Source organism: Cricetulus griseus, chromosome 2 (genome assembly GCF_003668045.3).
Source record: "Cricetulus griseus strain 17A/GY chromosome 2, alternate assembly CriGri-PICRH-1.0, whole genome shotgun sequence".
Lineage (NCBI taxonomy): Eukaryota > Metazoa > Chordata > Mammalia > Rodentia > Cricetidae > Cricetulus > Cricetulus griseus.
This window is the reverse complement of record NC_048595.1, coordinates 6804347-6944864: the sequence shown is the minus strand read 5'-3', so window position 1 is coordinate 6944864 and position 140518 is coordinate 6804347. Positions and strand designations below refer to the sequence as shown.

General features: G+C 48.3%; 5 protein-coding genes, 1 long non-coding RNA gene and 2 other non-coding genes across 11 annotated transcripts; 2 read left to right on the top strand and 6 right to left on the bottom strand.

Moving 5' to 3' along the window:
- Positions 1-4124: 4124 nt before the first annotated feature.
- On the bottom strand, positions 4125-9966 carry Rbp7 (retinol binding protein 7). The gene is made up of 4 exons (XM_027398138.2): positions 9894-9966; positions 8148-8326; positions 7087-7188; positions 4125-4431 (listed from the first exon to the last, which is right to left on the bottom strand). Exons 1-4 carry the CDS (start codon positions 9964-9966, stop codon positions 4381-4383), a joined length of 405 nt encoding a protein of 134 aa, XP_027253939.1. The 3' UTR covers positions 4125-4380.
- Positions 9967-26467: 16501 nt separating this feature from the next.
- Nmnat1 (nicotinamide nucleotide adenylyltransferase 1) lies at positions 26468-52138 on the bottom strand. Of its 3 annotated transcripts, XM_035439409.1 has the most exons (6): positions 39487-40205; positions 38398-38463; positions 34434-34601; positions 32857-33040; positions 28616-28758; positions 26468-28118 (listed from the first exon to the last, which is right to left on the bottom strand). In XM_035439409.1, the coding sequence occupies exons 1-6, from the start codon at positions 39509-39511 to the stop codon at positions 27703-27705; spliced, it is 1002 nt and encodes a 333-aa protein (XP_035295300.1). In that variant the 5' UTR covers positions 39512-40205; the 3' UTR covers positions 26468-27702. The 3 variants fall into 3 exon arrangements, with proteins under 3 accessions (XP_035295300.1, XP_035295301.1, XP_027254066.1); XM_035439410.1 differs by lacking the exon at positions 38398-38463; XM_027398265.2 differs by lacking the exons at positions 38398-38463; positions 39487-40205 and adding an exon at positions 51999-52138 and having other exon boundaries at positions 26472-28118.
- Positions 40276-40418, bottom strand: LOC113830871. Its single transcript, XR_003481859.1, has one exon. It is a non-coding gene; the product is annotated as a small nucleolar RNA SNORA79 (small nucleolar RNA).
- LOC118237759 lies at positions 51731-52876 on the bottom strand. The gene is made up of 3 exons (XM_035440944.1): positions 52844-52876; positions 51999-52526; positions 51731-51922 (listed from the first exon to the last, which is right to left on the bottom strand). Exons 1-3 carry the CDS (start codon positions 52874-52876, stop codon positions 51731-51733), a joined length of 753 nt encoding a protein of 250 aa, XP_035296835.1.
- Lzic (leucine zipper and CTNNBIP1 domain containing) lies at positions 52292-63677 on the top strand. Of its 2 annotated transcripts, none has more exons than XM_027398266.2 (7): positions 52292-52425; positions 53577-53685; positions 54908-55043; positions 55420-55518; positions 58607-58702; positions 59047-59128; positions 61629-63677. In XM_027398266.2, exons 2-7 carry the CDS (start codon positions 53585-53587, stop codon positions 61685-61687), a joined length of 573 nt encoding a protein of 190 aa, XP_027254067.1. In that variant the 5' UTR covers positions 52292-52425; positions 53577-53584; the 3' UTR covers positions 61688-63677. The 2 variants fall into 2 exon arrangements, with proteins under 2 accessions (XP_027254067.1, XP_027254068.1); XM_027398267.2 differs by lacking the exon at positions 52292-52425 and adding an exon at positions 52479-52825.
- Positions 58416-60221, bottom strand: LOC118237760. Its single transcript, XR_004768115.1, has 2 exons — positions 59945-60221; positions 58416-58776 (listed from the first exon to the last, which is right to left on the bottom strand). It is a non-coding gene; the product is annotated as an uncharacterized LOC118237760 (long non-coding RNA).
- Positions 63678-82530: 18853 nt separating the features above from the next.
- Positions 82531-82634, bottom strand: LOC113831673. The gene has a single exon (XR_003481862.1). It is a non-coding gene; the product is annotated as a U6 spliceosomal RNA (small nuclear RNA).
- Positions 82635-84054: 1420 nt separating this feature from the next.
- On the top strand, positions 84055-132240 carry Ctnnbip1 (catenin beta interacting protein 1). Its single transcript, XM_027398268.2, has 4 exons — positions 84055-84176; positions 111035-111155; positions 111782-111872; positions 131621-132240. The coding sequence occupies exons 2-4, from the start codon at positions 111060-111062 to the stop codon at positions 131677-131679; spliced, it is 246 nt and encodes an 81-aa protein (XP_027254069.1). The 5' UTR covers positions 84055-84176; positions 111035-111059; the 3' UTR covers positions 131680-132240.
- Positions 132241-140518: the final 8278 nt, after the last annotated feature.

Below are 140518 nucleotides of genomic sequence, written 5' to 3'. Positions count from 1 at the left end.
GGCTGTAATAAATAAATAAATAAAATTTAACAAAAACCAAGGACCAAGCGCCCCCTCTGCTTCGGGTGTCCATGTGGAAAACTGCGGGTCAGCTCCCTAAACCACAGACTTCCCATTGTTCTCCAGTCCCTTTGGAGTCCAGGCTGCTGCTACCCAGGAAAGCTGGGTGGGTTCAGATGCCTTGCAGAAACCGCGTGGCGAGAAGCCTCCTCTTTTATTCCACAAAAGCTGCGGCTTCTCCGTGTCGCTGCAGCTTTGCACACGGCCGACAGACAGCTCAGCCCTCGCTTTGGGGAATGACGGAGTCCCTGCGGCGGGCGGGCGGGCGAGCGAGCGCCCGCGGCTCCGGCAGTCCGCACTGGACACGTGGCAGCCCTTCTCAGCCCTGCACACCCAAGTCCCCCTGGTGGACACTTCGGCTTGGAACTCGCAGAGGCCACTCTTGATCCGAGCCCCGTGGGCCCTGACAGCTGGCGCCAGCCTGCAGGAAAGGAAGCAAACCTCGGGCGGGAAGTTGCATCCACCGCCCGGTGCGGCCTTCACACCATCGCCTCCACGGAAGTCCTTCCTTTGTTTCCTAGAAGTATTCGGATATTTCCAGGCATAGACTGTGGGGCTGAGGCCTCAACGCTGTTTCCCTAAATCTTCACTGAGTCCCACTGAGGCAGGATAGAAAGAGAGGAAAATCACCCTGTTGTGGGACATAAAAAGCCCCCCTCCCCCGAAGCCTCAGTTTCTAGACTTTCAGCAAAATTAGCATTTTCTGTGAAGGTGACCAACATCGTGTTTCTTTTATATATTTACAAATAAAATGGTAAAATATCGCCGGGCGTTGGTGGCGCACGCCTGTAATCCCAGCGCTTGAGCGGCATAGACAGGCGGATCTCGGTGAGCTCCAGGCCAGCCTGGACCTGGACAGCCAGGAAAGAAAAGGAAAGCTAAAGTGTCAGTGAACTCTGATCCTAAAGCCGAAGAGTATACACTGCGCTTATGTTGGCCACCATGGCGGGAGTGTTAGCTGTGTTGGGTCTCCCGAGGCTGGGACTTCACCAGGCTCTGGAATGGCGTTCCCATCCATCTGGGTGGTCCCCCAGGTTGGCACATCCCCCTGCAGCGCCCCCCACCCCCCATCTACTGGTACCCAGCTGTGTAGCCGCTGCCCCACCCCCACCCCCACCCCAGCGGCAGCCTGGCTTCCATCTCCCACCACATTCCCTTCCGCCCTAGGAGATTCCCTCCCCCTCCTTCAGCTGGCGAGTTCCCAGAGTCCTCACCTCCCAGCATCGCTCTGCAGTTACCTCGGGCTGTGCATTCCACGGCTAAAATGGCTGCTTCCCTCCAGACCAGAGTCCTTGCCTGACAGTGGGGTTTTCTTATCTGCATCTCCAGCGCCTCCCTCACCAACGGCCCTATCTCCTCTCGGATCATGCAGGTCCCCTACCTTTCTATTACTGGACCAAAATACCCTGAGGAGAGCAAGATAAAGAAGGGTTTGTGCTGGCTCACATTTCCGGATTACAGCCCACCAAGACAGGTGTGGTGGTGGTGGTGGTGTGTGTGTGTGTGTGTGTGTGTGTGTGTGTGTGTGTGAGTGTGTGTGTGTGTGTGTAGCAGGAGCTTAAGAACCTTTAGTTCAGTCCAGGTGTGGGGTGGGGTGTGTGTGTGTGTGTGTGTGTGTGTGTGTGTGTGTGTGTTGTAGCAGGAACTTAAGGACCTTTATTTAGTTCAGTCCAGGTGTGGTGTGTGTGTATGTGTGTGTGTGTGTGTAGCAGGAGCTTAAGGACCTTTATTTAGTTCAGTCCAGGTGTGGTGTGTGTGTGTGTGTGTGTGTGTGTGTGTGTGTGCGTACATGCATGCCATGATATACATGTAGAGGTCAGAGAACAACTTGTGAGGGTCAGTTCTCTCCTTCCACCATGTGGGGATTGAATTTATATTGTCAGGCTTGAGAATAAGAGCCTTTGCCCATTGAACAATCTTGCTGACCACAAATATATATATGGGAATTGTGCCTGCATGCATGTCTATGTACCACATGCATGCCTGGTGCCAAAAGAGGCCAGAAAATGGTATAGGATACCCTGGAACTACGTTTACAGACAATTGCTAGCTGCCATGTGGATGCTGGGAATTAAATCTGGGTCTTCTGGAAGAGCACCCACGATCTTAGCCATCTCTCTCCATCCACCCAAAGTCTGACTTTGAAAGTTTGCCATTCGAGGTCTCTCCTTGTTGACCTTCCTTGTCATTCCAGTTCCTTCTCACCCTACCCACACATACCCTGTTGTACCCTGTTGCTGGGTTAACTTCGAAGTCCTTCAAGCGTCCTTCCTGGCTGCACGTGGAGGTGCTTGGCAGATGTGTAGTGTGCCTGGATTCCCAGAACTCAGGAGGCTGAGGCCTAGGGACTTAACAAATTCAAGGCTGCACGAGATACTATGCAAAACAAACAACTCCCTTGAACTCTCCTGTTGTGGGATACCCTATTTTTGTTTGTTTGTTTGGTTGGTTTGGTTTGGTTTTTCAAGACAGGGTTTCTCTGTGTCGCTTTGGAGCCTATCCTGGCACTCGTTCCGTAGACCAGGCTGGCCTCGAACTCACAGAGATCCACCTGCCTCTGCCCTGTGAGTGCTGGGATTAAAGGCGTGTGCCACCAACTCTTTTGGTATGCTGTGAAGATGTGCCTCTCTTTTACCTGGTCTGCATAAGGCAACTTCTGATTAATTAATAAATAATTAATTTAAAAGCTGAATGGGCAATAGTTAGGCCAGGATTCACCAGACAGACTCAGATGAAGTATGACACATTGCCTTTGGAGAAGTAAAGAGCCACGTAGTAGCACCTAGATTAACATCAATGGGTTAATTAAAGTTTGGGGTTTTTTGTTTTGTTTGGAAACAGGGTTTCTCTGTGTAACAGCTCTAGCTGTTCTGGACTCAATCTGTAGACCAGGTTGGCCTCAAATTTACAGATATCTGCCTCCCAAGTGCTGGGATTACAGGCATGGGCCACCATCACCCAGCTTAATTTAAGATCTAGTTGGGAACAGGCCTAAGCTACTTTCACACTTAATAAAAACTCTCCATGTTTCATTATGGAGAAACAATAACCTGTTACACTCCCCCTGGCCTTTCAGCTAAGTGCTTCATGTTTGCACCTGCATAAAGGCCACATCTATTACGTGACTCCTTGCCAGTGCCACCACCTGTCCATCTTAGGAAGCTACTTCATCAACCTTTCTCACTAGCCTTGGGGGCAGGGATTATGTCCTGTTCCCTGGTGTGTAGTTTGTACACGGAGCAGGTTTTCAAACAATCCTTAAAAATGGGTTGTGCTGGCCCTGGCCTGGTGGCATATGTCTTTAATCCCAGCACTCAGGAGGCAGAGGCAGACCAACATGTGAGTTCAAGGCCAACCTGGTCTACATAGTGAGTTCCAGGTCAGCCAGGTCTACACAGTAAGACCCTGTCTCAAATATATATATAGACACTTATATATAATGTATAATATATATATATATATATATTATATATTATATTATATAAAGACCCCCGGAAGCTCAGGCCTCCAGAATCTTTTCCCAGGACTGCAGCCACCCCAACCACCAGGGAGGAGGTTTAAACTTGATGGAAACAGCAAGAGGCTTTAATGAAAGGTAGACGTTTGTACAAACGGGCTCTCTCAGCATTCAGGCTAGAGAGCAGCCCGGTCCCCCAGGCACAGGCGTCTTTAAAGGCAAAACCATAAGCTTAGAGAGGGGCCTTGACTTTCTGTCTGTTGAATATGAGACCAGAGTCATGGGTTCCTAGGAAGCCCTTTGTCTTGAGGGGAGGCCTGGGAATCAGATAGCCTCCTGACACCACCAGTTGTAAAACCTGCAGACCTCAGGATGTGCTAACTAATGGTAGCTATCTCTTTGTTTCACAGGGACCCTTAATTGTTAATGATTGACACATTGGCCAGTGGGGCAATCTGTTTCCTTCATGAGCCCCTGGGGAGGGTGGCTATCTGGGAATTCTTGGTACCCAGTTATCTTATGGCCTTGTAAGGGAGCAATTGCTGGTGGCTGGTAAATTCCAGGCACTAAGTCATAGTAGTAGCCTTGGTCAGTTTCTGGGCTATATTTCTTTGCTAATTTTTAAGTCTTTCAACATATATGAGAGAGAGAGAGAGAGCTCATGTTAAATTTGGAAAGAAAAAAAAAGCATCACTTGGAAAAGTTTATTGAAGCTGAAGTTGTCCTGTAGGCAAATATCTTCTAGTTCAGGCTGGGTGACATCCTTCCAGTGACAATGCCTTTCTTCAAACCAAGACAGATCAACACCTGTTCCTTCTGCAAGGCAATTCAGCACTCAGGTGGGCTCTAAGGCTGGACATGGTTCAGGCTCTCTGGAATGTTTGTTTGCACACCTGGCCTTCACAGAACATTTCCTGTGACAGGAAGGGAAGAAAAAAGAAAGACAAAGAAGCTGGCACACATTTTCAGCATGTCTGATACCAACTGTGTGGGGATTTTGCCTCCTGATACCAATGTAGGGTCTTCGCCCTTATTTCTCCTGCTCTGACATGAGATGGGTATCAACAATTTAATCTAGATGTTCTCTCCTAGAGTTAGTGTAAACCCACACACAAAGGCAGTTTTATACTTTTTTAATATTTTTATTTTTTTGAAACAGGGTCTCTCTACATAGCACTGGTTGTTTTGGAACTCTGAATTGCCTTGCTGCTCTCAAACTCAGAAAAATCTGCTGGCCTCTGCCTCCCAAGCACTGGGATTAAAGGCTTCGGTGCTATGCTTGGCCCCAATTTTATACTTTCTAAAAGCAGAATTTTATACCTTCTAGATTGTGTTTTAGAACTATTGATTGGTTTGTGCTCTAACCTGCAGTCCTGAAGTTCTGGTTGTAAAACAAATCAATGCCTCTTCTGTGAGGAGTAAAGCAGCAAAGCAGCCTGGGGCAGCTGGGGAGCCACACCCCTGACCTCTCCAGGGGACAAGACCCAGGCTCATGGACTGGAGTTTTATCAACAGCAGAGACCACCCTGAAACACTACATTCTCGGGATTTCATCTAGTCCAAGGTCATCTCCAACTTGTTTTGTAGTTGGAGATGACCTTGAACTTCTGATGCTTCTGCTGCCACCTGCAGAATTGCTGAGTTTACAGATGTGGGCTCAGATTCAGGGTTTTGCAAGTGCTGAGCAAGTACTCTACCAACTGAGCTACACCGCCAGCCCCTGAAACAGTATTCTTAGATACTTAAATCAAGGGTGTGTTTTATTAAAATGTTGTTCATCCAGATGGAACATGAAGCATCCGGGTCTTATATATGTTATATATGTATACATATATATGGTGAATTCATCTTAGAGTAGTGCCACACGCCTTTAATCCCAGAACTCAGGAGGCAGAGGCAGACAGACCTCTAAGTTTGAGGCCAGTCTGGTCTACATAATGAATTCCAGGACAGCTAGGGCTATGCAGAGAGACCCTGTCTCAAAGCAAAGCAAAACAAAACAAAAGCAAACAAAAAACCCAAAACCCCAAAGAAATAAAGTAAAAATTATAAATACATGGTGAATTCAACCAAAAAAAAAAGGCTAGAAAGCTATACAATATTCTTTTATGATTTATTTTATTTTAGTGGTGTTTATGTGTGTGTCCATGTACATGAGTGCTGTTACCCTCAGCGGTCAGAAGAGGGTGTTGGATCCCCTTGAGCTGGAGTTAGAACCAGAAGAAGCAGCCATGGACTGTTACCCTGACCTTCTCGGCCATTTTTTTTTTTTTTTTTTTTTTTTTTAGACCTTTGGAAGTTACCTTCATGTTCTGCTTAGGATAATTTGTCTTTTTTTTTTTTTTTTTTTTTGAGACAGGGTTTCTCTGTAGCTTTGAAGGCTGTCCTGGAATTCACTCTGTAAACTAGGCTGGATAATTTGCCTTTTAATTCAATATAAGGACATCTTCTGGAGGATTGTACAGATGGCTTAGTGGTTAAGAGCATTGACTGCTCTTCCAGAGGTCCTGAGTTCAATTCCTGTCATCCACATGGTGGCTCACAGCCATTTATAGTGGGATGTGATGCCCTGTCTGTCATGTGGGCATATATGAAATAGAGCACTCCTATGCATTAATATAAAAAAGAACATTTTTGGCCAGGCATTGGTGGCACACGCCTTTAATCCCAACACTCAGGAGGCAGAGGCAGGTGAGTTCGAGGCCAGCCTGGTCTACAGAGGGAGTTCCAGGACAGCCTCCAGAACAAAGAGAAACCCTGTCTTGAAAAGCAAAAACAAACAAACAAAAAAGAACATTTTCTGGGACTGGAGCCTCTTCCAGAGGACCCCAGTTCAATTTCCAGCAGCCACACAGTGGGTCACAACTGTCTCTAACTCAAGTCCTAGGGGGATCTAATCCCTCCTCTGGCTTCCTTGGTCTCTTCAGGCATGTGTGCATAGACAAAATACCCATGCAGATAAAAATAAAAACCTATGCTGCATGATGGTGTCTTGCACCTTTGATCCCAGCACTCGGGAGGCAGAGGCAGGCGGATCTCTGTGAGTTTGAGGCCAGCCTGGTCCACAGAGCAAGTTCCAGGACAGCCAAGGCTACACAGAGAAACCCTGTCTCAAGAAAAAATAATAAATAGTAAAAAATAAATAAATAAATAAGAACAAGGGGATAGAAAGATGGCTCAGTGTTTGAGAGTACTTGTTCTTGCAAAGGAGGGTGCAGTTCCCGCCACCAACATTGGGCGGCTCACAACCACCTGTAGCTGCAGTTCCAAGGGATCGAGTCCCTACCTTTGGTGTCTGCAGACTCTGCCTGTGTGTGGTGCACATACTATCTGCAGGTACACACACACACACACACACACACACACACACACACACACAGACACACACACATACACACACACACACACACACACACATACACACACACACATGCACACACACACACACACACACAGAGAGACACACACACATACAGAGAGGCACACATACAAATAAAAATGGAGAAATAGAGATTTCAACTTCTCTCCCCCCCAAAAAAATGGCTTTCAAAGAACAAAATGGTAGATACCAGGTGGAGCTGGTCCCCTTCAATCCAGTGGCTCCAGCCTCTGTTCTTCTTCTCCCCTTTCTGTACACAAGTGAGTCTGTCATTCTCCCAGGTAACCAAGCTCTGCGTGAAGAGAGAAAACAATGCTTTGCTCTGGTAAGATCCCTGCATATCACCAGGTAGAATGTATGTTAAGTTAACCTTGTGAAATTAATAGCCTATGTTACATTGAAAAAAATGTTCTTATTTTATGTGTTTGTGTGGCCTACATGTATGCATAAGTACTGTGGACATGTCTGGTGCTCACAGATGTCAGAAGAGGGTGTCCCTGAAATTGGAGTTACAGGTGGTTGTGAACAGCTATTTGGATTCTGGGAAATTGAATCCCAGATTCTCTACAAGAGCTGCAAGTGCTTTTAAGTACTGAGTCATCTCTCTAGCCCCAAGCCTGTAGATAGAGGTTTGGTTTCTCTGTGTAGCTTTGGAGACTGTCCTGGAACTAGCTTTTGCAGACCAGGCTGGTCTCGAACTCACAGAGATCTGCCTGCCTCTGCCTCCTGAGTGCTGGGACTAAAGGCGTGCACCACCACCATCTGATTAACCCATTTCTATTAATCTAAGTATTTCCATGTGGTCTTTGCTTACCAGAGAATTCTTGGCCCTGTTACTCCTTCAGCGGCTCTCTGTGTCCTCTCCCCAGAATTCTCCTCAGATAGCCCTTCTATACTCCCTGCCTGGCTCTGGCCAACCAGTGTTTTATTCATCAACCAGTAAGAGAAACACAGATACAGAAGGACACCCCCATCACAAGCCATGTTCTTTCTTTTCTTTTTCTGAAGCATTAGAAAAATTTTGTTTTTGTTTTTCAAGACAGGGTTTCTCTGTGGCTTTGGAGGCTGTCCTGGAACTAGCTCTTGTAGACCAGGCTGGTCTCGAACTCACAGAGATCCGCCTGCCTCTGCCTCCTGAGTGCTGGGATTAAAGGTGTGCGCCACCAACGCCTGGCTGCATTAGAAATTTTACCTGGTCCTAATGCATGCTAAGTGAGAGCTCCACCACTTAGCCACACCCTAGCCCCTTACCATGCATTTTCTGTTATCCAGGCCTTTGTTATCTTCCTCAAACTCTTCTCCAACCTTGAATATAACAAGATAGTTCCTTAGGCTGCTGTATGTGTGGATGGTAAATGAATCTCCATTTTGTTCAATCACCTTCTGTGGCTTCAGCAACTTGGCAATCTTACGAGTTGCAAAGTCGATACCTGGAAAGTTATTGTCATTCTATTTTTAATTTTATTATTTTATATTTATTGATGAGTGGGTATGTGTGTGTGTAAGTCAGAGGATGACTTGTTTTAAAATAGGATCTTACATTTACAGGCTGTCTTTGAACTTGCTTTGAGTAGAAGGTGGTATTGAGCTGGGTGGTGGTGGTGCATGCCTTTAGTTCCAGCAATTGGGAGGCAGAGACAGGGAGATCTCTGTGAGTTTGAGGCCAGGGTAGTCTACAAAGCTACACAGAAAAACCCTGTCTCAAAAAACAACAATAAGGGGCTGGAGAGATGGCTCAGGGGTTAAGAGCACTGACTGCTCTTCCAGAGGTTCTGAGTTCAATTCCCAGCAACCACATGGTGGCTCACAACCATCTGTAATGTGATCTGGTGCCCTCTTCTGGCAGCACTGTACACATGATAAATAAATAAATCAATCTTAAAACCAACAACAACAGGGGGGGTGGTAGGGGAGGATAGGAGAGAGAAGGGAACTGGGATTGTCATGTAAATAAATCTTGTTTCTAATTCAAATAAAAAAATGATAACAACAAAAACCAAACAAACAAACAAATCACTTTCACTGGGTTGGGGTCCAGGTGTGGGAGTCTGGTCTACTTACTTGAAGGCAAAAGGAAGAGTTTGTCAAGTAGCAAGTGTACCAAGATGTGGTAGTTTAGGCCTGTAATCCCTATACTTGGGAGGCTGAGACTCGAGGACTTCCTGGAGTCAGAGACCAGCCTTGTCTACATAATGAGGTCCAGGCCAGTTTGACCTACAAAGGGACACCTTGTCTCAAAACAGACAAACAAAAAACCCCAAACAAATAAATCCCAGAACAAGCCCTGCCAAGCAGACAAGAGTCAGCAGGTAATAATAGATGCTGAAATCTGCCAAATCTGTGAAATCAGAGCCAGCCCAACAGACTCAGCCTGCCAGGGCAGTAACGTATCCTTTGAGAGTCCTTTGGGAAGCAGGGACAGGAATCAGCCTCCTCTCATGGGCCCATGCACCCCAGGCCAGGGAGTTCAGGGTCCAGGGCTCAGCTCTCCCTACGGCATTCATGGGCAGCCCAGGCTGACTCTGCCCACTCATCTGCAGGAGTCCGCAGTGGTCTCCATTACCAGCTGAGCAGGCCCTGCTCTGGAGCGCGAACTGAATTCCGGAGGAGAAGACTGTAGCTGCTGTCAGCCTGGTTCAGAGGCCCTCCCCGCCTTGCCCAGGAGCCCCAGCCAGATCCCGGCCTACCGTCCCCACTCAGAATTGGATAGACAGGAATACAGGCACACCTGAGACTCGACAGACGCAGAGGGGCGGGCAGGGACGATTGTCCAGCAGAGGAGACAAGGGGAAAGAGTAAAGAAGATAGACAGAGGGGCTGAAGACGGGTGCGGGGACTCAGGGACAAGGGCAGGACCGAGCAGCCAAGAGCATAACCCACGGGAGACAGGAGGACCTGGAACAGACAAGACAGGACAGGCTGCCTTCGCTCAACCCCGAGACCCGAGGCTAGAGCCTTGCTCCCTTCCCTTGTCCCCTTTGCTGCCTCAGGTCCTACCCAGGGCCAGCATGTAGCCCTCGAAGTTGTCGCTGCTGAGAAGGTTCCAGGTGCCGCTGAGATCTGCTGGCATGGTCAGGGGTCGGCAGCCAAAGCCTGAAAGTCACAGACTGTGCTGCCCTATATTGTCAATGAGGCGGGGCCGGGGCCGGGACGGAGGGGACAGCGAAGCTGGGGTGGGGGTGGGGGTGGGGGAGCCCTGGAAGCACCCTGCTGGCTCTCCCTCCTAGCTTCCTTCCCCGCCCACTTCTGGTCCATCCCCGCTCCTGTCACACCCTACCTTGGCAAACCCTATTTCCCTAGGGACTCCCTGCTGAACACATAGTTGTTCCTCTCCCTCGATGTTAATGACTAAAGAAATGTTTCAGACTCATGGCATTAAATACTGTGTTAACTGCAAATAACAGTATATGCATAGGCCCAAGGCAACACACAGGCATCCTAATAAACTTTTACCTTGCTCAGATTTAATTTTTTGAAATTTTTGTTTATGTGCATATGCCTATGTGGGTGTGTGCCAGTGTCAGAAGAGGGTAGGTCTCCAAGACATGGAGTTACAGGCAGTCTGCAGCCTCACTCACCACCCCGACCCCACCCCATGGATGCTGGGTACCAAATTCAGGTCCTCTGAAAGACAGCTAGTACTTTTTTTGGGGGGGGGTGTTTCAAGACAGGGTTTCTCTGTGTAAACCTGACTGTCCTGGAACTCACTCTGGAGACCAGGCGGGCCTGGAACTCACAGAGATCCACCTGCCTCTGCCTCCCAAGTGCTGGAATTAAAGGCGTGTAAATTAAAGGGTAAACAACCGCCCAGTGGGTTTGTTTCAATAATCACCCATATTAAAGCAAGGAAGTACATCTGCTGTCTATCACCTGCCTGGTTTTTGAGACAGGGATTCATGTAGCTCAGGCAGGCTGCTAACTCACCATGTAGGCCAAAGATGGCCTAGTGAGTTTATGATTCTGCTGTCTCTGCTGGGATTACACCTGTGCACCACACCTGGTTTACGTGGTATACGTGGTACTTGGGCTTTAATGCAGAACTTCATGGGTAAAAGCCAACTAAACCACATCCCAGCTTCTTACCCAGCATTTCTGTGATCACTAGACACCTACATGACACAGAACGTGTGTCTCTGTGATCCTGGTGACCTTTTGCCTCTGGTTTTGACTTCACTGTCATGACTTGGCGTTCAGATATCAGCCAGGTGGAAAAGAGTAGGAAATAGCACACACCATTTTCCCCTCAGCAGAAACCTCTTTAGCACAGTTACTTCTCACCTACCCAACATGGTAATTACCACAGCTAACTGCAAGGCGGCCTGGGAGGTATAGTCTCCAGGATTTAGCCTCTACAGCAGAGAAAGGCAAAAGGGGAGAGGAGAAGAGTGGACTAACCTACAGCACCAGCCACAGACAGCATCCTTATACACTGCCTCCAAGGCCTACAACCATGTTCCTTCTTCTAATCCCAGAACTTTGGACATAGGGCAGGAGAAACATGAGTCTAAGGCTATCCTCAGCTACATTAGAGATCTCCTGCCTCTACCTCCCCAGTGCTGGGATTAAAGGTGTGTGCCACCATTGCCTGACAAGAACCTTTCTTACAAGATGAAAAATAGAAGGTGTTGGGGGGGTGGAGGAGAGATGGCTCAGCAGTTAAGAGCACTTACAGATTTTTAGAGGACCTGAGTCCAGACCCCAGCACCCAGGTGGACACTCACAACCATCTGCAGCTCCAAACCATCCGTAACCAGTTCCAGGGGATCAGATGCTGGGCCGTCTAGACTCTGGGGGTGCCACCCAATGTGGTTCACATACATACAAGCAAGCAAAAGCACTCATACATATAAAATAAACCTTTAAAACAAACAAACAAAAAGAAGTGGATTCAGGACCCGGGAAGCAGCTCCATAGGTTTATGAGCAGTAGCCTGTTCTGTGAGGTGAGGTTCCAGGCAAATGATAGATTGTCTCAAACAAAAGTTGGAAAGTGCCTGAGTACTGACATTCAAGATTGTTTTCTGACCTCCACAGCATGCTGTACTCACACACACACACACCTGTAACACTTGTCTTAGTTAGGGCTTCTATTGCTTCAATGAAACACCATGACCAAAAAGCAAGTTGGGGAGGAAAGGGTTTATTTGGCTTACACTTCAAGATCATAGTCCATCATTGGAGCAAGTCAGAACAGGAACTCAAACAGGGCTGAAACCTGGATGCAGGAGCTGATGCAGAAGCCATGGAGAGGTGCTGCTTACTGGCTTGCTCAGCCCACATTTTATAGAAGAACCCAGGACCAGCAGCTCAGCAATGGCTCCACCCACCATAGGCTGGGCCCTCCCCTATTGATCACTAACTGAGAAAATGCCCACAGCTGGATCTCATGCAGGTATTTATTTCTTCAATGAGGGCTACTTCCTCTGATGACTCCAGCTTGTGTGAAGCTGACACACAAACCAGCCAGTACAACACTCACACCCCAAACCCTGAGACTCACATCTTTTCTGTTTATGATCCCCAATGTTGTCATCTTCTTCCTTCATTGCATGTTTCTTCTTCCTTAGTTCTTGCTTTGTGTGTGTGTGTGTGTGTGTGTGTGTGTGTGTGTGTGTGTGTGTGTTGCGCACACCAGTGGAGGCGGCAGTGGCGGGGGGTGGGGGGGCATTGCTGGAGATGAACCCAGGCTTGTCAAAGCTAAGCATGAACTCTACCAGTAAGACTCCCTCACCCCCAGGCTCTCACCCGGTGCTTCTTGACCTGGCTTCTTGATACTTCCCTGGCAGAATTACATTCTGCCTCTTCCAGGTTATGAATCCCAACCACCCCCCCTTTTTTATTTTAAGATTTAATTATTTTAGTTTATGAGCATGAGTGTTTTGCCTGGATGGCAAAACTCACTGTGTGTGTGCAGTGCCCATGGAGGCCAGAAGGGGGCATCAGAATCCCTGAATGGAGTTAGGAGTGGTTGGTTGTCAGTCAGCATCTGGACAGTGGGTACAGAACCCAGCAGGAAGTGCTCTTCACCACGGAGCCATCTCTCTTGCCCCACAATCTCGTTTTTTGTGTTAGTTTTGGTAGAGATCTTGCTCTCTCCTTCAGATCTTTGCACGGGGTCACCCCTCTTTCTGAGGCAGTGTACCCTGCTCTTTGCCTGGTTAGTGCCTTTGCCTTCCAGTTCTAAGGAGGAGCTGTTTCTTCCAATACTGCTCTCCACAGAGAGGAATTACCGAGTAGACACACCTGGCATCCCTCCACATCCTAGTTCTTCCCCACGAAGCTGAGGTGAGTATCCCACGACTAATGAAGGGCCCAAGACATAGGGTTTGACTCTGAAACTGCAATCTGGAACTTGTCCTTGAGGCCAGTGAACCAAATTCATCAACTAGATAGAATTAACTTGAAACTAACTTAGAATAGAAAGACTTCTAGGCCTGGGGTTCTAACTCAGTTGGTAGAGCGTTTGCCTTGCTCGCACAGACCCTGGGCTCATTCCCTAGCATTGTATAAATAAGGCATGAGGATACATGCCTACAGTTTCAAAGGTCACCCTTAGCTATTAGCAAGTTTGAGGCCAGCCTGGGCTACATGAGGCGCTGTCTAAAACACTAAGCAAAACCAAAACCAAACCAAAAGCAAACAAATAAATTAAAAAACAAAACATTCCCCCTCCCCCCGAACTTTGAAAGCATCTCTCTGTCCAATTCACAGCGTTCCATCATACAGGCTGCTCCAAAGTGGATCAACAGAATTAGTGTCTAATCTCCTCCTCCAACAACAGCAACAAACCAGCATAGTTCAGGAAATAAAGTTGGCTTGGGGTTAAGTTTAGGACACATAAGGCTCTAGGTTCAATATCCAATGCAGAGAGAGAGAAGACAAGAGAAATTGAAATCGCTTCTCACAGGCATCTGGCCACAGAAATAACTAGTACTCGCCTGTTTCCCTTGTTAGTTGACTGCCTTTTCCCTTGCAAGGCAGAGACTGTTCATTCACGGCTCATGTCCCCAGGCCTTGCGCTATGCCTGGAAAGTGCTCAATACATGCTTAACTGACTGAATGAATGAATGTGACCTTTTCTAAGGGAAAAAGGCCGCTTTAGTGAGAAGCCAGGGTGGGAGCAACGTGCCAGAAAGGGCAGTGGATGATCCCACATCAATCAGCTGGCTTAGGCACATCTTGAAAAGTGAGGGATACACAACCATGAACTCTGCCCAGACTTCTGGAGTATGGAACAGGACATGAACAGAACAGTACCTACTTCCTAGACTTGACTATCTTATTGTTCCAAAGCCTGACCTAAAGATGTAACTAATAATACTCTTAGCCTTTGTGCCAGTTGCTATGGCTTTGGGCCAGCTTGAGGAAAGGCCACCTATTATGGACGGGATTGAACTGCTGATGAAGGGGACAGAGATTTAACTGTTTCATAGGCTCCAGCATCACTTTTCTCTTGTTCAGTTCTGAGAGTTTCACACTTGGAAGGACCAGAAATTATCACTGAAAAGGGGAGAAAATCAAAGAAGGAAGTTATTTGCCTACATACCCTGTGCTAATGCTAGTGACTACCATAAATGTATAGACAAGAAGAGGTTCTTGACCTGCGCGCAGAACTCCTCCTCAATAGGAACTGGATGGGAACTGATGAGGACACTTGGAGTGGGAACTCTCTGTCCCTTGCTGGAATGTGATGCTGATCTAAGAAAACCCATGGGCATGGTGATGACCCTCCTACCATGAGAACCTCTCTTCCCTACTGCCAGGAAACAATATTATCAAGGGAGTGTCTTCGATTCCAGGGATAGACCCAAGTTAGTTTAAGGCTAACCCATTCACTGTAGGTTCATCTCCTTTGCCAAGGATTGGTTTTAAGGATATGAAGCTTTCAACCAACTTGTACCAAGCGGGGAATTACGATGGGCTGCTGAGAGATGTCTGATTTGAACAAAGCAGTTGGGGACTCAGCCTTTCTCCACAACCCAACCTAAGCAGGCAGGTGGCTTGTATTCTGTGGCAGGAGCCCTGGTGGCTACCTTGCAGCTCAAGGGAAACAGAACTAGGGCATTGTGACTGGCAGGAATCTTGATAACTCTGGTGATTCATTCGCACAAGCCCTGAATTCTGCCCTACATCTGTGCTTCTGAATACAAAGGTCTTTATTGTTTAGGTCACTTGGGTTCGAGCTTCCTAAGGCAGAGCTATCTGACACAGAAAGAACATAAATTGAGGCTTTTTCTCCTTCAGCAACTGTCTTGCCTTGGGTCACCTACTTGAGGGTGACATTCTGACTCAACTCTGACTTAACTTGTGTATCCACAGCGACAGGTATTTGAATTGAACAAAATGCTACTTTGTAAATACTATTTGAAAGGTTCAGGCTTTGATGCTGATTGGCTCTACCTCTTTAAGAGATGGACCCTGCCCCCTGACAACAGTCAGGGCACGCACAGGAAAACGTGCTACGTCATCACCACGTCACCCACCACGCATTACGGCCTGCGTAAGGACTCTGGGCATGTGTGGAACCTCAGTGTGCATGCACAGTCTTCCCTTTAAAAGCTACAACTTCCCTGCTGCTCTCTCTCTACTCTCTGTTTCTTCTTTGCTCTCTCTCACCTACGCGCTTTCTCTGCCTCTCTATGGCGGCTGTCCATGGTGGTCAGCCATTACCCCTGTTCTTCTTCTCTCTTAGTCTCCCTACTCTGCCGGGCTTATAATAAACTGCTTAATATGTCTCATCTGCCTCTTTTCCTCTTTTTCTTTATTTCTAATTTAAACAAAAACATAACACTGTTCTCTCCACAATACTGTGGCACAAAACACGTGAATTCTGTTCTGGGGACTCTGCCACCCCTGTAAAGCTTGTTGCTTGTGGTGAAGTTTGGACCCTAAATAACCTACATGGACAGTTGGGGACCAACACAAAGAGCCTTTAGCCCCTTGGTCTTGCTCGGCCACACTACTTAGGAAAGATATCAGGTGGCCCATTTTGTTGGGGCCCATAAAAATGGCTCTGCTTCATCTTGACTTAAGGTCAGAGAGTTCAAACCCACTATTGCTCTTTCAAGGTTAAACAACAGAATGTTTGGCCTGAGGTGTGGCTAAACTAATGGATGTCTTATCTCCATTACAGGATATTTGGTTCAGGGTGTGGTTACTTGATGCTTTGGGTACTGAGAAGGTAATTGTGCTTGCTTGGTCTTTGTATCTTGGTAAGGAAGTCTTTTGCTTCCCCCTCTTTTGATTGGGATATAAAAGAGCTTTGAATAATACACTTGGTAATTCCTGGTATCCACCAGTTGCCCTCACGACTATCTCTTGTCTCTTGTCTATTCCTTTCCTCAGTCCACATTCCCCTCATGTACGCACCTTACAAGTCAGCTGGACACAAGAGAAGCCCCTGAATGTGGGCTACAAAACCATTTCTACCAGGGGAACCTGCTGTGTTCCCATGCAGCTGGCTCCTCCTCACAGGGAACTTGGCCTGAAAGAGACAAATGGTTTCTTTTGTGCACTTTCTATTTCACACTATCTTATAGTGGCAAGAACAAATTGAAAGAAATCTATCCTCTAGTGAATTATTTTGAGACAAGGTGTCAAACAGCCAGGCTGGCCTTGAACAACAATTTCCTCGTCGTCAGTCGTCATCCTCCTCCTTCTCTTCTTTTTTTTTTTTTTTTTTTTTTTGGTTTTCTGAACCATCTCTCCCCAGCCCTTGTTTTGTTTTCAAGACAGGGTTTCTCTGTGGCTTTGGAGGCTCTCCTGGAACTAGCTCTTGTAGACCAGGCTGGCCTTGAACTCACAGAGATCCGCCTGCCTCTGCCTCCTGAGTGCTGGGACTAAAGGCGTGCGCCACCAACGCCTGCCTGCCTCCCTCTAGTAAATTTTAAGTGCTCAATATATTAGTGCTGACTATACATATAATATTGTATGGGGTCTCTCTAGATTTTTTTTTAAATTACACATATAAAATGTCAGAAGGTTATGAACACATGTAAGCACATGTGAGCATCTGTGAGCACATGTACTCCCACGAGTCCAGAAGACTTTGTCAGATCCCCTGGAACTGCAGTCACTAGCACCGTGAGCCACCATGTGGTTGCTGGGAATTGAACTCAGGACCTCTGCAAGAGCAGTCAGTGCTCTTAACCTCTGAGCCATCTCTCCAGCCCCTCTCATAAGATTCCTATAAAACATCTTTTTTCTGCTTCTCACATCCTCCGACTGGTCTTTGGTATAACTGTTTCAATGTGCATTCACCAGCATTCCTCACTCAGAGGTGTGGATAGGTGAAATTCTACATATGAGTTTGTATTCAGAGGACACCAATAGATGCCTTCGGATGTAGCTCAGTTGGTAGGGGCATGTTTAGCATATGTGAAATCCTTAGCACTGGCTGAACCAGACATGGTTGTAGCTCAGGCCTGCAGTCCCAGCACTCAGGAGGTGGAAACAGGAGAATCAGAAGTTCAAAGTCATCCTCATCTACACAGGGAGTTTAAGCCCAGCTTGGGCTAGAGGACCTGTCTCGAGGCAAAACAGATTGAAGAGAATGCCAAGTACAGTCTGAGAGCACGTCTGTAACCTCAGCACTCCAGAGACTAGGGCAGGAGGATCTTGAGTTGGAGGCTAGCCTGGGCTATACAAGATCTTGTCTTACACTTCTACCAAAATAGCCAGTAGAAAGAAACCACGAGGATAGGGGCACAGGTAAGCACGTTTGTCAGAATGTCCACGGAAGCTGAGTGACAGTCCATTAAACTCTTACTAGCTTTGTGTGAGTTTGGAAGTATCCATTTTACAGCATGACTGTTATGTTTACTGTTTGTTTTGAAAACTCCCTGGGCAGTTCCCCTTGCTTTGGGAAACACAGTGCACCATAAGACACACTTAGGCTTAGTGAGGCCCACAGGCAGAAATGGTAGAGAAACAGAAGGGGTGACTGGAGACAAGTGTACAAAAGGGTACGCTAGGAGGGATTGTTTTCCCCGAGTTGTCCAAACAGAATCAAGACACTCCCCCCAGCACATGCCAGGCACCAGTGCAACAGGCCAGAAGGTCCTGACTGATGCCCCAAATCTAAGAACTTTCTCCTCACACCACTGTTTGAAACTTGGTGGCAGAGGGCAGGTCTGGCACTTCTGTGGCTCCCTGCATACCAACAGCGGTCAGCATGAAGGCAATACTAGGTGTCAGCAAGGGACTCTGAAGGGGACCTGCTGACCGACATACTTGGATGCCTCGCCCTAGAAATCCACCTTCAAGGCAGACACTTTCCATTGTCTCACAATCTCCCAGGCATGTGTTGAAGGGGCAACTGGGCCGGTATACCCTTCTCTCCCTCTGTCTCTCCCCCCACTTTGTCCCTCCCCCATCTCCCTCCTCTCCCCTCCTCTCTCTCCTGCATTATAGAGACATACCTGGGGTGCAGGCCTATACCTGCGATCTCAGCTTCTCTGGAGTCTGAAATGGAGGACTGACTGTTAAAGGTCTGACTGTCTAGATTACAGAATGAGTTCAAAGCCAGCCTCAATAACTTAGCCCTGTCTCTAAACACACAAATGTCTAAGGATATAGCTCAGGGGTAGAGTGCTTGTCTGGCAGGCATAAAGTCCAGAATCTTATTTTAAAAAATAACAGGTGTGGAGAATCGGGAGTTCAAGGCCAGCTTGGGCTGCATACAACTAAAAGAAAGTGTGTACCAGGGCTGAGTGGAAATGTGAAAAGATGTGACATGGTGTGGTGGAGCTTGTGTCCAACATGCATAAAGCCTGTGTTTGAGTCACAGTACACACTCGAACACTCGTGAGCACACACACTCGAACACACTCGTGAACATGCACACACACTGCGGCTCAATTGTCTCTCTCTATTTAGAAATGCACGGTCCTGGTACCACCAAGGAGTTGCTAAAGCCGGACAGGTTTGACTTAGTCCTGTCTCACATCAGAACCTCATGATATTCAAATTTTTATTTGAACTTTAGGAGGGACTTCTGGACAGAGAGAGCTCTCGGAAGAAGAAACCAGCCAGATGCTGAGGGAGCAGGATGGACATTACAGAGTAAATGTAACCGAGCCACATAAAAGAATATAGATCTAAACACATATGGGCTGATTTAAGTTATAAGAGCAAGTGGGACAAGCCTAAGCTAAGGCCAAGTTTTCACAATTAATACGACTCTGTGTTACTTCTTTGTGAGCTGGCAGCCCTAAGAAAAATCCTATAAACCAAACGTTGGTGGAGCACGCCTTTAATCCCAGCAATTGGGAAGCAGAGGCAGGCGGATCTTTGTGAGTTTGAGACCAGCCTGGTCTACAAAAGCAAGTTCCAAGACAGCCTCCAAAGCCACATAGAAACACTGTCTCGAAAAACAACCACCACTACAACAAAAACCCCAAAAGACAAACAAAAAAGAAAAAAAGAAAGAAACAAACAAACAAAGAAAAAAAAGAAAAACCCTTCTATGAGGACTCAAATATCCAAACAGGGACCTAAGAGAGCTAAGAAAATTTCTGAACAAGGAACCAAATGTAGCTTCCTAGCCCTGAAGTCTGGTGGTGCTCTGCAGCATATGGAGCTGCTGCCTGGAGGCTGGAGCCAGCCACCAGTGACACCAGCCACCAGTGACACCAGCCACCAGTGACACCAGCCACCAGTGACATAAGCCAAGCTGAGCCATGCAGTGTGGCTGACATGGAGGTTTAAGATTGGTCTTGGGGCTGGAGAGATGGTTAAGAGCATTGGCTGTTGTTCTCCCAGAGGTCCTGAGTTCAATTCCCAGCAACCACATGGTGACTTGCAGTCATCTCTAGTAGAATTGTATGCCCTCTTCTGGCATAAAGTCATACATGCAGACAAAGCGTTCATATACATAAAATAAACAAATAAATCTTTTGAAAAAGGCTGGGTACTTGTTCAAGGTTAAAGAGGATTAGGTTTGATTTTAGGAGACCCCCTTGAAAATCCTGACCACAGACATAAAGAAATAAACCTAGGAAAACTACAAGACAGTTGATTTTACCTGCTCAAACATAAAACCAAAAAAAAAAAAAAATCATCTCTGGCTGCCTAGAGTATACTTGTGTTAATGCAGATATGTATGTTATCTTTGAAAGTTTGTGTGTTCTCAGAGCTAGAGAAACAGACACCAATTAAAACAGGTGGCATAGGGATCCAGCCTCTCAGAGTGGCTCTGTTGCAGTTTCCTCAGAATTCTGCATACCGAACAGCTTCAAGACTGCTGGCTGAGATGGTCCAGCCTCACAGACTACCCCAGACAGGACTCCAGATAAGTCTTGTGAATCCCCATTGCATAGGGATTGAATAACAAATGTTATAGCTATCTCTCCCAGAACTTGACCATTATCCTAATTTTCTCAGGGTCCCCAAAGATGCCATCGCTCCCAGACAACAGGAAGCAGACTAAAGAACCTAGCACCCACAATCCCAAGAGGTATGGTGAATGGTTTTTGGTCATTGGGTGGGTTATGGATGTTTGTTATTGTTTAGGGGGGTTGGTAACAAGTTTTATTGGTCATGGCAAAAAAAAAAAGCTAAACAAAGGAGATTAGATTCAAGGATCTCTTTCTGAAGGAAAAAAGGGAGAATATGATATAGAAATTATGAGACAAAAGGGTAGATTATTGAATCTACTTCCCAACTAAAACAGCAATTACTAGTCTCAAATATTTCACATTGGTATGGATTATTGTATATGGATAAAAATGTAAAGTTATTTTAGTTATACTGTATTTATGTTCTATGCTTATTTAAGGTATTGTTCATATACAGATCATTTTAAAATGTTGTTTTAATCCTTGAAAGCTATTAAGACTAAAGAAACACAGATTAATAGTGTGATAGTTTGAAAGAAAATATCCCCCAAAGAGAGTGGCACTATTAGGAGGAGCCTTGCGGGGGTGGGGGTTGGTCCTGCCTCAACAGAACGTGCCAGGCTTTGTTCATTCCCCATGGGAGACCTTACCCTTTCTGAGAATGGATGGAGTGAGGGAGGGGGAGTTGAAGGGAAGGAGAGGAGGGAAGGGGAATCGTGGTTGGTGTGTAAAATGAATAAAAAATGAAAAAAGGAGGTGTAGCCTTGCTGGAGTAGGTGTGGTCTTGCTGGCAGAAGTGTGTCACTGTAGGGATGGGCTTTGAGGTCTTTTTCTCAAGCTTCACTCAGTGTGACAGTTAGTCAGCTTCCTGCTGCCTTCTTGTCAAGATGTAGCCAGCACTACATTGGCCTGCACGCCACCAGGCTCCCTGCCAGGATCATAGTGGACTGAACCTCTGAAACTGTAAGCCACCACCTCAGTTGAATGTTTCCTTTTCTCTTTTTTTGGTTTTTTGAGACAGGGTTTCTCTGTGTAGCTTTGGAGCCTGTCCTGGCACTCACTCTGGAGACCAGGCTGGCCTCGAACTCACAGAGATCCACCTGCCTCTGCCTCCTGAGTGCTGGGATTAAAGGCGTGCGCCACCAACGCCTGGCTAAATGTTTTCTTTGTAAGACTTCCTGTGGTCATGGTGTCTCTTCACAGCAATAAAAATCTAAGACAAATAGTCATCTATAACAAACTTATAGTCATGAAAACATAGATATGTTTTCAAGGTCATACAGAGATACATTTAGATAGATAGTTGGCCAGGCATTGGTGGCACATGCCTTTAATCCCAGCACTCGGGACGCAGAGGCAGGCAGATCTCTGTGACTTCGAGGCCAGCCTGGTCTCCAGAGCGAGTGCCAGGATAGGCTCCAAAGCTACACAGAGAAACCCTGTCTCAAAATAAATAAATAAATAAATAAATAAATATAAAATTTGTTAGATAGGTGATCTTCAAATACTTCAAAGACCTACAGAATATGGCACTCAATATGTAATAATAACATAAGTATTTTCATGACTGTGAGAAATATCTGCTCTTAACAGCACCAATTTACTTCAGAGAAGATGATGGGCATCAAAGAACCTCCATATGGAGTTTGCTTTCTTCGTGGCAAAAGCTAGCCATTTGGGCAAGAATCTGCCCTTGCCTCAACTGCTGACAGAATGTTGTCCAAATTGGATAAGCAGGACATAAGACAACTGCCAAACTTTGCCCAGACAAGTTAGGATACTGCTTCAAAATTCCTAATCCACAGAAAAGTCTGTCAGATATTTTAGGCCCATGGGCTGAAGATGGATGCCCCAATGTTGCAGGGGAACCTTGGGGTGACTGTCCAGGCAGCCAGATGTCTCTGTTGTTTCTTAGTTTTGGAAGTTGCTTGCTCTGCACTTCCTGTTTACTTAGGTAATAAATCCTTCTCAGGTCTCTGATGGAAACTGAAGACTAGCTTCCCTTGTTACCAAATTCAGAAAAGAAATTTACCTAAGAGACGCAAAGTTGCTAGGCAGTGGTGGTGCATCCCAGTGGTGGCACATCTCTTTAATCCCAGCCCTCTGTAGGCAGAGGCAGGTGGATCTCTGTGAGTTGGAGGACAGTCTGGTCTACACAGAGAGTTCCAGGACAGCCAGGGCTATGTAGAGAAACCATGTCTTAAAAAAAAAAAAAAAAAAAAAACAAAGGAAATAAAAAATGTAGTATCTCTCGGGCTGGAGAGATGGCTCAGCCGTTAAGGGTTAGGCTCACAACCAAAAGAAAAAATAAGGCAGCATCTCTCACAGGATAGGCTAAAATGGGCTTGAGGATGCACTTTGTAGACTCGGAGTCTGTCCTCTGTCAATTGTACTCAGATTCTTGGATTTTGTTTTTTTTTTTTTTTGTTTTTTTTTTTTTGGTTTTTCAAGACAGGGTTTCTCTGTGTAGCCTTGGAGCCTATCCTGGCACTCGCTCTGTAGACCAGGCTGGCCTCGAAGCCACAGAGATCCGCCTGCTTCTGCCTCCTGAGTGCTGGGATTAAAGGCGTGCCCTGCCACCACCACCACCCGATTTGTACTCAGATTATGATATAAGGACACAGTAGCACATGCCCAGCACACAGTAGGTGCCCAGTGGGTTTGGCACTGTGCAGTTTCTGTTGTACTATCAGTAAAAGGACTGTGGACTCCAGAGATGGACACTACTGAGTGTGTTGGGTGCAGATAGAGGCCTTTGGAAACAATTTGGAGAACTACAGAGAGATAGACACCCCTCCCCACAGCACCCTGAAGAAAAGTTAGAGGAGCCTGTGTCATGACAGAATGACTTCTGGGCTCTCAGAGAAATGAATTGGAGAGGCTGGGGGCAGACAGCAGCTTTCCTGATGCCGCATCTACTGACCAGAGGAAGCCTAGGCACCAAGGAACAACCATATCCCCTGACTCAGATGAACTCAGTCATCTCTTTGGAGCAATCCCTACAATGCATCACCATGGGAACCACACTCTGTACCCAGCAAGTTTACTGTTCACTCAGGTAAATGATAATCTAAAGGCTCTATGTGTTATTAACCTCTTAGCAAAGGAATTTCATTTGCTGTACTCAAGTTATTCAATACGAGGGATAAAGGATTCCAGACATAAAATTCGCCAGCACCAAACAAAAGAAAATGGATGCTCCACACTGTCTAAACTCCAAGTTTACATGACAAAACAAACTATGAAAAGATGTTGTTATAATTTAAGAAAAGCAGCACACGAATGTGAAAGGGTTCAAGCAGAGAGGTTTTTTGTTTTTGTTTGTTTTGTTTTTAATCAGGGGAAGGGATCCTAAAAAGGGGAGCGGGGAGACCAGCCTCTGGAGACAGGAGCAGCAGGAGAGGAAAAATGGCTGAGAGGGGGGGAATGAATAGACAGAGGGAGAGAGAGGAGGATGGGTGGTGGGTGGGGCCCTTTTAAGAGGGAACATGGTGAACAGGCACAGGTGGTGCCCTTAGTGGCTGCAGCTGAGGGCGTATCCTGTTGGAACCCCATGGGCAGGCCAGTACAGGTGTCTGAATACTAACAAATGTGATCAAGACTAACTACTGGCAGATTCTCTTTTCCCGTAAGGGAAGGCACAACGATTGTAATTTCCAGAGCTGGAGAGATGGCTCAGAGCTGAAGAGCACTGGCTGCTCTTCCAGAGGACTCACACAGCAGCTCACAATCATCTGTAACTCTGGTTCTGGGAGATCCATCACCTTCTCTGGCTTCTCAGGCACCACACACACTCGTGGTGCCTAGACATACATACATGCAAAACACCCACAGATAAAAAAAAAGACTGAAAACAACCCTGTAATTTCCATTATCCGGAGAGGAAGTTTTGGCCTTGAGGACATCCTCAACTAATCCAGGATATGTCTGCATTTCGCAGCAACTTTGGAGCTGGGCTCAAAAGACAAGTATCAGGTTCTGTGCCCAAAGTTCAATCACCAACGGTGTGAGCAGCTTCCTGGGAGGGCCCCCCCATGCCTTGCCCAGTGGGTCCTGAGGTGACCATAAAGTAGCAGGGTTCTGGCACCTCCAAAGAGGAGATTCGAAGTTCTAAGGTCAGGTTTCCAGCACTAGAGCCTTACAGTGCATGGCCCACGGGATGACCTGTGTGTGAGCGGTAGGTCCGCTGGCTCAGCTGGCTATCATTTGTTAGTCCTGCCCCAGATCTTCAGCTCCAAAACCTTAACAAGGGGGAAGGGATCCCTTTCTCTGCTGTCTGAGATGTGGCTATCACACACTCAGCCAGTGGGGACTGAGGCTGTGGGTGCCAGGCTTTTCATCTGTCTTTGACAGTTGATGGATGGCTTCAGTAAGATAAGTAAACATTTCTTTTTTCCCAGACTGTCAGAATCAGATCTGACAAGACAGTTGCATAATTACTTCTTTCTTCTGTACAAGTACAAAGTCTTGTACTAGATAGGCAAGTATAAAAAATATGAATTCCAAAGGTGAATTGGGCCACTTGGGAGACAGAGACAGACAGATCTCTGTGAGTTCTAGGCCAGCCTGGTCTGTATCCTGAGATCTGCATCTCAAACATTTAAAAGGTAAATTATCCTGCTTTCATTGGGAATTTAGCTTTTTTGTTGGTGTTGTTGAAACAGAGTCTCGTGTGGCCCAATACCAGGGTTGTGAAGGTGACCTTCTCCAGTCTCCATCACCCGAGTGCTGAGATTATGAGTGTGTGTCACCATGTCCAGTTCAGGAGCTTGACTTTACCCCTGTACTGAGTGCAAGACCATTTTCATAAAACATAAACAGTTGTCTCTGGTCTATATCCCATAAAAGGCTATCCCTGACCTTTTTTTTTTTTTTTTTAACAATGCATGTGACAGCCTCCATGCAGAAACTGGGGAAGGTCCTGCTGGTGGACTCCCTGACCACAGTGACCCAGCACTACCCCCTCCTCTGGTGGCTGCTAGAAACAGGAACATTATATGTGTCCCAGACACCTAGTGAGATTCCCAAAGATGCTGAGTCAGAGATACCCTGGGTGTTGGCTGGTAGGAACCAAGGTGAGCCTTTGTTTTGTTTTGTTTTTCGACACCGGGTTTCTCTGTGGCTTTGGAAGCTGTCCTGGGACTAGCTCTTGTAGACCAGGCTGGTCTCGAACTCACAGAGATCCACCTGCCTCTGCCTCCCGAGTGCTGGGATTAAAGGCGTGCGCCACCAACGCCTGGCTTAAGTTGAGCCTTTTTTACCATGTGGTGTTTGCCACACTAGCTGCTTCTCCATTAAATTCTCACATTGATTTGACTTGGGAAAGACCTCCAGGGATCATTCCAGAACCCCCCTAAAGATGGTGGAAGCCGGGAGGGCAGATTTCTGGGGGGTACCATGCACACTACATTCAGGCTGCTGGTGGGAGCCATTTCTGTCCTGCCAACTGTAGCGCAGGGTATGGAGGGCTGGCCCTGGGGAATGAGGACCCCAGTGGACACTGGCCCACGGTCCTTGGTCCCCATCATCCCCACCCTGCTGTACACACAATTCAGGGATGACCTGACCAGGCACTGACTGTATGTTTTCCAGAAAAAGATCCTAACTGGAAAAAAAAAAAAAAAAAGTGGGTGGCAAATTCTTGTAAAAGTTCAATCAGTAACAAATTGCATAACAACTTTGTGTTTTAACAAAAGGCTATGGTTTCAGTTATTAGGTCAGAGAAACAGAACCAGAAAAAGTGTGAGGCAGCAGACCCTTTCTCTGCATAGGTTCAGGAGATGCAGATTCACATGGCAAAGAGACCACAGGTCTTTAGAAACTTTACCGTTTCAGATGGAGCATGGAGCTTTCTTCCACAAAAGAGCACTGGCTCCAAGGTCACAGCAGGAAGAGCAGCTGGGGCTGACCCAGTCCACCCCTCATGTTCTTGAGTGCTTCGCTCATCCTTCATTATAAAAACATAAATAAGGGTGAAGGGGACGGTGGTGGCGCACGCCTTTAATGCCAGCACTCAGGAGGCAGAGGCAGGTGGATCTCTGTGAGTTCACGGCCTGCCTGGCCTACAAAGTAAGTTCCAGGACAGTCAGGGCTACACAGAGAAACCCTGTCTTGAAAAAAATGAAGTTAAAAAGATGACGATGGGTCAGCAACAAAGCTTTGCTAAGAAAACACAGCAGAGCCTGGCCCCATCCCCTGCCCCCAGACGTGGGTTTCAAGCAGCTACATCTGGACAAAGCTTAGCCAGCTTTTCTTTTTATTTATCTCATGTGGAGGTCAGCTACCTTTTGGGAATGGGTTCTCTCTTGCTACTTTGTGGGTCCCGGGGCTTGAACTCAGGTTGTAAGACTTGGCAGTAGGTCCACTGCACCGTCTCACCATCCCTTTAATGAGCCGTTCTGATGTGGAGAACTGAGGTGCATTCTGACTTCTTGCAGGTGACTCACAGCCTTCATTTTGCAAAGCTGGGGGACCACTGGTCACCAGTGTGTTTTACAGGGCCACTTGTTTGTTTATTTAGAGACAGGGTCTCCAGTATCCCTTGATGGTCTCAAACTTGCTGTTTGTCAGGGATGATGTTGAAATTTTGATCCTTCTGCTTCCATCCTCCAAGTACCTGGACCGCAGGTGGGCACCGCCGTGCCCCGTTATGTGGTCCTGGTAATTTAACGTAGGGCCTCAGGCCTGCTGGACCAGTGCCCCACCAACTGAGCTACATCCCCAGCCAAGGTCATGACTTAAACAATTCCTTCCTCGGTCTATCCTGGATAAAGGTAGCTGGCACCAAGCACAAATGGTGTCATCAGTTCTCTGCATAACTTAAGTTAGGATTTTGTTTTATTTGTTTCTTAGGAAGAGTCTATGGTGTCTAGTGTCATCTCTAACTGGGTTCAAAGTGATTCTGCTACCTCAGCTCCTGGAGCAGCTTGGGTTACAGGCGCACATCACTGATCTGGCTGAAGTGAGACTTTCCTTCCTTCTTTCTGTGTGTGGGTGTTTTCCGGCATGTATGTCTGTGCAGCATGTGTGTGCCTGGAGCCCAGAGGCCAGAGAGTGCATCAAGCACCCTGAAACTGGAGTCACAGACAGTTGAGAGCTGCTATGTGGGTGCTGGGAACTGAACCCGGGTCCCCTGGAAGAGCCGTCTCTCCAGCCCCTAAAGAGAAGCTTTTGGGTGGATTTGCTTTCACACCTCTCTTGTGGGGTAGTCATGGTGTCTGTTCTTGAAAAACTTAGAGTATGCATCACTGAAATTTCATTGTAGTGAATGAGCTGTTATTTTAAAAAGGAATTATTCTGATTTTTTAAAAATGCCTTATTTAAAACATTCATTTAGCAAGTGATCTTAATTTCCTGTTGGTTTTTAATCAAACCTTTAAACTTCAGTTTATGAAACAGGATGACAACTCCTTCCCTGAGTGATTAACACCGGTTGTTTTGAATCTCCATAGAGCATCTGATGCATATGCATCACGCTGTGGGATTGCTGTGCTTGGCCTCAGAGATGTTCCTCTGTAGAGGCGCCAGAATGACTCCAACATTCCTGTCTTCACTCTCGGAGTTGTACAGATCATGCTTTTCAATGTACTCTTGGACAAGGTCGGGGACCAAGTAGCGGATGCTCTGGCCCCTTCTGAGAGCTCTCCGGATCTTGGTGGAGGAGATGTCATTGGTGATCCATTCATCCACCAGGTGGATGTTGCTCTGATGCCTCCATAGCACGTCAGACTCGTAGATAAATTTCTGAGCATCACTGCCAGCTCGAGTGATACATATGAGCCCGTAGTTGGCCACGATTTGGGTGATGTCCTCAGTCTTCCACAGGTTGGGCACATTGAAGGACTCCAGTAAATCTGCTCCACACAGCAATTTCACCCTGGGCACACCTTGAAGGAAGGACCAAACAGAGCTTCAGGGTTTGTTTTCTTTTTTTCAAGACAGGGTTTCTCTGTGTAACATCCCTGGCTGTCCTGGAACTAGCTCTGTAGACCAGGCTGGTCTTGAACTCACAGAGTTCCACCTGCCTCTGCCTCCCGAAAGGCAGTGGTGGCACATGCCTTTAATCCCAGCACTCGGGAGGCAGAGGCAGGAGGATCTCTGTGAGTTCGAGACCAGCCTGGTCTACAAGAACTAGTTCCAGGACAGGCTTCAAAGCTACAGAGAAACCCTGTCTCGAAAAAGGAAAAAAAAAAAAAAAAAGTCACCCATATGAAAGTGACTGTGTGTGCAAGGAAGCAGATCTGCTGTCTTTTACCCCAGAACCATTCCATCCTCCCTTCAGTCATCGGGAACCCAGCAGGTGTGGAAGAAGAAATACAAGTACCAAAGGGGTCTCAAATGTAGAGCCTGAGCAACCTCTGCATCCTGGTTGAACATCACAAACCTGTTGACTTGGGCTCTTGGGGTTTCTTTGGGCTGGAGTCCTGCTTTTGTTCATCCCACTTCCTCTTCCGCCCGGGCCTGTCCATCAAGAGTGAGCGTTGTGGGTGATCACAACTGTCAGTTGCCAGCTTCTCCTGATGGTGTCTACAAAATGACAAAACAAAAGAATGTTCCCTGGGGGCTGGAGAGATGGCCCAGTGGTTAAGAGCACTGGCTGTTCTTCCAGAGGACCCAGGTTCAATTCCCAGCAACCATATAGCAGCTCACAATTGTCCAGTTCCAAGTGCTCTGACACTCTCACACAGACATACATGTACACAAAATGCCAATGTACCTTAAATAAAAAGATAAAATTTAAAAAAGAACATTCTTTGATGTCATATTGCTCTCTGAAGCATTATTTTTTTGGGGGTGGGGGAGCAGGGTCCGAGACAGGGTTTCTCTGTGTAGCTTTGGAGCCTATCCTGGGACTCGATCTGGAGACCAGGCTGGTCTCAAACTCACAGAGATCCACCTGCCTCTGCCTCCCAAGTGCTGGGATTAAAGGTTTGCGCCACAACCGCTTGGTTCTCTGAAATATTCTTGTGTGTGTTATGCATGTTGCAGCAGTCAGAGTTAATAGTAATTATTTATTCCTTTCCACAACTATCTGACCCAATCTTCTCAACCTCTCATGTTATGAGAAGTACTGGCCTTGCAATGGAGAAGAAAATGGAGACTTAAAGAGTTGCATGTTCAAGGCCAGGCAGAAGTGGCTTTTACCTTTAAACACAGCACTCAGGAGGCAGAGGCAGGTGAATCTTTGGGAGTTTGAGGTCAGGCTAGTCTACAGAGAAAATTCCAGGACAGCCAGGGCTACACAAAGTAACCCTGTCTCAAAAAAACAAACAGAACAACAAAAGGGTTGCAGGTCCACCTGGAGCAGAGCTCCTGACATTCATCAACTGACAGAGAACAGTCACTATTTACTGTCTACCTCTATTGGGTGTCTGTCAGCCCCACCGACGGCAGAGCTGATTCAACTGCCCATGGTTTAGCTTATGTTTATCAGAACTGGGATTTGGGTCTAGTTGTCTGGTCCAGGACACCCCCCCCCCCCCCCCCCCCCCCCGTGACCACTAAAGACCATGGCCTGATCTTGGAATGAAGAATCACATGGACCGGGAGGGGAAGTGCATGAGGAAAGCAGTACTCCAGGGGTTGGGGCTGGCAGCAGAGTTGCACGACCTCACATCAGTGCAAAGCAAAGCTACGCCAGCAATACAGACCTCACCTTTAGACCCAACAGGAGGCGGGACTGCCCTTCATGCCCTTAAAGCCTTCCCCCAATGAACAGCCACACTGAATGTGAAAGAGATCCAAGCTACCATGGGGCCAGAGAGATCCAAGCTACCATGGGGCCAGAGAGATCCAAGGTACCATGGGCCCAGAGAGATACAAATTACCATGTGGCCAGAGAGATCCAAGGTACCATGGGGCCAGAGAGATCCAAGGTACCATGGGGCCAGAGAGATACAAGTTACCATGTGGCCAGAGAGATCCAAGGTACCATGGGGCCAGAGAGATCCAAGGTACCATGAGGCCAGAGAGATCCAAGGTACCATGGGGCCAGAGAGATCCAAGGTACCATGGGGCCAGAGAGATACAAGTTACCATGGGGCCAGATAGATACAAGTTACCATGGGGCCAGAGAGTTACAAGGTACCATGGGGCCAGAGAGATACAAGGTACCATGGAGATACAAGTTACCATGTGGCCAGAGAGATCCAAGGTACCATGGGGCCAGAGAGATCCAAGGTACCATGGGGCCAGAGAGATACAAGGTACCATGTGGCCAGAGAGATCCAAGGTACCATGGGGCCAGAGAGATACAAGGTACCATGGGGCCAGAGAGATACAAGGTACCATGAGGCCAGAGAGATCCAAGGTACCATGAGGCCAGAGAGATCCAAGGTACCATGAGGCCAGAGAGATCCAAGGTACCATGAGGCCAGAGAGATCCAAGGTACCATGAGGCCAGAGAGATCCAAGGTACCATGAGGCCAGAGAGATCCAAGGTACCATGGGGCCAGAGAGATACAAGTTACCATGGGGCCAGAGAGATCCAAGATACCATGGGGCCAGAGAGGGCAACTGGAGCTGAAAAAGACCATGGCCTCCCAGTTAGTTTTACCATCAGCAGGGAGACCATTTTCCGGTTAAACCTAAAAAGAGTTCTGATACATCCAGGTAGCTGCCACCTTCTGGCTCAATGTCCTGTCCTACCCTAACAGTAGCCAGAGTTCCTCATGGAAACTTCCAGTGTTGCTGAGATCCTGTGGATAAGACCATCGGAGAGTCCTGTAAGCCACTGTCACACTGCAGCATCCTCCATGACCCACAGCTCAGGGCCTAGTGCCTTCTGTCTGTCATCTCAACAGTCGCAGAGGGCAGTGGGAGCAGATCAGGTCCTGCTCTGACTGGAAAAAGCCACTCTGATGTCTCTGGTCTCTTTAACACGTGGACCTCATATCCAAGCACACTGCACTCAAAGTGCCCAGAGTGGCCTCCGTGTTCTACTCTGATCCCTTCATTATTCAGCCAGTCTGGAGGACTGAGAATCCTAAGAACAGGCATTAGACAAAGGGTTTTTCAGAAAGCCCCTTCATTCACTCTCAGGACTATAAAGAGATGGTCAGACATTGCTTCCTTCACTGTTTTCAAAAGTCTACACACAGACATATGGAGAGCCTCCTGAGGGCTCCTGAAAGCACCACAGGTTGGGCTGGAGCCTGTCTGACACTCCTTATTAAATATGATAAGGCCGGGCAGTAGCAGCGCATGCCTTAATTCCCAGAGCTTGGGAGGCAGAGGCAGGTGGATCTCTGTGAGTTCAAGGCCAGTTTGTTTTACAGAGCAAGTTCCAGAACAGCCAGGGTTGTTAATATAGAGAAACCGTGTCTCAAAAAACCAGAGAGAGAGAGAGAGAGAGAGAGAGAGAGAGAGAGAGAGGGAGGGAGGGAGGGAGGGAGGGAGGGAAGGAAGAAGAGGGAGGGGGAGGGAGAGCACGAGCTTGAGTGAGGAGAGTGCTGAGAGAGGAGAGTGGGGGCGGGGAACCTCTTCAGAACATTCAGTGCACTTCCCTGAGCAAATCCCCAAAACAAAGAAAAGCTCAGACATTTCTAAGTTTGGGAGTGGGCTGGCAGGAATTTTCACATCATCTGGTTTAATTTAACACAGTGACAAAGAGCTCAGAAGGTGAGAACTGTCAAGTCACATCTCAGACTGCAGGGAGTCTGACTTCATCTCTCTGGGCTGGCCCTGGCCTTTTGAAAGGCTCACTGACTTTTAGGTTAGGCCCATGCTCTAACCTCCCCTGGAAGCCATGCCCTTCCCTCTCCCACCCCTAAGAAGACTGATGACTAGACAGAGGCACCTTTAGTCCCAGAGCTCAGGAGGCAGAGGCAGGCGGATCTCTGTGAGTTCAAGGCCAGCCTGGTCTGCAGAGTGAGTTTCATGACAGGCTCCAAAGCTACACAGAGAAACCCTGTCTCCATGCACCCCCCCCTTAAAAAAAAAAAAAAGAAAAAGACAGATGACTGCACTATCCTTGAGGAACTCTGTCTTTCTCCCATCAGACAGGAAGGCCAGGTTTGCTTCCTTTATTTTCTGACAGAGACATGTCTGACGAACAACCTTGTCAACATCTCACCTCATGCTGAAAGACACATGGGCTCAGGTGTGTCTGAGCTCTGCTGCTGTGCTCAACAGCCTGTGGTGCAGGAAGGTGCAGCCCTCTGTGGTGGTTTGAGTAAGAGTGGCCCCCACAGGCTCATATATCCAAATGCTTAGTCACTAGGGACTGGCACTATTTGAAAGGATTAGAATGGTTAGAAGGTGTGGCCTTTGGAGAGGAAGTGTGCCTCTGGGGAGTGGGCTCTAATATTTCAAAGGCCTATGCCAAGGCCTGGGTGCCTCTCTTGGTCTGCTAATCAGACCAAGCTCTCAGCTACTGTTCCTTCAGGTCGGGCACACTATGTGCCACGGGGCTCCCTGTCGGGATGATAATGGACTAAGCCTCTGAAACTGTACACCAGCCCCCAGGTAAATGCTTTCTTTCATAAGCATTGGTCATGGCTTCTCTTCACAGCAACAGGACACTAACTGATACAGACCTGTCAATCAGAGCAGGCGGAACTGAAAAAAATACATGGCAATGGGAAGGATCCCTAGAACCAACAGTATAGACTGTGCCACTGTTACCTGAGCACCTTCACAGTCTCCACCCACTCCTTCTGGAGACTTTCCCATGTGTCCACTTCCAGCCAGTGCGAGTTCTTGGTGGCAAGTTCTGCCATGATGATTCGGTGGTGGGCAGGGATGAGCCCTTTCTTCTTGTACGCATCGCCAACAGGAGAAATTATGCCTTTGATAACCCTGTATTTTCCTGGATACACAGTTGGGTTGATATGAGGGATAACAAATCAGATTTTATGGGCAGAAATTATAACAATTTATTAGCTCCTAGTTACAATCCCTCCCCCTCCCCTTTTTTTTTTTTTTTTTTTGGTTTTTCGAGACAAGGTTTCTCTGTGTCTTTGAAGGCTGTCCTGGAACTAGCTCTTATAGACCAAGCTGGTCTCGAACTCACAGAGATCCGCCTGTCTCTACCTCCTGAGTGCTGGGATTAAAGGCATGTGCCACCACCGCCCAGCCACTCCTCCTTTTTAAACAAAGAGTCAAATTTAGTAGCTAAATTGAAACTGTGGTAAGGGTTTGGCAAGACGGCTCCATTGATAAAGGAGTGTGCTGTCAGACTGATGATCAGAGTTCAATCCTCAGGACACTCATGGTGAAAGGAGAGACCAGACTTCTCCAACTGACCTCCTCCTCATCCACACCCTGTCACACACAATACCGCACTGACCCCATGTAAGTAAATAGAGTTTTTAATGTAGAAAAGAACCTGTAATAACATATTACAAAAGTTATCATTTGAAGTATTTTAACTGTACAATCCTAAATGTTGAGCACATGCACACTGTTAACAACCTTCACAAATTTCACCTTCTCCAACTAAAGCCCTACACCCCTAACACACTCACTCTGGGTTCACCCACACAGCTTACACTTAAAATTCTTGTTGGTCAGAATTCCAACCAGAAGTGCTGAATTCTTTGTTAAGAGCCTGACTCAATTTGCATTGTTCACCTAGAACAGATGCAGGGATTGTCCTTCCTCACCTAGGGGCTTGACAACACCAATCAAGCACTCCCCTGACAGTGTCTGCTCAGCCCCGCCATCTTCTGATCCATGCACACCTCCTCTTTCTCTTTCTCTTTCTTCCCCTGAGACAGGGTCTCTCTGTGTAGTCCTGGCTGTCCAGGAACTTGCTATGCAGACCACGCTGGTATGGAACTCACAGAGATTAAGGACATGCAACACCACACCCAGCTTTAGTTGTACCTTCTTGCCACATACTTTGCAACAAGCACTTTTCCCTGAGGAGCCACCTTACTGGCTCCATTAGCTTTTGGCTAAATCTCTATACCAGGAAACAGAACAACTTGCTTGTGTCCAGAATAAGGCGTTCACACTCAGTCAAGTGCATCTCTAGTCTTTTTTTGTTTTGTTTTGTTTCATTTGTTTTTTGTATTTTGAAGGCAGGGTTTCTCTGTTGTAGCCCTGGCTGTCCTAGAACTTGCTCTGTAGACCAGTCTGGCTTCAGCTCTCAGAGATCCACCTGCCTTTGCCTCCTGAGTGCTAGTGTTAAAGGCGTGCACCATCACCACTGCCCAGCTTTGTCTCTAGCCCTAAGTTACCTGGGTTACTGCTCCTACCTGTTGCATTCATGTAGTCCTTGCCCAGCTCAAACAGCCTGAGGTGCATGTTGGTGATGGGGTTAAAAGAACCACAGGCCAGGAGAACCACTTCTGTTTTCTCGGATGTGTCCATGGGGAGAAGCTGGAGTTGGTGATCTAAATGGAAACCTCTGACTCCACTGCTGTCTACAGAGGAAAAAGGAAACAAGCTCATTTATAATTCTCTTGACATCTGCCCATGTTCTCCCTGCAAACAGGTGGGCAAAATACTTGGCTTCACTGACTGAGATGAACTGCAAAACTGGCTTCGCTTTCAGCCTTTGCTTATGTGTGTGCAGTTCCTACCAAGTGGAATGGGATATAAGTCTCTATTCCTTATGATTCACTTTGCTCAAATGATTATGGCTGAAAGGATAGCATATTAGTTCTGAGCCTAGCACTTGGAAGAAATTATAGTCACAGAGTTTTCTGGTGTTATAGTAACATATAACAACACGCTAGAGGCTAGCATGTCTCTAATTCCAGCGTGTGGGAGAGGGACACAGGGGGAGACAGTGACAAGGCTCCATAGCCCAGGTTGGCCTAAAAGTGGTATGTAGTGAAGGATACCTTTGAACTTCTGATCCTCTTGCCTTCACATTCCAAGTGCTGGGATTACATGTATGCTACCATGACTGGCTAAGGCTGGGTACATTTTAAAGAAAAGAGATTCTAAAGGCCTAAGAAATTAGCATCAGTATCCTGGCTGCATCACAGCATGGTGGAAAAAGAGAAAGTGAACCAGTCCTGAGGTGATATTTTATTTCGGCTATAAAAAATAAAGATTGCCTGAAGATCAGAGTGCAGAGCTAAACCACGAGTTAGCCATAGGGGCCAGGTGTGGTGGCACATACCTTTAATCCCAGCACTCGGGGAGACAGAGGCAGACAGATCTCTGTGAGTTCAAGGCCACCCTGGGCTACACGACACTGAATTTGCCTAAAAGAGAAACAGAACTCATACAAAGGTGATCTCAGCACTAGGAGTGACACTTCTTTAATCCTAGCACTAAGGAGGTAGAACTAGGAGCAATATGGCTGGGCAGAGAGAGGAATATAAGGCAGGAGGAGACAGGAGTTTGGGCAATCTGAGCATTTGTAGAGACAGGATTGCCCTTTTGGTCTGAGCACTGGTAGTGGTAAGAACTCTCTAGTGGTTGGCCGCTCTGCTTCTCTGATCTTTCAGCTTTCACCCCCGAAAGCTGACTCCAAGTTGTTTTTTGTTGTTGTTTTTTCTTGTTTTTTTGAGATATTATTTCTCTGTGTAATAGCCTTGGCTGTCCTGGAACTTGATCTGTAGTCCAGACTGGCCTCAACTCACAGAGATCCATCTGCTCCTGCCTCCCGAGTGCTGGGATCAAAGGTGTGAGCCACCACTGCCGGGCTCAAGAGTTTTTATTATTAAGAATAATTAGGCCGAGAGGTGGTGGCACACACCTCTAATCCCAGCACTCGGGAGGCAAAGGCAGGTGGATCTCTGAGGTTGCCTGATTTACAGAGCAAATCCTAAGACAGTCACAACTACACATAGATACCCTGTCTCAAAAGAAATACCAACCAACCAAAAAAACTAAACAAAAACCTGTTCTTCTGAAAACCACTTCACCCTCATGACTTGCCTTCTGCTAGGCACCTCTCTGGAAGGAACGACCTCAGCCACACTGGACACCAAGCTTTCAGCATGTGGACTTCTGAAGAAATACTCAGACAACACCTAAACCATCTCAGAGGATCTACCATGCTAGATTGCTGTGGTATGACAGCTGTATCCCAGCCACCCCAGGGCTGGTGATTGCAGCCATCAGAGGCCGGCTAAGCCACAGCCAAGATGCTCATTCCCACAACAGACCCAGGAAATACCAGAGGCACATGGTCAGCAAACCCTCAGGTGGTCCTGAGTCACAAGGAGAAATGAATATTTACTGATGGATGTCACTTCGGGTTTTATAATTTTATTAAAGTAATTCACAGGGCTGGGGATCTGATGGGGATGTCTTTCTGTATATATGTTTATCTTATTGGTTGATGAATAAAACACTGATTGGCCAGTAGCCAGGCAGGAAGTATAGGTGGGGCTACCAGACAAGGAGAATGCTGGGGAAGAGGAGGCAGACAGAGGCCGCAAGGAGGCACCATGTAGCCAAGGAAGGAGTAACAGGTCTGGACCCTTCTCTGGTAAAAAAAAACCACGTGGAAATACTTAGATGAATAGAAATGGGTTAATAACAGAGAGCTAGCAAATAAGAAGTCTGAGCCATTGGCCAAACAGTTTATAATTAATACATCTCTGTGTGCTTATTTGGGGCTGTGGGACTAGGCTGGAAAGAAATTCCAGCTACAAGGACATAGCTAAGTAACAGAACACTTGCCTAACATTTATGAGGTGTTCAATTGCCTGCATAGAAAAAAAAAGGTAATTTATAAAGCTCTTGAAAAAACAAGCACACACTCTCTCTCTCTCTCTCTCTCTCTCTCTCTCTCTCTCTCTCTCTCATGCATAAGCACACGCACCCACTCACACACATGCACGAACTCACACACGGGTGTGCACTGGGTTGGCAGTACACACCTCTAACCCCAGCCCTGGAGAAACAGAGCCAGCCAGTGTAGTTCAATCAACAGGCTCTAAGTTTTGTGTGAGACCTATTTCAAAAGGTAAACTGAGCAGCTATTGAGGATGACACCAGATACTGATGCTGGCTTCCACGTGTACACATACAGAAGTTCAAGGACAGCCTGGGATACAGGAGACTCTGTCTCAAAAAAAGGCAGCATCTTCATAGAACTGTGGCCTAGGGAACTGGAGTATATACTAGCCCTGGGCACGCCCAAGACATGTTCTAGACACCATGCCCAAAGGAGAGCAGAGTGGAAGGAAGGCTGACTACATGGGGTGGAGGGAGTCAAGGGGTCGCCTGGGCTCTAGAAACCGAGATGAATCAAAATGCTCCCAGCCCCAGTGCTCTAGGAGGACCTCAGGTTTCCTTCCCCTGGGGAATGAGGAGGCTGGTGGAAGCTGATCCCTCAGAGTACAGGAGGCAGTCTTTGTCCTTTATCACATTGGTGACCTGTCTCATATATCCATCCCGGCTTTACCAACTCAGCCACCTTAGCTAGACTCTCCAAGCCACAGAGGGTTAAGTTACAGTGAGCTCCTACATCGTGACCTGTCCAACATGGCGGTAACATTGGGTGTGGAGTCTCAGACAGAACTGTTCTGAATGCTGCCGGACCAGTGTCGCCATGATTCACTTTTGTTTGGTCCACACAGCCTATCACCTGCACTGCTGGCTGCCGAGGTCCCATCGGCTCAGGCTGTAAGTGTTCCTCCCCAGCACACTGTGTCAAAGGTTCATTGCTTCCTGGGGCAGTCTTCAGATCCAACTAAAATTTACTTCTAAATCACCCATCTTTTGAGTTTTAAAGATATCATGATGGAAGCATTAACTCACAGCTACCACTGTTTCAAAGACCACTGTGACTCTGCTGGCTCTCCTTGTCCCATTTCCGGATGCTCAGTCTAAAGCCATGCTGGCCCACAGTTAAACGACCTGCCTGGCCAGACCGCCTCTCACCACCACCCTCTGAAAGGACGCGCTGTTGTAACTTTCAGCCTGACCCCTCACCTTGTTCTGAAGCTGCTGCAGCTGTTATACATAGTGTAGATTTGGAAGGTATCAACAACCATTTTCTATGAACACCCTGAAGTCCTTTGGGCCTCACCCCTATTAATAAAAAAACAGCTAATGCGGGAGGAGGCGGACTATTATTTAATGATTAACATTTGCAGCAGTCAACAGTGATTCTGGTATGGCTCCTGACAGCAGGCAAGGCTGCCAGGGGTGTGGGCGAGAATCCTAGCTGTTTCACTTACTGCTGCTGTTTGTCCTTGAACCCTGGTTTCTGCATTTTTAAAATGGGACCCAAGTCTTAGTGACATGTACCTCTAGTCCCAGGGCTAGGCAAGCTGAAGCAGGAGGATTGCTTTAGCCCAGGAGTCCAAGCAGAACCTGGGAAACATAGTAAGATTTAGTCTTAAAAAAATAATAATAAAAGTGTGTGTGTGCACTGGCTCTTGTGGTGGGTGATGGTGCTTGTCTTTCTTTTTTTAAAAAATAGTTTATTTAACTTTATTTTATGTGTATTGGTGTGAAGGTGTTAGATCCCCTGAAACTGAAGTAACAGACAGCTGTGAGCTGCCATGTGGGTGCTGGGAATTGAACCTGTGTCCTCTGAAAGAGCAGCCAGTGCTCTTAACCGCTGAGCCATCTCTCCAGCCCCATGGTGCTTGTCTTTAATCCCAGCACACAGAAGGCAGAAGCAGGCAGATTTCTGTGAGTTCAAGGCCAGCCTGGTCTATACTGGGAGTTTCTGGCCAGCCATGAATAATTAGTGAGACCCTACTATAAAAAAAGAAAAGGGCAGGGCGTGTGTGTGTGTGTGTGTGTGTGTGTGTGTGTGTGTGTGTGTGTGTGTGTGTGTGTGTGTGTGTGTGTGGCGCATGCGCGCGCACACATAGTCCTTATTTTATAGAACTTTGTAAATAAATATATAGATATTTGGTTTTTCGAGACAGGGTTTCTCTGTGTAGCTTTGGAGCCTATCCTGGCACTCTGGACACCAGGCTGGCCTGGAACTCACATCCGCCTGCCTCTGCCTCCCGAGTGCTGGGATTAAAGGCATGCTCCACAACGCCCGGCGAACTTTGTGAATATCAAATAAGATAATGCATATAAGATATTCAATATATTTATCCAATTCAAATAATCATTTTATAGTTTTTTTCTATTTATGCTTACTTTGAATTAATACTTCCTACTACTTGTGTGTTGTTTCCTAACATTAACTTAATTACGGTAAAGGAATCCAATCCTACAGATTTCCCAGAGAGCTGAATACTGGCAGCTGGTAGCTTTTCACTTAGGTGTTAACAGGTACGTTTCATTGGAGGGTGCAGTGCCAGGGGAGTGCATGGCAATTCTCTTCTGCCTGGGTGAAAAAACTCTCTGTGATTTAATCAGTGTGAAACACACCTTGAGTGTGGTTCCGTGAAGTCATAAGGTATCCCTGTGCCGTGCAGCCAGGTGATGGTGTTCCTGTTTGGGATCGGCACCCTGACGCTCCAGTTCTATGTGCTGCTGCGGTGAGTCTCACAGGCCTTACCTGTGGGTTTGGGGCGGGGGCTCCCTGAGATTCCTGTTACTCAATTAACTGCTGCCTGCCCCATTGTTTCTGCTCCTATTATTGGTGGCCATCCAGTCCACCTCTTTGCATTCTTGAAAATCTCAGTAAAGAGAAGGTTGCAGAGATTTGGACAGATTAGGATTAACTTTTAACCAATATTTACTTCCAGTGTAAGAGGCCATTAAATGGGAGACAGTGAAGACACCAATGTCTCCATCATGGGAGGACAGTCCCAAGGGCCTAAGCGTCAGCTAATGTCTGCAGAGCTGAGGGCAGAATTGAGTAGTCAACCAACTGGATTCTGAACTGATGTTCAATTCAGATTCAGTGCTAGTGCTTAGTCATGGAAACTAGAGACCGTCTCTAACAACAGGGGAGGCTAGAGACTGCCCACTAACAACGGTGAAGGCTAGAGACTATCCGCTAACAACAGTGGAGGCTAGAGACCATCCACTAACAACAGTGGAGGCTAGAGACCGTCCTCTAACAACGGTTGAGGCTAGAGACCGTCCTCTAACAATGGTGGAGGCTAGAGACCATTCACTAATAACCCTCACTGGAGAAGCAAAGCAAGCACAATCCACTTACTTAATATAAAGAGTCACAATATTTGTGTGTGTGTGTGTTTTGTTTTTTGTAATTGTTTGATCCCACAAATTTCAGAGAATATACAGATAATCCCATTACCTTGATATTCTCTGAGTGAAAAAAACCAATTTTAATTTATGATGACCTAAAATCCTAGTGCCATGCCTAGAGGCAATAGGAGGAACAGTCATCAAAGAATTACAATCTTAAAGATGTGGAAGTTCTACAAAAATCAGAAAACTGACTTGATGAGGATACAAAGAGAAGGTGTGAGCTGGTGATAATTCCACAATGCAAGTCCACCACAGGAGGCTTGTACCCACACAGCACAGTTCTTTACTCCCAAAGGTCAGAATTTCTACAAAGTATTTTTACCAAACCATCAAATAAGGATTAGGACCTTATAACTAGCATCATTTCCTAGTTTTGAAGCCATTGTTAGAGCTGGGGCATGAAGGGGGCTGATGTACCTCAGACACAGGACTGTGTAGTGGGTGGTGGATGAAGGGCACCAGCCTGTGAATTGCTTTCCAGGCCCAGATCCTCGAGGCACTGCAGTCAGCCTCTCCTGGCCAACTTGACTAGCAATATCGTCCTCACCTTCTTCACCCTCGGTAGGTGTGGAGCTGTCCGTAAGTACCCAGCAGGTGTCTATTATCTGATAGATACAGGTTGTGGGCACAAAAGCGGCTAAGAGGTTTCTGCTCTACAGATGTTCACAGACTGGCGCACAAGAAAAACCACATTGAAAACTCCTGATGGTTGGCTGGGTTGCAGATTAATGGTAGAATGTTCACCTAGCACGTGTGATGCCCTGGGTTTGCCACCATCTTTAAAAATAAAACCAAATGTTAAATGAAGAGAATCTTTTAAATTTCTTAGGTAGCAACCCTTATAGTTATCCTACAATCAGAATGTGAAACTAAGGCCAAATCTAGTAAAATAAATCACATTTTTCTCCTTTCTTCCCCTCCTCATTCTTTCTTCTGGAGTGGGTGGGGTGGGCCGTTTCTTGCGATGGATGGTCTTGAATTCACTGTGTATTCCAGCTAGCCTCAAAGTCATGGTAATCTTCCTGCCCCTCAGCCTTCAGTGCTGGGATTACAGACATGGGCCACCATGCCTGACCTGTAACAGTTTATATAGTTATACTAAAGTTCTGGATTTAGTTATTCATTCAGTAAGTAGTGTTGGGCCAGCAAGCTGGCTCAGCAGGTAAAGGTGCTTGCTGGGCAGGCCTGGCAACTGGAGTTCTATTCCAGATTCCAAGTGAAAGGCAGAAGGAGAGAAGAGACTCCACAGTTGTCTTCTGACCTTCTGCCACACATACCCAGTGGTACTTGTGTCCACACACAGATCCCAATTTTGATTGACCTCTCTCTTCTTAATAAATACGAAAATAAACCATGTTGAACAAGAGATGATGTTTCTGAGGCTGGACACGGTGGTACACACCTGTAATCCCAACACTCTGAAGATGGAGGCAAGAAGACTGTGAGCTTGAGGCTAGCCTGAGCTACAATAGTAAGAGCCTGTTCCATGATACAAAACAAAACAAGGAAAAAGAGCGTGCCTCTGAGCCAATGAAACCTAATAGCACTGCCATCCTGTCCTTCCAGGTCTCATCGTACTGCTCACTCAGATGGAGCCAGCCCCCCAGGCTCTGAGAGCAACGTTCGCTGTGTTTGGTGTAGGGTCTTTTGGTGAAGGAGTGTGCACCATGCTGTTAACAGTCTTGGCACCAGATTGTGTATGTTTTTCTTTCTTTTCTTTTTTTTGGGGGGGGGAGGGGTGTTTCAAGACAGGGTTTCTCTGTGTGGCTTTGGAGGCTGTCCTGGAACTAGCTCTTGTAGACCAGGCTGGTCTCGAACTCACAGAAATCTGCCTGCCTCTGCCTCCCGAGTCCTGGGACTAAAGGCTTATGCCACCACCGCCTGGCTATGTTTTTCTTTCTTTCTTAAAACATTAATGCATCTATGTGGATGATTGCATGCATGCCACAATATTTGGAGGGAGGCAGAGGACAACTTGTGAGTGCCGGTTCTCTTCTTTTATGTGGGCTTTAGGGATCCAATTCAGGCTGAGGCTCAGCGGCAAACACTTACCCAGTGACTCTCACCGGTCCTGGTTTTGGTATTTTTTTCCCTTTGATTTTTCAAGTCAAGGTTTCTCTATGTAGCCCTCCCTGGCTGTTCTGAAACTTGCTCTGTAGACCAGGCTAGCCTCAAACTCAGCGATCTTCTTGCCTCTGCCTCCTGTGTGCTGGGATGATTAAAGCCATGTGCCACCACCACTACCCAGCTTTGTTTTGTTTTTAAGAAATTTTAAAGGCTCATCTGTCTCTGAAAGCTTGGCTACAAGCAGACAACTACCACTTTCCAATACTTCCTATCTGCTTATGCAGAAAATAGAAATATACAGACAGGGAAGACTACCAGGGAAGAAATATACTGACAGAGGTATCTTCAGACGCACAGCACAAAAGTCCAAAAATGTCCTGGGGCCGAGGGAGAGCTCAGTTGATAAAGCATTTGCCTCACATGCAAGGACCTGGATTTGATCCTCAGAACACATAGCTCAGTGTGGTGGTGCACACGTGATTCCAATGTTGGGGAGTCGAAGACAAGCAGATAGATCCCTGGGAATCAAGGGCTGCCAGTCTAGTCTTTAACAGCATAAGGCACACAGCAGTCCTGAGGATGATACCGGAGACTACCCTCCTGCCTCTACATTCAGGTACGCCCTCATGCACACATGAATTGCACATACATGCACAAAAAAAGAACTATATTTTAAAAGAGCATAGATGTAGCTCATTGGTGGAGAACATGCTTAGCATGTATGAGACCTGGGTTCCAGGCCAGCAGGTTCCAGGCCAGCAGGTTCCAAAAAACATCCCACGTGACATTTTGGTTGTTGGTGGTGATGATGGTAGTCTTGTTGTTGTTGCTTGTTTTTTGAGACAGAGTCTCTCTTTGTAGCCTTGGCTGGACTAGAACTCAGAGATATACCTACGTCTGCCTCCAGAGTGCTGGGATGAAAGGCATGCATCACCACACTCAACCTGAGATTTTTCTTATTGTGGGTGCATTCTACTTTAGTAGAATTTTATCTTCTAAAAATTCTTTAAGAGTGTGTCATTATTGTGTGTGTGTTCACGATGTGCATTTGGAAACAGATGCCCCGGCAAGCATGGGAGGTCAGAGGACAACTGTAGAGCAGATGTTCCCTTTCTGCCACGCAGTATTGGACCTGGCTCATCAGGTTTGGAGGCATTTTCTATTGCTGGCAAGAGACACCATGACCACGGCATAATTTAATTTAATTGGGGTGGCAGCTGACAGCTTCAGCTCAGTCCATTATCATCATGGCGGGGAGCATGGCAATGTACAGGCAGACGTGGTGCTGGAGCACTTGAAGTCCTGCGTCTTGCAGGCAACAGGAAGTCAACTGAGACACTGGGCAGTATCCTGAGCATAGGAAACCTCAAAGCCCGCCCCCACAGTGATACACTTCCTCTAACAAGGCCATGCCCACTCCAACAAAGACACGCTTCCTAATAGTTCTGCTCCCTGAGATTATGGGGGCCAATTACATTCAAACTACCACACCCGTTAAGCCATCTCCATGGCCCTAAAAACATATTTTGGAAAATGTTAAAGACAATAAATTGGTGGCGCATGCCTTTAATCCCAGTGCTCAGGAGGCAGAGACAGGCGGATCTCTGTGAGTTTGAGGCTATCCTGGTCTACACAGCAAATTCCAGGATAGGCTCCAAAGCAATGCAGAGAAACCTTGTCTAGAAAAACAAAACGAAACAAATGAAGACAATAAATGTTACAAGACTACTGTAGCACAAGTGCACATAATGGTAGAACTTTGGAGATAGAGGATTGCAAGTTCTGGGTCAGCCTGGGCTACACAGAAACACTGTATCAAAACCCAAACACAGCAGGGCAGTGGTGGCCCATGCCTTTAATCCCAGCACTCTGGGAGTATGAGGCAGGCGGATCTCTGCTAGTTTTTGTCCAGCCTGGTGTACCGAGTGAGTTTCAGGACAGACAGAGTTACATAGTGATACCCTGTCTTGAAAAACAAACAACAACAACAAGTCAAACAAAACTCTAACCAAACACCACTGGCTAAACAACAAAGGTGTTCCTGATGGTGTTTTTGCTTCTCTTACAGGAGAGAACCACCCCTGAACTGTACTATTCATCTGTGCTGTTGTCAGTGGGCAGCCTGGTATCCATGGGTGAGTAAAAACACTTCCCGAGTTCCCATCAGGGTTAGATTCCTGCAGACCCCTCAGGAGAAGACAAGAATTAACAGATCAGTGTGAAGTAAGCCGCCCCGGCTCCTTCTCCTGCAGAGCCCTCAGAGACAGCAGAGTAAAACGGGAATGGGAGGCTTGGGGTTGGATAGGAAGCATCTTGGGGATGCAGCTCAGTGGGGAGAGTGCTGGCCCCAGCACAGCAGAGGCCCTGGGCTCAGTCGCTAGCACTGCATGCATCCAGGTGGTGGCACACAGGCTGGCAATGACAGGCACTCCAGAAGGGGCAGTAGGAGGATCAATAGTTCAACCAGATCCTGGCCCACCTGAGAAACTCGAGACCTGCACTCAGGAAGCAGAGGCCGGTGGATCTTTGTGAGTCTGAGGCTAGCCTGGTCTACATAGTGAGTTCCAGGAAGTGTACAACAGAGAAACCCTGTCTCAAAGTTAGAGCTCTTCACAGCTGCAGTGGTTAGCTTCACAGGACTGGGCTTCTCAACAGTCCATCATCATGGACAGAGGAGGGGCCCATAGGGCCTCACCCCTCCCTGGGGAGCTATAGGCCGTTAGTGGTTGCTGGTGGAGAGGGAGTCAGATTCCACCGTAAGTTGCTCTTGCTTCCCCACCCCCCACACATACACACACCACACAGCCACACACACACCAGTCAGACACACAGACACACCACACAGACACACACACACCAGACATACACACCATACATAGTCACACACACACAAAGACACACACAGTCACACACACACACACCACACACATACACAGTCACACACACACCACACACACAGTCACACACACACACACACATACACACACACACAATCACACACACACAAAGATAGAAAGTCATGTAGGAACCTTAATTAAAGCCTCTAGGCTACTGAAAACAAAAGGAGACGTGGAGGTGGGGGGGGCTTAATGCGAAGGCGGGTTATGACGGAGGGGAGGAGACAATGGGAATATGACCAACAAGGATTTTATTTTATATATGTGGCTCCCATGTTTATGAACTTTTGAAGGAATCGTTCCAATGTAATATTTTATTATTTGTGAATTTCACATAATGTTCCCATCACACACTCACTTTCCACTCCTCCCAGGTCCACCCTCCCACTCTTGTGACCTCCATCCAAAACCAGAAAAAAAAAAATACCAACTCTAATATGCATTGCCCTTATACTCATGGAGCATGGTCAAACTCCCAATGGCCAGTCCCTTAAAGAAAACAGTCCCTCCCCACCCCTACCCCTGCCACAAGCCATCAACTGCGGGGAACTACACTTCAGCATCCCTCCCACAATTTTTAAGAGTTCTTTTCAGTGGCTTCTTTGGGGTGGGGTGGGGTGGAGACGGGAGGGTGGAGAGGAGAGCTTGTCATGGAAGCCTTCTGTGTCTCTTACTCTCAGCTGTGAGTCTGCAGTCGTTGACACTAGTGGGAAGGAAGCTTCCTGAGAAGAATTTTTTTTAAAGCACCCTCCTCCCTAGTTCTGCTTCACTTTAATTAGACCCTGTGTTTTGTCCGCAGTGCTTTTCTCTGGCATGGGGCTCATCTACCTATCCAAAGTGACCTGTAAAAGGTCAGGTGCTAAGTCAATAGTCTGAGGCTAGCCCATGAGTCCTGCTGGTCTCCTGCCTCAGTTTACATGCCTGGACCAGAAACTGAGCCTGTTCCAGCAGCACCACCACTTACTGTCAAGCCTCTCACAAGACTATCTCCGAGCTGCCATTTCTACGTGAAACGTCAGTTCCACACCAGGGCCACAACAGGAACCATGCCAAGACCAGCCATCGAGGAAGGAAGTTGCTTCTAAACATGAATGAGGGCTGAAGACGCAGGAGATGAATTGGTCAAGGGACAGCACAGGATTGCCGTCACCAACAAATCCATCCAAAGGAGGAGTGTGGTTCCCACAACTCTCAAGACTGCCGCATTGGCTTCCTAGAAACCTGTTTCCTGTCCAGTGAAGTTAGGATCTGTGCTGATGACGGCTGCAGAAAGGACGATGGATAAACGAAGGGAAGTCACTGACCGCAGAAACCAGCAGAGGAAGCTTCACAAGGACACAGTAACTCGGACTGTTCGTTCCACAAGATCAATTTATTGATTCTTTACATTGTGGGAGTTTTTGGATAAAGAGACCCTCTTTGTGGATTACAACAACCTTACATATCATTACAGCCAATTATTTTGTAGCCAAGTGTCTGAGTTTCATTCCATCACTGTTACAAAAAACTTCAACCAAAAGCAACTTGAGGAGGAAGAGTTTACTTGCCTTCTATTTCCAGGTCAGTGGGTCACAGAAGGAAGTTTCAGCGTGAGCTCAAGCAAGACCTGAAGCAGAGATTACTGAGGGATGCCATGTGCTGGATTAACCATGGCAGAAATTACTGAGGAACGATGCGTTTTGGCTCAACCATGGCTCATACCAAGCTGGCTTCCTTATACACACAGGACCTTGGGTGGGAATGGTGTTGCTTAGTAGGCTGGGCCCTCTATCAGCACAGGACAGCCTCCCATTGACACGCCCACAGGCCAATACAATTCTTCAATCAAGTTGTTCCTTTCAGATGACTCTACGCTGTGGCAGTTAACAGTTACAGCTGACTATGAACTTTTACCCCATTTCTTTTGTTTGTTTGTTTTTCTTTTGTTTTGAATGTTTGTCCTAACTTAGGCATGTTTTTTCTACTTTATTATTTTTTTATTTGAATTAGAAACAAGATTGTTTTACATGTCAATCCCAGTTCCTACTCCCTCCCCTCCTCCCCTACCACCACTCCCCAACTAAAACCCTACCTATCACCTATCCTTTCTGTTCCCCAGGGAGGGTGAGGCCTTCCATAGGGGGTCATCAGAGTCTATCATATCCTTTGGGATAGGGTTTAGGCCCACCCCCGGGTGTCTTGGCCCAGGGAGTATCCCTTTATGTGGATTGTGCTCCCAAAGTCCACACCTATGCTAGGGATAAGTACTGAATTACTATAGGAGGTCCCGTAGATTTCCAAAGTCTCCTCACTGAAACCCATGTTCCTGATGTCTGGATCAGTCCCATGCTGGTATCCCAGCTATCAGTCTGGGGACCAAGAGCTCCTGGTTGTTCAGGTCAGCTGTTTCTGTGGGTTTCACCAGCCTGGTCTGGACTCCTTTGCCCATCACTCGTTCTTCTCTGCAACTGGATTCCAGTTCAGTCCAGTGATTAGTTGTGGTTGTCTGCTTCTATTTCCACCGTTTCTTTATTTATTATGTATACAGTGTTCTGTCTGCATGTATCCCTACAGGCCAGAAGAGGGCACCAGATCTCATTACGGATGGTTGTGAGCCACCATGTGGTGGCTGGGAATTGAGCCCAGGTCCTCTGGAAGAGCTGCCAGTGCTCTTAACTGCTGAGCCATCTCTCCAGCCCACTTTGACCCCTTTTCAACTTGATACACAAATACATCATTTTAAACTATAACCTTTCAATTTCTTGTCCCCAAAGTCTCATGCTAATATTATAATACAAAGCATAGGCCAGTTCTCAGTCTTTTAAAAATTTAAACACTAGACAGGCTTTGGTGGCGCACACCTTTAATCCCAGCACTCGGAAGGCAGAGGCAGGCAGATCTCTGTGAGTTCAGGACAGCCTGGTCTACAGAGTTAGAGTGAGAAGAAGCATGAGAGCCAGAGCTACAGAGAAACCTTGTCTGGAGAGAGAGAGAGAGAGAGAGAGAGAGAGAGAGAGAGAGAGAGAGAGAAAGAAGAGAGGATATCATACAAATGGCCCTGATAATCTTCCCTCTGAAACTTCGAAAGCCAGATCACCACTGTCTGCATTTTGCTCAGTAATAACTTCTAAGCTCTCATACAAATAGCCCATTCAGTTCCCATGAACAAATCTCACACACTGGGAAGGGATCCAGACATGAGAATACATTGTTGGCGTCCACGGACATGAAATCCTATCTGGGATATATATATATATATATATATATATCTCACAAGGTAACTCAGTGGTTACCTAGAGTGAGTTGCAAATCTTAAGCACTGGATCCTGCTTACAGCACCCTGCCCCCCACTCTTTCTTGTGCCTCTCTTTGAATGACAATACAGCTACGCATTCTCCTTAAATGTGTCTGTTCCCATTAAGCTTATATTACTGTAATAATGACGATGAACATGATAAGAACAACAGCAACATCCACTGACATGTTCCTACATGGCAAGCATCTCCATTGCACTCATGGAACCCTGAAAACACAATGAGATGGAACTATTACCAAACACACCACCTTACAAATGGAGACACTGGGTCTTAGAGAGGTTGATTAACTTGTCCAGGGTCTGACAACTGGAGCAACACTGTTAATTCTAAAAATCAAAACTCTTACCCATTATGCAAGACTTACAATGGTACAAGCTATCTGTCGGTGGACACAGAAAAGAGGCCCAGGACTGGGGATATACAGGACTTGTCTAGCATGAAGGGGGCTCTGGGTTCAACACCCAGCACTGCAGAAATACGATGGGTAGTAACCCTTGGGAGGTGGACACAGAAAAATCAGGAGTTCGATGTCATTACACATTGAGTTCAAGGCCAAGCGGGGCTATATGAAGACTGCCTCAAAAATTAATGAAATTACTAAGTCCAACATGAGCATGAGGTGTAGGCTTGGGTGTGGGGCTCTTGGTTCAATCCCCAATGCCACATAATTAAATAATAAAAGTGGCCCAAATGTCCAGAAAGCCTTTGGCTTGTGGTCCTTCCCAGCACTCAGGCTCCACCTGTCCCTACTTGATTCTCTCGGCTGTCATACTAAGTAAGTCCAAGCAGAAGTCCCCTAAACTCCTCCTGTCATGCCCTGCATTTATTTCACTTCCCAATTAGGATCCCGGCTTCTGAAGTGGTGTTCCTTAGTTCCACCTTCCACAATGACTTTGCTAACACATCATTCGTCCTTCCCTCATTCCCTCCCGGCCTCATGCCCAGAACTGCAGAATCAGACTGTCACCTACAAAAAGGAAGCAAATGCAATGCACAGAAGGCCGGGCCTCTCCTCCACAGCTAAGATGACGAACACTAAAACCAGCAACAATGCCTGAAAGGAACACTGTGACATCACTAAAACTGAGCATGTTACCTCGGGTACTCTCTTAAGTCCAGTGTCTGGGAGGCAGAGGCAGGAGGATTCCAGTGAGTTAGAGGCTAGCCTGGTCTACACAGAGAGTTCCAGGTGGCCAGACCCTATCTCAAAAACAAATCTACACACAGAGTTCCAGGCAGTGAAACTGTGTCTCAAAAATAAACAAGAATCAAAATAACGAAAGTGCACTGTGAACAAGTGTCCATTCAGCAAATCCTTCCAACGTTTGTGTCTCTAGGCTTGCCCCTTTTCTTGCTTTGCTTGTGAGACAGAGCCTTGCTGTGAAGTCCTGGCTGTCCTGGTACTCCATTTTCTTGTTTGTTTGGCATTAACTTTGTCACTGATAAGGGAGGACAATTCAATCAACATGGGACATTGATTCCAAGCCCTAATTCACAACCTACTACCCAGAGCTAAGTAAAACTGTCTCTTCCATGTCCTGTTAGCACTGTGTGGAATGTGCTTTTTCCCTTATCCTGTTTTCTTGCAAGGACAAAACTCCCAGATGCATAGTGGTGACTTCCTGTCCCTCAAGATCAATTGGCCACTTTCCCATGTTTACATTAGAAAAAAATTCTGAGAATTGTCATCTATATGACTACTAGAAAAATAAAAAAAAATGCAAACCACTTGAGTACTGTTCAGAAGGACCTTGTTTCTGTCCACCCCCTTACCCCATTCTGGGGACAGCACCCAGGATGTGCGCATGCTGACATACCCGCCATCACTGAGCTGGAACCCTCGCCTAAGGCCTATTCTTTTTTCTGTCAAACGGCAACCTCAATCTCTCTCTCTGTCTCTGTCTCTGAGACAGGGCCTCTATATAGCCCTAGCTGTCCTGGAACTCACTTTATAGAGCAGGCTGGCCTTGAACTCAAGAGATCCACCTGCCTCCGCCTTCTGAGTGCTGAGATTAAAGGCATGCAGCACCATACCTGGCTCTGAATCTGTCTCTTTTCCTCTTTTCTTTTCTTTAACGATAAGGTCTCATGTAGCCTCTTAGCAGTCTAAGTACTGGAATTACAGGTGTGGACTATCGCACTCATTTATATTGCTGTTGTATGTTTGGACTTTGTTTTAAGACAGGGTTTCAGCTTTCAGTGGTATCCCATGCCATCCCAACACTTGGGAGGTAGAAGCAGGCAGATCTGTGCATTTGAGGCATGCCTGGTCTACAATGTGAGCTCCAGGACAGCCAGGACTGTTATCTAGAGAAACACTGTCCAAAAAAAAGACAGGGTTTCATGTTCATAGGCTGTTCTCACCGTGGAGCCCACAATGACCCTAAACTTCTGATCCTTCTGCCTCCACCTCAGAGTGGACCACCATCCCAGGTTTATGTGATGCTGGAGCTCAAACCCAGGGCATTGTGCAACAAAGCTACAACTGAGCTTTGCTTCCAGAATCTCACTTACTGTTGGCCTCCTCCTCCTCTCTCTCCCCTTCCAATTTAAGCTTTCGGCTGAAAGGTTTCCATAATTCAGGCTGCTGTTCTAGTATCACCAGAACCAAGTTCCCTTACCCATTGGTGCACTTCATCTAGGAAGCTGATACACAACCACACATCGAAAGTTAAAGTCAATTGCATCAACACAAGAGGCACCCTCTTGACCGGGAAGCACTTTTGTAAAGTAGGCTGAATAGCTGGCTAGAAACGCCATTTCCAAATTACAACTGGAAAAACAACACCCCCCAAAACCGAGGCAAAGTGGCTGCAGCAACACACCCCGTAGAGAGCTATGATAATCCAAGTTTGAAGTCTGTACTGTCGGAATGAAATGCAAATGTCAATACTGTCTTTGGACAAAGTTCACCTCAATACCCGGTGGCCTGTGGTTCGCTGTATTACTGCCTCTTCAGAAAGACGGGATCACCCCCAAAGTTTTCCACTCAGTTCCCGGGTAACATTTAAAGTCCATTCAGCGGATATTTTCCTAGTTCTCAAAGGGTTTGACAACTGGCTTTCAGGAAAGTGGTTTGCTCTTTCCCAGATTTGGAAAGAATTGAGGAGGAAAGGGGAGAGTCCTTCACAGAGCCCCCCTTTTCCCCACTGCCTCGCACCCACGTCCCCCTAAGAGCATGGGCGCCGGCTCTCAGGACACCTCTTCAGAGGGGAACCCCACGCCACCCCAGGGCGTGAACTGACCCGCACCAAGGTCACAGGGAAATTTGCCGACGTTTTGGTTCCGAGCGAGAACCAAAGGGCAAGAGCTGACTGTGAAGCCCTGGCTTCGGGGACCGTTACAAAGGACTCTAGAGGCCCAGCCACTGCGCATTCCCCCGTGCTTGGTACAAGAAGGGCCACCGGACTGACGACCCCAAAGCGGGTATCCTAGGACCGCGGGTCCCCGGGATGCTTACCAGGCCCTGAAGGCCAAACGGACCCGGTCCTCCGGCAGACAACCTCGGCCCGGAAACCAGCGCAGGGGACACCGCGGCCGCGCTTTCATTGGTTCCACGCAGCCGGAAGTGCGCGCGTTCAGCGGAAGTGCTCCTCCGACGTGGTCCGCCCGGCCGGGGCCGACGGAGCGGGGCGGGGCGGCCCCCTGGTTCCAAACGCTGGGCTCCTGACTCAGGCCGGCGGCGGGCGGGGATCGCCAGGGCAGAAGGAGTTCGTCCGGTTCCTGGTCCAACACCGCAGCAGGTGACCCCCAGGCCGGCGGAATCTGCGGACCGGAGCTTCGAGTTCTTCCGCGAGGAGGAGATAGGCGGCCGAGGGTGCCGCTGCTCCTTAATCCCGTCCCCGGTGGTCCAGGGTCGAGCGCCGCTCACTTCCGGCCCCGAGAAGGTGTGGTTCCTGCCCCTGCCTTTTGTAATTCTGGGTTTGACAGTTTTCCCCGGGGCGTTCCCTGGGTGTTGTGGCCTCACCAGAGGAAACCTCAGAAAAAGCTACCGGCGGCACAGTCCAGGACTTAAATGACCTCTTTTACGTTTTCCTAGGAGTGGAGAGTGCGTTTCAGTTACAGGCTACTTGAGTTAGGGAAGTTATCTGGACGGCCGGAGGCCAAGTTCACACATAGCAAATAAAACTACTTAATAGTTTCCCTTGGTCTAGCCAACTCCACCCCTAGGAGGGTTGAAGTTTGAACCTCAAACTTCAAACCCTGTGAACAATTAATTAATGCTTTCCTCAAATTGATGACATCAAGGCTTCCAAAGCTGGCGGTTTGTGCAATTGGAGAAGCCCGGTAAGCATGAATGAATACCTTCCACTCCGGGTGGCAGTATTTGAGAGCCATTTCTACAGTTTTGAAGAAAATGCACCTCTTCAATACTAGGTGGTGCCAGTGAGTTAAATCTTTCTGGCCTAAATCTGTATCCTGTGGTAAAAGCTTTTTTTTTTTTTTTTTTCTTAAGCCTCTATATTCCCTGAAATTTATTCAGAATAACTTTGCTTCTTGAGACTGTATTGAGGCTTGGGAATGTGGTTTGGTGATGAGTGCAAATCTAGCATGCTAGTTCTTCCCATTCCCCCCTAAAGAAGATAGATTTGTCTATTAAACAGTGATAACTTATTGGGCAGGGGATTTATCTTATGGTAGAGTGTTTGCCTAGGCACAAATGAGGCCCGGGATTCAGTCTCCTGTTCTTCAGAAAAGAAAGAAAAGAAAAGGGCTAGGCATGTTGGCATATACTTGTAATCCTAGAAATAGTACAGTCTTTTCTCAGGTTTGTTTTTGTTATTTTGGTTTGGTTTGGTTTTTGGAGACAGGGTTTCTGTGCGTGGTGCTGGCTGTCCTGGAGTTTATTCTGTACACCAGGCTGGCCTCAAACTTAGAGACCTGCCTGCCTGTGCCTCCTGAGTGCTGGGATTAAAGGCGTGTGCTGCCACCCCCCCAATTGTTTTATATTTTCTTCCTTTTGAATTACATTGGCATGTCCCCTCTTTTTAAGTAACCAAATACAGTGTGCTACACGTGGGCTTATCCTTCCTAATAGTGATTCAGATGGCTTCCAGAGGAAAGACAGAGACGAGCAAATTAAAGCAGAATTTAGAAGAACAACTGGATAGGCTGATGCAGCAATTACAAGATCTGGAGGAATGCAGGTAATGGTGTAATTATATGTTGCTGCTCTGTTTCTGATGGGGAGAGTTCAAGCTCCGTAGCTGTAGACCTGTGTGTGTGTGTGTGTGTGTGTGTGTGTGTGTGTGTGTGAGAGAGAGAGAGAGAGAGAGAGAGAGAGAGAGAGAGAGAGAGAGAGAGAGACAGACTTTGGTTCCCTCCATAGTATTTCGCAGAATTTTGCCTGCTGGAGAAGTAAACTTCTCAGACTTGGGAGTCATAAACCTTGGGATGTGGAAGGCTTAAAATATGTAAGCTCCTGGAAAATAACAAAGTTAACTCTGTCTTTAGTATTTAAAACATCTCTGCCTAGAATGAATCCCTGGCTAATTGCTCAGAATACTATGATTGGGCCGAGGGCATGGCTCTGTGGACGGGTGGGTGCCTACTATGCTAGAAGCCCTGAGCTCAATCCCCAGCATCAAAGAAGAGGGGAAGGGAGGGAGGTTTACATGCTCTTGTAATCCCAGGAGGTGGATGCAGGAGAATCCGAAGCTCAAGGTCCTTCTTGACTACGTGGTGAGTTCCAGGCCAGCCTGACTATATGAGACCCAATTCAATAAAGCAGAAGAAAACAAACAAACTATTAATTGTTTTAATAGCCTCACAAGTATGTTGTAAATATGAAAATGAAAGAGACACAATACAGTGTTACAGTGTTTCGCCATTTATGGCAGGGGAGCTGTTGTTAACTTGTAGTAAATATTTAATAAACAGCTTGTTTGGTGAATAAAAATAGCCTTTTATTCAGATGACAGGTGCGCTGCTCTGCTTGTCCCCAGGGGGCACAAGGTGCTTCCTGCTGCTGAGGAGACTGATGCTAACAGCATCTATTTAATGTTACTGTAGGGCCCCTAAGAAAAGGCACTATAGTTATCTGAAGTTTTGCTGACAGATTGAGGTTTGGCTCTGTTCATGCCTTGCCTGAGGTTATATAACTGATCTCTCAAAGAGAAGTTACTGTGTGCCTGAAGTGTGCCTCATAGCAGGAGAAATTACTTGGGGCAAGGGGAAAGAAATGCCGTGCTCCCGGCCCTGGGTTTAGCCACATGGAAAGACAATGAAGACGCCAGTAGCCAAGCTCTGCAGACATGTGTGCCACTACAGCTGCTGTCCCCTTCGGCCTTGCTCTAGACCAGGTACTGAGAGTTCCATGCTTAGCCTTTTTGTGTGTTTCTCCGCACTGTGATGTGACCTGTGCTACAGAGAGGAGCTTGACACTGATGAATATGAAGAAACCAAGAAGGAAACTTTGGAGCAGCTGAGCGAGTTCCACGACTCCCTGAAGAAAATCATGTCGGGAAATATGACTTTGGTGGATGAACTCAGTGGCATGCAGCTGGTAAGAGGGATTTACTGATTGATTCTTTTATGCATGGTTTGCTTCTGGTTTGTGAGTGTAATTCAGACAGAAAACGGACACGTTGAAGGCTGAGGATGTAGCTCTGCGGTAGTGTACTTATGTAGCATGTACAAGACCCTAGATTATATCCTAACACCTCAAAAAGTAAATACTTGAATGAAAGAAAGAAAAGGTACTGTGTTTATGAGATAGCTTCTTGATGTTGTGTTCATATGGCTCCAGTATCACGTTCAGAAATGGCAAATGAAAACCGATTTCAAGCACGAAAACCTATGAGTTAGGACTCATTGGTCTAATATTGCAGATGTAATTGTGTGGAATATTTTGGTTAGTTTTTGCATTTCTCTGTTTCTAGGCTATTCAGGCAGCTATCAGCCAGGCCTTTAAAACCCCTGAAGTCATCAGATTGTTTGCAAAGAAACAACCAGGTCAACTTCGGACAAGGTTAGCAGAGGTAAAGTTTCTTCACGCTGATCCAGTTACTGTGGTTTTCTTCCTAGGCTGTGACTGTATTTATTATACTAGCCTAAATTATACTGTTTAAAATTTGCTCAGTCACCCTGTCATTGGTGGCACACACCTTTAATCCCATCACTGGGGAGGCAGAGGCAGGCGGATCTCTGTGAGTTCGAGGCCATCCTGGTCTCCAGAGAGAGTGCTAGGATAGGCTCCAAAGCTACACAGAGAAACCCTGTCTCGAAAAACAAAACAAAATTTGCTCAGTTGGTGTTAGAGCCACAGCTCTCAATTTTCTGACAGCTTGTACCTTGGGCAATTATAATTAATAATAAGTGAATTCTTGAGCAGTATGTGGCCATTTAAATCACCTCCAACCACTTCTACTTGGCTCCTACCTTTAATATTTTGCCCTTTACATCTGGGGCCCTTTTTTGAGATCCTATTTGGAATTTAGCGTCAGCATTGCTTCTGTGTATGCACACTTAATCTTTTTTTTTTTTTTTTCAGATTTGTCTGTTGTTTTAAATGATGAGTGTGTACTTAAGTGCATGTGTGCCCACAGAGGCATCAAATGCCCTGGAGCTGAAGTCACAGGTGGTTGTGAGCTGCCCAGTGTGGGTGCTGGGAATTTAACTTGAATCCTCTGAAAGAACAGTACACAGTTCTTAGCCACTGAGCTGTTCCCCTGCTTGTTAAGCATCTTTTTCTTTTTCTTTTTTTGGTATTTTGAGACAGGGTTTCTCTGTGGCTTTGGAGGCTGTCCTGGAACTCACTCTGTAGAACAGGTTGGTCTCGAACTCACAGAGATCACCTGCCTCTGCCTCCTGAGTGCTGGGAATAAAGGCGTGTGCCACCAAGGCCCGGCTTAGCATCTTTTTTGTTTTGTTTCTTGTTTTTCTAGACAGGATTTCTCTATGTAGTCCTGGCTATAGGCCAGGTTGTCCTGGAACTCACAGAGATCCCCCTGCCTCTGCCTTCTGAGTGGTGGGATTAAAGGCTTCACCACCACTGCCTATTCTTTTCTTCCTTTCTTCTTCTTTTTCCCCTCTCTTTTTTGATTTGCTGTCAGGCATCTTTATAAACTTGTTACTTCAGAGATCTGTCTATGGACTTGGATATAATTATGAGCTAACAGGTAATATCTGTCTACAAGCAATTCGGTGGAATGGTAAGAGAATAATAACTTTAGGGAATACGGAGATGTCTCAGGTGGTAAAGTGCCAGGTGAGCAGCACACATCTGTGGTCCTAGCACTGGGGACACAGAGACCACACAGTCCCTGGGGCCTTTGCCAGTGAGAGACCCTAACACTGACCTCTGGCCTCACCCAAACACACTTGAATACACACAGGAGCACGTACAGACATGTGAGGGGAAATCACAGATTAAGGTGAGATCGGTTACGGAGCTGGAGCACTGACTGCTCTTCCAGAGGACCAGGGTTCAATCCCAGCATCCATGTGACAGTTCACAGTCCTCAGTAACGCTAGTCCAGGGTACTCAACACCCTCACACAGACACACGTGCAGGCAAAACACCAATGCACAAAAAATAAGAATAAATAAATTATAAAAAGAAAAAAGATGAGATAAATTGGATTTGAGTTCCTGCTGTACATACAGGGTGGGGCACACGACCTTTGGCAAGTTGTTATATTCACCCCTGTACCTTGTACCTTGGTTTTCTTATCTGTAAGAAGGTGATTGTGACCGTTTCTACTTGTGGTTGTCATGTGAGTTTGATCACACTTGGAAGCTGGCTGCAGTCCCAGCTCCTTGGGAGCCAGAGGAAGGAAGATCATTTGAGGCCAGCCTGGACAACATAAGAGACCCTGTCTCAAAAAATAAATAATAAGGGGCTGGAGAGGTGGCTCAGAGGTTAAGAGCACCGACTGCTCTTCCAGAGGTCCTGAGTTCAATTCCCAGCACCCACACCATGGCTCACAACCATCAGCTATGAGATCTGGTGCCCATCTTCTGGTGTGCAGATATACATGGAAGCAGAATGTTTTCTACATAATAAATAAATAAAATCTTTAAAAAAAAAAAAAAGAAAAAGAAAACCTGAAGACCTGAGTTCAATCCCTAGAACCCACGTAAACGTAGAATAAGAGAACCGATTCTGTGTCCTCTGACCTCTGTGTGCATGCTGTGGCATGCCTGCTCACATGCATACAATACACACATTAACACTTAAAATTTAAAAAGAAAAGGTAAAGAAAACAATTCTGTCTCCACAAAAGTAAAAGTTTTTAGAAAACAGTTTTTTGTCCAGTGGAAGCTGTGTCCTCAGAGTTTACAACTTAACAGCTGTTTATGCTGTGGATTCAGGTTGAGGGGCCAGCAGGATGGCTCAGTTCGTGCGGGGTCCCTGGAGCCCATGACAAGGGGAAAGCGGGGAACAGACACCACAGAGTTGTCTTCTGAGCGTCACATGTGCACCATGGAAAGCACACACCCCAACACACATGTACACACAAATGCACATACATTCAAAATAATAATAATAGTTTAAAAATTTATCAAAACTGGTCTGAGGTGGTGGCCCATGCTTGTAGCCTTAGCATTCAGAGTTAACCCCATATTTTGAAGTCAGTCTGAACTACATTGAGAGTTTGTTTCGAAAAACAAAAATGGAGTGTACAAACTGTAGCAGGCCAGCAAGATGGATCAACGCTTTTGAGTTTGATTTCCATCCCCAGAGCCACATGGCAGAAGGAGAGAACCAACTGCCACAACTGGCCCTCTGACCTCACACAAATGCCCAGGCATGCACATGCCTGTACACACATAAGCAAGCACACGCACACGCGCACACACACACACACACACACACACACACACACACACACACACGCATGCACACGCACACACATGCACACACACATAAACATGAAGGCAAGTTTTTTTTTTTAATTTCAAAAACTTTCCTGGTGGCACTTGTATATGATGTTTCAGGTTATTTGTATAGTTTTTTAGATATTAACCAAATAGTTTTGTTTTAAGAAGTCAGACTGAAAAGCTGGGCTTCCTACACAGAATGGCTTTTGCTCATGTGCACATGCCTTGCGTTGTCCTTTGCAGATGGACAGAGATCTGATGGTGGGGAAGCTGGAAAGAGACCTGTACACGCAGCAGAAGGTGGAGATCCTCACTGCTCTCAGGAAGCTCGGAGAGAAGGTCCTGACACTTGCTGTGCTAAGCTGGTAGAGCATTCGTTGCGGAGCGTGCTGCCCTTGATGTAGTCTGGAGTCCTAAGAAATCAAAACACTGTTTTTAGGTTTATTTTATGTGTGTGAATGTTTTGTCTGCTTGTATGTATGTGTACTATGTACATGGATGCCTGGTGCCCACGGATGTCAGAAGACAGTATTGGGTCCTCTGGAACTGGAGTTTTAGATGGTTGTGAGCTACCATGTGCTTTTAACTGCTGAGCCTTGTCTGTCCCCTAAGACTTCCTCGCTGTGGCTCTAGGACTTGTTGTAACCCTGCACTCACTCTGTGTGCTTTGTCTCACCTTGTAGCTGAGGGAAGATGATGAGGCCTTCCTGTTAGCCAACGCAGGCGCTGCACTCAGCCAGTTTGAGAAAGTCTCCACAGACCTTGGTGAGTGCCTTTCCCTCCCCTCCCCTTAGCTCCTCTTGCTTAATTTCACTCCTTCTCTTCTGTCTGTCTTTCTTTTTTTCTGAGTAAACATAGATTATTAAGGAAAAGTAAAAGAACTCCCAAGAGTTAAAGGGTGTCTAAGGGACAAATACCTTTTTTTTTTTTTTTTTTTGGTGATGTGATCAAACCCAGGCTCCCGTGCATTTGTTCTTGAAAACGGGACTTTTGCTCCAGCTCTTGGCTGACAGAGAACACGCTTGAGACAACTCAACCTCTCCTTGAGTTTAAAGTGACAGAATTATTTTTAATTTTCTCTGTGTGTGTGTGTGTGTGTGTGTGTGTGTGTGTGTGTGTGTGTGTGTGTGTGTGTGTGTGTGTATGCATATAGGTGCAGGTCCCCAGAGAGGCCAGATGAAAGCACTGGATCCCCTGGAACTTGAGTTAGCAGGCGGTGGTGAGCTACCATGTGGGCGCTGGGGACCTAATCTGGATCCTCTGGAAGAGCAGCCAGTGCTCTTAACCATTGCATCATCGCTCCTGCCCAGAGCTATTTTCTTCATAAATCCTTTAGATGGGTTTTATTTTAATTCTAAAAAGAGATTTCTTTTTTATCTCTGTGTGTGTGGTGTGTATATATACACACACGTGTGTACAGATACCCACAGAATGGAGCCTTAGATCCCTGGGACCTGGAGTTAAAGATGCTTGTGAGCCTTCTGCTGTGGGTGCTGGGATCTGGTCCACACTATTCATTCTTAATCCCTGGCCTGGCTTTCTAGCCTCCCACTCTTCTCCCTTTCCCATGCAGGCTCTCACCAGGGACTTGAACTCAGCCTCTCTCTGCCTTGACCTTCCAAGTACCGGAACCATGGGCGTGTACCAGACACTTAGCTCCAGTACTCTAAATGAAAAATAGAGTAAGACAGACGAATTTTCAGAACATTACATGCCATGGGGCTGGGAAGAGGGTTCAGAGCACTGGCTGCTCTTCCAGATGGCCTGGCTTCAGTGCCAGCAGCCACACAGCAGCTCACTACCAGTTCCAGGGGAACTGATGGCCTCTTCCGGCCTGTAGGCACCAGGCATGCACGTGGCGCACATCCGTGTGTGGAGACAAAACACCCACCCACAGAAACAGATGTTTAAAAATTACGTGCTTTTAGATTTTTTTCTCTTAAGCCAGGTGGTGATGGTGGTGGTACACACTTTTAATCCCAGCATTCAGGAGGCAGAGAAAGGCAGATCTCTATGAGTTCAAGACCAGCCTGGTATACAGAGAGAATTCCAGGACAGCCAGGGCTACACAAAGAAATCCTGTCTCTGGGAGGAAAAATTTATTTGGATGCGCGCGTGCGTGCGTGCGTGCGTGCGTGCGTGTGTGTGCACTCACCTGTGCTCAGATGCACATGCCACAATGCAGGTGTGCAGGTCACACAACAGCTTGCAGGAATTGTGGTTCCTAGGATTAAACCTCGGCTGTCAAGCACGAGGGCAGGTGCCTTTACTACTGAACCATCTGACCCTCTTACCTTTTTGTTTTGTTTTCTTTCTTTGTTTTTCTGAGACAGGGTTTCTCTGTAGACCAGGCTGGCCTGGAACTCACAGAGATCCTCCTGCCTCTGCCTCTGTTGTTGTTAAAACATATTTATTAGCCGGGTGGTGGTCGAGCACTCCTTTAATCCCAGCAGTTGGGAGGCAAAGACAGGTAGATCTCTGTGAGTTCAAGGCCAGCCTAGTTTACAGAGCGAGCTCCAGAACAGGCTCCAAAGCTAAGGAGAAACCCGGTCTCAAAAAACCAAAATAAATAAATAAATAAATAAATGAATAAATAATACAAAGAAAGAAATTAAAAAATTATTTATTTTAAAAATGTACGTGTATGAGTATTTTTGCTTATATGTATATGGTATCTTAGGAATCCATAAGAGGCTTTGGGTCCCCTACAACAGGAGTTACAGTTGTGAACTGATGTGTGCCCTGGGAACCAGACTTGTGTAGTCTAGCAAAGACTCTTAACCGCTGAGCTAGATCCTCAGCCCCAGTACCCTCAGCTTTCCTGCCGATTGTGTTAAAATACCTTTCAGTAACATGTTACTGTATAGCTTTTTTTTTTTTTTTTTTTTTTTTTTTGGTTTTTTGGAGCCAGGGTTTCTCTGTGTAGCTTTGGAGCCTATCCTGGCACACGCTCTGGAGACCAGGCTGCCCTCGAACTCACAGAGATCCGCCTGCCTCTCCCAGCCTTTTAACATGTTACTGTAAAAGTAAGTTAGGATTTTACATATTTGCCTTCAAACCTAGAGACGAGTTAGGATCCTCACCAGTAAGCCATTCTTCTAGCTGGATTGTTTGTGCAGAGGGAAGGGGATCCAGATGGCAGCCAGCCGTGGAGGGAGGGGTTAATGCATCCGATTTCTGTTCTGTATCTATATGGTGTGTCCCCTCATTCCCTGGGACTGTAAATACTTCGAACTAACCTTTTCATTTTGTGTCTTTTTCTTAGGCTCTGGAGATAAGGTCCTTGCTCTGGCAGGGTTTGAGGTTGAAAAAGCCAAGAAATGACATTGCAGCAGTTTGGCTCCATAAGCCCCATCCTAACTGCACATGGTGCTTTCATCCTGAGGACTTGGAGGCAAAGAAATAGAGAGTCTCAAAATGCCCAAGAGCAGGTGACATGACCATGGTGTGGCTTCTGCTTAGGTCCTTCATCCTGGAAGGTCCTCGTCCTTATCTGTGTCGGGATCCCTTAAATGACCCTGGGCTTGTGGGGACAGGGGACCTGCTGGACTCATTCTTATGGGTTGTTTTCTAAGATGCCTTGTGTCTTAGTGCTGACAGGATTGAGAGCTGTCAGCTAGTGACTGTCTGATTCTTGTCTGCACGCTTTGGGTGACCGGTACGGTGATGTCACTAGCCTTCCTGTGTCTGTAGAATCTTAGAAACCTTTTCATTTTCACACAAGGAAACTGAGATGTAGAAAGAGCATGTGATCTGCCTAAAGTCACACTGGGAACAGAGCTGTGGCTGTGGCTCAGGTGTCCTGACTCCTGGTTTTATTTCCTTATTCTGTACTGTTGTTTGTTTGTAATTTTTAAAAAATAATTAACTTGTATTTATGCAAGTTGGCATCTATGAAAATCCAGTGTCCTAACTGAGAGTTGAATGGACACTAAGGGGCTGTTCCCAGCCTGTGAGTGGGCAGCATGAATGGGGCCCATTGTGTCTCTGGGTTTCTAACAAGCAACAATGGGAGGCCCTGTTGAGAGCCTCCTGAAGTAACTTAACCTCCTGCCTTGTCTCAGTGGGGAAGCCATAGGAAACGGTGGCCCCAGGCCCTCTCGGTGTGACCGCTTGCCAACTCTGAGGGTGGCAACAGTAAGTTACTATAAACTGTGCAGTTCGGGGTGAGACACAAACTAAGTTAGGAAGAAAGCAAGTTTCTCCCAGAGAGCGGTGACTCTTCGTGGGCAGACACACAATCATGTCCTCACACGAACCTTCCCAGGCTTCCTTTCTGTGTTCCCCCCCCCCCCCCCCCCCCCCGCCCTTTGCACTTTATACAAATTTAAAACATTTTCACTGCATCTTATACACTTAAAATCTACTAGGTGCTTTGCCAACTGGACAAATTAGGGGACCTCAGCTATGTAAATGCCTTATTTGGAACTTGTAATGTCTTTTGGATTTTTTTTTTTTGAGAGGGGTGGGTTTCTGGGCCAACAGGATGGTCCAGTAGGTAAAGGTGCTTGCTGCCAAGCCTGATAACCCGAGTTTAATCCCTAGATCCCCCTCTGGAAGGAAGAGAATTGACTCTTACAAGTCGTCTCCTGACCTCCACATGTGTGCCATGGCCCACGTGTGTGCCGGCATCCGCACGCGTGCCCACATGCACACTCAATAAACAAAAGAAAAATTGAAACAGGGTCTCCCTCCCTGTGTTGGAGTCCTAGGCTCAAACTCTTCTCTGGTACTGCGGATGAATGCTGCTGTGCCTTCCCAAGGGGCCGTCTCCATTTGCTGTCTCCTAGCCATCACTCAATGAAGTGTAGCACACCAAGAAAGACTGACACCCGCTGTAACCTACGGTGGGTGCTGTGTGTGCCACCGCTGTTTCCTAGAGATGACATTCCTGTTAGCATGGAGGTCACTGTTTCCTATGTAGATTCAGTAGCTGTTTGTACATTCACAGGACTGTGCAGCTCCCAACCTAGTGCCTGGTCATTCCCCACATTCCATCCCTCACCCTCCACCCCTCCCCACCCCCACCCCCACAGGAGAATCTCCATCTAGTAAACAATCACTCCAAAACTCCTTCCTGCCAGCCCCCCAGCACCCACGGATCCGCTCTCCTGTTCCCGTGGACTTACCTCTTTGGATAGTTCGCATGAACGGATGTGTGATGGTGCCTGATGTGGTTTTGTTATGTATCTGGCTTCTTCACTTCATGCAATACTTTTAGGACCAACCCACATTGTAACACACTTCAAGACTTCATTCCTTTTTAATGGCTGAGTAATACTTCACTGTATAAATACTGTTTTGTTTAGCTGTGTGTTTGATGGTCATCTGAGTTATTTTCACACTTTCAGCTCTTGTGAATAGAGCCACTGTGAAATTTCTACACAACTACTTGCTGAATGCCTATTTATCAGTTTCCTTTGGGTCAGTACCTAGTGATAGAATTGTTATGTTGACTTTTAAACCGTAGCAAGATTATCCTTTGCCTCATGATCCCACACTAAACCAACAATCTAAGAGTATTTTTCATTTGAAAGAGACTTGTGTCAATCTGGAGCCCTTAATCTTGGTGCCCCTTAAACATTCTTAAAGAGCCAGGCATTGGGGGCTGGAGAGATAGCTCAGTGGTTAAGAGCACTGGCTGCTCTTTCAGAGGACCCGGGTTCAATTCCCAGCACCCACATGGCAGCTCACAACTGTCTGTTACTTCAGTTTCAGGGGATCTGACACCTTCACACCAATACACATAAAATAAAGTTAAATAAATTATTAAAAAAAAAAAAAGAGCCAGGCATTGGTGGCACACGCCTTTAATCCCAGCACTCAGGAGGCAGAGGCAGGTGGATCTCTGTGAGTTCGAGGCCAGCCTGATCTACAAGAACTAGTTCCAGGACAGCCTCCAAAGCTACAGAGAAACCCTGTCTCAAAAAAACAAGAAAATAAAAAAATAAGTTCTAATGAGAGAGTGTCTAACTGAGCTTTTAGCGAGACCAATAAAACAGATTTTGTGTGTCAGCATTTTGTTTGATCTTGTGAATGGTGAGACAGGTATTTTAGGTAGGTGGGCTTACAACGAGAAACCAAGACCTTGGGGCTTATTAACTTGGATTGTTAGACCTTTCACTGAAGGCAGAATGCCAAGGGAAGGCCGTCTTTAGTGAATAAAAGACTGCACAAGTCCTCCATTGACATGGCGTCTTCCTGCAATAAATGATGGACAATTGGAATTCTAGAGTAAGTGAACCGGCTGCCGCCGCAGCGGTCAGCCACCTTCCTGTCTGCTGTTTGTTGTGTTTTGGTTTTTCTCTGTATTCTTTCTCTTACAAAGGCCTTTCTATTACTTTGCCTCTCAAAATGTTTTTCCAACATTAGTATGTAAATTAAAACTGTCAGCATTCTACACACAGACTCCCAGGAACAAATTGCGCCATATAATTGCTTCCATTCTGTCTGGCCCTGGAAGTCAAAAAAGAATTAGAAATGTGTTCAGCATTTCATCAGGTTTCTAAAAGTCAGCTAAAAGTGTGACCCTAACAGATAATCCCCAAGGGTATGTCCCTTTGACATCCTAACTTGCCTCCATTTTGAAGTTTTTCTATTAAATTGACCTCACAGTATAGAAAACATGTTGCTGGCAGGGCCTTGAACACAAGGGATCATGCTGTTCCCCACAGATCTAGAAGTGGTGAGGTTTGAGGCTGTCACTTGGAAGCATCCTAACGTTTTGTCATTTGTCTGTAAGGATTGTGTTGCTTAAAACGTCTGTCAACTGACTGGCTCAAATAACCAACTGAGGATGTACTGTAGTAGAGTAGAGCCCTCACCATGCATGTGCAAGACTCTTCACAGGAGAGAAGAGAGCGTGTGGACTCTTCACAGGAGAGAAGAGAGCATGTGGATATAAGCCGGCCAGGCCAGTGTGTTCACAGGAGAGAAGAGAGCGTGTGGATATAAGCAGGCCAGGCCAGTGTGTTCGCAGGAGAGAGAAGAGAGTGTGTGGATATAAGCAGGCCAGGCCAGTGTGTTCACCGGAGAGAGAAGAGAGTGTGTGGATAAGCTGGCCAGGCCAGTGTGTTCACAGGAGAGAGAAGAGAGTGTGTGGATGTAAGCTGGCCAGGCCAGTGTGTTTGCTTGGTTAGTTTTTTTGTAAAATTGATGTATCAAAAAAGCACATCTGACATACAGTACCATCCTCAGGAAAGCCATTCATCTGCTTTGAGTCAGGGGCCCATTGGCCTCAAGATTGATGTTTAGGCTAGACTGGCTTTCCAGGGACCCTCAGGCATCTATATGCCTGTCTCTGCCTTCCTAGTGCTGGGATTAACCAGCACAAGCCACCAAACTGAGTTCTGGGTTCTAAGGATGGAACTTAGGTCCCCGTGTTTTAGGCAACCAGTGTACTTACTGATGTGTCTGTCCCAGGTTCTGGCCCTCCCACACCAGTTTTTTTTGAATGACAGCAATCCTGAAAAGGAGTTTTCTTTGGGGGGGGTTGGTTGGTTGGTTGGTTGGTTGGTTTTCGGGGGTTCGAGACAGGGTTTCTCTGTGTAGCTTTGGAGGTTGTCCTGGCACTCACTCTGGAGACCAGGCTGGCCTCAAACTCACAGAGATCCGCCTGCCTCTGCCTCCCGAGTGCTGGGATTAAAGGTGTGTGCCACCATGCCCAGGGAAAAGTGTTATTTCTAAAATCATGGATTAGCCATTGATCCTCTTCCCCAATTTCTAGCAACTATAACTATAACCATGGACTTTTGGTACATTCTCCAGTGCTTCTAAATGAAACCATGATCTAGACATAATTTCAACACGAGTTAAGAATGTAAATTATCGGGCTGGAGAGATGGCTCAGAGGTTAAGAACCCTGACTGCTCTTCCAGAGGTCCTGAGTTCAATTCCCAGCAACCACATGGTGGCTCACAGCCATCCGTTATGAGAGCTGGTGCCCTCTTCTGGTGTGCAGATATACATGGAAGCAGAATGTTGTATACATAAGAAATAAATAAAATCTTAAAAAAAATGTAAATTATCAGCTGGGCATTGGTGGTGCACGCCTTTAATCCCAGCACTCGGGAGGCAGAGGCAGGCGGATCTCTGTGACTTCGAGGCTAGCCTGGTCTCCAGAGCGAGTGCCAGGACAGCTAGAACTACTCTGTCATGAAAAACAAACAAAAGAAGGTAAGTTGTCTTTTAAATTTTATTCATTTTGCTTTTGACACAGCCTCACGCAGTAGCCCAGGCTATCCTGGAATACACTGGGTAGTGTGCTGGCGTTGCAGGCATGTAGATCCACACTGGCTTGTATGAGTTTGCTGTCAAGTTGTCTTCTTGCTCAGCATCAGCTATTTTATTCTTTTTTTTTTTTTTTTTTTTTTTTTTTTTTTTTGGTTTTTCGAGACAGGGTTTCTCTGTGTAGCTTTTGGAGCCTATCCTGGCACTAGCTCTGGAGAGCGGGCTGGCCTTGAACTCACAGAGATCCACCTGCCTCTGCCTCCCGAGTGCTGGGATTAAAGGCATGTGTCACCAATGCCCGGCTCATTTCATTTTTTTAAAGATTTATTGTACACATCAATCCTCCTGCATGTATGCCTGCAGGCCAGAAGAGGGCACCAGATCTCATTATGGATGGTTGTGAGCCACCATGTGGGTGCTGGAAATTGAACTCAGGACCTCTGGAAGAACAGCCAATGCTCTTAACATCTGAGCCATCTCTCCAGCCCTATTTTATTCATTTCTATTGTTAGACCCCCAAAAACTCAAGTATCGGGGTCCCAGGCCACGTTCTCGGTCACCCCAATCACCAGGCGGATTCAAGAGCTTGCTGCAAACTGCATGAGGCTTTATTGTAATTTAACGAGCTAACCCCATGTTAGCTCGGGTCTTTCACCCACCCGCCATGGCAGATGGCTGAAAAGACAGCTCCTAGGGCCTCCGGAGAGATCTTATAGGGCAGCGTAAGGGGAGTGTCTAGGGGTATGCACAGGCTCAGGATTGGTGTGCCTCCAGGCTTGGAGGGCTTGCCCTGTGTTGATTGGTCAACTGGTTGTTATGGCCCATAGGCCCTCCCAGGGTGGTTGCTATGCTCTCTAAGTCATTGCTGTGCGCTTGTCCGTAAAGCACACCCAGGGTCGTAAAACATAGCACCACCAGCTAACTTCTGATTGGTTCCTTGTCACGAGACAGGCATCTGACCTTCTAGTGTCTGGGACAAGGTCATAGAAGCACGTGTTCGGCCGTTATGGCTGCCAAAAGGGAAGCTGGTCCCTTCACTATCACTGTCAAATTTCCATATTATTCAAAACGGTACTATAAGAGCGTTTATTTAGGGCCCGCAAGATGGCTCAGTGAGTAAAGCCTGTCAGCCTGAGTTCAGTCCTGAGGACCCACATGGTGGAAGGAGAGCACCCGATGCCCCAAGTTGTCCTCTGACTTACATACAAACAAACACACATAAGTAAAATGAGTTTTTAAAGCCAAGTAGTGGTCATGCACACCTTTAATCCCAGCACTTGGGAGGTACAGGCAGGTTTAAGGCCAGCCTGGTCTACAGAGCAAGTTTCAGGACTGCAGGGCTACACAGAGAAACCCTGTCTCAATTTAAATATATATATGAGAAAAACTAACTTATATGAAAAGCCTGAAATTTCCTTTAGTTCTGACATCTTTCCCCCAATATCCATCAACCATGCCCCACCAGAAACTGAGGCAGTTAACTTCAACGACCACCAAAGAGACAGGTAAGTAGTTTGGGTAAAAGGTAAATGTCTTCCAGGGTTAGATTGGCCATGTCTGTGGTTCAGCCATGATCTTGGGGAATGTGGAACTTTGTTATCTCATCTTTGAAAAGGTGGTCATTTCGTTAAGAGTCTGAAGTTCACAGCAAGTTTACCCTGAGCCTTCGCTAACTGTACCTTAGGTCTACTTTGTAAAGTTTAGACCTACTGAAATACTCTTTCATATTTATTCAGAGCATTTGTTCTCTTGGTGAACACACAGCAAACCCTGTCCCGTGGCCTCAGCCTCATGGTGCCTCCCTCAGGCTGTCCTCTGGAAGTATGGGTGACTTGCTGCTTTGCCAGGGCATTGCAAGAGCCAGATCCCATGGTATCAGACAGACACAGTGTCCTCAGGAAGCTGAAACACAGATCCTGCCCTTCATTTGAAAGTAGATGCCTCTCTGGGAAATCAGACTACCAGCCGCTAGCGCCCTGTGTGCCAGCTTGGCATTTCTGACCACCTACTATGTTACTTGTGCCAGATTAGGAGGTCCGTTGTGCCAGATTTGTTTGGCTTTGGGGAATCCACTCTGTATACTAGAGTGCTGGGGATCAAACCCCAGAGCTCACACGTGCTAGGCAAGCACACCACCTCTCAGCTGTACCCCATTCCTGCAGTCTCCACCTCTAACCCTGATCCCACCACTCTTTCTTACCTTTTTAAGTTTGTGTGTTACCTGGTCCTGGCCTCATTTCCTTAATTTTTAAAAAACATTTCATGTGGGGGGCTGGAGAGATGGCTCAGTGGCTAAGAGCACTGGCTGCTCTTTCAGAAGACATGGGTTCAATTCCCAGCACCCGCATGGTGGGTCACAACTACCTATAACTCCAGTTCCAGGGGGTCTGACATTTTCACAACAATGCACATAAAATAAATTTAAATAAATCTTTAAAAAAAACCCAAACATTTTGTGTGTGTATGTGTGTGTGTGTGTGTGTGTGATGAAACACCAGTGGAGGTCAGAAGACAACGTCTAGAAGTCAATTCTCTTCTTCCACAATGTGGACTTCAGATTGAATTTAGGTAATCAGGCTTGAGGGTCAAGTGCTGAGCCATCTCCCTGGACCTGACCTCAGTGGTCTTGCTTCAGCCTCCTGGGTGCTGGGATTACAGGTTTCTACTTGTTTTTTCTCCCACTTTTCAAGGGCCTTCAATACTCTCTTAAGTATTTGTGAAGAACTGCCTTGAAGCTGCAGTATGAAGTGTGGGGCCTCGGAGAGACAGCTCAGTGGGAAAGTATGCTTGCTGTGCACACACCAGGCCCTGGGTGTCCAGTACACCATAGAAAAGTTGGGCGTGGCTGTGCAAGCCTGTAACCCCATGCCATTGGGAGCAATGACAAAAGGATCACTGGGGCTTGCTGGTCACCAGCCTAGCACTATGTTCATTGCAGTCTCAAGAGTGATAGAAGAGACATCTGACATCCTCTGCTGGCCTCCACTTGGGTGTCCACCCTCACACACCATGCACATACATCACACACATAAACACAAAAGTGTAAAAGCAAAATAAACCAGATGTGGTAGCGTATGCCTTTAATCCCTTGTCCCAGGAGACAGTGACAGGAAGATAACTTTAAAATATGGGGCTGGTGAGATGGCTCAAAGGGTAAGATTGCTTGCTGGGTGACGATCCCACCGTGGAAGAGAACCAGTCCCTGAGCATTGTCCTCAGATTTCCATGCATGTGCATACATGTGCTACCCCACCACATACCTATATAAAGAAGAGTAAACATATTCAAGAGAACTAGGTAAAATGGTGGCACTGTGTCTGGTAGGGTGTGGGTGTGTGTTTGTGTGTGTGTGTGTGTGTGTGTGTGTGTGTGTGTGTGTGTGTGTGTGTATGTTCAGAGTCTATGTGTCTGGAGGAATGGGAAGAAGGCCTTGGGAGTCCCTGGAGTACCATTGTGGGAAACAGTTCACAGGTCTGATCCTCCCGTGGTTCCCTTCCCCGGAGGTGAGGTGAAGGACTTTCTCAGTTTTATTTCCTCTTAATGATGCAAATGAGCTTTAAGAGACCTTGTAATGGCCTGATGAAAGGGTATGAATGGGCTTGTGGGAATGAGAGTGTTAATACTTGAGTTGTCTCAGCAGGGTGTCAGTGGCAGCAGAAATGGAATTAAAACTAGTTCCTTTATCTTTTGCAGCCCCTGCAACCCTTTTAGCTTGCTGCCTCTGAAAGGAAAATGAATGGAATGGCCAACTCCAAGTTGTTTTTTCAAAGTTTCTGTCACCTGTATGCATGCTTGGAGACTCCCTGCCTCCTTCCCTTCGAGAGCCTTATTCCTAAAACAGCTTTTCTGCTAATTAGTGAAATAAGCATCCCTTTCTATCCTGTGGTACTTAGCCACCAATTAGTCAGATGAGCAGAAACGCACCCCTGCCATGCACTGTGCCGGGGGCATGAAGAAGCCGACAAGGCTTTGCTGGTGCAAGCTACTTTTAAAGCTCTTTTATCTCCCAGGAAAGGACCTCAGTAGGTTTGGTCTACTCCCTGGAGCCTGTAGCTAGTTCAATCTAACTACTCATTAAAGTCAATTTAAGATATTACTAAAACCTTTAGATTCTTTACGTGAATCACCTCTACTTGAATTCACTTAAAAATAGCTCACTTTCACAGCTCAAGGGGCCCCATCTCCACCAATCTCAGCCCCCAGCAAAAATATTAATGTCCAACAAGACTGGCTGCTTGTTAAAAACCCAAGCCATCCAGGTATGATGTCACATACCTACACTCCCTTAACTCGGAAGGAAGAGGCAGATAAGTTCAGGCCAGCCTGGAGCAAACATACATACATACATACATACATACATACATACATACATACATACATACATGACCTTGTCTCAAGACAGAGAGTCTGGATGGATGGCTCAGCAGTTAACAGCACTTCAATTCCCAGCACCCACCTGGCTGCTCACAACCATCTTTAACTCCAACTCCGGGGGATCCTGTAGCTTCTTCTGGTGTCTGCAGGCACCAGGCACAGACATAGTGCATGCCAAACATGCAGGGGAAACCTATACATAAACTAAAAATAAATCTTGAAAGAAAGGCTGAGATTTTATTTTACCAGAAAATAATTTTATCACCGCATAAACCAGGTGTGGTGGCACACATGCCTATTAAATCCCAGCTTTTGAAGATGGGTGGTGGTTGCTCACACCTTTAATGTCAGCATTTGTGAGACAGAGGCAGATAGATCTCTCTGAGTTCAAGACCATCCTGGTCTATAAAATGAGTTCCAGGATAGCCAGGGCTGTTACACAGGCTGTTTGTCTCAAAAAAAAAAAAAAAAAATCAGCATTTGGACAATAGGGCAAGAGAGTCAGAAGGATTTTTTTGGGGGGGAGGGAGGCGTCATCGTTAGCCACAAATTGAAAAGCAACCTAGGATACATGGAAACTTGTCTTAAAGAAATTACATTTTTGAATATTTTTGTGAGAGCATGTTAGATGGGAGGTGTACTCCAGTCTCAACTACGTGTGGAGGGTCAGGATAACTCAGGGTTAGGATCTCTGATCTTAGCATTGAACTAGATCAGAAGACTTGATGGCGTGTGCCTTTAATCACCGAGTTATCTGCCTCTCCATCCCCTGCCCCCACTCCTCCTCCTCTGTCCTAGATAGCAACAGCAAAAGCAGTAAGAGGTTCCTTGATCACAGTTGCTTCCAGATACTGCAGGAGTACTCAGAGAATCATCTGCACACCTCCTTCCCTTGTCTGGAGTATGCTCCCTTGCCTTGTAGTTTGGAGCTTGGCCACTGGAATGTTTGTGGTCATGACTCCTGGAGGGAGCCTCAGTGGGCTTCAACGGCTGCTCTAACTTTTCTGCCATTCACTGTTGGAAGAATAATATGGCTGACTAGCCCCTGGGCTAAGGAGAGGTGGAGATGTGTGACGTAATCCTAGTCTAGTCAGCTTCTGAACCCTGTTGATCCAGCCCAACCAGGCAGAGGGACTGGCCAGCCCACAGCCTGAAGCCTGACCATTTTAGCCTTTGAGAGAGAAAGGGAGAAAAAGAAAAAAAGGGAAGAGCCCACAACCAGCAAAGGGTAGAGGGGTTGTTGTGTTAGTTACTTTTCTATTCCTGTGTTAAAGCATGAACAAGCTGGGCGTTGGTGGCGCATGCCTTTAATCCCAGAACTCGGGAGGCAGAGGCAGGCGGATCTCTGTGAGTTTGAGGCCAGCCTGGTCTCCAGAGCGAGTGTCAGGATAGGCTCCAAAGCTACACAGAGAAACCCTGTCTCGAAAAAAAAAATACACACTTTCTTTAAAAAAAAACAAGATTTATTTTTATGTTAAGAAGTGTTTTTATCTTAATCTATGTGTATTTGCAGACATTCCCCCAGGAAACCAGAAGAGGGCATCAGATCCCCTAGAACTGGAACTGGAGTTACACAGTTATTAGCCATCATGTCAGTGCTGAAAATGGGACCTGGGTCCTCTGGAAGAGCAGCCTGTGTTTTTAACCACTGAATCATATGTCCAGCTCTAAGAGCTTACATATTAAACCACAAGCAGGAGGCAGCGGGCACCTTGGGGATGGCAGAAAGCTTTTGAAACCTCATAGCCCATCCAGACACATACCACCTCTAATAAGGCCACACACCTCCTAATCCTTCCCAAACAGTTCCACCAACTGGGAACCAAGTATTCAAACATTTGAGCCTTCGGAGGCCATTCTCATTCTAACAGTACATTTGCTATTCAGTGTGATTCCATTGCCGCCCGTTTTCCTTACTATAGTTGTGTAGGTGTGTGTGGTACTGGGGTTGAACCTAGAGCTTTATACTTGCTAACCCACACCTAACCTCCATAGTTATCTGTTTAAGGATAAAGCTAATGATGTCATATCCTTATTTAAACACCCTGCCTTAGTTACTTTTTTGTTGCCATGATGAAACACCGTGCCCAAGGCAAGTTATAAAAGAAAATGCTTAGTTTGGGGCTCATGGTCTCAGAGGTTAGAGTCCATGACCAGCATGGCAGGGAGCATGAGAGATTATATCCTGATGCACAAGCACATGACAGAGAGCTAACTGTGAGTGGTGTGGGCTGTGGAACCCTCAGAGACCACCCCCAGGGACACACCTCCTCCAAATCCTTCCCAGCAGATCCCCTAACTGGGGACCAAGTGTTCAAATATTTGAGGGGGTGCAGCTTCTCATTCTAACCTCTTTACTGTTGGGTTAAAGACCAGGAGTGCAGCTTGGCTTCTAAAGTCCCTGAAGACCTGGACCTAGCCTCTGACCAGCTTCCTTGGGGTCTCTTTCTCCATCACTCTACACACAGACTACAGCCTTCTCAGGCTGTTGTGTGGTCCCATTGTGTTGTTTTGCTTTGTTTCGTTTGGAGACAGGGTCTCACTATGTAGCACTGGCTGACTTGAAATTCACAGAGACCCCCCCTGCCTCTGCCTCTCAAGTACTGGAATTAAAGGTGTGCGCCACCACACCTGGCTCCCACCGTGTTCTTTTTCTCTCCTCATGATCTCTGCAGGGGCTGACCCCATGGTCTACCAGACACACATTTCTCCCTATGTTGTGCTTAGTTAATTCCCAATTTATAAGTCCAGCATACACTTCTATTTAAGTCAGATGCAGTGGTGCACACCTTTAATCCCAGCACTCAAGAGGCAGAGGCAGGCAGATCGCTGTGAGTTTAAGGCCAGCCTGGTCTACAGAGTGAGTTCCAGGACAGGCAGAGCTGCATAGTGAAACCCTGTCTCAAAACAAACGAAAAAGACTTAAACTTTAATTCGTTTCTCTTGTTTTTTTTTTTTTTGTTTGTTTTGTTTTGTTTTGTTTTCTTTGCTTTGAGGCAGCGTCTTATGCAGCCCAGGCTGCCTGCAAACTTGTTATGTAGTGAAGAGGATGACTTGAATTCTATCCCCCTGCCTCAGCCTCTTTAGTGCTATCACATCCAGTTCAAGTGTAAACTGTTTGTCACTTTCCTAAGGATGAAGGACCTTGCTAGAGCCTTGACCCTAATACAAAGTTAACTCCCTAGAAATAGTTCGGCTTTTAGCACTTAGCTACAGTTACAAAGAATTACTCATCTTTCATCTCAGTGGCATGTGCTGTACTCACTATGAGGGCAAAGACAATCTAAGTGACTTGCTACAGTAACCCCCGCCTCCCAGGGTGCCATGCACCTGGGAGGTACTCAGTGGCTGTTCCTTGAGTGACTGGTAGACTAGAGTTTGTGTCTGGAGCCTGGGGAGCTGGCTCAGCGGTGAAAAGTGCTCTTGCAGAGGACCAAAGTTCAGTTCCAAGCACCTACTTCAGGTGGCTCACAAACACATCTAACTCCAGCTCCAGGGGAATCTGATGCTTCTGACATTCAAGAGTGCCAGCATGCACATACCTATATACATAATTAAAAATAATAAAATATGGGGGCTAGGGAGATGCTTCAGCAGTTAAGAGCACTGGCTGCTCTTCCAGAGGTCCTAAGCTCAATTCCTGGCAGCCACATGGCGGCTCACAACCATCTAGAGTAAGATCTAATGTCCTCTTCTGGCCTGCAGGGATACATGCAGCACACTCATACATAAAATAAAAATAAATAAAATTTGATAATAATAATGATAAAATCAGTCTTTAAAAATAAAGGAGTCTGTGCTTGAATTAAAGTCAGAGGACACACGTGGCGTTGGCAAGCGCATGAATGTGTAGCATGGGAACTGAGTATAAAGCGGAATGAATAGCGAAACAGGCTTAGCAAAAGACATCTGTAAAGGAGACACTGTTGTTGGCCTCAGGGGCAGGTTAGTTATAGTATAATGAGAGATGTCTAAATGTTACTGAGCTAGAAGTGAGCACTTCTAGTGAGCACTAGAAGTAAGACGGATATTATTAAGAGCGCGGGGGTGGGGGGGTGGGGGGGTGGTCACCTGGGAAGGTTAGACCGTCATAGAATTGCCTGTGACTTTCAGGCAAGTGACAACAGCCCTAGAATATGAAAATAGCATCAAAACCATGCCCCCTTCTTTGGTTCTTTAAAAATAGTGTGGAAGCTTTTGAAGGACGCTATTATAAGTACCACAGGATGTCCAGAGACAAGTAGAGCCTTACAAGATTGGATTTTTGAATCGAAATTCTCGGCAGAGCATGGCAGTGCACACATGGGTGCCAGCACCTGGGAGGCAAAGGCAGGAAGATGAGGAGTCCAAGGGCATCTCATGAAGCCAGGAATAGTGTAGGAGGCTCCTGAGGCTAGGGCTGTACCACGATGTCTATGGAGACGGCTCCGTAGCTAAGAGTGCTCACGACACAAGCGTGAGGGCCAGAGTTCAAATCCTCAGCACCCACATAAAAAGAGGGTGTGGCTGCATGAGCCTTGTAGCCCCAGTGCTGTGCAGAGTAGATGCAGGAGGGTCCCTCGGGTTGGCTAACTGCCAGGCTACAAGAAAAGCAGTGAGCTCTAGATTCGGTGGGAGACTCTGCCTCACAGGAACAAAGTGGAGAATAGAGCAGGACTCCCAATGTCCTCCCAGTGACCTGCACACAGACACACATGGTGCACACCCTACACATGTGTGCAGACACCATACATACATACAGCAACACATGCATCCACAAATCTTGTCAACATTTCATGCCCTTCCTTTGCTATCATAAAAGGAAGCCTGCCGAAGCAATTTTTAAATTCTACTTGATGTTTCCAAACATAACCTCATTTGTCACTTTTTTTTTAAAAGGAAAAAGTAACAGAAAAAACAAAATATCCTTTTGCTAGGATCACGATATATTTCTCTGTGCTCTATAGCTTATGTTAATTAAAATGATTTCAACAGAAGATCCAAGAGTGTAGCTTCCTTTAAAAAAAAGTGGCCTGTGTTGGCTGTAATGTTCATTGCTTAAATAATTAATAGTCATTACTGCCTGTCATGCAGCATGTAGGGAAAGAGTGTGCAGTCTCAGATCCTCTCATATTTGCACCGGGCCTGTCCCTTCGGCATGAACTTTTGTGTGAGACTCTTCATTAGCAGGCATCGGGCACGGATGTGCACCCTCAGCCTTTCCTAGTTACTAACTCCAAAAAGAGGCCTCTCTGGTTAACCAGCTGGGAGGCGGTACTGCCAAGGGGAAGTAATTTCCCACAATAATTGTAATGAGGAAACAAAGAGGTTGGATTGTGGAGAAACAAAATGACAAAGTTCATTGAGATTGAACAATCTCTGATGGGCAGAATCAAATCTGGCTGCCCCAGTGTGTGAGGTGACCCTCGCAAAAGGAGCATGTGGCATAGAAGGGTGTAGTCTCCAGGAGGTTGACAGTCTCCACCATCTTGTGAGGGGGACATGCAGAGCAAAGCCACAGATAGTAGGGATAGGCTCTGGGCTTGTTCCTCACACTCTGCTGAGCAGTCTGCCCCTCACTGTGGCCAGGAAGGAGCTGCTGCTTGTCAGCTGTCATCTCCTCAGCCTCTCAGGGTACTGACAGTCCCGCAGCACCTGCAGGTATGAAAGCCTCAGTTGTGTTCTAGGAGGGAGTGGGTTTAGCTCTCACAGAGGGTAGAGGCCATTTGCCTTTAGGGATTGTCTTTTTTTTTTTTTCAGTCCTTAATTAGACAACCAGAGTCCAAAGGCAGCCCACAGACAACGTTTCGAGGCAACAGGCTGAGTGCATGGATCCAGGGTGAGGTCTCAGTTGCTCTGCCTTTATTGCGATTAGAATATCTGAATCTGCACCTGGGATCTGAGGCAGTCCATTCTCACAGCCATGCAGGTCTAGCAAACAACCTGCCTTTATCCTGATTCCTAGCATATATATCAGGGCTTCGTGATGTGGGTGGGGGAATCACTTATCAGACGCTATGGAGACCCACACTGTGGGAGCAGGCTGGCGGCTAGCCAGATGCTCACAGCTGCACCCACCCTACTCGGGACACAAAATGTGTATATTCACTGATCTACAAAACGCTTTCATCATCATTTTAAATAATTCCTTATCATCTCCAAAGGAAAACTGGTTGAAGTTTTGCCAAGGCACAACTGAGGAGAATGGAACATGACTACCAGTCTCTGTCCCCTGTGCATTTGGCCTCCAAATACCTGTCCTCTAAAAAGTTAGAGCCACATCAAATATAAGCAGATCACAGGCATAGGGACCAGAACGAAAGGTAATTTGTCTCACTTAAAAAACAAAAACAAAGCTGGGCATTGGTGGTGCACACCTTTAATCCCAGCACTTGGGAGGCAGAGGCAGGCGGATCTCTGTGAGTTCGAGGCCAGCCTGGTCTCCAGAGCGAGTGCCAGGATAGGCTCCAAAGCCACACAGAGAAACCCTGTCTCGAAAAACCAAACCAAACCAAACCAAACCAAAAACAAAAAACAAAACCAAAAAAAAAAAAACCCAAAATGTGTGTGTGTGTGTGTGTGTGTGTGTGTGTGTGTGTGTATGTGTGTGTGTATGTGTGTGTGTATGTGTGTGTGTGTGTGTGGCCATGCAGGTAATACAAATTGTGTGTATGTGTGTGTGTACCTTGATACACATATTAAACAGAAAATCTTTTTGTTGTTGTTGTTTGAGACAGAGACAGAGTTACTCTGTGTGTAGCTGTCTGTCCTGGAACTCTGTATACCAGGCTGGTCTCAAACTCACAAGAGATCTGCCTGCCTCTGCCTCCTGAGTGCTGAGATTAAAGACCTGTGCCACCACCACCTTGCCTCAATGGACAATCTTGAGTGTCAGTCTTCAACTTCCAATTTGTTCAAGACAGGGTCTTTTGTTGAGCTATGTGTACACCACATCCTCTGGCTGCTAACTTCCAGGGATTCTTAGGTCTCTGCCTCTCTTATGCTCTATCTAGTCTGGCCTTGGATGGGTTCAGGGCTCAGAACTCAGGTCAGGTCCTTAATGCTTGTATAGTGATGGCTTAACCCAGTGAGCCACCCATCCATCCCTTGTAAGACAGGTGTGTGAGTGTGTGTGTGTGTGTGTGTGTGTGTGTGTGTGTGTGATTTCCTCTTTCCACATTTACATGGGCTCAGGGTATCAAACTTAGGTCATTAGATCATCAGGCTTGTGGGGCAAGTACTTTTACCCACTGTGCCACATCAATAGCCCTTTGTTAGTGTTTTTGAGACGGAATCTCACTTCCATAGCCCAGGCTAGCCTTCAGGTCAATACATAACTATGAAGTCTAGTCTTGCATCAAATTCATGACAATCCTCCTGTCTCAGCCTCCTGAGATTACAGGTGTGAGCCACCAAGCTTAGCTTTGTCTACTATATTATTCATTTTTTTATAGTTGTTACATTTAGAATTTTTTAAAATTGGCTTACGCCCTCTTTTTGTGGTGCCGGGGTCAAATATAGTGCCTTGGGCATGCTAGGCAAACATGCCATCGAGGAGGTACACTTTCAGCCTGTATATTCGTTACTTTTATGTCGCTGCGATAAAAATATCCAAGGGCTTATTTCACTGTACCTCTTGATAGTCCATCCTGACAGGGAGGCAGGGGGAGCAGGAGGTGGCTGCTCATGTCCCACCCACAGCCAGGAAGTAGCGACTGGTACTGGTGCTCAGCTCTGCTTCTCCTTTTTATGAATCTGGGACAGCAGCCCATGGATGGTGCCGCCCACACTTAACTCAGCTAGTCTTGATGATACCCTGAAGACACGGCCACGAATTTGTCTGCAGGGTGACTTTAGACCTTGTCACACTGACAATCAACATAAACGCCACAGTCTGGTTCTAACCGTCTTGTTCTGTTTCTGAGTTTGTTTTGAGCTGTGTAACTGGTGCCCATTCTGGCACCAAGCTTGCGTTCTTCCCACTTTGGCTTGCCAAATGTCCAACTCTAGATTCTGGCTTCTTTCTTTCCTTCTTCCTTGTTTTGAGACAGGGTCTTACTTTGTAGGCTTGGTTGGCCTGTAACTTGCCAGGTGGAGCAAGTTGGCCATAAACTCACAGAGAAAGGTGGCTGCCACCATGCTTTTCCGAACTTTATTCATTTTTGCTATCGTGTGTGTGTGTGTGTGTGTGTGTGTGTGTGTGTGTGTGTGTGTGTGTCTTTCTACGTAGTGGGGAGGGGAGCACACATGCCATACAGCATGAATGCACAAATCAGAAGACAACTTGGTGAAGTCTGTTCTCCTCCCACCATTATGTGAGTTCCAGTGGGGTAGGGGGCAGGTGGAACTCAGGTTGTCCGGCGTGTGCACAAGCACCTTACCCACTAGCCATCTTGTCTTTCATTCATTACTAATTCCAAAAGTGTAAAGGAAAGACTCCAATTGATCCACATTGTGTCGAAGGTCTCCCCTACTTCAGAGGGAGAGATAAAAATCCTATAATGACGGCCTCACGAATACAGCAGAGGGCTGAGGCTCACTCCCCCAAGGAGGGGAGGTCGTGTGGGACTGTCAGAACTGATGAATTTACTGTAATTTTAAACTATAAAAAGAATACAGGGAGCGATGGCTCAGTGCTTCAGAGCACTGTCTGCTCTTGCAGAGAGAGGAGCAGGGCTAGGCTGCCAGAGCCCACATGGCGGGCAGCACACAGTCGCCTGTCCTGCAGTGCCAGGAAATCCGGTGCCCTCTCTCGGCTCTGCAAGCACTTTGTGCACATGGAGCTCAGATGATATGCATGTGCACATGGAGCTCAGACACACACGTGTACATGGTGCTCAGACACACACACATGTACATGGAGCTCAGACACACTTTGTGCACATGGAGCTCAGACACACACGTGCACATGGCGCTCAGACACACACGTGTACTTGGAGCTCAGACACACACGTGTACTTGGAGCTCAGACACACGTGTGTACATGGAGCTCAGACACACACGTGCACGTGGAGCTCAGACACACACGTGCACATGGAGCTCAGACACACACGTGCACATGGAGCTCAGACACACATGTGCACATGGAGCTCAGACACACACGTGTACATGGCGCTCAGACACACACGTGCACGTGGAGCTCAGACACACACGTGTACATGGCGCTCAGACACACACGTGTACATGGAGCTCAGATATACATGTGGGCAAACATTCAAACACATAAAACAAAACAAACAAATCTTTAAAAATACATGGGAAAATTTGGGAAAAATAAGAAAAAGTATCCATTATTTCACAGTAACATATCACAGTCTTCTGCATCCCTTTCCCACCCAGCCCTGAAACATATCTTTAAAAAAAACAAAAAACAAAAAAACATAATCCATACTCTTCCATCTTGAATACCAAGCAACACAATTTTTATTGATTTGTTTAAACATCAATATTTACATAAAAACAATATGCTGTGTGTTTCTGCACCAGTGTGTTCACAGGGGAGCTTGGAGGACCCACTGGTAAGCTGCACTGGCAAATATTTGTTGGACTTTTGCTCACACACACAAGGTACAGTAGCCTTCTGGATTCTTTGGAGATAGAGTCATGAATAAGGCATATTTTTGGCCTTGAGGATTCATAATCTCCCAGCTACCATGTCCCTCAGTCATGACTAAAATACAGTCAGTGGGATCAAGAGTAAGAGTGATCTCGGCATTTCAGAATATAACCATAGCGTTTTTAAAATGTTTACTGTGAGAGTTGGGAGGTTGGTCATTGAATCCCCAGCACCCACGTAAAAGATTGTAACCAAAGTGCTGAGTAGGCAGAGCCCTGGGGCCTCAGGCGAGCCAGTCTAGACTTAATTAAAAAAATTAAGCAGTTTGAATGGAAGTGCTGTTCATGGATGGAGAGTGGCTCGCCCAACAGCCATAGACCTTTAAGCAAACTCCCAGTGTCGGGTGCAGGGTCTCTTCCTGTCAGCTGTTGGCCAGGGAGCCACCGAGGCTCCAGAACATTCTTTGCTCTTGATCACCCACCCACTATAGTGGGAAATTACCAATGCAGAGTCAGGTAGAAATATAAAGGTATTTAATAGGGAAAAGCCTTACTTACAGAGCTGTCTAGCCAGCCGGTGCGTCAGCAGCCTGTACAGCAAGTACCAAAGAGAAACCGAAACCACAAATGCAGTCACACTACCTCACTCTGACCACGCCCTCACAAGCCTGGTCAGGCACACTTGTAGCCAGCCCCTAAGAAGGCGTGGCTACAGCTTCCCCTACAACCCACTACACTGGGGATGCAGCCCACAGGCGAACCAAGCTGGAGCTGAGCTAGCAGCTTCCTCCCTCCCGGCTAGTAAAGCGTCATGAGGTGCTGTGCTGGCTGCTGACTAAGAATAGTCATCAAGAGGCTGGGGCAATGGCACAGCTAAACTCATTAAGCTCAGGAGGTAAACAATTCAACGGCTTCAGGAAGTTCCTGAAACTGACCAGATTCACTAGGCGCCTCCCTTCCCAAGCCTATATAGGCAGTAAGGCCTGCAGAGCTGCCCGGAAGAGGCATGGACCTAGTGAGCTGCAGGGACAGCAGTGCATTCAGGTCTCCAGCTCTGTCACTCATGCAGGTGGGCTTTAGTGGTACAGCTTAGCTGCCTTTGAGTCATTGCTGTCCCTGTAACTTCACCCATGCTCCCGTAAGTAATCCCAATAAAATTCATTTGCTGTGGTGATTTATCATTTATGATTTATTAAAGCTTGCCTGCGGATTCAGAAAGCAAAGTCAGCCACAAGCCATGGGAGCCAGGCACACACCTTTAATACCAGCAGCTAGAAGCTAGGAGATGGTGGTACACACCTTTAATCCCAGGACTCAGGATTAAGAGGTAGACCAAGACCAGAGTTAGTTCAAGACCACACTGATTACATGAAATTGATCCAGTGCTAAGAGAAACAGATCACACAAAGGTGGCTCAGCACTTGGTATCACACACCTTTAATCCCAGCACTAGAGAGGTATAAAAGATAGGAGCAGGGTCTTCAGTAGTCAGTCTCAGAATTCTCTCCAGCCACACTGAGGAGAGGCAGCAGTCTGAGGCTTAGTGGAGAGCTCGCGTGAATCAGCCCTTTCAGCCTGAGGTATCTATCGGTAAGGGCTAGTGGCCGGCTGCTTTGTTTTTCTGATCTTCAGCTTGAAGCTCGCACCCCAATATCAGTCTCTGGATCTTTTAGTGTTCATGCTACAATTTGGTTCACCAAGTTGGATTTGGGTGGGTGTTTGGTCTGTGCTTGGCTCCCGATCTGAGAGGAGTAGGTGTTTGTTCAGCTCCCCAGGAATGGTGCCATACAACAATATGCAAAAGTTTATTGCATTTTTAAGGTTTTTTGTTTGTTTGTTTGTTTTTCAAGACAGGGTTTCTCGGTGTAGCTTTGGAGCCTATCCTGGCACTTGCTTTGGAGACCAGGCTGGCCTCGAACTCACAGAGATCTGCCTGCCTCTGCCTCCCGAGTTCTGGGATTAAAGGCATGCACCACCAACGCCCAGCTGCATTTTTAAGGTTTTAACTTTTGTCTTTTCAAACCTTATTTTTAAGTATGGAATGCCTCACAAATTTCATGTCTTCTTTGTGCAGGAGCCATGTTAATTTCTGTCTCGTTTCAATTTTAGTATATGAGCTACCAAATTTTAACTAATAATTTACATGTGTGTGTGCCTGTTTTATGTATACCATGTATAGGTGTCCATGGAAACCAGAAGAGTGTTGAATCCCCTAGAACTGGAATTTCAGCCATTTATGGACTACCTGATGTGGGTATTTGGAACCAAACCCAGGTTCTCCACAAGAACAGCCAGTGCTCTTAACCGCCGAGCATCTTTTCCACCCCTAATTTTTACTTTATATGTGTGTGTATGTGTATCAGAGTGTGGTTTTGTACGTGTGAGTCCTGTGCTCCCAGAGGGCAGAAGAGGGACTGGCCCCCTGGAGCTGGAGTTATGGTGGTTTGTGATGCCAGGAATCAAACTTGGGTCCTCTGCAAGAGCAGTATGTGTACTCTTAGCCACTGAGCCGTCTCTCCGTCCCCCTAGTTTATTCCCCTCCCTAAGGGGGGGGGGTGTACAGAAGCGGGTGGAGTAAAGAACAAACACTGAAAGGTGGACAAGCAGTGGAGGGCTTCTAAAGGACAGCAACTCTTAAGCGGTAAGTTAAAAGTTTGGAACCCAGGGACTGGAGGGATGGATGACTCCGCTGGTAAGAGAGAGCATTTGCTGCTTTTGCAGAAGACCAGAGTTCAGTTTCCAGTCCCACATGGTTGCTCACAACCATCTGTAACTCGCGTTTCAGGGGATCCAATACCAAGGCATCACATACATACAGATACACACATAAAAAATAATGGAAATGAGACCACATTTAAACATTCATGTCCCTTTAAAAGGAGATACCAAAAGCAGTTTCACATTTTGCTAAAAGTCTGCTATTATCCCCATCTGCCCTCTCCGGATAGTGGAGGGTAGACTATAGCAAGACTGCCTATAGAAACATTCTCATCACAGAGGCCCTGGCACTCCGGGCTTCACAGATCCCAGGCTAGGCCACAAATTCAAGAGCGGACCTACGCGTTCCAAGGTACCACGCCCTTAAATAGTCTGCAGTCTCTTCCATGTCAGATCCTTTCCGGGCTTCTGGGTCAACGGTCCTCAGCGAAGATTCTACCCTCTGAGACCCCTGGCTCCCACAACGCCCGCTCCTCCCCTGGGCTCTCCGTGCAGACTCAGCCACGACCCGCCCACCTCGAGACCCCGCCTCCGGGCCCCTCAGCCCCAGATGCCCAATGGGCTGTCTTCCTCGCAGTGAGCCTCAGGACTCCGCCCTCCAGCAAGCCGTCCCGCCCCACGGGCAGCGTTAACCAATGGAAGGCCCCTTCCCGTCCTCGGGCTCCACCCCTCCCGGCCCCACCCCCAGGGCGCCTCCCTCCGGGGCGTGGCCTCCGCCGCGCCTCCGCCGCGCGCGCGGAGCCCAATGCCGCCCCCTTCGCGGTCCCTCCTCCGGCGGCCTGGCGCCTCCTTCCCTCCCTCCCACCCCGCCGCGGTGACTCACGGAGAGGCGGAGGCTGAGGCGGCCGCTCCTGCTGCTGCTGCCGCCGCCGCGGCTGCTGCTCCGGCTGAGCGCGCCCCGGAACAGGCCGCCGCGCTCCGGACCCGCAGCCCCGCGCCGCGCGCTCGGGCGGCCCAGGTAAGCGCGAGGCCGAGCCGCGACCGCAGCACGGGGTTGGCGCGGCGCCGGGGCACGGGGGAGCCGCCGGCCCTTTGTCTCCCGGGGAGGGGCCGCGGAAGGCACCTTCGACCCCGCCGGGACCCACCGGGCCGGCCCCATTGGCGCGACGCCCTGGGCCTGGACCCACGGCCCCACCACGCCCGGCGCTGCCGCCTCCCGCCGCAGACCACCCTGCTACCCTCTTCCCTTTCCCTTGGGGTTCCCCTCCACAGGTGTCCCAGTTGCTCACCCTCTGGGCCCGTGTGTTTGACATCGCCTGTCCACCCTCCTGGTCCCATTGCCCCGTCTCTTCTTGACCTCACCTACACCCCTCTCCCAGCGTCCTGACTCTCCTTGTTTCCCCTGCTAGATGCTGCCAAGGTCTGTCTGGCTGCCCAGCCGCCCTTCCTCCCTCTCTAGGTTGAATGCACTGTCCGCTCCCCCGGTTCCACCTCTCCCTGCTGATTTTGGAAGCTCTGTATGAGAGACACATGTCTCGCCTTCGCAGGGTGCTTGTGAACGTGAACCTGCACATTAACCACTCGGACCTCCAGACGCTCTTATCCCCTCCTTTTTGTGGCCGCCACCGCCGCTATCACCGTTGCACTTCCCTTTTTCTTGATCCTGGAGCTCTGGACACCCTACCTCTTGAGGCCCTGCAAGCCCTTGGTTGCTCCCGTGTATGGAACTTGTCTGAGCAGAATCTCTGTCGGGTTAGCTTATGGGAAGGCCCAAGGGTACTGTGTTGAGCACAAATCAAGAGTTTTATGAATAATGAGACTCGTGGCTTGCAGCACTTCCTATCTGAAGATCTAACTATTCCCTAGCTGTAATTATTTTGTCTCCTGTCGGAGATCTCAAAGCAATACACCTAGATAACTACTGGGTAAATCGAGGCACAGAGTCTATTCGTATGGGATCTGGAGGCAAGTCAGTATTTCTAGAGGTTTCCTTCTCAAGTGCCTTGGCTTCTGGCTCCCTGCTACAACCACTGGGCTCTTGTTCCTGGCTTGAAACCCTGTGATAACTGATCTCTTCTGCCATTAAAGTGTCCCAGGATGCCAGCACTTCCTTGGATTCAAAGCAGGACTTTGAATCACAAATAAAGGTGCCAACTGTTAAGTGCCAGTGTGTCATTCCTGGCTTCCTGGTAGAGTCAGTGTGGTCCATGTGGACAGCAGTCACTTCAATGAGATGGAGATTCATTCATGAACTCCGTGCTCTGGGGCTTACACAATCCTTGTCTTCTGGGAGATGACATTCCAAGAAGGCAAGAGGACAGAAATAAATGAATAAACAAATTTGTGGATAAAAAAATTGTTTCAGCAGTGTTAAGTGCTGCAAAGGGGCCAGAGATCTAGGAACGCACAACCTGGAAGTGTTGGCACAGCATCTGGGAGGAGGTGGTAAGAAGAGTGTGAGCTCAAGGTCAGCCTGGGCCTCTCAGGACCCTCTCAGAGAGAGGGAAGGGAGAATCTGTAGGTTAAATGAATACATTTTGTAGGCTATAGTACATTATCCAAAGAGCTAGAAGCCATTAGAGTCTACTAAACAGAAAGGCATTAAGATAGGATCTAAGTTTTAAAAGATTGTTCTGGCAGCCATAAAGAGAATGGGGGGTTGGTGGAGGAAAAGGCACTAGTTGACTGGAAATGGCCCAGCTTGAGATGGTGGGGTTTTGCGTCTGGGTGATGGTAGCTGAAGGAAGTAGCCAGAGTCAGTTTGTCCCCCACTCCTGGATGCAGGGAGCTGGGAAGCAGATTCCGAGGAGCAGCCACTAAAAGTTCTGCGTAGCCTAGAGAACATCTCCATCTGACTTTGCTCGAGTCAGGTACCCTGTTACACTCACACGGGTGTGATGTGACTCCTGTCTCTGGGTTTGCAGTCCGGTGGCCCTCCTGGGTTAACTCAGAGCAGTCTCCGTGTTACAACAATGTACTCACAGGGTAGGCTACGTCCTCTGATGGAAGAGAGCTTGTGTGTTTATAACTCAGAGGCGGGCGGGGGGGGGGGGCGCGGGAGACCACACTGCGCTGCCTTCCCGTGTCCAGCTGCATCACTTAAACGGAAGCGTTAGTGTCCTGCCTCTACAGTGAGATGCTGCACAAAGAAACTGAAGGGGCCAAGAATGTAGCCCAGTTATAGAACATGTATGAGGCACTGGGTTTGGTGCCCGGTACCCCCAAAATTAAGAAATTTGTCTCTGAGCTGTCTGAGGCCAGGGTCTCCACTGGAGTGACCTCTCACCTTTAATCCCAGTACTTGGGAGGCAGAGACCAGCAGACTTCTGTATGTTTGAGGCCAGCTTGTTCCACATAGTGAGTTCAGAACAACCAGGAGCTACACAGGAACTATGAAGTTAAAAAAAAAAAATCAAAAGATTAAAATTTTTAAAAAGGGTGAGGGGTGAGGGTAGGGAAGGAAATTAGGATTGTTTCATTACTGGCAAGGGAACCCCTGAGTAGCCATGAACTTGAGCTATTAAATAAAATTGAACTTGCTCTATGGTGCTCTAATCCTGTATGTCACAGAGGCCTTTGGAGGGCATATGTGGGCAGTGGGGACCTAGGGGCTGGGCTCCTGTGAAGTCCCATAGCAACTTCTTTCTTTCCTTTGGTGCCTGTTGCATCCTGTTTCAGCTCCGTGGACATGCATGTCTCTGAGCTGTTTGAGGCCAGGGTCTCCACTGGAGTCATCTTGCATCTTTCACAGGGTTTGAGTTCAGTGACCTGCACAAAGTGTAAAGGTTGACAGCCAGCAATCCTACCCATGCCGGGGTCTTTTTCCATCAGACTTTGTTTCTTGTAGACCCCTCAAAGAGATCTGTTGGAAACCCAGCAGGCTGCCATTGGCTGTGCTCACTGGAAGAAGGGCAGCTCTTCCTAGACGGGGCTGTTCTCTGTCCATCCAGCCCTGCCCCCAGAGAACAGCTGCCAAGGGTGCTGACCATGTAGTTATTTAACACTCTGCAAATATGAAGTGTAGCTCTTAATTAGAGCACGGACTTTATACCGAGACTCCAGGCTTGGATCTTGGTTCTGCCGTCATCGGCTCTGTGAGCCCCATCATTAACCTCTCCATGTCCGAGCTTGCCGGTCTGCAATAGTGCTCCTTCCCTCGTAGAGTTGTTGAATGGGTTAAATTAATAATACCTCTTCCGTGCTCAGGATGGCTCCTTGAACTTAGCATTCACTTTATTGAACTGCTGGCTGTTATTTCACTTTTTAAAAGATTAGGGCTGGGAAAACGGCTTAGTGAGTAAAGTGTTTGCCAGGCAGTAGTAAGGACTGGAGTTCAGATCCCCAGAACCCACACAAATGCTGGGTGGGTGTGGTAGCCTGCTGGTAATTCCAGACTCAGAAGACAGGAGGTCCCCAGAGTAAGCCTACTAGCAAGACTAGCCATAAGGAGGCTCTGGCCTTGATCAAGAGACCCTGCCTCAATAAATGAACAATCAAAGATAATCCCAGACACTGACTTTGGGGTACCTCATGCATTTGTATACACATGTAACCCTCCACACCTGCAAAACATGAATGTACATGCACACTACATACATGAAAATGGAAAAAGAAAATTAGTTAATTAGTGTGTGTGTGTACAACACTTGGGAGTTGCTTCTCTTCTTCCTCTTTTATGTGGGTTCTGGGGTTGAACTCAGGTTGCCAGGCAAGTGCTTTCGCCTGACGAGCATCTCATCAGCCCTGTTATTTCATTTTTCTTCTTATCTATCTATCTCTTACTTCCTGTGAGAAGTTAAGCTCTTTGAGGGCAGAGTTTGTCTTTGACTGTTGTTACAGTCCAGTTCAGTAGAAACTTGGTAAATTGTTTAATTGAAGCTGGGCATGATGGCACACACATTTAATCCCAGCACTTGGAGGGAGAGGCAGGAGGATTTCTTTGATTTTGAGTCTGAGACTAAGCAGGGAGACTAAGCATAGTTAAGGCCCTGTCAAGAAAGAAAGGAAAAGAAAAAAAAAAGTTAAAATAACTGACACTAGTTACTATTGTGTTGCAGATGTAGCCAAGATTCATGGTCTAATGAAGTTTAGTTTTAAGATTTATTTACTGCTGGGCATCGGTGGTGCACATCTTTAATCCCAGCACTCATTCGGGAGGCAAAGGCAGGCAAATCTCTGTGAGTTTGAGGCCAGTTTCCAAAGCAATACAGAGAAACCTTGTCTTGAAAAACCAAACCAAAACAAGATTTATTTTCTGATTTAGTTTTGTTGGAGACTAAACTTCAGGCCTCAGATATGCAAGACAGGTGCTCTCCTGCTCAACAACTGCCCAGCCCCACCTTCTCTTCCCAGTGGTAGAGCCTGAAGCCCGGGGTTCTGTGTCTGGCGATGAAGACTAAAACAAAAAAATAAACAAGTGAACAAAAGGATGTAGAGTGTTGAGCTGCGCATGGTGTCGTCCCAGGAAGGTCAGGGACTCAAGGCTGTCCTCAGCTGTGTGCTTGAGACTTTGTCCCAAACAAAGAATGTAAGACCTTGAGGGAATAAACCTGGCTGTGACAGGTTGCATGTGAGGGTCTACTTTGTTCTGAGGGGTGACTTTTGAATGACCTGGTGAGCCAAAGGACAGCTTTATAGGCAGCAAAGTCATGGGGGCTGGAGTGTGGTGAGAAGAGCCAGGCTGGACCTGTGGCCCTGGTAGGGATTTGGGTTTTCTCTTGGATTCTGGGCAGTGAGGAGTTGCTGCACAGGACCTTTTCCTGGAGCTCTCAGCAGACGTCTGAGTGCATCCCTGGAGAGGGAGCAGGATGCTAGGAAGATGCTGGGGTGGAGCTTCTTGTTCTGGCCAGCGGAGTCTGACTGGACAGGTAATGTAGGCGTCACTGGGTGGGCTCAGCAAGACCTAGAGACTCAACTGAGCTCTCTTCCCTCCTAGAATCTGCAAATCAGCAAGCATTGCCTATTGCTAAGGCACTGGGTGAGCATGGCCAGCCCTTAGCTCCTTGCCCAACTCCAGCAGGGGTGTCTCATGGACTGTTTCAGGCCTTCTCTCGCTCTTCTCTCTGTCCCCCTCCCTCCTCCAGTGTTAGAGTCTAAGCCGGGGTTGGACCCCAGCACATGCCAGGCACGTGTTCCACCCTTGAGCTGCACTCCCCGTGACTCCTACACATCAGCATTGAATAGACAGCTTTCCTGACTCCTTGCTTCTAGACTCAGGCCAAGTGTCAGCAGGCCTGCTGCGGAGTCAGGCACGCTGTCACCTCTGAGCACCTGGGTCTGGTCATCTGATGAGAACACAGTGTTGTCTAGAAAGCACAGGCCTCCTTTTGCTCTGGATGGAGCAGAATTGCTGCCAGAGGAAAGTGGGCAGAGGCGCAGCTCACTCTGGCCTGATGCAGCAGCCAGCTCCCTCAGGTGTGCTGTTATCCATTCTGTCATGACGCCTCATGCCTGCCAGCCTTGAGAGGCCAAAGGAGTTAGCAGGGATAAAACTGGCCTCTTGTTTTGTCAGTCACACTCAGCGTCCTGAGGCATTTCATTGGCAGAGTGTGAAGCACCAGTTAGTCACATGGCGTCTGTGTTCTCATGAGAGCTAGACTCACGTAGCAGGGTTTCTTAGGATGGGGATGATGTGTGCCCACATAGACGAGAAAGTGAGCATTGGTGACATCTGTGTTCATTGTCTGATTTGAACATCACCATAGTTTTGGAGATGCATAGTTATTACCACGTATGTAACCAGAAGCTGAGGCCTGGAAAGGCTAGCAAACTCGTCTGGGGTTGAACTTGTCACGGACAGAGAGCTAGCTCTCTGGCTGTGGCAAAGGTTTGAATCCTAGGCTTTTATCTTTTCTGACCTCAAGGGGACTAATTACCCTTTCTTTACTCACTTTCCCTAATGGTAAGTAGGGATAATGATACTTGGGCTTGAACTTGGTTTATGAGAGAGGACTGGGCGCCAGCTGCGGGCTCACTCAGTTATTAAAGGCCTGTTATGCTCGGTCTTCCACAAAGCCTTGCTCGAAGGGGAGAACAGTGTTCTTAGAGAGGCTCTCCTCTGCACTGCAGCATCGTTTTCCTCCTTCTGAAGTTTCCAAAGGACCAAGGGCTCACAGATGAGTCTAGTTTTTATAGTTGTGTTCTGGGTAAGCTTCTGTAAGCAAGTGTGTAAACTGTGTCATACATGATGGAAGCTCGATGATGTCAGGGTCATGTGTAGAGTGGAAAAAGTTGGTTCCTAATCTTGTTCTGATGCCATTTGTCATTCCAGACAGGAGTGGAGATCAAGAAGTGCCTGTTCCTTCTTCTCCTTCTTCCCTTCTTTCTTCTAATTCAGTTAATAAATAGTTGGGGACTGAGAATGTAGGTCAATCAATACAATGCTTACCTAGCTTGTAGGTGCAAGGACTACAGTGGCAGAAATATCACCAACAGGGGATGGGACAGAGGGCTGCTGGGGGCAGGGGAGGGGAGGAGGGAGAGGGAACTGGGATTGATATGTAAAACAAGATTGTTTTGATTTTTTTTTTTTTTTTTTTTTTTTTTTTTTGGCTTTTTGAGACAGGGTTTCTCTTTGGAGAAGCTTTGGAGGCTGTCCTGGAACTAGCTCTTGTAGACCAGGCTGGTCTCAAACTCACAGAGATCTGCCTGCCTCTGCCTCCTGAGTGTTGAGACTAACGTGCTTGTCACCATACTGGGTCACCTGGTGGGTTTAAGTTGCCCTTCCTTGACTCTCCAGGATTCTCTTCCTGCCAGATAGGTTTCTCTGCTGCCAACTTCAGACACAGGCACATGGTAGTGGGTGGCTGTGGGGCCCCCTGCTGTGTCCACAGAATTCATGGTGGAGCTTGTGCGTGTGGAAACCAGGTACTTACTGCCCCTGTGTCTGGTCAGTGTGTGCCGAGTGGGGTGGGGGCAAGATTCTTCTTCAGCAAATCTGCCCAGCACCAGGCCTGTCCGTCTTCTCAGAGACCAAGGTCAGGGAGGCTCAACAGGTTGTGCTGAGAGGGCGCACACAGTGGTTCCTTCCTCCCTCCGGCTTTGCCAGGGTTGAGGGAACAAAGGGCTAGAGAGGTGGCCTCCCACATTTGGTGGGAAAGGAAGGTGGAAGGACATTGTCCAGTGCTCCTGGGCTAATGGGGTACCCCCTAACCCCCCACCCCCTACTATGGCTGGGGCACAATCTGTCTGATTAGATGGTGGGCCTAGCGAGGACACCCGGTCACTCAGTGCACCTGTACTTCTTCAAGTGAGGTAAGAGCCTGTGGGGATGCTGTGGCAGCCGGGAGGATGTGACCCACTTCTGCTGCCTCTGCTGTGTGGAGAGCTGGGCCGTATGCTTTGAGACAGGCTCCAATTAAGCTTTTCTCAGGCCTGTGTTCACCTAAGTGTCCAACGACTCGTTTCCTGCTGCTGGATCCCATGGTCCTTGTCCCTAAACTGAACAAGCAAATGAGCTTACCTCCTGTTATTCTGCAACCTTGGACTCCACCAGCAGAGTTTCCTGTGGAGATCAGGGTCCTTGATGGATCAAACACCTCTCACTGTGTGGTCCCACCCGTGTTCTTCCTGCTAAATCATGAGGCCAACCGTGGACTAGTTTCCAAGGAGATGGTTTAGCCCTGCCCATACCTAGGTCTCATAGCCTGCTGCCCTAGGCAGCCCAGCTTCCCAGGACCCATCCCAGCCGTCTCCCATGGCTCTGCTCCCACTGCAGGCCTGGGAAATAAGACCCACTTTTGTAGTTTCTACCAGATGACAAGTGTTTAATGTCCTTTCCCTTGTTGTGTGTCTCATGTGTCAAGTGGGGGCTGCTAATGTGAACACAAAAAGGTATGAATACTATGGGGATAATTTTGGGATTTACATCTGATAAAGTCCAGTAAATCTGCCCTCTGATTTTCCATTTTCTTTACAAAGGTGTCCGTAAAAGATGGGACCTGCAGAGGTCAGTCGTGGCTAAGCTGTGTGACTCCTTCCCTAACCATGTTTTCTTGACTTCTAGACTGAGGAAGAAGGGCCTCTCGTCTTCTATGCCTTGTTGATGTCAGTGCTTGCAGGCTCAGGAGCATGGCCTTCCTCTGGCCAGTCCCTGGGACCGGCAGAAGGTGGGGTGCAGGTGATTTTTAGGGTGTGGTGGGACTTTTAGGTAAGCAGCTGGCTGTGTGATAGCCTGCTGGAGCTAGTGACAGAACTCAGTGGGGTGCCACAGCCAAAGCAGATCCCAGATTCCCTCCTCCTGGGGAGGCAGGCCCTGCCATTGCCACCTGAGAGGCCTCAGGCTGTCTGCTCTCCTTGCACTTTGGGTAGTGACCAGTCACCCTCACTCTGTGGTCTCTGCAGAGCAGGGACTTCTGAGGCTTCTCAGTACAACGGAAAATATCAGACACTGCGGGTCCACTCACATGAAGTGTGCTCTTTCTCCTCATCGTTGGACCCTGGGAACTTCCTTTTTCTTTTTTTAAAGATCTGGGTTTTTTTTTAATTCTATGTGTATGAGTATCTTTCCCTATGTATGCATGTGCACCATGTGAGAACCTACAAGGGCCACCAGTGCTCTTAACTGCTGAGCCATCTCACAGGAGGGCGGGTCTTCTGGCAGTCTGTAGACATACGCTTCTAAAGATTTAAGGCTTTTGATGTGAAATGTGACAGCCTTTGGTGAGTCATTCTAATTTAAAACCAGGAGTGCTTGCCAATGGGACACTCACAGGCCAGTTTTGCCAGGGACTTCTGCTCCCTTTTTGAGGCTTGGTGGTTTGGAGAATGAGGGATGTCATTACATGTGGGTGGTATGGGTTTAGTTCCCGATCTGGGCTACCCGGGTGTATGTCCAGTTCTGAGTAGATGCTCCAACCTATTGGCAGTAGGGACAGCTCCTTAGAAGCCTCATGCCAGTCCCTGTAGCTCTGCTCTTGTTTCTGACCACTTTCCTGAACTTGCTTTCCCTTGGAAGCCCTGGCTGTAAGCCCCACCCTCCTCCATTCCCACTGTAGCAGGAGCTGGCTCTTGGAGCATGCACTGTCTGACCATCCCTCCCCTGAGCCACAGCCAGCACTGCCCAAGCCTTCAGGATGGACGAGGCCTTGTGACCCCTCTTCAGTGTTCCTCTTGATACCATTTCCCAGTTACTGAACACACACCTGGGAGATCCTGAGGGTGTCTATGTTGAAGCATTCTGCATTTTGACTATCAGCTTGTCAGCAGCTGGGGAGGAAGGAAACCAAGTCCTCAGCAGTTCATGGGGGGGGGGGCTCCTCCTTCCTTGGATTATGTCCTGTTCCGAGGTAGCTGGAGACGGAGGAAAGGGAAGTTTGCTGGCTGCGGCTCAGCAGAACCTGTTCCTCAAGGCCTTCTGCAGCATTGCTAGGTATGTGAGAACTTAAGTAATCCCTGTGTCTTCACACAAATGACCACATTCCCGTGTGCTAAGATGAGCACTCACCAGAAAGAGACAGAGACCCCACAGCTCCCCTGAGTGGTCACTAAGAGACCACCCCGAGGTTCTAAGCTGGGTCATTCCCAAAGCTGGGCAAACAAATGTGGTGGCTCATAGGCCAAGCCTGCTGCCTCTGGGGGCACAAGTGAGGATAGTGAGCCCTCATACCACAGGCCAGCCTATTGATTTAATGATCTAGTCCTCCAAGATAGAAGACTTGGGGTGGGCTTCCTGGTTCCTTGGAGGTGGCTGGGGAGGCCAAGGCAGAAGGCCTGTGGAGAGAGATGTTTCTCTTTGTGTGTTGGTTATTTTATGTATAAGTGTCTGTCTGTGCACCGTGTGTGTGCCTGGTGCCCACAGAGGCCAGAAGAGGGCATCGGATCCCTAAACTGGAGTTTGAGATGGAAGCAGCTGCCATGTGAGTTCTGGGAATTGAACCCTGATCCTTTGGAAGAGCAGCCAATAATTTTAAACACTAAGCCATGGAGATAATTCTTGAAGCAGTAGGCTGTTCTAGGGTGGTCTGGGAAGAGAGACCCTGTGGTTCTGCCATGCCAGGCCTGCTTTTGAGATGGGCTTGGCCCGTGATAGTGAAGGCCACTGAACAGGTCTATGGCTCAGTGAAGAGACCATATGCAGTTCATGAAGAAACGGGAATGAACTCCCCTTATAAATTTGTATCACTGTTTTAGTCTCCTCCTTCCCCTTCAGAACGCTTTTATATTTCTCAGTTTAATTAGAATTATAAAATGTGCCCACAAGGAGTTGATAGAACTGTGGACAACAGAGGCGATGGAGCTCCCATGGGTTGACATTTCCACTTTGACCTCCTTCTTTGGAGGTGACACAAGCTCTGTGAACTTCCTGGCTAGGATTCTTCCTTAGGACTTTTGGGCCTGAAAGTGGCCCTCGGTTTCCTTTAGGGAGCTGGGGCAATGGGCCTAGGGCAGCTGTGGTGTTAGCAGGCCACAGGAGGAGAAAGGGCTTCTGCTATCATTCCTTGGGGCAGTGGGTTTCTTCTTATGTCCTTGCTGAGGGTACTTCCTGGCAGGACCCAATCTGGGTAGAGGACCTTCTAGGTTGGGGTTCTCTGGTCCAGGAGTGCAGTGGAGAGGTGTTGTACTCTCAGGAGCTGAGGGACTTGCTTATGTATAGACCGGGGCCCCTCTGGGACTTGACAGAGGCTGATGGTCCTGGGCAGGTTAGATTAGAGGAAGATCCGAAGCCGGATCCTGTGGGCGAGCTGGTTCCTGACTGAAGGTCGCAGACCATGACTTGGCCAGGTTCCCATGTGCCAGCTGTTCCCTAGGGAGGGGAAGAAAGAAGGGTGCTTTCTTCCCTTCGCCTCTGTGTGCTGCTGTGTGAACATGGAACACCTCTGGATCTTGGTCAGAACTCTGGAGAACACAGCTTGGCAGTTGGAGTGTTGGGAGCAGCAGAGGAACTCCTCAGCTCCACATGCTCTTCCTGTGGGCTCTGTCCTCTGCTGACCACCAGGGCCCACTGCCTTACACTCTCTAAAGCGCTGGAAAAGACACCATGCTCAAGAGGACATTTTCAGCTAGTTGGGCCAGAGTCGAAAAAGTTAATGAATTAAATCAGAACTAAGCTTCAATTATAGGGCCTGGTTGGTGGCGCACACCTTTAATCCCAGCACTAGGGAGGCAGAGGCAGGCAGATCTCTGTGAATTCGAGGTCAGCCTGGTCTCCAGAGCGAGTGCCAGGATAGGCTCCAAAGCTACACACAGAAACCCTGTCTCAAAAAACAAAACAAAACAAATTCAATTATAGAATATATATATATGAATACACACGCGCACACACAAAATCTTCCATCAGCTCTTGATTATCTAAAGTTTCACTAGAAGGAGCTGTTGTGATGTCCTGTGTTTGTAGTTCCAGCTGTTCAGAAAGCTAAGGCAGGAGAATCATTTGAGTTTAGGTTCAAGGCCAGCCTGAGTGACATAGCAAGACCCTGACCTCCAAATAAATAAAAACAATGAATTTAAAAAATGATCCTTCCAGGTGGTGTTGGCACACACCTTTAATCCCAGCACTTGGGAAGCAGAGGCAGGCAGATGTCTGTGAGTTAAGAGGCCAGCCTGGTCTACAGAGTGAATTCCAGGACAGGCAGGGCTGTTACATAGAGAAACCCTGTCTGGAAAAACCAAGAAAAAAAAAAATTGATCCTACATGGTGGTTGGCACCTATCATTCCATCACTTGAAAGGCAGAAGGATCATGAGTTTGAGACCAGGGTGGGCTACCTAGTAAGATCCTGTTTAATTGAAAAACATAGGGGCCAGTGAGATGGCTCAGTAGGCATAAGCCTGTGGACTAGAGCAGTCCCTGGGACCCACAAAAAATTAGAAGGAGAAAACCACTTTTATAAAGTCATCCTCTGAACTCCATATGCAGATGTTGTACCCATACGTCACACATTTTAGCAATAAGCTAATCAGTTAAGTTTTTTAAAACTTAAAAAACTGAAGACTACAGGAGGTATTCCTGACTGGCCTCCTACCATTGATGCTGGATGTTAACAGTCTCAGCTATCAGTGATGTAGTCAGTTCAAGGCCAGCCTGGGCTACATGAGGTCAAGTCTCTAAAACAAACAAAAAACTGAGGCAGAGGCAGTTGAATCTCTGAGTCTACATGGAGAGTTCCAGGCCAGGCAGAGCTGTGTGGTGAAGCCTCATCTTAAAAAAGAGAGCGAGAATGTTGGGTGTTGGTAGCGCACGCCTTTAATCCCAGCCCTCGGGAGGCAGACACAGTTGAATCTCTGTGAGTTCGAGGCCAGCCTGGTCTACAGAGCCAGTTCCAGGATAGCCTCCAAAACAATACAGAGAAACCCTGTCTCGAAAAAGATAGCTCAGTGGCTGCTCTTCCAGAGGATCCCAGTTAACTTCCAGCATGAACATGGCAGCTCACAAATGCTTGCAACTCCAGTTCTACAAAATCTGATGTCCTCTTCTGGTCTCATCTGGCACCATACGCGCAATGGTCACATGGTGCACAGATACACGTGCAGACCAAACACCCACTTGTGTAAAAATCTGTTATGAGAGAGAGAAAACCCTGACAAGTAAAGGTTTGCTGTTGTGAGTTATATATGAATTATATCTAATGGGAGACGTGATTCTGTTAGCATACATTTCTGAGAAAAAGGCTGTACACGGCCATGCAACAACCGTGCACCACCCTCTGCTTGCTCTCACCCACACTTGGGGCGCAGTGACCTCATGGAAAGAGGTGCAGGCGGCAGATGTGTAGACACACACTAGGACATAGGAGAGAGCAGCTGTGGGCTGAGGAAATAGCAGATGCAAAGGCCCAGAGGTATGTGGAGCAGGGTGTGATTGGCTGCAGTGATGTGGTCATCAGACAGTTGTTCTGGCCCTTGATTCCTGGCACTGATAAGTACAGTTGTGCCTGCTCATGGCCACAGCGTTTGCCAGACTCTCAGGAGTGTCCTTGGAGCCATCTCTAGGCACGAAAATCCGCAGGTGTTCAGCGCCCTGTGTAGACTTCCTGTGTACATCTCCCAACTTCCTTTTTCGTTTTTTTTGTTTTGGTTTTGGTTTTTCCAGACAGGGTTTCTTCATATAACAGCTCTGGCTGTCCTGTAACTCACTCTGTAGACCAGGCTGGTCTCAAACTCAGAGAGATCTGCCTGCCTCTATCTCGTAAGTACTGGGATAAAAGGCGTGAGCCACCACTGCCTGGCTTTGTTTTTGTTTTTGTTTTTGTTTTTGTTTTTGTTTTTGTGATAGAGTCTAATAGTTCAGGGTGGCTTCAAAGTACCTGAGGATGAACTTGAACTTCTGACCTTCACCTCCTAAATTCTGGGATTATAATCATGTGCACCACACTCAGTTTTATGTGATGTTGGGGATCCAGCTCAGGTCTTCCTTGCATGCTACATAAGCACTCTGAACCGAGCTACATCTCAGGCCCTCCAGTATACTGTTTTTCTCATTTATTTATTGGTTTGCCCAGCATGGTGTCACATTCCAGCACTAGAGAGGAAGAGGCAGGTGGATCTCTGAGTTTGAGGCCAACCTGGTTTATAGAGTGAGACTTTGTCTTTAAAAACCATATATAGAGGGACAGGAGAGATGGCTCAGCGGTTAAGAGCACTGAGTTCAATTCCCAGCAACCACAAGGTGGCTCACAACCATCTATAATGAGATCTGGTGCCCCCATTAGAAGAAGGCATGCAGGCGGAAGACTGGATACATAATAAATAAAAAAAAATCTAAAAAAAAAAAAGAAGAAAAAAAAACATATATAGAGCTGGGCATGGTAGCGCATACCTTTAGTCCCAGCACCTGGAAGGCAGAGGCAGGTGGAGCTCCTTGAGTTTGAGGCCAGCCTGGTCTACAGAGTGAGTTCCAGGACAGCCAGGACTACATAAAGAAACCCTGTCTTGAAAAATCAAACAAACGAAATCTTCCAAGTGCTGGCTCAGCAGTTAAGAATGCTAGGTGTTGTTGTAGAGGACCCGAATTTATGATTTAAGTTTTAAGTCAGGAGGCTCACAACCACCTCTAACGCCAGCTCTGGGGGATCTGGCGCCCTCTTCTGGCCTCCACAGGCATCTTCGTGGATGGGCTCATACCCACACACAGACACAGACACATCAATAAAAATAAATCTTTATTTTTTTTTTATGTTGGGCCTGAAAAGATGGCTCAGTGTCTAAGGGTGTGTACTGATTTTTCGGAAGACCTGAGTTCAGGTCCCAGCACCCATGTTATGTGACTCACAACCACCAGAAATTACAGCTCAAGGGGGACCTGATACCTCTAGCTTCCTTGGACATTGCGCTCATATGCACATACCCATATATAGCACCCACAATTAAAATAAAATTAAAAATCTTGAAAAACAAAATCTTCTTAGCTGGAAACGATGGTATGTGCAATGTCCAAGGAAGCTGTGTTTTTTTTTAAGATTTTTTATTTATTTATTATGTATACAACATTCTGCTTTCATGTATATCTGCACACCAGAAGAGAGCACCAGATCTCATAACGGATGGTTGTGAGCCACCATGTGGTTGCTGGGAATTGAACTCAGGACCTCTGGAAGAGCAGTCGGTGCTCTTAACCTCTGAGCCATCTCTCCAGCCCAAGGAAGCTGTGTTTTTGCTGTGTGCTCCTTCATGTTGGCTGTCAACACATGGCCATGAGTATGCCTGTGTGTGTATGCACACATACATGTGCTTGTATGCATGTGTGTGTCTATGTCCGTGTTCACAGAGGCCATCACATGTTGCACTCTGCTACTCTCCATTCTCCATTTTGTTCCCTTGAGGCAGGGTCTCTCACCAAACCTGAAGCTCACTATTTTGCCAAGGCCGGCTGGTCATTGAGCTCCTGGGGTCTGTCTGTCCCCACCCACAGTTGCTGGGCTGTAGACACATTCCTCTTTTGTTTGTTTGCTTGTTTGTTGTTGTTGTTAGCCTGGGTGCTCATGGATTCCAACAAAGGTCCTCCTGCTTGGGCAGCAGGTACTCTTAACCCGGAGCCATCCATCCTCTCAGCCCAGAAACAATCAAGAGTTAATTGCAACTTGTGTTTCTTAGAAGCCAGAATAATGGGGTCTGGAGAGATGGCCCAGAGGTTCATTTAAGAGCACTGACTGCTCTCCCAGAGGATCCAGGTTTGGTTCTCAGCACCCACATGATGGCTCACAACTCCAGTTCCAGGGGTCCTGGCCTCTGAGAGTACTGCATGCTTGTGGTCCACGGCCATAGATTCAGGGAAAACACCCGTACACATAAAACCAAAGAACTAAAACCCCAAAACAACACCACAGGGAATTTCCCGATGTAATCACAATGTAATCATTACATTCACATTAATAACACTGACACAGTGTTCTTGAGTATTGCATGATCTCCAGTTGCCCAATAATGTCCTCTATAACTCTGCCCTCTGCTTGTAGGACACAGCTCAAAGCAGAGACTCGAATTTAGGCTCATGGCCTTGGGTGGATTGCTTAGCTTCTCTGATCCTCAGTTGCCTCATCCATAAAATGGAAATAATTCCTACCTTGCATGCTTGTGAAAACTAAATTTAAATAAGACAATGTATAGAACATGGCTGATTCCATGCCTGGCACTTGGGGAATGTCACAGCAACAAACATAATTAGCATTGTTCTGCAGCATGGCCTGGCTTCACACAGCAGGAAGGAACTGGGAGCAGGTTTGAATTTGGGTTGGCATCCTTGGGACAAATTCCTGATTCCAAGCTCATCCCCCAGGAATGGCACTGCGCCCTGCAATGGCATGACCAGCCTGAGCGTCGTCAGGAGCCACGTTGTTGCAGGTTAATCACTGAGAATGAGCAGGCAGAGTTTTCTGTAGTGGCCTGTGTTTATTATGTCCCTGGCGGACCTGAGGTGCTGCCCTGTGTGGGATTCCAGCAGAAGCTATGCCTCAGGCCTACCTCCCTCTCCCTGGCCCAGAGTACATTTTTACTGATTTACTGGAGGGTGGCCAAGGAGCCAACATGACCTGGGTTCAAATCCTGATTCAGGCTGGAAAGGCTGGGTAGTCACATGCACAAAGTTACAGGGTTGGTGGTGATGGAGGCCGAGAGGCTTATTTGCAGAGCCGGGGAAGTAAGTACTTGGCAACAGCAAGCCAGAGCCCCTGCTTTGCCCCACACTGTTTAACTAAGGTTTTCAAGTGGCCAGGGTTTTGCTTCCCAGCTGACCTGCAGAGGAAGTGGCATCAGGTAGGTAGGGTTCAGGGTGCTGGTGGTCACCCCACAGCACACAGGGCGGCCTACAAGGAGGCTGCGGCCTGTTAGCCTCCTCAGGGCCAAGTCCAGAGATCCTGTGGACCATCCCCAAGATGGGGACACAGGTGGCAGGAGAGTGTCACCTTCAGCTCTTAACCCTTTGTATTCCTTTGAACCAGCTGGGGTCTGGTGGTTGGATTTGGAGGGAATGGGAAGAAAGAAACTTGGGGATTTTAAGCATGGAGACTTTAAAACTTTGTGTTTATTATTTGTGTACTGTGTGTGGAAGTCAGGACAGCCTGTAGAAGTCAGTTCTCTCCATATATTTTTTTTCTTATTTAATTAATTTTTATTTACTTTACATTTTGTTTATTTTTATTTAGAAGTTATCCCATTATTTTTATTACTTAATTTTTATTTTAAAATATATTTAAATATATATTTAATGTATGATATTGTAGGCATGTTCTGCTGTGGTGGCCCCACTCCACAGCCTCTTTGAAAAGAACTTTTTTTTTTTTTTTTTTTTGGTTTTTTGAGACAGGGTTTCTCTGTGGCTTTGGAGGCTGTCCTGGAACTAGCTCTTGTAGACCAGGCTGGTCTCGAACTCACAAAAATCCACCTGCCTTTGCCTCCCGAGTGCTGGGATTAAAGGAGCCTCCAATGCCTGGCTAAAGAGAACTTTTTATTTTAGAACAAAGTCTTACTGAGTCTGGCCTTTGAACTCACTCTGTAGCCTAATCAGGCCTTGAAATTACGAAGCTGTGCCTCAGCATCCCACGGCCAACAGGCCGCCAGTGGCTTGACGTTGTCCTCTTTGTTGCTGTATCCTTGCCTTTCCCACCTGGTCCTTAGTAACAGTGACTCCTCTCGGAGAGTGCTCCCTGGGCAGCTGGCTCTGTGGCAAGCACTTATTTATCATGGCATCTCAGTTGCTGTCACAGCCCAGGGCAGGAACCACTAGTGGTCACCCTCATCCCACGAGGAGGCTGTCCTGTGAGAGCCACCACTGTGCACCCACCCCCTTCTTCCTCCACAGAATGTGGGTCCTGTGGTCTGTCAGCACAGTGAGTCCCAACCTGGCCCCTGGGTTTCCCTGTCACCACTCCTCACCTAAGACTTGCAGCTGTCTCTGCTTTCTCCCCTGTGGCTGCTTCTGCCTCAGTGGCCCCGGGAGACCCTGCTGGTCCAGGTCTGACCTGGCCCTCACTGCCCAGCATTGCTTCCAGGGGCCCTCACTCCCACTCTGGCTTCCCTAGTCCCCCTCACTCACTCTGTATGGCATTCTCCCAGTGCTCTTCTCCTTTTTGCTTCTTGTCTGACTTTCCTCAGTGGTCATTTCGACTGGTTTCTGTCATCACTGTGTGCAAGCGCACGTGTTGATGGAACAAATGTGCTCTTTCCCCAAGGCCACATACTGTTCAGGGACCAGGTGCTGCCTCAGATGCAGGGACTTCAAGCTCCAGGGTCCTACCCTGGTGCCTGGCAGTCAGTCACAAAGCCATACACTGGCCTGACACAAAGTTTTCTTGTTCCTGCTTTTGTAGGACCCTTCCCTGTCTGTTTGGCCTCAGGGGTGCTGGCTAGGTGGTATTTAGGGTGTCCCTTTGCCTCAGCATTGTTCTGTTTCCTGTCCCCATGTATCACCTAGAGGGTAGAAGGCAGGAGAATGGACCGTCTGATTCAGTTCCTTTTCACCTGTAGAGGACAAGGGCCAGGTTCCTCTGGCACTGATGACAAGGACCTTGACTGGATAATCAGTGACCTTGTCTCTTCATATACTTTTGGCTGGAGGTTGCGTGTAGGAGAGAAGCTTTGTGCAGCCAGTCTGTCTCCCACTTAGTTCCTGACCTGTGGTGGAGGCGAAGTCTGGGCCTGGGTATCCATTCTGCAAGCTCTGAAGTAGTCATTTCCTTTTCCTCTGGTCCCCAGCCCCAAGGCTACATCTACCCAGGAGAAAGCCTGGGGTTTGGAGGCTAACCTCTGCCTTCCTTTTTCAGGCTGAGGACTTTGCCTGGGATAATTCCCAGAGACAATGGTCTTTGTTCACTTAGGAAGTGCTCCCTGGCTCTTCACTCATCCTAGCCCACAGCCCCATCAGCGCTCTCTCTCTCTCTCTCTCTCTCTCTCTCTCTCTCTCTCTCTCTCTCTCTCTCTCTTGTGTGTGCATGTATATATGCTCGCAGGTGTGGTCTCTGTGCAGGCTTAGCTCCAGGGAACAACACCTGTAGGTGGTCTGTCCCCTCCTCCCGTGCTCTGTGCTCTGATTTCTTCTGCTCTTTTCTGTCTTTGTGCTGTGATCCTCGTACCCTTTTCCCCTTTGCATGTGTAGACTGCTGTCTTCTTCCCTTGCTTACTTGCTTGATTTAGTCAGTTGATCTGTGTATTTGTTTGGTTTTTTTAGACAAGTTCTCAAGTAGTCTAGGCTGATCTGGTCTCAGCTCCCTAAACAACTAAGGATGACCTAAGATTCCATCCTCTGCCTCCCAAGTTCTGGGATTATAGGCTTGTACAACCAAGCCTGACTCCCTTGTTTCTTTTGGACTATGTGCCTGTGACTTGAGAGTCAACCTAAACACACTGTCAGCTGGCCCCACCTTCAAGAGGCAAAACTAAGATTAAGAGTAGTTCAAGAGAAGACCCAGACCAGTCTCCAGCAAACAGTACAGAGGTGTGGGTGGTCACCTAGCAGGAGTGAAGCCATATAGGTACAAGGACAAATAAGGGGACAGGCAGGTGTCTGGCAGCACCAGAGCTGAGCAAGTGTTGAGTTTGGGGGTGGGAGTGCTGAGAGCCAGAAACCTGAGACAAGCAGGAAGAAGATAGGAGGTTAGCACTCCCCTGTATGCAATAAGTGCTGGCTAGGAACTGCCATAGAGCAGCCCTTAGCCCTGTCTGCTGCCACTGGGGTGGGGAGGGGCTTTTTAGTGAGGGCTGTGAGCAATAGGGCCTGCTCAGGCAAGGTGGGGTACCCAGTGGAGCTGTCCTGCTGTCCTGCATGCTCCACCTTGCAAGGGGTCCTGTCCTGGAGTCTTGCTGTTGTTTTCACTTAAGCTTGGGCTTCACCCTAGGGCACTTAGCTCTGTCACCTCTAGACCAGGGCTCCATGCTCTGGCAGGCAGGACTTGGTTCAGGGAAGGGCCCGGACATCTGGAGCCCCAGGAGAAACCTGCGGTTCCATGTGTTATACTGCAGCCCAGGAGCGTCTGTGTTGTCATGTGACTCGCAAGGCTTCTCCCCAAAGCCCCATAAGTGCCTATTGCTGCTCCAGAGGTCCCGATGCCTCAGGCCTGGCTGTCTCCACTCAGGCAGTAAGGCCTAGCATGCGGGCCTTGTCACCCTGCAGCCTCCAGTGCAGGAAGCCAGGCATAATCCCATGTCCACACTGTGAGGCACACAGCTCCTTTTGACATATTGTGAAGTGAAGCACATACAATGATGACCAGCCTTGGGTTACACTGCTGGGCATTGACAGCTGGTTGGAAACAGAAGCCAGCCAGCTCCCGGAGCTCGCTAAGTGTCTGATGCGGCCCAGGACCATGGCACCATAAGCCTTAGTTTCTCTCTGTCTGGGATCCATGGCCTGGTTTTTAAAACGGCAAATAGGCTAGCTGTCTGGGAAGGCCTGGGTAACCCTGCCCTTCTGATGCCTTCACTTAAAGTGCCAAAGTTCCTGTCTCCTCCTTGGAAGGTCCTCTGCCTGAGCATAGGAGGGATAATTAGTGGCCATGGCAGTTGAAGAAATGAAAGCCCCTCAGAAGCAGGAGGAGGTTCCTCTTTGATCTCTTCTTGAAGGAATGCAAGGACTTGGGTGGAAAGTTCCCCAGGGTTCCTTGGTATTTCAGTGCTTTGATATCTGGAAGAAGAAGAGAGCAATTAATTGCTATAAATGGTCTGTTCCTATAGGGCTGCTCTGATGGTGGGTGGGGGTGTCAGGCAGAATGCTGGCACTTCCATCCCAGCCATCCCCTAGATGGAGGAAGCCACACCGCAGCCTCAAGAGACTCTGAGCGGTCTTGCTGTCCTACTGTGTGGGGCTGGGGAGATGGCTCAGTGGGTAAAAGCAGTTGCTAAATACATATGAGGACCTGAGTTCAAATTCTCAGCGATATGTTTAAAAACAAAATGGCCACATGTTCTTGTAACCAGGTGGGGGTGGGCAGAGACAGGCAGATCCTAAGAAATCGCCAGCTGCAGCCTCATGGTATGCTTCAGGACACCCTGCATCTTCCTGTCACCTCCACATACATGTTTCAGTGTGTGTGCACGCGTACACAGTATGTGGGAAGATCCCCTTGTAGAAGCGTGCCGTCCTCAGTCTCTCGGCAGCTTTGTCTACAGAAAGGGGATGAGGAGATTTTCCCAGGCTGCTTTGGTGCTTTGGTCCTTCCTGCATCTGCATCAGGCTTGGCAGGGCTGAGCAGGGTTGAGGACTTGGAGGCCACTCAAGGCTGGGTGGGCTTTCTATGCCACTGGTCCCCTCAGGAGGCCACACCTCCACAGGTTAGCTAGCACGTTAGCCAGATAATGAGATTGTTGGGGAAAGGCCAGAGAAGCCATGTTCTTTGGTTCTTGGAAGAGCTGTTCTTAGGGCATAGACTGCAGCCAGGCTAGTCAGTGTGTAAGACTCAGTCGTGCTTTCTGTATAAGTGACATGCGCTTGTACCAACTGCGACTATCAACCACACACAGAGATGAACACAGTTGGAGCAGAGCACACAGGAGGCAGAAGATGAGGGACCTGATTTTGCTATTTGAGGTGTTTGGTGGGTGGGACGCAAGGACTTGCCCATCATCTGTCACAGTGAGTCATTCTGGCCCCATGTCTCTCGATAGGGTGACCAGGCCAGACGAGGAGGTGTGTGCTGTGTGGAACAGGCAGACCTACCTCAGCCGGAAATGACAGGCCTGGTGCACACTCAGCACCCTGTCTTGGAGGTGTTGGAGCAGGTTCCCTGGGCTTGCCTGACATACAGGTATTTCTGGACTATGACAGAGCCCATGGCCACAGGCTTTGTGCCAGCCGTTTTGTTCCCTCTGTGTGGGGGTGTGTGCACCAGGTTCTACTGCAGCAGCCGCTGGGCCCTGGTGGCTCCTCCCATGACCGTGTTCGGTGTTTCCACAGGGCGGCACCTTCTTACTTCTTCCCAGCCACAACCCTCCCCTTAGACTTGAGCATCTGTTTGCCTGAAGTTAATTTCCAGAAGCAGGTAAGGATCTGGGGTTTAGGCTCTGTTGTGTGGCTATGGGACAGAGCTGCTGTGGAGGAGGGATGGGGGTAGCCCTGCGATACACCAGGCTCACCGATCTCATTACCTTCCTCTGTGGTCCCAGGTGATGCTTGTTTCTTCCAATGTGGGGTTCTTTCTTGTTTTTTTTTTTTTTCCTTGCACTGCTGGGAGTTGAACCAAGGGCCTTGTGCATAGTGACCACTGAGACGCCCTACCAGATGTGTGGATTCTTAGCACCAGTGTCACAGTGCTGCTGATTTTCCAGGCTGAGACTTGAGCAGACTCTGGATCAATTCATTGGGTGTTTTATTATTGTGTGTGATGTGGAGTTTGGGGGCGCAGTGACAATGCACATTTGAGGTTGGTCCCCTCTGTCCTATGTGTGAGTTCTAGGAACTGAGCTCAGTTTACCAGACTTGTGCTGCAAGTGCCTTTACCTACGAAGCGATCTTGATTGCCCTGGGTTAATATTTTCTATAAAGTCTGTAAGCTATAGGACGTGTTCTTATCTGATATAAACCCTATGAAAACATGTGTGCATTTAAAAGTTGCAGAGATGTTTGTTAATGTGGTGTGTTACACATGGTGCTCAGGGGCTTGTACATGCTACCACCATGCCACACCCCGAACTCTCATGTCTGTGTGTGTGTGTGTGTGTGTGTGTGTGTCTGTCTGTCTGTCTGTCTGTGTGTGTCTGTCTTTCTGTCTGTCTGTGTGTGTCTGTCTGTCTGTCTGTCTCTGTGTGTGTCTGTCTGTCTGTCTGTCTGTCTGTCTCTCTGTGTTTGTGTGTGTGTGTGTGTGTGTCTGTCTGTCTGTCTGTCTGTCTGTGTTGCCTGCTTGTGTTTTGGAGACAGGGTTTGCTGTAGCCCAGGCTGGCCTCAAACTCACTGTGTAGCTGAGGATAACCTTAGGAGTCCTGATCCCTCAGCTTCTGCCTCCCAAGTGATGGGATTATAGACATGTGCCACTATGTCTAGCTCCTTAAAAAATGTCTTTATGCTTTAAAAATTTTACCCAGGCATGGTGGCACAGGCCTTTAATCTCATGGGAGGCAGAGGCATGTGGATTTCTCTTAGTTCGAGGACAGCCTGGTCTATATAGTGAGTTCCAGGCCAGCCATGATTATGTAGCGAGAGAGAGCCCTGTCTCAAAACAACAAAACAGCAAAAACTATTTTTGACATAGGTTCTCATTTTATAGCCCAGGGTGACTTGAAACTCACTGTATAGCCCAAAGTAGCTCCATGATAGAGGGAAATCTCCATGCCTCAGCCTCCCTAGTGCTAGGATTACAGATAGTCTCTATGCCCAGTTCTCACGGTGGGTGTTTATTTTGGGTTTTTGACACAGTATGCCGCTGTCTGTGGCTGGCCTGGGACTCTGTGTAACCAAGTTATTTCAAGCTTATGGCATCCTCTTGCCTCTGCTTCCCAAGTGCTGAGATTACAGGGGAGAGCCACCACACCTAGCTTTCCAAGTATGTTTTAACATGGACAAAGTGAAAGGCGAAGAGTAGACCCTTGTGACCCTGAAGGGCCTTCCTGAGTTCTGGCCCAGCTTGGGTTAGTTGATAGTTTCCTAAGCAGATACAAGACCCCCATGGTTATAAGCTGATGCTTTTTTAAAAAAAAATAAACATGAGTGTGCAAACAGCATTAGAATCAGGTTTATAAATACAAATGAGCCAGGGGGCTGTACCTGTACTCAGGGCCACTCAAGCAGGTCAAAGGGAGGCCAGCTTGTCAGGGCCCTTATCTGCACTGATAGAGACCCACATGGGCAGTGCTAGCCTCCCATCCTCCAACCGATGTGATGCGTGATGTGTCACATTCCTGGCTTCTCTGCCTCCTAATTCTGAAGTGCCATCAGTTGGTCCATGGAGGTCTGTAGAGGCTGGGTGGGAATTCGACATCACTTCAGTGCCCCTCTCACCTGGCAATCCTCACAGTTCTCTCCCTGTGTGGGTCTTGTGTAGTGATTGGGAACTGTGTAGGCTCTGCTTTGCTGACCAGCCATGCTTCCTGCAGCGGAGGGGCAGGCTCAGAACCAACTGTCAAGGCACGCAGTGTCTGCTAGATGCCGTGACCCTCAGTGTTTGCGTTTATTCCGTCAGATGGGATTCTCTGGCACGGCACCACTTTATACACACCATGTGGTTTGCCCCACAGAACAAACCACAGACCTTGCCCTTCCCGTCCGTTCATTTGCATAATTGACAGCTGCCTGTTGTTCCCGCCATTTTTCCTTTTCTGGTCCATCTGGTGGAAGGGAAGCACAGTCCTGTTTTGGGGGTGGGCTGTGTGTAGGAATAGCTGGAGCCATTCCTGAGATGCGTTGTTACTTAGTTCTTAGGTCTGAGCGTGATGAATAGTTAGTATGTAAATTAATTGCAGTTTGAGCTTATGTAATTTAAGCACATTTTAATGGGGACCAGTTCTTGATCCCTACAGGGAGAATTGGAATCCTCCAGTGACATTACTGTAGCACTTGACAGAATTGTGATGAAAATTTAATGACATTGGCTTGGATAGGCAACAAATACAAGCACACTGTAATATACTTGCGGCACACCAGCAACCATTTGTCTGAGATGACTATGACGTATTCGCTTCAATTATTAATTTTCCTCCCATTGACACCCTCCCTGCAAATTAGGACGGAATTACATCAGTTAGGATGCTTCCTAGGGCATTTGGCCTGGAATGTCAAGGGCAGGGACCTGTGCTCCACTTTCTACCCCAGATCCAGCCCTGGGCGTTCCTTCCCATCAGGCAGCGAGGCAGGGTCAGAGCCTAATACCAGTGGGGAGAGGATGAGGATGTTTGCCACCGAATCTCTGAGCCAGAGTTCCGTCCCTGGGAGAGAACTGACTCCCTAGGTCCTCCTCTCTGCCCTTCACGTGTGCACCATGGTGTGCATGCAAGCATGCACCTAAATAAATAAAAGAATTTTTAGAAATGCTAAGTCAGGATTCTTGTGAGATTTAGGAAACAGCGATGCCAGGCAAGTGTGTTAAAGTAAGAGTGACCTGGCTCCAGAGATCCCGGTGAGCCCTCACAGCAGGATTGCAGCAGCAAAGAGGATGGGATTTGCCCGTCTATGGGTGTGGAAGGCGAACGCTGAGGGACAGTGTTCTGTAATGCAGACCCTGTGTGAAATGACTGCACAGTGACATTCCAGCAAGCACTGACGTGGCAGCAGTAACTAGACCCTGTCCTATGGGAGCAGCGCTCTAAGTTCCTGGGACCCACTGTGATTGGAGTGTGGTTTGTGAGAGCTTCCCTGGGGACTGACAGCAGGAATCCCCTTGGTTGCCGAGACACCCCGAAACTTTGTGTATGGCGGCACCTAGTGGCTGGTCCCTTGCATGTCCTCACCCTTCATAGGCAATGGCTACTGAAAACTAGCTAGCCCTTGAGCACAGGACAGAATTGGAAGGTTTTGCTCATGGGAGCTCTGACTCCCAGTTTGAAGGCTCCGTGGAATACTTCCAATGTTTGCTGGGGGTAAAATTTGGTTGTGGTACTGTGGGTTAGTACTTGAGTCTCTGAGTACAATGACATTCCGAATTGGTGTGAGTACAATAGAGAGAGGGGATCTGAGGCACTGAAGACTGCTCCTCTGCTCCATTCAGCCAGCCTGCTGGGTACCAGGCTCTAGGAGGACAGGGGCAAACAGAGCAGGCACAGCAGGAAAGGGAAGAGACAATAAGCAGACGTTCCAATAAGGAACTCAGAAGTAGGACAGTGAGACAGGGCTGTGACCAGATATGGAGGCGAGGAACTGAACCCTGGAAGGTACCTTGAGGCCAAGATGAAGCCAGTTCTGGGTTCAAGGGATGATTACCCAGTGCAGAGATATACCAGAGCGGGGAGAACTGGGCTTCAGGGTGAACGGGGCTGATCACACTTGGACTCCCAGGCAACCATCCAGGCTAGGAAATGTATTTTCAGGTAGGACTGGGGGTGGGGGGCGCAGTCATCTCTCCTGACCTATGTAGATTGTTCTAGCTGCTCTGGAGGGGAAAGGACAGTGGAGGATGAGTGGGCTATGAGGCCAAGGCCATAGTAGTCCAGACAGAAGCACCAGGGAGGAGATGTAGGCCACAGCATCCATACTTAAGGTCCAGGCAGGATCAGCATGAAGCCATATGTACAGTCCCTCCCCAGACCAGCAGTGCCGGTGCAGTGCGTGAGCTAGAGGTAGGGCAGGTTCATGAAGGAGGGCTACCCAGAACCTTGCTTTCCTGCTGGGCTCTGCAGGAAGTGAGGACCATTCATAGGGTCGTGTGTGCCCTGGAGACATGCCCAAGGCCACGGTGTCCTTTCCCAGCCCCCTAATGGCTACTTTGGCCCTTTTATGAGCCCAGGTTGAGTTGGAGGGGAGCAAACCCCAGGAGAAAGGAGTCTGGGCTCTAGGGTCCCAAGGGTGGGTACGAAGACTCTAGAAGGAGTCCTGTGCTGACATGATGTCAACCCGCCCCAGCTGGCCAGGTTTTTAACCTGTTGTGTGGGCTTTCAGGGCGAGGGCCCCATTAGGCTTTTGAGCAGCTGACAAGTAGATACTCAGGAGCTGTTGCCCGGGCTCTGGCATATTTCCGGGTACGCCCTTGGCGTGGAGTACTGCCTTGTCCAGCATTTCCCTGTGTGGGACTCATGGGCCACTGGGGGTGGATGGTGAAGGAGTGTCCTTAGCCTGCCGGCCGGGCTCCCTCATCCCCAAGTGCAGCTCCTTGGTGGCAGGGCTGTTGAGGCTCCACCCTGCCAGCTGCTGCGTTATTTCTGACTTGTTCAGGAGTTGAAGTGTGTAACCCAAACCCCTAGATCCTGCTTCTCTCCCTCAGCTCCCAATGCAGGAGGAGGCTCCGGGCTTCTCTTTCTGGGGTTGGCTGTAGCTCAGGCCAGAGACACCTGGACACAGCCGCTGGCCTTCACAGCTGCCTTCAGGAGCTACCTTCTAACAGGTGGGGTGGGTTTGTGGGGGTGCAGTGGCAGCCCTACCAGTGCCTCTGGACCAGCCACCCCATAGAGGGACTCCTTGGTGCCTTGCCCGGGAGCTGGCCTCTTGAGTTTCAGTAGGGGCGTTTGCACAGGGTGCTGCCACTGATCTCACAGTTTCCTGAGCCAAAGACTCCAGCTCGCCACCTCTGATCAATCCCTTTTACTTCTTATGCATGTTGCCCGTGTTTGAAACCTAGAACTCTTGGGGCTTCGTGCCTCACCTCTCCTATGGCTCCTAACAGAAATCCTCTGCAGCCTCTGCTCCAGAGCAGGAACTCTTCAGCCAGGCTGCCTGGGCCTCAGGTCAGGAGCTACAGAGGACCCACCGCCTCTTCTGTGACTCCCATGCTGTCAGAAATGAGAGACTACTTAGGAAAGGGGTGTATCACCTACAGGGTCAGTGTTAGTGTGTCTCATCCTGGCTTTCTCCATAACTCTTCTCCTCTCCTTGCAGGAGTCCCCAGAGCTGGGCCAGGGGGATGAACCGCGAGGGAGCACCCGGTAAGAGCCCGGAGGAGATGTACATCCAACAGAAGGTCCGCGTGCTGCTCATGCTGAGGAAGATGGGGTCAAACGTGAGTGCCCGGAGGCTGTCAGTCAACCAGGAGGGATGGGGCAGCTGCAGCCACCTCCCGAGTCCCCAGGAATTGCGGAGAGGCCCGTGGGGCCAGTCCAGGCTCTCCAAGCACAGAGACTGGCATGTTCAATTTGGGGGGCATTGCTGAGATACTCTTTCCACTCCATTGCTGATTTTTGAGCCAGGGACTCTGGGGACTTTAACCTTCCTTTCTGACCCTCAGTGACCTCAGAGAGGCTTCTGACCTGGGAGCAAGTAAGGGGCAACTGGGCAGGGTGGCCACTGGAGAGGGCAGTAGACAAGCAAGTGCAGGGGACATCTTTTGAAGAGAAATGGAGGGGTTTGGAGTGGCTGATTTGCTGCTGGTGTCTGGCTGGGGCCTGACTTTCGTACCTGCTCTATCTAGAATAGAGAGTGATCTACATTCAAAGTCACTGGCAAGACATGTGAACTTCAGAGACCTGGTTTTCAGGGTGGAAGCAGGGTGTGACTGCTGGAAAACTCCAAAGGCCTTGCCAGAAATAGAGGACGAGGAGCAGGAGGGAGGTACTAGTGGCATCAGGTAGGAGGCCTTTTGGGGAAACAGGTACTTGCTCCCCTCACCACAGCACTCTCACCCTGCAGCTGACCGCCAGCGAGGAAGAATTCCTGCGCACCTACGCGGGGGTAGTCAGCAGCCAGCTCAGTCAGCTGCCACAGCACTCCATCGACCAGGGTGAGTCAGGGGCCAGGCGCCAGCCAAGCCCTCCCTCCCCAGCGCACTGAGCAGGGTTCTTCTCAGAGCTGATGGCTGGCCCGGGAGTTCAGGGAAGGAAAAAGAGGCTCTTGTTCCCTCTCACCATCCATAGCCAGCCTCCTGCCTGGTCCATCTCCTCCTCAGGTGGGAGTCAAGAATCCAACAAGGCAGTTGGTAGATCCCTTCCCAGGCCTGGGGGAAGGTGGGAGGTAGTTATGTCTGGGGCCTGTGTAACCTCGGAGGGCCTGATTATTGCACCCCTTAGCCTCCAGCCTGACTCCTGTCCTCTCAGCTCCTGGTTCAGGGACAGCGAAACCGCTCTATGTGTTGTGACAGCATTGTCCCTGTGGGGCACGGCTGTGCAGTGACTGGCGGGACTGGCACTAGCAGGAAGGGATAGTGCCTGATGTCCCCATGTGCCCAAGGTAATTCTGAGGATCCCCCATGGTCAAAAGTCCATGGGTGTTTATTGAACAACAGGGGCTGTGCCCAGGGATGGATGCACATCATTTGACAGTTGACAGCAGTTGCTATTACTTCCTGTTAGCAGGCAGTGGTTTGGAGGCGGTAAGTCATGGCCCTTGACCACACACAGGTGCCCAGGAGTCACTGAGACAAGGCTGCTGGGCAGCTGCTTGTCTCTTGTCTCTTGTGGAGGCTCTTCATCTCTGAAAGTGCGGCCTGACCCTGTGGCACAACACTCTGATCAGCATCTCCTCGTGCTCCTTTTCTGTTCTTCCCAGGCTTCGTTGGGATTTGGGGCTATAAGATACTTGAGTGTCCAGGCAAGTCCTGGCAGGGGCAGTCACCAGAGCAGAATGTTTGCTGTGTTGAGGCTCTGGGGGGATGATTGGGCTGCCACCCCAGTTATCCTGCATGTTGTAGGCTCAGCCCTGATGCAGGGGCTGCTTCCAGGGCACTGGTGTGGTCCAGCCAGCTAGGCGGAAACCTTCCAGGGAACCTCTGCTAACTCAGAGCAATTTGGAGCCATGCATGTCTCATACACTGCCTGCCCAGGCGTGCCTGCTCAAGTGTGCTAACCAGCACCACAGCCAAGGGTGTCTACCGTCTGTCTACCTTTCACTGTCTCTTGAATGAGTCCTTTTCTTCCCCAGAGCTGGCCTGGATTTCCCTCTCCTAGCTCCTAAGCCAGGTCCATCAGAAAACTTCAGACTTCTGAGTTCCCAGGGACTTACTTTCCTCCCATATGGTCCTGAGTCCCTGAGTTTCTGAGTCTCTGTACAATGTCCCTGGTGGGAAACCCTTAATGGAGAAGCTGTGGGGCCATGTCAGGGTCAGGCAGTCCCCACCCCATGTCCCTGCCACACACATTCAACCACACCACATATGGATATAGAAACGCCAATGGGGCCTTTAATCCCAGCACTCGGGAGGCAGAGGCAGGCGGATCTCTGTGAGTTCGAGACCAGCCTGGTCTACAAGAACCAATTCCAGGACAGCCTCCAAAGCCACAGAGAAACCCTGTCTCGAAAAACAAAAACAAAAAAACAAAAAAACAAAAAAACAAAAAAAAAAAAGGAAAAGCCAATGGAATACATACTGACTGTTAATAGGGAAAAATGGTGTATGTGGTACCCAGGACCAGCCCTGGGGCCTCATGCATATTAAACTGTGCTCTGCCACTGCCTGCACCCCTGGATAGAACATACTGACTGGATGTTGGTTTTCATAATGGACTTTCACTTTCCAAGCTAGCAAGTTTTAGAAAATATTTTTGTATGTTGTGCATGAATTCTTTTGTAACAAGAAGGGAAAAATACGTTTTATGGTGCCACAGTTCAAACCCAGGACCTTGCACATGCTAGGTAGACACTCTACTATTGAGTAAAAGCCACTTGCTCTTAGGAAGTTATATATTGGCCCAGAGAGATGGCTCAGCAGTTAGAAGAACCGCTTTTGCAGAGGACCTGAGTTCAACTCCCAACACCCATATCAGATAACTCACAAGTACCTGTAACTCCAGTGTAATCTAATGTCTCTGGCCTCTGTAGGCACCTACACTCACATGCACAGACCCACACATACACATAACTAAAAAATAAAAAAAAAACAGATATATTTTTAAAGTTACATTATTTACCCTGACGTGTTAGTGCACACTTTATTCCTAGCAAGAGTTCAAGGCCAGCCTGGGATATAAGAGACTCTATTTTAACAAACCATATATGCATATACATATGAAAACTCACTTTGCTGGACCAACAATTGAGAATGCAATGCAGTATGCTAAGTTGTTTAAGAAGGTCACAGTTAAGGTGGAGGATGTAGCTCAATGGCAGAGTAGCTTGCCTAGCATCCATGAAACCTTAAATTCATAGCACACCCCTGTGAATCCAGCACTTGGGAGGTAAAGGCAGAAGGATCAGTTAACAGTCATTCTTGACCACATAGTGAGTTTAAGGTTGGTGCCTGGACAATGTGAGACTCTGTCTAAAAAAAATAAAGAGGTGATCACAGTGACCTGACCTCACCGTTGCCCTGGTTCCACAACTGCATATCAGACAAAGGATGTAGAGGTCCTGTGCTTCTGATGCCCTGTGGACTGCCCCTTACCTCTGGAAGTCACCCCACCTGGAGCAAACACTACTTCCACAGGCTCTGGGGAGCTCAAAGACTGTGAATTGGGGTCAGGATGTACCAAATGTGGAGATTTTCTCAGGCCTCCTTTTGTTTTCTCTGTTACAAATAAGCCACATAAACCACCTATTAATAGAACCCAATCTAGTCTGTAGTCTAGGCCAGGAGCTTGTCTTCTGTCTGTCCTGTGAGGCTGAGTGGGTCTCCATGTGTCCTGCTGCCTCTGCCTAGGTGGGGCTAGGAGGATGAGGGTCTGGCTCCTTCTGTCCACTAGGTGGCTCTGTCTCTCAGTGGATGGCAGGGCTCCACCCTAGGGTTCCCTGAGCTTGAGAAGACTTTGAGCAACTTCCTGTCCTGAGGCAGACCCACCCAAAGGACAGCACTCAGCCTCACCCCTGGGAACCCACCTACCGTCTAGGCTCATCCACTCTTGTCCACTGGGGTGGGGTTGGGCAGCTGGTACCCAACACAGTCTTGTTTATAGAGAATTGGCAGGAGCTGGAAAAGACCTTGGGGCAGAAGACTACACCTAGGAACTGACCAGTTGATTTCAGCGGGAACCCGGTGGCCTCCCAGTACTAAACAGTGGCCCTTCCTAGTTCTCAGCCTGCCTGAAGACTGCCTCCTTCTCCATCTGTAGTGCTCCCCTTCCTCTTCCTGTCCTCTCCAGTGTATTTGTGCCTCTAGATTCAGTCTTTTCCCTTACCGCCTTCCCTGTCTACCCTGTTTCACGTGACAGCCACAGACCTCAGGTCAACACCACGTCCCAGACTCCCCTCCAAATCCCCAGTGCTTCATCTGACTGTCTTGACACAGCCCCTGCCCTGCACACTCAGCAGGTCCAACAGGACCCTCCTTTGCAGACCCGCCCTCCACCAGAGCAGGACATGCCTTGACTTTCCAGCACTGTGGGTGTGCCTGCCTGCCTGCCTGCCTGCCGCCTGCCTGCCTGCCTGCCTGCCTCCCTCCCTCCCTCCCCTCCCTCCCTCCCTCCCTCCCTCCCTCCTTCCTTCCTTCTTTCCTTCCTTCCTAGTTTTTGGTGGTGGTGGTACTTGGGATTGAACCGAGAACCTCACACACACCAGGAGGGAAATACTACACCACTGAGCCACTTCTACACCCCTCACTGTGGTTGTTCCTAAGGGCTTTGATCCTTCTGTATCAATGCTCCCCAGATCGGCCTTGGCCTCTCCTTCTTGTTTGAATTCTTGTCTTAGTTTTTTGTTGTTGTTGTGTTGTTTTGTTTTTTAAGATTTTTAAATTTTTTTTTTAATGTGTGTGTACCTGGATGGATGGAGGTACACCATATACCTGCAGTACCCACAGAGACCAGAAGAGGGCATTAAATACCCAGGAACTGGAGTTACAGATGATTGTGTGCTGGGAACTGAAAGCAGGTCCTGAGGAGCAGCCAGTGCTCTGAGCCTCTGAGCCACCTCTCCAGTCCCAGTTGTCTTAGGCTCTGTGTGTTTGAGTCAGGGTCTTATATGGAATAGGCTGGACTTGAATTTAATTTGTAGCTGAGAATGATCTTAAACTTTTTTTTTAATTTTAAGCACGGTGGTGTTTTGCCTGCCTGTATGTTTGTGTGAGGGTGTCAGATTCCTAAAACTGGAGTTACAGACAGTTGTGAGCTGCCATGTGGGTGCTGGGAATTGAACTTGGGTCCTCTGAAGAACAGTCAGTGCTCTTAACCCCAGAACCATCTCTCCAGCCCCATCTTAAACTTTTTAAAAGTGTTTTTCATGCTGTGCAGTTGTGGCGCACGCCTTTAATCCCGGCACTCAGGAGGCAGAGGCAGGTGGATCTCTGTGAGATTGAGGTCAGCTTGGTCTACAGAGCAAGTGCCAGGACATCCAGAACTATAGAGAAGCGTGCGCACCTGCCATGACATACATGTGGAGGTCAGAGGACAATTCCCAGGAGGCACTTTTCTCCTTCTGTCATGTGGGATCCAGAGACTGAACTTGGGCTATCAAGCTTGGCAGCAGGTGCCTTTCCCTGCTGAACTGAACCATTCTGCCCACTCAGGCTTGAGCTTTTGACTGTCTTTAGTGCTGGGATCACTGACATGCAGTGTTGAGGACCAATCCCAGAGATCTGTGCATGCCAGGCAAACACCCTACCAATTGAACCAGTCCCCATCCCTGTTAGCTCCATTATTTGTAAAATTAAGCTACAGCTTAATTTATTCCTTTATTATTTATTTATTTTTGGTTTTTTGATACAGGGTTTGTCTGTGGCTTTGGAGGCTGTCCTGGAACTAGCTCTTGTAGACCAGGCTGGTCTTGACCACCTGCCTCTGTCTCCCAAGTGCTGGGATTAAAGGCGTGTGCCACCACCGAGCTTAATTTATTTTTGTGAGTATGTTTTCTCTGTATGTTTAAGTGTGCCTGGTGCCTGCAGGGGTTGGAAGAAGGTGCTAGATCCTAAGGTCCTGTGGAAATGGAGTTTTGGAGAGTTGTAAGGGGCCATGAGGGTGCTGGGAGTTAAATCCAAGAGTCCTCTACAAGAGCGGCAAGTGATCTTTGCTACTGAGCCGTCTCTCCAGCCCTCTTTTAACTCAGTTTTTACAGAGAGGTCCCAAGTGGCATTTTTTTTTTTCCCAGACAGGGTTTCTCTTTCCTGTCTCTGGCTGTCCTGGAACTCACTATGGTAGAGCACGCTGGCCTTAGACTCAGAGAGATCTGTCTGCCTCTGCCCTCTGCCCTCTGCCCTCTGCCTCCCGAGTACTGGGATTAAAGGCCTGCGCCACCACCGCCCAGCTCCTAACAGGTGTCTTGATTGTCCCCTGGTTCACTCTCCATCCACAGCCAGGATGGAGAAGGCTCAGAAGAGACAGTGCTGAAGGAGTTACAGGGTTTGAGTGGCTCCCTGCCAGCCTTGCACAGTGCCCTCACTCTCGCCTTAGTAGCTATTGTGACTAACTTGTGTACTAGACTGCTGTGTTCATCCCTCTCTCCCTCTGCAAGCTCAGGAATTCAGCCCTTAACACCAGCCTCCTGTGGCTTGGGCCAGTCCCTCTGCTGAGCCAATGCTGAGTTCCTTGAGCTTGGGACCGAGGCTGCCTGCTATATGTGCGTCTGTGTGGCTGCATGGACCCCAACAGGCTCTTGGTAAATAAGGCTGAGCACAGTGATGGAGCAGGTTCTGGGCTAGGAGCCGGAGAGGCAGTGAATTCTGATTTCCGTCTCCTGGTCCCCAAGGATGGCCAAGCAGACTTGACATCCAGGCGGGACTCTGCTTTGAACCTAAGGAAATCAGTGCTTCACTGGGAAGTTGGACCTTCTGAGAAGAGCCAGCTGCAGGGGTGGGGCATTTGGGGGTTGGAGCCACAGCTTCTTGAAGCAGGCCACAGCATGCCGAGCAGCCCTTTCTCATTGGTGCTGTCCCTGCATCCATTGTCTCTCCTGGCTCTGAAGTGATGCATGGTCACTGTAGGGAATGAGGGAGGAGAAACAGATAAGCTTAAAGGATTGGATGCTACTGTGTAGCTAGACTGTTTCCTTTTCTTCATACTCTATTTCCTTTTCTTCATACTCTTCCTAGACTATTTCCTTTTCTTCATACTCTTCCTAGACTATTTCCTTTTCTTTATACTCTTCCTAGCCTCTGCATAGCCTTTTACAAGCGAGGCAGTCACGTCTATCAGAGTTGACTTGATAGCATAAATTCTGTGATATTCATCTAAGCATTCATAAATACATACGTGTGTGTGTGTGCAAGTGTGTGTGTAAGGTATATGTATTTTTACTTCAGGCAGTTTCATTGAACTCTTCAACACTTTTCAAGGAAACATTTTGGTCGTTGCGTAATGCACAGCATCTGTCTATTGTAAGTTACTGACCAGTGTCTTCCTGTTGGATCTCATTTCTGCTATTAATCATCATAATGGCAAGCATTCATTAGGCTCCTTCTCCGTGCCAAGTTCCTTGCAGAGAAATACACAGGGTTCTCCCAGTGAAGTCACTAGAGCCCTGTAACATGGGCTCTCTCTGGCTGAAAGAGGTAGCTCAAGACCATCAAGTCAGCCAGTGTGGCTTCCAGGCCAACAGCATTTTGCATCTTCATTATTTATGTTAAGGCCAATTTGGGGACGGCTTACTGGCCATAGTGCTGTCATTCGCCTGCCTGCTTTCCTCCCCCCCACCCCCCTCCCTCCTTCCCTCCTTCCCTCCTTTCCTTCTTGCTTTCTGTGCTGGGAATTGAACCCAGGCCCTCACTTATGCTAGGTAAGCTTTGTACTACTAAGCTATGTTCCCGGCTCTTAGTTTTTTTTAGAAGCAGGACAGCATATTACCTGAGGACCAGGTATAATTTAAGTGGTTACATGGTGTTACCTAGGGGAGGCAGGAGATGGGGATCTTTCTGCTGTCTTGCTGTTCTGACCCCTGCACCTGCAGGTGGCTGTGAATGTACCCACTCTGGGCTCTTCATGCCCCAGTGCTCTACACAGTACAGAGCACCTAATGAGAACAGTCGCTCCAGGCCTCTGCTTTGCAAAGGCCACACTGTAGCCAAATTGTCTACATAGCATGATAGTTTTGTTTTTTAAATGTTTTACATGTTAATCTAGTGTGTGTGTGTGTGTGTGTGTGTGTGTGTGTGTGTGTGTGTGTGTGAGTGTACAGGTGCACATGTCATGGAGTATGTGTAGAGGTCAAAGAACAACTTGTGGGAATTGTTTTTCTCCACCCTGGATGTCCCAGGGATGGGACACCAGTTGTCAGGCCTGGCCACCTGTGGCTTAACCCACTGAGCCATCTTGCTGGCTCCTAAGGGTTTTTGTTGTTGTTGTTGTTTTGTTTTAAATATTTATTTATTAAGCCGGACGGTGGTGCACGCCTTTAGTCCCAGCACTCAGGAGGCAAAGGCAGGTGGATCTCTGTGAGTTTGAGACCAGCCTGGTCTACAAGAGCTAGTTCCAGGACAGCCTCCAAAGCCACAGGGAAACCCTGTCTTGAAAAACCAAATATATATATTATGAATATAGTGTTCTGCCTTCATGAATGCCTGCAGGCCAGAAGAGGGCACCAGATCTCATAACGGATGGCTGTGAGCCACCATGTGGTTGCTGGGATTGAACTCAGGTCCTCTGGAAGAACAGCCAGTGCTCTTAACCACTGAGCCACCTCTCTATCCCAAGGCTCCTAAGTTTTGTTTTGTTTAAGATTTATTTTATGTTTGGTGATATACATGTGTGTGATGTGTAGAAGGACTGTGTACGTATAAGTGAAGTGCCTGGGGGCTGGAGAGATGGCTCAGAGGTTAAGAGCACTGGCTGCTCTTCCAGAGGTCCTGAGTTCAATTCCAAGCAACCACATGGTGGCTCACAACCATCTGTAGAGAGATCTGGTGCCTTCTTCTGGCATGCAGACAGAACATTGTATAAAGTAAATAAATAAATAAGTGAAGTGCCTGTAGAACCCTGAAGGGGATGTTAGCATTTGGGAACTGGAGTCACAGGTAATTGTGAGTCACCCAGTATGGGTGCTGGGAACTAAACCACATGGGTGCTCTTAACTGCTGAGCCATCTCTCCAGCCTTCAACCAAAGTTGTGATGTTTTTCATTATTATTTTATGTGTGTGGGTGTTTTGCCTGCATGTATGTTTGTGCACCGCATGTGTGCCCCATTCCTTCAGAGGCAAGAAGAGGGCATCTGATTGGAGTTACAGTTAAACTGCCACATGGGTGCTGGGACTTGAACCCAGGTCCTGTAGAAGAGCAGCCAGTACTAAAAACTGAATCATCTCTCCAGCCCCCTGGAGATGTTTTTCATATGGCTTAGTTTGGTTTTTGAATAGGTAGCCCATGTTGGCCTTGAACTTGTGGTCTACCTCAGCCTCTCAAGTGCTGGGATTACCACTGAGTGCCGCCATATCTGGCAGAATTATTACTCGTGTGCTGTGCCTTGGGTGGCCCCTTGTCCAGTGTCCCAGGGCTGACATGGCTCATTTGACAAGGAACCTCCTTGTTCTTTCTCTGCCAAGGAAATTCCAGGGGACATGCCTGCTACTGGTTGTCACATTGGCTCCTTGGGCCTGTCCTAGCTTCTGCCTGAGTCTCCTTTCTCCAAGGGATTTCCAGGAAAGGGCTGTGGGATTTTCCAGGCCTGCTGGCTTCCCCTGCAGAGACAGAGGCACCTGGTTTAGGGGGCTAGTGGAGAGCCCAAAATAGTTCCCGTGGTCTCATGGTTGAGCTCAGAACAATTTACGATAGCTATGTTATGGGGGAAACAGCAGGAACTGGGCACTTTGGGGAGACCCAGTTCTGCAGTTTCTCCACTTGACCCCTAAAGTGCACGACGGTGTCAGCATGAGCATCTCCCTGTTTCCACGCAGTGTGTTCCGTGCTCTGGATTCCTCCCCGCACCATCCAGCCTCTGTTCCCTCTCCCCCCAGGTGCCCTCTCACACCCCTCCAGGGGCAGCTGGCACCCGGCTGTGGCTCCCAGAGCTCCATGCCAGTCTTTGCGGGCTTACCTGTTGTCACAAGAGTATCAGAAATCTGTGGAGAAAGGGACTGTGCTTTGCTTACATCACAGGTCCAGATCCACAGTAGCTGTTTGTTGGAGTCCTGCTTAGACCAAAGCCTCCTGCAGACGGAGCAGCTCTGAGTGGCTCCTCCCTGCGGGCAGACGGAGCAGCTCCGAGTGGCTCCTCCCCCTCCCTGTGGGCAGACGGAGCAGCTCCGAGTGGCTCCTCCCCCTCCCTGCGGGCAGCTTCTCTCTGGGTACTGCCCCTGTTGCACCGACCCTCCCTCCACTGTGGTTTCTGGATCTCCTCTCCCCAGGCTGGCTCCTTCGAGGCGCCTTCTGGAGGCCCCAGGTGAAAACAGTCCGTGCTGAAATAAGAGTCAGCCTAGGAGGAGTTCATCTGGGACAGGAAGCTCAGCCTCTTAACTTTAATCAACACTTCTGTGAGAATTACCTGTAACCCAGTAACAGCATTGAGCCAGAAGTCACGTGCATGATACAGAAATCCATGGGGATCTGGTTCGTAACTCCTGTACTGAGAAAAAAAGGAACCCAAAGAAGAGTGAAGAGTGTGCACAGGCAGGGTGCTCCTTCAGCATCCCAGTTCTGGCTTCCAAAGGACCACTTTACCCAGCAGGAGGTCCTGTTTCTTAAAGCCGAGAACAAATGCTTGGAAGGCATTAAAGTCCCTGGCATGAGCTGGGCGTTGGTGGTGCATGCCTTTATTCCCAGCACTTGGGAGGCAGAGGCAGGTGGATCTCTGTGAGTTCAAGACCAGCCTGGTCTACAAGAGCTAGTTCCAGGACAGCCTCCAAAGTCACAGAGAAACCCTGTCTCAAAAAAAAAAAAAAAAAAAAAAAAAAATGCTCCTGGTATGACTTGATTTCCCAACACCATCCTGAGAGATGGGTCCCTGGTCTGGGAGGGGAACGGAGGGCCACTCTGTCCAGCAGTTGGACAGTTCCAGTCACGTTAGCCACCACCACCCAGCTTTTATTTTTATTTTTTTAATAAAGCATTTATTTCATTGATTTCACCTCCCAACCACCCAGCTGTCTCCCAGAATGTCAAATTATTTCAAAGGGCAGCATAGGGAATAAATGGCTTCTAAATGGGGCTCCCATGGTTAGTTTGAGCCTGGTTCGCATTGTGGGGAAGGTGCTGTCTTGGTGATGAAGTGGCAGGAACCAAACAAGCAATAACAAGGAAACAGCTCCAGGGTGAACCTGAGGCCCAGAGTCCAATTTGAGAATATGCATGGTCTTTAGTGAGAACATGATCATCCCTGAGCCGGGGAGTCAGGCCCATGTCACTTACTACATCTGTCCCTTTAGTTTCATCCTGTTGCTCTGCAGACACTCTGACCAAAAGCCTCTTAGGAGAGGAAAGGATGTATGTCACCTTGCAGATCAGTGCACTGTTGAGGGAAGTGAAGCAGGGACCAAGGCAGGCCCGCTTCTATGCCACACAGCATTGCTTCTCACCGAGGACCTCACTCACAGCTAAGGAGCCACAGCAGAAACCATGCCTGGTGACTCATGCACAGGCAGACCTACACTCAGCCAGCTTCTTCTACAGCTCAGAGCCACCTGCCTAGGGAATGATGCCTCCCACAGCGGGCTGGGCTCTCCTAGATCAGGTAACAACAAAACAGTCTCCCAGAAGCATGCCCACTGGCCAGCCTGATCTGGGCACTCCTTCGACTGAGACTCCCTTCCCTTCTGGGATGACTCTAAGCTGTGTCAAGTGAACACCTTCTGGTACATAATCAGATTCTCTGGTCTGGAAGAGCTGATTTTGTGGGAGAGATTGAAGAAATTTAAATGAGGAGAATGAACACCTTGTGTGGATGCAAGGGCCTCAGGGAACGCAGCTGGAATTTGACACTACAGTTGTCCCTAAACATTATTGCTCGTGTGTTAGAGTGATGGCATAGGTGCCCTTTACCAGACTTTGTAGATGAGTGCGTGCGCCAGGACTTCCCTGGGGTACACAGGTCATCAGGGTCATAGTCAGACCCAGGTCCCAGAGGCCAAGTCTTGCTCCTGGGATACACTGAAGCAGGGGAGCCTGGGAAGGGCTGCAGTTGTTTCCTGTACCCTCATTAGCCTGCGCTAGGAATCAACCTATGACATCTCTGACTGTTGGAGCCCAGTAGGCACCACAGAGCCTAGTGCTGCTCCTGCTGCTAAGCCCTTGGTGAATCAGAACCTGCTGTTCCCATAGCAACCCAAGTGTGGTGCTTCCTTGGGTAAAAAGCATCCCCTGGGAGCTTTGGGGTATCAAAGCGTAGGTGTACAGAACACCTGGCTTGTAGCCTGGGGATGCTAAAAACAGCACATGCTGCCCAGTGGGTGTTGGCTTATGTGGGAGGGAGCCCAGGGCAGGGGTAGCACCAGCCTTGTTCCCCTTAGAAGTTCTTCCCTTTGGTGGCCCTTTGGGACCTGTTTTTCCAGACAGCGATTCTCCAGAGCTGGTAGCTGAGGCATTGCAGGATTGGGTGCTTGCTGACATTCAAGATAATGAATTTATGGCTTGAGGAGGTGCTGCACCCAACCCAGCAGTCAGGGAAGGTGCTGGAACATTCAGAGTGGGAACCACCACCATATGCCTGGGGTCACTTGCTCCATCATGAGTTGGTTGGCGCCTGTGTGCGGAAGATATCTCACCTAGCCTAGAGCTCACAAGGCTCAGCAGGGGGATTCCCTGGGGATTTAGAGGCACTTAAAGTGACCTACATTGGTAATGGCTCATAAAGGGGGTTCCCTCTCTCTGCCTTGGGAATTTGGAGTTTCTGCAGCCTTAGGGTTTCAATTTTTTACCTTTACAGGCTGCTAATTTAAATATTTATTTTGCTTTGTTTTGCCTGAATCTATATCTGTGCACCATATGGATATCTGGTGTCAACAGAGTTCAAAAAAGGACATTGGATCCCCTGGAACTAGAATTACAAACAGTTGTGAGCCACCAAGTGCTGGGAGCCAAACTTGGGCCCTCTGCAAGAGCAACAAGTATTAACTGCTGCTGAGCCATGTCTCCAGCCCCAAGAGGCTAGTAATTGTGTGTGTGTGTGTGTGTGTGTGTGTGTGTGTCTGTCTGTCTGTCTGTCTGTCTGTCTGTCTGTCTGTCTGTCCATCCGTGCCACCCTGCATGTGTGGAGATCAGAGCAGAACTTTCAGGGTTTTTCCTCTCTTCATATTGTTAGGCAGGGTTCTCTAGTTGTTTTTGCTGTGCTTCATACATGGGCAGTTCACACTCGGGCAGTTCACACTTGGGCAGCCTGGCCCACAAGCTTCTGGGCAGTTCTCCTGGCTCCCCTCCCATCTCACATAGGCATGCTGGGATTACAGATGCACACATTCTGCACCTTTACAAGGCTCTAGGAATTCAACTTAAATTGGCATATTGCCAGCCTTATACTTTTTGGGATTTGGGGGCAAAGTCTGGGTTTACCAGTTGGCTAGACTGGCTGGTCAGTGAGCTGAAGGATCCTCGTGTCTCTGTGTAACCTAGTGTGAAGGCTTCAGACATGCTCTACCATGAGTGCTGGGGATCTGAGCACAGCCTCCTGTTGCAGAGCAAGCACTTGGCCAATTGAACCATCTCCCCAGCCTAAGGTCTCTAATCTCATACTTTGGATAGGTAGGTGTAAGGTTCCATAGGGCTACAGGAGACAATGGGTACCTAACCTTAAGGATGGCAGAGTCAAGGCCCCTGTCCCCAGGGCTCATGCTGTCATGGAGGTTGGGCTTTGGGGCCCTCAAAGTTGGGTCATATGATATCCAGCTGTGGCTGGTGCTGCTCATATGAGTCCTCCCCCTTTTCCCAATGCCATCCACATAGGGCTGTGCCCATGCTGGTCTGTGGGGTCTTTGGGGCTTGCAGGAGACTTACAAGTTCAAGGTCAGCTTGGGCTCCATATGGAGGATCTATCTTGTGTTACAAGTTCAAGGTCAGCTTGGGCTCCATATGGAGGATCTATCTTGTGTTACAAGGAAAGAGCAGCAAGAATGACTCTCATCCACCTTCAGGAGCCCTTCTGCCCAAACCACTTTGTCCTGCTGTGATCTGGTTTGGGTGTGAGTGCTGGCTTGAGGCAGAATCTGGCTTTCAACACTGCTGGTGTGAATTCATCCCCAGCTCACAAACAGACCAGTGACCCCGTTGTCTGGCTCCCGCCCCCGCTAGGGGCCAGCTTCCCCGTGCCTCTGCTCCTGCATATTTGTCATTTTTCTCTGCACAGTCACTTTAATAGCTTCATTAAAGGGCCAAAGCTGGCATTGGGCGTAGGATGGAAGGACCAGTGGGTGCCTGCCCCACCCTGTCCAGAGAGCCGAGCCTCAGCCCTGCTCTCTAGATGGATGTGCCACAGTAGTAGAGGCAGAGGGCAGAGAGGACACTTGAGTTCCTTGTTAAGTTTCCTCAAGGCATCCCGGACTTCGTTGATGGTGTTTTTCAGTCATGGGTCTTGCTTCCATCCTCATAGTAACACAGACAAATTGGTCCAGGCTTTGCCTGAGGCTTGGCATTCCTCAGTGCTCTGGGTGACTAGAGACACACAGTTGTTTCCCTTCTCATAGGAGAAATAACAAGGTGCTCTGTATAGTTGAAGGCAAGGGCTACAGACCCTGGGCCTCCAATTCACCCAGCTGCTTCACGTCTCTGAACAAGGGGCTTTCCCAGGTGCTCTGAATATGACCAAGAACAAGGCTAGTACCTGGTCACACAGAATGTACACCATGGGGAACAGATCAGATTAATGGCATCAGAAACATAACCTGGTTATAGATTGTTTGCCTAGCATTCCTGAGACCTTGGCTTGATCGCCAGTACTTCACAAAACTGGGTGTGGAATACACACCTATAATCTCAGCACTTGGGAACTGGTAGGAGGGTCAGAAGGTGAAAGTCATCGTTGCCTACACAGTGAGTTCAAGATTAGCCTGGGCTTCATGAGACCGTGTTTCATCACCCTTGAGACTGCCAGGGCGCTAAGAATGCTGAAGATGACCACAGTTGCCTGGGCAACAAGACACTGGGTATTGTTTGAGCATGGCCATCAGAAAGGGTGGGAGGATGTACAGGGAGCACTCCAATTTCCTCGCTTTATCACTTGCTAGTGTCTGCCTCTCATCCTGCCTATCATACCCCTGTGTGGAGCAGCACCACCTGGGAACTTTGACTTGTTTCCAGAATGGTCCAGGGCTGCTCTCAGGAGCTTGCTGCCCATGCCCAACCCAACTCAGGAGGCAGAGACGAAGGGATATGAGTGTGAGTTTGAGGCCAGCCTGGGCTAGCTACAGAGTGAGACCCTGTCTCCTAGGATGAGTTAAGCTGGAGATGTAGCTCAGTGGTAATCTAGCCCCTAGCTCCTGTGCCCTGGGTTTATTTAATCCATCACTGAGAAGGGTGGGGTGAGTGGGTAACAGACTTCAACTGCTTGTTTTTCCGGGACAGGGTTTCTCTGTGCAGCCCTGGCTGCCCTGGAACTCGCTCTGTAGACCAGGCTGGCCAGAACTCAGAGATCCACCTGCCTCTGCCTTCTGAGTACTGGGATTAAAGGTGTGTGCCACCAAGGTCAGGTGACTTTAGCTTTTTCTTTTCTTTTTTTTTTTTTTTTGAGTGATTCGAGTGTAAGGCCTGAGTTCTGTCCCCAGGCCCCACATGGAGGAAGGAGAGAAGCGACTCCTGTGGTTGCCTCTGACTTGCACGTGTACTGTAGCACACACACACACATTCTCACCCTCACAGTAAGTGAACAAGGGTAAGGGAATTGTAGTGTTGTTGATGAATGACAGTATCAGATTATTTTCTTCATTTCAGATTGTTCATTGCTAGTGTATGCAAATAGAATTGCAGATTGGTCTTATGCCCTACAACTTTATCATAGTCACTAGTTGAGAGCTTTTGTTGTTGTTGTTGTTGTTTTTTTGAGACAGGGTTTCTCTGTGGCTTTGGAGGCTGTCCTGGAACTCGCTCTGTAGACCAGGCTGGTCTCGAATTCACAGAGATCCGCCTGCCTCTGCCTCCCCAGTGCTGGGATTAAAGGTGTGCACCACCAATGCCCAGCTGAGAGCTTCTTACTCAGTAGAAATTGCAGAGTATTTTCTTATAAAAGTATGGCATACACAAACAGAAATAGAGTACTTCCTTTTCTCTGATGGGTATGCTGTTTATTTAGTTATTTATTTTTGCCTAATTGCTGAGGAGTGAACCTTCAGAACAATCTAGAGAAGCCAAGTGTGTGGCTCACCTGACATGTCAGCACTGGGGAGGCTGAGGCAAGAGGCGTGTCAGTCAGAGGCAAGTCCAAAGCAAAACAAAAATCAACATGAGGAAAAATGGTGAGAACAGACAGACAGACAGACCTTTTCTTGTTCGCACCTTGCTGGGGTGAGTTTTAGCCGTGCAGTGACTGTTGTGGTTCTTTATCGGGGTGGAAATCCCATGTTTCCCATTGGATGCATCTTCTGTCAGGACCGGATGCTGGATCTATTGATTCATTTCCTGTGTAAAGGTGATGGTGTGGGTACTGCCCTTTACTATGCTGGTGACCATATTGCATCAAGTGATTTTCAGATGTTAAACCAGCCTTACATTCCCAGAGCAATTTGGTCTGGATATATGATCCCTTTGTATATGTTCTTCTAGGCATTTGTTAAGCATTTTTGTCTATATTCATAGGAGGTCCACATCTGTGGGGTGTGTGTGTGTGTGTGTGTGTGTGTGTGTGTGTGTGTGTGTGTGTGTGTGTGTGTGTGTGTCTGCGTGATTCATTGCCCAGTTTAGTACTCTTACTGTTCAATTTGTTAGAGTAGAAGTCAGGAGCATCTGGTAACTCCTGCTTGCAGGGCTCTGGTGGGAAATACTGAACACCAGCTCTGAGCACAAGGTCTGACAGTGGGTACCAATGGGGAAGATAGAGCCTTACCTATAAATGTCATTGGATTTTATTTTACTTTTTACTCTTTGCTCTTTGGTGGCTACCCCTGCCACCCAGCTCCTAAATAATTACACACAGAGGCTTATTCTTTCTTATGAATGCCCAGCCTTAGTTTGGCTTGTTTCTTGCCAGCTTTTCTTAAATTATCCCAACTACCTTCTTTGCCTCTGGACTTTTTTCTTGATTCTGTGTATCTTACTTTCACTCTCCATGGCTGGCTGGGTGGCTGGCTGGCTGGCTGGCTGGGTAGGTAGCTGGCCCCTGATATCTTACTCTCCTGTTCTATCTTGCTCCTTCCTCCTTTCTCCTTCTATTTATTCTCTCTGCCTGCTAGCCCTGCCTGTCCTTTCTCCTGCCTAACTAATGGCCGTTCATCTCTTTATTAGACCATCAGGTGTTTTAGACAGGCAAAGTAACACAGCTTCACAGAGTTAAACAAATGCAACATAAAAGAATGCAGCACATATTTGCATCATTAAAACAATTGTTCTAAGCATAAAACAAATGTAGCAATTCTTAAAGTAATTTTCCACAACACATAACTAGAACTCTAGCCTGGGGACAGAGGATGGGCACTTACAGGCCAGTGAAGAGGGTACCAGAGGGATCTGTGTGCCCTTTCTCTCTCAGTAACTGAGTTTTAGAGCTCAGAGCATGACAACAAACTGGGCAGCTCTCCCATCCTTTTTGTTTGCTGATTTAGATTCCAGAGAAAAGAGGGAATGCCAGCATCCTTGGGCTCTGACTGAGTGAGTACCTGGCCCGCTAATGATGTGGACGGGTCAGAGGATGCTCTGGGAGAACTTCAGCCTGCCCTCTTAATGTGGGAATTACCAATACGGAGCCAGGTAAAAATACAAGGGAATTTAATAGGGAAAAGCCTTACTTACAGAGTGACCTAGCCAGCGGTAAGTACAGCAAGCCGAAGATGAAAGCGAAAGTATCCCACCATGTAAGCGTCCCTCACGCTTTGTCACCCTGACCACGCCCTTGCAGGCACGGTCAGGCACACCTGTAGCCAGCCCCTAAGCAGGCTACAGAATCCCCTACACCCTCTCTTTAGCTTCAAAGGAAGGAAAGGCCCGGTGGTCAGCAAGTCCTACAGAAACAGGAGTGGGAGCCGAGTGGTGGTGGTGCACACCTTTAATCCCGGCACTCGGGAGGCAGAGGCAGGTGGATCTCTGTGAGTTCGAGGCCAGTCTGGTCTACAGAGCTGAGTTCCAGGACAGGCTCCAAAGCTACACAGAGAAACCCTGTCTTGAAATGCCCCTATGTCCAAAAAAGAAAAACGGGAGAAGGAGAGAGTGTGGGATGAGCAGAGGCTCAGAAATGAGGCCTGTGGATTCCCAGTCAGAGGATGTGGCCAGCTGGCAGTGTGGGAGGGTAAAACTCTGGCAAAGCTTTTGATCTAGGTGTCTTGTTACATACTTATCAGAGCCACTGTGTGACCTTGAGAAGGTCATTGTCCTAGTTAGGGTTTCAATTGTCATTGAAACATCATGACCAAAGCAATGTGGGGAGGAAAGGGTCCATTCTCACTCACAGGTGTCCATCATTGTTCATCATCACACGCAGTCAGGGCAGGAACCTGGAGGCAGAAGCTGACACAGAGGCCCTGGAAAATGGTGCTTACTGGCTTGTTCCTCCTGGCTTGCTCAGCCTGCTTTCTTGTAGAACCCAGGACCACAGGCCAGGTGTGGCCCCACCCACAATGGGCTGTGCCCTCTCCCATCAACCACTAATTAAGAAATGCCCTACAGCCATATGTCATGGAGATCTTTTTTCAATTGAGGCTTCCTCCTTTCAGATGACTTGTGCTTGTATCAGGTTGCCATAAACCAGCCAGCACAGTTACCGTCTTCATAGTAGAGGACATGTGTCCACTCAGCACTCTCCAGAGCCCAGTGATCGGGATCTGAGCTTCTCCAAGGAGCGGGCGGCCCATTCCCTCTGCACATTTACTGTCCCACTCTGGGGATCCAGTGCTGTTTTTGTGCCTGAAGCTCATTGCAGAGAAGGTTGTCACCACTCACTGCCACAGAAGCATCTTCTGCCCACACTGACAGCCCTGCTCCGACCCCCTCATGGCCAGCAAGCCGGAGGCAGCCCTCAGAGAAACCAGTGTCTGTTAGGTGCCCAGCTCAGCCGCCATGTGGAATATGATGTAATCCCGGAGTCTGTGGTTGCTAGGACAATCTTGCCTGCAGTGACAATGCGTGGTCCCAGGACTGGAGTGAGAACAGAATGTTTCTGAGAAAACAGAGACTTCATAGGGCTTCTCAAGCAAAGGTGTCTCTTCCCCGATACCTGCCCCTTCTGGCGGCTGTGTTCCTCTCAAGAACTAAGTAGATCCCAGAGGCAGAAGCAGGCGGCCAGATGATAGATGAATTACTTTAGCACCAGTGTGCAGGGCTTCCAGGTGTCATGTGTCATATGGGCCACCCGTCTGCAGCACCACCTGAGGTGCCTCCTGGCTCCTCCTGACAGCAAAGTGTGCAGGAAGCACTCCCTTGTGGTGTGGACAAGGATAGCCAACACTCTGCTGACTCCAGTCCAAGTGCCAGAGGCCCTATTGCGCACCACCCCCACCCAACCCAGTCCTGGGAGGCCTTTTCCTGTCCCTGCTGTTCCCATCTGCGTCTTCCAGAGAGGTTGCCTCCAGTATCGCAGCAGGGAAGTATGCTAGAAAGGCCACATGCAACCCACTGTTAATGTTTAGGGCAAAATGCTGGACCACCATTTAGAAAAGGCAGACAGGTAGCGTGGGATGCAAGGACAGAGAGGCATGGCCAGCTGCTTCCCCTCCCCTCTTGCCTCTTCTGGTAGAGCCTGTTTTAGTGGTGGCTCATGGCTTTAATCCCAGCAATCAGGAAGCAGAGGTGGCCAGCCTGGTCTGCAAAGTGAGTTCTAGGACAGCCAGAGCTGTTATACAGGAAACTTTGTCTCAAAACCCATGAGCCTGTGCTTTATTTTTAAGTGTATGAGCATGTTGCCTGTGTATATGTATGGGATGGCCATGGAAGGCTGGAAGAGTGTTAGATCCCCTGGAACTGGAGTTACGGATGGTTGTCTAGGTTCTAGCAACTGATCCTGGGTCCTCTGCAAGAGCAACAAGTGCTCTTAACTGCTGAGCTGTCTCTCCAGCCCCAAGGTCTAACCTTGAAAAGTACAGGTTCCCAAGAAAACCTTTCCACCTGCCCTACTGTGGTGCCCTTGGAGCAAGGGACATGAGCAGACAGAGCTCTGCTCTAGGACCAAAGACCTAGCTCATGTCTAGCAGTGTGGTCTTGAACTAGCCACTGGGTCTGCGGTGTCCCCAGCTTGGCTGCAAGAAGACGAGAGGGGAGGTGGGCTTAATTAGAAGCACTTCTCTTCTCCTTCCCTGTTTCATTTAGGTTGTCTGGTACCCCAAGCTGGCCCCGAACTCCTGTGTAGCCAAGGAGGACCATGAACTTCTGATCCCCTTGCCTCCACCCTGAGTGCTGGGATCAGCGACATCACCCAGTTTGTGCGGTGCTAGGGACTAAAACCAGGGGGCTTTGCTTGCAAGACAAGTGCCCTGCCACCTGGATTCCATCCCCAGCCCCTTTGAAGCACTCTGCACTATTTTGTCAGGGGTGGGAAAGTAGGAGAGGGCTGCTCCACTGGTGAACATAGCCTTTCTGCCTTATCCCAGAAGCCATCAGCAATTCTTGTTCATTGTTCTGCAGGTGCAGAGGACGTGGTGATGGCGTTTTCCAGGTCGGAGACAGAAGACCGGAGGCAGTAGCTGAAAGCCCCTTGAAACACCCTGAAAGCTACAGAGGGCCAAGATACCTGTGGGGCTCCTCTCCCTGTTGAGTGGCAGCAAACGACCTTCTTCCCTCCCTCTGCTCCCCTCACCCCCCCTCCCCACCCCAGCCACTCAGCAGGGCTGGCATCAAGGGAGATGCCAGTGGTGGTTTGTGATTGGCTTAAGGGATGGACTCGTGATTGGCTGCAGGAAGAAACCTTTTTATTTTTAAATCTTGACCAACGGAAACCTTTTATTTTTATTTCTGACTCTTTATTTTTTTAAAAATTTGCGCCTCGGTAGTTGGCTTCCCCGGAAGCTCTCCGAGCTCTGGTGCTTTATTTAGGTCATTTTTTAGGATCGTGAAGAGGCCCGATTGGCTGCTTAAACTGGAAAAGGATTGTGATTGGCTGGCTTGTGGGACATGTCTTCTCTTTGATTGGCTGCAGGTGTTCTGCTCATATCACCAAGTTCTTCTATTCCGAATGCAGAAAACAGGGTTAGGGGATATTGATTGTTATATTTGACTTGAAAAAAGAAAAGAAAGAAACCAAATGAGCTTTGCGATATTTATTACACAAAGAGCTGGCTGCCGCCTTCACTATTGGGTTTGTGTTTGAATTTGGTTGGCTGTCAGTATGTGAATTTGGTTTCCCATTGGCTCACCCCTAACTCCCATTGCTATGAACTTACTTCCACTCTGCTGCTTATTTGAGGCCTAAGGGTACACCTGGAGACTGCATGTGCTTTAATGACCACACCTGCCTCCACCAGCAAAGGGACCCTGGGGACCCTGAGTAGGGTCCACAGCTGGAAACCTGCCCCCAAGGAGCTTTGTGTTGTCCTGAGCCAGCAGCCAGAGCTCAGGGATGACCAGGAGGCAGGATTTATGTATTCGATTCTAAGAGTTGGCAGCCAGCCAGTTTCCTGGGGCGAGAATGAATTGTGCAGATCTCTCCCTGGCTGGTCCATGCTGAACACAGGAGCACTGGCCGGCAGCTCCATCCCCCCCCCCCCCCCCCCGCTGTGTCTCACTTCCCTGGGACTTAGCATCACCAGTTCATGAAGATTCTAAGAGGGGTCTTTACCCAATCAGATACCCAAGTTTCACTCCCAGAGCCCCAGAGACCTTGGCTCCAAGCATCAACCTAGCTAGGCTCCCAGGGTCCATTGCCAGGGGGCGGTAGGTCTGGGGTAGCATGTGTGCTCTAGCTGAGTCCAAGCCCCCACTGCACCGATTCTCTCCAGGTCAGCCTCAAAGGGATAGTAACGTGGCTTGTGTATGAAATGCCCACAAGGAGCCAGCTAGACCTTCAATAAGTGGGCCCAATGGGCTAGCCCCTCAGGGTTACATTTTACAGCAGCTTCTGGGAGGGTCTGGGTCATCATCCCACCCACCCTACCGCTACCACGCCTTTTCTGGAGTTAGAGAAATGGTGAATGACTGGAGCATCTTTCCCCTTTGTGAGGCTTTAGGCCTCTCATGTGTCAGGGAATGTACAGGAGCCCAGTGCCAATGTCATGAGAACAAGCCCTGGGGTGCCTCATTGTTGGTTTGCACTGACCAGCCTTGTTCCAGAATTCAAATGTTGTAGCTAAGGCCCGTGTCCTCCAGCACATGGTCCCTATTAGCTGACAGTAACATGCCAAGGCTGTTGAATCCAGGGAGCAAGGACAGTGGAGACTCACCCACAGATGCCTGCCTGACCAGCAAGTCCGGAGGCATCATTCCTGGAGAGGAGCAACAGTGTGAGATCACACACAGACTGACACTCTACCAGCTCAGTGGGGCCTGGAGATGTGGCTGAGCTCCGGGGCAGAAATGGGGTTTTTCAGCCTCCCCTCACTTGGGAGAGTATATAAAGTTGGCTGTTTCCAGCTTCAGTTGTTCCTGTGATGCCCTCAGAATCAAGCCCGGGTGGTGGCATGGGCTTTGTCCTAGCAGTGGTCCTCAGCTCACTCTTAAGTACCAGCTGGGTTCACCCTCTGAGGAAGGGCAAGTATCCTGTGGCTTCTTATTCTAACTGAGAGTCTATCTAATGGAGAAAAATACAACAATAAAGATTTTTCATAGTTTGGTGGGTGAGCTGAGCTGGTTTCTCTCTCAAAGCTGGCATTGCTGGGGCCCTTCCCAGGAGACATGAGGAAGAGGGCAGTGAACATGAGGTTTGGTAATTGTTTATGGCCTGCCCTGGGGCTGTAGCTCAGTTAGTGGTGCTGAGCATGCCTGAAGCCCTGGGTCTGGGCCTCAGCATCACATAAACCAATTGTAGTGACACCCCTGTAGTCCCAGTGATCATGAGGCAGGAGGATTGAAGTGGGTTCTGGATCATCCTGGGCTGCAATGATACTCTATCTCAGAAAGGAAGTCAGGAGTTCACAGTCATCTTTGGCTATGTAGTTAGTTCCAGGCCAGTCTGAACTACACAAGACCTTTCCTCAGAAGGAGAGAGGAGTGTGGTGGATCTCTGTTTGAGGCCAGCCTGGTCTATAAAGACTGTTTAAAGCCAGCCAAAGCACACAGTAAAACCCGGTATCAGAAAACGGGATGGGGGGAGGGTCCTGGAGCTGTAGCTCAATTGATGCTGTGTTTGTCTAGCACAGTATCAGACCCCTGGGTTTGATTCCCATGCAGCAGCATATAAGAGGGTGTGACGGCACACACTCATAATCCCAGCACCCAGGAGGTCAAGGTCATCCTAGACCCAGCAGGAAGTTTGAGGCCAAGCTGGGCTACATGAGACTCTGCTCTGGCTCAGGAAACGACAGCTTGGGTTTGGCCTGGATCTGTGTTTCAAAGGGTTCCCACGTTAGTCTAACTCATGGCCCTCAGGAAGAGGAGCCCATCTGTCCCACTGAGGCAGTGGTCCTCTGGCGCCTCCCCATTTCATGCTGACTCTGGGTAGCACATCAGAGTTCCCATGTAGACAACCAACATCTGTTGTGATGTCTGGACAGAATCTCCTCCCATCACCCCAGCAGAATGTGGAAGATGAAAGAAGAGCCTGGGGTGGTCCATGCTGGCCTCAAAATCACTATGTAGCTGGAGATGATCCTGAACTCCTGACCCTTCTGCCTCCACTTTCCAAATACTGGGATTTCAAGATGTATGCCACCACCCTTGATGAAAATTTACTGTTTAGTCATCTGTCCAGATTTGGAAGCTTGTTTTACCTTGGAAGCACTTCCTGGAAGCTTTGATCTCTATCTTCCATCGTCCCTTTCGGTCCTGACCCCACACGGTTTACATGCCTCGTTGCTTACACTTCCTTTTCAAAGCCTTTGCTTGAAGGGCTGGAGAGAAGACATGGAGGTTGACATCACTTTCTCCTCCAGAGACCCAAACAGTTCGCAGCATCCACACCAAACAGCGTACTGCTGGCACCTCCAGCTCCAGGGGGCCCAGGAGACACACACACACACACACACACACACACACACACACACACACACACACACACACCACACACACAGAATCTAAAATTTCTCTGGACTCTCCATGCTGTTTGTTTTGGTTTGGTTTTACACAGCAGCTCACTTTATAGCTCTGGCTAGTCTGAACTCGATATGTAGACCACACTGGACTCAAACAGAGATCCCCCTGCCTCTGCCTCCTGAGTGCTGGAATTAATTGTATGTGTTACCACATCCGGTGCTTCAGGGTTTTTAGACAACATTGAATCTTGGTGTTGAGCTGAGACCATGTATTCGCAGCCACTCAGGAGGCTAAAGCAGGAAAATCACTGAAGCCCAAGAGTTCAAGGCAAAATAACAGTTACCTCAAAACAAAAACCTACCTTCTCTGTGTAACAGAATTGACTGTCCTGGAACTCACTCTGTATTGTAGACCTCCAACTCACTGAGCTCCCTCTGCCTTTGCCTCCCAAGTGCTGGTTCTAAAGGTGTGTGCCACCACTGCCCGGTTGAAAGACATATTTGGAGTCCCATAGCCGATGTTATGGCCAGACTCATCTCAGGAAAATACTTGTACAGTGTTTGATTGATTACCTGCTAGATCTGGGGCTCACCTTCCCATAATCGAGCCCCTTCCCTCTGGAAGTGACTTGTGGTTGTCCTAACTTCAACTTGGTCTGTCCGTCCCTGGAATTCCAGAAAGGAGTTTGTCATCATAGCAAAAGAGACAGATAAGCCCAGTTAACCAAACTTACATAAGATATTCACGGGCTCAGGCATAAAAAGAAAGAAAGATGTGTCTAGAATCTACCCTCTCCCTGCGGTTCTAAGGCCCAGGGCAAACCTGGTAGTTTATTTAGTTAATCACCGAGGGAGGGGCTGACTGGCCCTGGTCCAGTCTCTAGCAGGGCTTGGGTGGAGCTGGGAGTCATTTACCTTGAGCTGTCGAACACACTGAGTCTGTAAAAGGAAGTAGGTCACTTAAAATGAGCCTGGACACTCAGCAGATGAAGCAAAAGGGTCTCCAGGGCCCCTGGCCCCACACAGCAGGACCCTCACGTCTGCCTTCCTGGTCGCAGATGCTTGCAGCTGATAATGAGCTTAGAGGGCATGATTGGGATAAAGATGCAATGGGGTGTGCAGACAGCCTGGGGGGTGCCTAGGGAGCTGGAGGGCAAGTGTTTCCATTCCCAGGGCAGGAGACAGTTGAGAATGGAGTGTTTCTCTGTCCCAGTAGGTGAGTAGCAGCTGTGAGTATCCAGGCTACTCTCAACCTTAAACAGGATCCTTTGTCTCCGAAAAGTCCTTCCCTTCTGCAGCACCTGGTCCAGTTGATGGAGGCAGGAGCCAACTTCCTGAAGGGGTAGCTCTGGACCCCAGGGACCTCAGCTCCACCCTACACCCCCACCAGTCCTATGAGCAGGCCTCCTGCACCTTCCCCACAATGCGAACCAGGCTCAAACTAACCATGGGAGCCCCATTTAGAAGCCATTTATTCCCTATGCTGCCCTTTGAAATAATTTGACATTCTGGGAGACAGCTGGGTGGTTGAGAAGTGAAATCAATGAAATAAATGCTTTATTAAAAAAATAAAAATAAAAGCTGGGTGGTGGTGGCACATGCCTTTAATCCCTGTACTTGGGAGGCAGAGACAGGTGGATCTCTTGAGTTCAAGGCCAGCCAATTCTACAGAGTGAGTTCCAGGACAGCCAGGGCTGCACAGAGAAACCTGTCAAGAAAAAAACAAACAAACACCAGGGTTTCCTGTAGCCCAGGCTGGCCTCTCAATATGCATCCAAGGATGCCCTTGAATTCCTGATCCTCCTGCCTCAACTTCCTGAGAATTGGGATTACAAGTATGGGTCGAGTTCATACAGCACTAGGTATAAAACCACAGTGTTAAACATGCTAGGTAAGCACTCTGCCAATTAAGCTACATTCTCAGCCCTCACAAGTGTCTTTTAATGTCAGCTAGGGTCTTGTCTGAACGCTTTGCAGACAGCCACTGGTACCCATCCTTCTGGGCAGGGAAGTCAGGAGAGCTATCAACTCACTGCGAGCCGCACCCTTTCTGCCTCTGCCTGGACTCTTCCTAAGGCTCTGGGGAAGGAACTTCTGTTTACACACATGTGGGAGCCCCACCCACCCTGCACAGCCCTAGGAGGTAGCATCAAACCCAGAGCCTCAGAGTAGAGTTTCCACTTCCTGGCCTTGCTTCCAGTGGGAGAAGGTGAACATTCACGTGCTGAAAACTCAATCCCTAAATTCACATTTCCATGATTTGTGGATCTGGATCTTTAGGATCGGATAACATCGTAACACCAAGTGCTGCTGCCCATCTTGTCACAGAAGCCTCCACTAGACTGCCCACGCCACACCCTTGTCCTTCACAGCCTCCCAAGCTGTGTGCCGGAGAAACTTTTTGACCTTCCCAGTCTCAGATATTTCAATACAGGAACAAACAACAGTCCAAGGCATCGGGCATCTCCCATGTCACAGTCTTGATAACACAGCTGGTAGGGGTTAGATGCCGATGCTGTGTGCCAGCCCCAGGAATGGGGGATGTCTGTGTTCTTGGGCTGCCATCTTGACTCTGCTTTCTTACCTACCATACTGTGTAGACATGGCAGTTCACTGCTAAGCTAAGCTGGTTTTCCTAGAAACTTCTCTTCCACTCTTGGACTTAGATCATTGTTTGCTTCCACAGAATAAATCTTTATGTCTGAATGAAAAAAGGAAGGACATCACCGCTCCTAGGTCCAGAGGAAGAGAGTTCACTGTAGATAAAAGGGAGAGAGTAGCCAGAGGCAGAGACATCTGGGAGAGTCCAGAGTGGACATGACCCTGAGCCATGTGAGCAGAGGAGGAAGGGAAGGGAGAGGGCAGAGAAGGGAACCAGGTACAGCAGCCAAGAGGACCAAAGGTTAAAGCGGAAGGGTAACCAAAATGTCTGGATTACATAGGGAAGAGCCTCCGGGGAAGGGCAGCCCAGGCCCAGGGCTGGAGAGCTCAGAGAAGAGGGCGGGTATGCCAGCCATACCAGGTAGGGACTGAGGGATGATGGGAGAACATGGCTGGCAGTCAGCATCACTTTGATATGTTAAATAGGCACCTCCCTTTGTCCCAGGGTTTGAGACAATGTCCACATGGCCAGGGCCTGGGGAGACATGGCTGAGAGGGAGAGCCCTGGAGACCAACCACCAGGGTAGAAAGGGGTGACTGGGGAGCATCCATCCCATGAGGCTGCCGCAGAGGGAGAATGATAATGTGTAGGGCATGCTCAGCAGTGTGACTTATGATAGTGGGTGGTCACAACATATGGTGGCTGTGAAGTCACCCTGAGGGTGTCCCTTCACCCCCACCTGCTCATAAGTCATCCAGAACACGGGTTTATCTACAGTACTTGGGGAGGAGCCCAGCCCCAGGCCCAATTCGATGCTCATTGAAGGCTCTGATGAAGCCAGAAAAACTGGGATGATCTCTGAGTAGAAGCCAGGGCCAGGCTCTCTTCCCATCACCACAGAGCCTCTGCCTCACCTAAGAAGCTTAGTTGCCCATGGGGGAAGGGTGTTAACTGGAGCAGTGTCCCTTGGCCTTCTCCAGCCTGTGATGCTGCGAGGGCTTCTCCAGATGGCAAAGCAAGCAGAGCCCGGGCACAGCATCTCTGCCTTCTGTGGCCTCCTGCTCGCTTTCTGTGGCCCCCTGCTCGCCTTGTGTTTAAAACTCCAAACCCAATCACAGCCAGGCAGGGAAGGCGATAAAATTAAATCCTTGATCATGATCAAGTGGTTAAAATAAGCCATCACAGCCAGAGGCTCCCTCCCACTGCAGCCAGCTCTGTTCTTAGCAGGCAGGAGGATTGAAGAGGAGAGCCACACCCTGTGTGCCCAACACCCGCCTGCTTTCACCCAATGGGGACTCAGTGCCCAGGCTGCCACCCTGTTCCTAAATGTTGAACTGTGGCTTACTGAAGCTGGGAACTCTCACTAAATGTAGCCATCCCAGAAGATGTCCAATACTTTATCCAAGAAGACGAGTTCTGGGCTTGGGGTTCCAGCACTGTGGGTCAGGGTTCAAATCCAGACTTCTGTGTATTGTGAGAGGTCATAGAAGATCTCTGAGTCCATGTTTCTTAATCTGTAATGTAGGAACAACAATGGCACTGACTTCATCAGTGGTTGTCTGCATTCATCAGCCATGGTGTGCCAAGGGTGGGATCGTGTGGTGTGTGTGGTCTGGTGTGTGGGGTGTGGGGTGTGTGTGGTATGATGAGTGTGGTGTGGTGTGGTATGTGTGATGTGTGTGGTGTGTGTGTGGTGTGGTGTGTGTGGTGTGGTGTGTGTGGTGTGATGAGTGTGGTGTGATGTGTGTGGGGTGTGGGGTGTGTGTGGTGTGATGAGTGTGGTCTGGTGTGTGGGGTGTGGTGTGTGTGTGGTGTGCTGTGCTGTGGTGTGCTGTTGTGTGGGAAACAGCCTGCTTGGGGCTCAGATAAGGGCCTATGCTGACTGGAGAGAATTTCAAATGGTAAGACAAAGGGGAGGTTTATTCCTTTCTCCCTATTTCCACTCCCCAACCCCCACCCCTGCTCCATTCAGGGCCTGCTCTGTCTCTGAGCCTGAGATCCATCCCCAACCTCTACTTCCCTTTTCCCTTTAGGGGGCCAACCCAGGCTGTTGGCTTTGCTCATTCAGCCTCCTCCAAGGGCCTAGGTGGGCTGGGGCTGAGGACAACCGGGTGAAATTTCCCTCCATGGTGGACAATGCCCCACCAGCCGCATTTCCCTCCATGGTGGACAATGCCCCACCAGCCACAGAGCTGGAGTCAAGTGGAGACCTCATCTTCTCCTTGGACCTCAGTGGGCTTAGAGGCCGCGCCTGATGGTGGCGGCTGGTATTGCTGTAACCAGGCGGGGCAGAGCCTGCAGTGCAGGCAGGTATGCGATGTACATGGTGTGCCCCAGACAGCGCTGGGGTGTACCTTGGCTGAGGAGCTAGGAAGCCTAGAGAGAAAACAATGAGGGGGTAAAAATAGCCCTTTGTTTACGTAGCACACATCCTTGTCTGTCCTTGCATGAAACAGAAACCACAGCAAGACCCAAGATGAGCCTTGATGGACAGAGTTCAGCTTCCAGTGCAGAGTGACCTACCTGGACCAGAGTGGGGACATCCACCCCTACAGGGTCCTTTAGAAAGGCCTTGCTCTCCCATCCCAGCCCTGAAATCTGTGGGGCCCACCCTGGCTGCTCTGTTTTATTTCCCCCTTCTTGGCCTAGGCTGCTCCTACCAGCTGGGAGTTTGTTCCCAGGGACATTACAGCATCCTAGGGACTCTGTGTCCATAGTGGCCTGTGAGCTCTTCTAATGCTGGCCCACCTGCCCATCAGAAGGGCTAAAGCTGTCTGCGAAGAGGCAGTGACGGACAGG

Excerpts from the sequence above, each read along its gene's own strand:
- Rbp7 (XM_027398138.2), bottom strand. The coding sequence starts at position 9,966 with ATGCCAGCAGATCTCAGCGGCACCTGGAACCTTCTCAGCAGCGACAAC. Across the intron at positions 8,327-9,893 it reads GGGCTACATGCTGGCCCTGG|GTATCGACTTTGCAACTCGT; the intron begins GTAGGACCTGAG and ends ATAACTTTCCAG. Across the intron at positions 7,189-8,147 it reads TGGATAACAGAAAATGCATG|AGCTTGGTTACCTGGGAGAA; the intron begins GTAAGGGGCTAG and ends CTCTTCACGCAG.
- Nmnat1 (XM_035439409.1), bottom strand. The coding sequence starts at position 39,511 with ATGACTTCACGGAACCACACTCAAG. Across the intron at positions 38,464-39,486 it reads TTCACGGAACCACACTCAAG|GTTCTGCTTGGACTCCTGGG; the intron begins GTGTGTTTCACA and ends TATGTTTCCCAG. Across the intron at positions 33,041-34,433 it reads GGACTACATGAATGCAACAG|GAAAATACAGGGTTATCAAA; the intron begins GTAGGAGCAGTA and ends CTGTGTATCCAG.
- Lzic (XM_027398266.2), top strand. The coding sequence starts at position 53,585 with ATGGCTTCCAGAGGAAAGACAGAGACGAGCAAATTAAAGCAGAATTTA. Across the intron at positions 53,686-54,907 it reads CAAGATCTGGAGGAATGCAG|AGAGGAGCTTGACACTGATG; the intron begins GTAATGGTGTAA and ends CCTGTGCTACAG. Across the intron at positions 55,519-58,606 it reads TTCGGACAAGGTTAGCAGAG|ATGGACAGAGATCTGATGGT; the intron begins GTAAAGTTTCTT and ends TGTCCTTTGCAG.
- Ctnnbip1 (XM_027398268.2), top strand. The coding sequence starts at position 111,060 with ATGAACCGCGAGGGAGCACCCGGTAAGAGCCCGGAGGAGATGTACATC. Across the intron at positions 111,156-111,781 it reads TGAGGAAGATGGGGTCAAAC|CTGACCGCCAGCGAGGAAGA; the intron begins GTGAGTGCCCGG and ends CTCACCCTGCAG. Across the intron at positions 111,873-131,620 it reads ACAGCACTCCATCGACCAGG|GTGCAGAGGACGTGGTGATG; the intron begins GTGAGTCAGGGG and ends ATTGTTCTGCAG.
- LOC118237759 (XM_035440944.1), bottom strand. The coding sequence starts at position 52,876 with ATGGCTCTCAAATACTGCCACCCGGAGTGGAAG. Across the intron at positions 52,527-52,843 it reads ACTGCCACCCGGAGTGGAAG|CTTTTTCTGAGGTTTCCTCT; the intron begins GTATTCATTCAT and ends TGCCGCCGGTAG. Across the intron at positions 51,923-51,998 it reads CGTTTGGCCTTCAGGGCCTG|CACGGGGGAATGCGCAGTGG; the intron begins GTAAGCATCCCG and ends TCTTGTACCAAG.